Source organism: Trichechus manatus, unplaced genomic scaffold (assembly GCF_000243295.1).
Source record: "Trichechus manatus latirostris isolate Lorelei unplaced genomic scaffold, TriManLat1.0 scaffold00161, whole genome shotgun sequence".
Taxonomy (NCBI): Eukaryota; Metazoa; Chordata; class Mammalia; order Sirenia; family Trichechidae; genus Trichechus; species Trichechus manatus.
Genome location: NW_004444097.1, coordinates 2,594,426 through 2,729,737, shown reverse-complemented (window position 1 = coordinate 2,729,737; position 135,312 = coordinate 2,594,426). Strand labels below are relative to the sequence as shown.

At 41.8% G+C, this 135,312-nt stretch overlaps 1 protein-coding gene across 9 annotated transcripts; it reads right to left on the bottom strand.

Moving 5' to 3' along the window:
- Nucleotides 1-60,286: 60,286 nt before the first annotated feature.
- SEMA6D (semaphorin 6D) lies at nt 60,287-121,610 on the bottom strand. Of its 9 annotated transcripts, XM_004386284.1 has the most exons (19): nt 121,230-121,610; nt 74,927-75,089; nt 74,415-74,526; nt 73,801-73,861; nt 73,619-73,681; nt 73,411-73,512; nt 73,107-73,197; nt 72,562-72,681; nt 71,787-71,875; nt 70,636-70,853; nt 70,398-70,529; nt 69,783-69,938; nt 69,518-69,691; nt 68,546-68,686; nt 68,373-68,450; nt 67,903-67,964; nt 67,479-67,535; nt 65,786-65,953; nt 60,287-63,976 (listed from the first exon to the last, which is right to left on the bottom strand). In XM_004386284.1, exons 2-19 carry the CDS (start codon nt 75,033-75,035, stop codon nt 62,688-62,690), a joined length of 3,222 nt encoding a protein of 1,073 aa, XP_004386341.1. In that variant the 5' UTR covers nt 75,036-75,089; nt 121,230-121,610; the 3' UTR covers nt 60,287-62,687. The 9 variants fall into 9 exon arrangements, with proteins under 9 accessions (XP_004386341.1, XP_004386342.1, XP_004386345.1 ...); XM_004386285.1 differs by lacking the exon at nt 65,786-65,953; XM_004386288.1 differs by lacking the exon at nt 67,479-67,535 and having other exon boundaries at nt 65,919-65,953.
- Between the last annotated feature and the right edge of the window lie 13,702 nt (nt 121,611-135,312).

Genomic DNA, 135,312 nt, shown 5'->3' with positions numbered 1-135,312 from the left:
TGGGAGAACATGTTCACACTATATATATCTGACGGTGGGAGAACATGTTCACACTATATATATCTGACGGTGGGAGAACACGTTCACACTATATATATCTGATGGTGGACTTGCATGTAGAATATGTAAAAAACTTCAATGAAATAATGAAAAGACAAACAACTCAATAACAAAATGGGCAAAATATTTGACTAGACACTTCTCAAAAGAAGATATGCAAATGGCCAATAATCACATGAAAAATTGTACAACATAATTATCATCAGGAAAATGAAAATTAAAACCACAGTGAAATGCTATTTCATATCTACAAGAATGGCTAGAATCAAAGACTGTGTCAAAGCTGTGGAACAACCAGAACTCATTCAACCACTGGATGAAATGAAAAACGTAACCACTTTGGAAAACTGTTTGGCAGTTCCTTATAATGTTAAACATACATCTACCCTTTGATCTTACATTTCTATTCCTACCCGAGAGAAATGAAAACATAGCCACAAAAAGACTTGTACAAGAGTGTTTTTAACAGCTTTATTCACAAAAGCTCCAAACTGGAAACTGCCCAAACGTCCGTCAACAAGAGAAAAATAAACAAATTGTGGTATACTTATATAATGGAATACGACACAGCAATAAAAATGAACAAATTACTGATACAAGCAACAGCATGAATGAATATTAAAAACTTGTTGAATGAATGAGTCGGATGCAAAAGACTTCCTATAGCATGATTTTGTTTATCTAAAGTTCAAGAACAGACCAAAATTAACCTTGAACTCAGAACCGTGGTCTTCCTACAGAGGGTGAAGAAGGTTGGGCTACTGGAAGGGACACAGGTAACTTTCTAGGATGATGGAAATATTCTACTGATTAGGGTGGTGGTTACACAGGTGTATACATTTATCAAAACTCATGATCTGTGTGTAAATTTAACTCAATAATTAAAAAAAAAAATAGAAAAATAATCCCCCAAACCAACAGCAACTTAAAGAACACAGCAAAATGAAGCGATTTCATCACATCTCACGACAATGAAGAAATAGCATTTCATCTGGTTTAATACGGAAATATATATATCATCAAACGATATCAAACAGAGTGTCAGACCATGAGGCAAAAAGAGTAGGTAGCAGAAAGCAATTTAACCTTCTATCATCGTACATTTAGCATGGTGTTACGCTAAAGCTCCCCACCAATCATTTCAGCTCCATTTAATGGTTCCTCAGGAGTACTAGTTTCACTCTTGACCTTAAAAAAAAAAGGTAGCTTGGCCTGTTTACTCATATTGGTGAAAATAATAAATGCAAGAAATCACCGCCGCCTCCCACGCGCCCTGGCTGGTGTTAAGCTGCTGACTGACAGTGTAGTCTGGCAGCCTCTACACCACCAGGCTTGCTAATTGCTACCCTGGCTAGGAGATCTGAGGAGATTAGAGGAGAGGAGTTAGGGAGCTAAGGAAGTTGGCCTAGGAATTACAGGAGGGCAGGGGCCGCCAAATCAGCATTTTTGAAATTAGACACTGCTGTAAACATGGGGTACAGCGTGCTCAGAGAACCAAACGGTTTCTGTGTTTCCCATCGCTAGGAGTAACATACGTCCCTGGGTGGTGCAGGCAGTTTGTGCTCAACTGCTAATTTAAAGGTTGACGGTTGGAACGCACCCAGCAGTGCCACGGAAGAAAGGCCTTGCAATCTGCTTCCATAAAGATTACAGCCAGGAAAACCCATGGAGCAGTTCTAGTCTGTAACACGTGGAGTCAACATACATTGGAATCAACTCCACAGCAATGGGTTTGTTTTTTTTTTTTTTTTTTAATAAGTAGCATTCAAGGGCCAAGGGACATGGTATTCCCAAGTGTAGACTTCTGGGTTAACTTTAGCTTCGCTATTAAAATAAGATAGCTCCAGCCTCATCCCTCGTTTCTACTACCAGATGTTTAGTCCTTTCCTGGATATTTCTGGCATATCCCCATGTCACCTGTCAGCACTCCCTCCAAACATCCAGGTTCACTTTCTCAAGTCGCCTGTGGCTCTGGGCCCTCGGCCTGCTATATGAGCCGAGCCCTCCCCAAACGATGCTGTCACCAGGCAGCCCCTAAACTTAGGGTTCATCAAGCTCTATTGAAGGCATGGGGGGACATGAAGAGGGATTCAAGCACATACTGAAAACAGATTAATATTGGATGGGGAATATTACAGTTGCTGAACTCTAGGCATTGACCACGACCCATCACGGGGAATCCTTTCCTGCAAGCTCCTTCCTTAGACCCTGGCTTTTCATCTCATCGCTGTAACCTATGCTCTCCTTAAGGAGCCCTGCTGGTGCAATAGTTATGTGCTCAGCTGCTAACTGAAAGGTTGGCTACTTGAGCCCACTCAGCAGCTCCACGGGAGAAAGACCTGGCAATCTGCTCCAGTAAAGATTATAGCAAAAAAATAAAAAATAAAAAAAACCCCTGTTGGACAGTTCCACTTTGTCACATGGGTTGCTGTGAGTTGATATCGACTCAACAGCATGCAACAACATGCTCCCTTATCAAACCCCCTTTTTCCTGCCCTCCCCTCCCCCTGGTACTGAGACTGGTCTAGAAAAAATGAAAATCTCATTTCATATGAGAACAAGCTCTCGGTTCCATTACTGCTTTATTATGCAGAGTAATTCAAGCCCTTTTGCTCTGATAACCCCATTCCAGGCCATGTCCTTGCCTCCATAACCAAAACAAAAATCCAAACCCATTGCCATCGAGTCGATTCCAACTCATAGAGACCCAATAGAACAGAGTAGATCTGCCCCATAGGGTTTCCAAAGAGTGACTGGTGGATTCGAACTGCCAGCCTTTTGGTTAGCAGCCCAGCTCTTGACCACTGCACCACCAGGAGTCATAACCAAAAGGTCCTTTAAATAAAAAAGCAGAACTTACCCAGGCTCATGATTTCTGCCCACATGAACACCCCACTCTTTACACCAAAAAACTGCCTTCAATTTCAGTTTTGTAAAACAGTATTTTTCCTTCCTTTTCATTAGTTTATCACAAACTTTGAATTTGTTCCCTAACACTGGTGACATTTAGGCCTGATGTTCGTGAAAGCTCAGCATGCTGTAAAACACCAGGGCTAGGTGGGTGGGGAGAAGCATATACAGCTAATTCACAGGCTGCCTGCATTTCCTCTAGCCTGGACCTGTAGGCACTTTTTGCCGTCTCATTCTTTAGGACTTGCTTTAATTTCCTGATGGAAAGGGCACTGAGGTTAGGCTAGCTAGTGTCTGCCCCTGTTACTTAGGCCCTTTCCTCCAGGCCAATGAGGCCCATGAATATGAACCAAGCCACTGAGATGCCCCAGTCAGCAGCACACAATGTGCTGACCCGTCAACCAGTTGCCATCCAGTCAACTCTGACTCTCGGCAACCTCATATTTGTCAGAGTAGAACTAGATCACCAGGCCTTTCTTTTGAGGTGCCTCTGGGTGGACTCCAGCCTCCAACTTTTCAGTTAGCAGTCGAGTGCCTTAACCGTTTGCACTGCCTAGGGACTTGGATGCGTGGACACGTTCCCGCTAAAGGCTTTATAGCTGGTGAAACGCTTTCACATCTGCTATCCTATCGGATCCCATGTGAGGGGAATGGGTGAGGAATAAAAGCTCTCCTTACTGCTAAGTTGAACCCCACTTAGTGTTTTCAGACCACTGCTTTCTGAACCCTAGTCTCCCAAAGCACTTTGGGAATAGTTTTTTCCATATTCTTTCATGTAAAATAAGAATACACCAGAAGCATTTTCTCCTAGCTCAAGCCTAGACTGTTACATTGTGGCAAACTCTTCCTCCACGAGACTTCTTACCCATCAATGAGGATGTTTTTAAGGAACAGCGTCACACATGAAATGACCTCCTGGCTGGCTTGCAGCCTTGCTGATTGAGGCCAACTATAAACAGACCTGGACTGGCATTTTAAAACGGGCTTAATAAAAGGGATAACTATTGGCAATAGAAGAAAATGCTCCTGCTTGGAGCTCTCTCAGACTGCCTTTAAACATCGTCTCATGCCTTTGTCCTAAATTCCTGGTGCCACATTGCAGTATTTACCTAAAAAGCTGAGCACGGGGTCTTGAGGTTCTGAGTTCACCAGCCTACTGTCTCTCTTCAGCTGTGAGGGATTAAGAAACTGGAGCTGACAATGAAAATGTTCACTACATTTTCTGCCCCAGTGCACCCGAGCAGACAGCAATGGCGTCTTCTTCTTTTTTAAATAAGTAGGACTAGGATTCATAGAAAATCAGCTTAGCTTGGGGCAACTTTAAAAGCCCACCACCAGATCCCCACCAAGATAAGCAGCCCCACGCTGAGGCTCTCCACCGTTGCCCACAAGGAGACAACAGGGACTGCTGGTAAGAAAAGAGGAGAGACGCTTTTACAAAAATAACATAATTTGGCGCCCAGAGAAAAGGAAGGGCAAAATGCAGGTTATGTTCCTTCTCCTCTCTCTTGCTTGCTTCCCTGGGTGGAAGCATTAACAGGCTTAGTGCTTATTAAAGTAAAATCAAAACGAGAGAAAGACAGAGAAGCTGCATGAGCGGTATTACTGGACTCTAAAGTTTGAGGGTTTCCAGCTGGCTCATTTGTTTCAAGGAAGGAGATTTAGGGAGGTGTGGAGCCTTTCTGCCTACATGCAGCTTCAAGAGGAAGAAGAAAAGTAAGCAGTGCTCGGCTCATACAGGTGTGATCCAAAATGATGGAAACTCTCCCGTCTTTTCGCTTCAACAAACATTTATTGAACACATTGGTATGTGCCCAGTACTGTGCTTGGTACTCTCGCTGTTGTTAGTTACCATCCAGTGGGCTCCAAGTCGTGGTCACTCCATGTGCAACAGAACAAAACTTGGCCCAGTCCTGTACCATCTCCATGATGGTTGGTATGCTCACGTCAATTGTGGCCACTGTGTATTCTGAGTGCCTTCCAACCTAGGGGCTCATCTTCTAGCACTATATAAGACAGTGTTCTGTTGTGATCTATAGGGTTTTCATTGGCTAATTTTCAGAAGTAGATTGCCAGGCCTTTCTTCCTAGTCTGTCTTAATCTGGATGCTCCACTGAAACCTCTCTACCAAGGGTGGCCCCACTGGTATTTGAAATACTAGTGCCATAGTTTCCAGCCTTATAGCAACATGCAAGCCAGGAGAGTACAACAAACTAACAGATAGGTGGTGGTGGGAAGTATTAAAGAGACTTAATCAAAGATGTTTCTATTAACATCTTTATAATTTAATCTCTCCAGCCAGAGCTCATCGTTGAGAAAGAAGGCCTTCCACCTTGCTGGACTGCTGAGAGAGCCATAGATGAGTCAAGAGGGTCAGATTCTAGCGGCAGTGAAAATGCTCTGTGGTGGGTTGTGTTTGAACCTCAGAAATGGGACTGCTGCAGTGATTTTAGAACAAGTTAACCCACTCTAATTTTGGAAGTGTTTATCTTTGTCTTTTCCCACTTCCTATATCTGAATTGTTTGCACCACACTGACATCACTTATGCGAAACTCTAACCAAATTTCTTTCTCCATTTTGCCCTCGGTTTCTCCGTATGGGCGGTGATGGAATCGTCTGTTTCTGAGTCATTCAGACTCTTGGCAGATGCTCCATGCACTTGAAAGCTGGTACGTGCTCCTTTCAAGTCCTTCTGCTTTGGTCCTCCCTGCCTGTCAGTCAAGAATATCTGCTTAGGATCTCTGTATGCTATATCTACAAAGATGCCTTATTGAAAAAAATCCCAGAAGTTCTCACCAGCGTAAAGAGTCTCTTTTCTAGTAACTGGGCATTGTTTTCTGTTTAATGAAGGCAAAGATTCCAGAAATGTCCACTTTATTTCAAGTTCAGGACAGGCTGCCTTTGGACAGATCTGCTGATATCCTCCTTCCCTTCAAACAAGAACCTGGCTATGTGATACTGCAAGCAGTTATAGGTGGCCGTCTTATCTACATTGTCTTTTGTAAGCCCAGCTCTGTGTGTGTGTGTGTGTGCGTGTTGTATAGGTGCCCAAATTATCTGCATTGTCTTTTGTAAGCCTAGCTCTGTGTGTGTGTGTGCGTGTGTGTGTATGTGGCCAAATTATCTGCATTGTCTTTTGTAAGCCTAGCCGTGCGTCTGCGTGCACGCACACGTGCGCGCGTGTGCGTGTGTTGGGGATGGCAAGTTGGAATGGAAATGGAACTGGGCACTTTTGCAGAAATTAAGCAACTACTACTTGCTGATATAATGTCAATTCATAAGTGACCCCTTAACAGCACCAAAGCACATCACTTGGAAATTAAAAAACACCACCTCACTGAGCAAGCAGATGGATTTGTTTAGGTGAAGCCACCTGGAGTTAGCTGACCCCTCCAGCTAGCCCAGACTGAAAAAGCCGGAGCCCCACGTCCCTAGGAGCTGGAAGGGAGACTCTGAAGCCTCCACTGCCCACAGGCCATGGGTTCTGACAGTAAAGTGAATCACTTCTGGGGAATACAATGGCTTGTTTACTTTTTGCTAAATTGAAAGGGGAAGATATTTTATAATAGGATCTGGGAAAATTTGCCAGATGTTTCATTGCACTGTGTTCTTCTGGCAGGTCTACAAGATATAGTGCTGAGAAAGGCTAATAAATCAAGGTGATATGGAAAGCTTAGGGACAGAATTCATAAAACCTTGAACTGCAAGAGGATACCTTTTCTGTAGCTGCTAGCATATGAAATTCCCTAACTTTTTTTTTATGCTTCACAGGCAAGCTACTATAAACTACAGATATCACCATTTCTCATTTTCTCTCCTCCTCTCTCTTTCCTTCCTGCTCCAGTTTTGCTAATCTAAGAATGTCTAAACATAGAATAGAAAAATGTATCTTCTAAAGTACTTTAAAATAATGATTACGTGAATACACAGCTGCAGCTTTAAGTATGTTTCAACCTGAGGAATTTTTTCACTTGGTCCAAGAAAAGGTTCGTAGGAAAAAAGTTTTGAGATGCTCTCAAACAGGACATTCATTTCACCAGCATCGAGCACAGAATAGAAAGCCTTCTATTTTTTTCCTTCTTTAGATTTTTGAGGTATTTTATTAAAGCAAATGCTAGTGAGCTGAGGTACTCACTGATGGACATTCTCACAGACTTTATACTGGTCGTCTGTTACTTTGGGCCACTGTGTCTGCCATAGTGACCACAGTCCCAGTTGTCTTAGTTATCTGTTGCTGCAAAACAAATAATCCCAAAAGATAGTGGCTTAAGACAAACATATATTATCTCATAGTTCTGTGGGTCATGAATTCAAGAGTGGCTTAGCTACGTGGTCTGGTTCAGGGTCCTTTGTGATGATACAGTCAGGAGGTTGACAGGGGCTACAGGCATCTGAAAGTTTGACCGGGGCTGGAGGATCTGCTTCCAAGGTGGCTCCCTCATCTGGCTGTTGGCAGGAGGCCTCAGTTCCTCACCATGTGGAGTTCTGCATAGGCTGCCTGGGTCCTCATGACACACAGCTGCTTTCCCCAGAAGGGGTGCTCCAAGTGAGAGGGTAAGAGAATAGGCAGAAAGCCACAGGGCCTTTTACGACTCAGTCTTCAAAGTCACACATTGTCACTTGTGCCTTATTCTATGTGTTAGAAGCGAGTCACTTGGTCCAACCCATACTCCAGAAGAAGGTAATTAGGCTCCAACTCTTAAAGGGAAGGGTTTTTTAAAAATGTGTGGACACATCTTAAAACCAGCCTTCTGGTTGAGTAGAATTTCTACTTTGTAGAGTTAATGGGGGTAATAACCACCATCATGAATTTAAAAAACAAACAAATTGAAAGCACAACCCCACATTACAGGAGCTCAGGTCACTCTATCCTGCTCCGCTCACTTCCATCTCAAGCCCCATCCCCATTCCTTACCCCATTCTGGCACTGCTGGAGGCTTACCTAGGTTCTTCTCCATAACTCTCATTATCACATTGGGAAATCTCAACATTCTCAATCTCTTAGGAAAAAGAACCTGAAGCAGACAGGGGCCCAGGTACCCCTGAAGCCTGGAGTCATAAGAAAGCCAAATCCATGAATTCAGGGAGCAAAGCTGTCGTGGATGTGTAAGAGGAGAGAAACTCTCCATAGATGCGCTTGTCTTCCATCTGATGTCTCCTGGAGTTCTGGGAGGCGTTGCTAAGGCCTCCCGGAGGATTCCCTGGGCTCCTGCCAAAGGCAAGGGGAGGGGGCCTTGCCTGTGTGGGGCCAGAGTGTCTGATTCCTCACCCATCACTCCTCTGCAGCTCCTCTGAGGTTTCTGGGCCCAATGCTTCCCACCTCTGTTGAGCAGTAATGATGATCTGAAATCACTCTCTGCCCATTATTATCCAGAGTCTGCCCACGGACAGCTTTATATCCCTCCAGGAAGGCTGTTCTGATCAGCCTTTCACCGACTTCCTTTCATGCTTACAACGGGCAAGAAAAGTGGCTTCAGGGACTACCAGCTCACACAGCGCAGTCAGTCCTAATGGTCTTATCACTCGGCTACCTGCTCCTCCTTCCCAAAGGGAACACCAGTTAGTGTGTCTGAGCCAGAGTGTCTGGCTGAACCATCCTATTACTGTTTTATATAAAGCACTTACTGAATTCCTAGAGGGAAGAGAAGTCTCCAAGGGGGACTTGTCTCATTAAACTGCTGCCTGCTCTCCAAGCAGCCAGAGAGGATCAGAGGGGTGGTGAGCCAGAGGCGAGGCCTTTAGGGGGGCTCGGTGATGCTAATGCACTAACCTCTGGGCACATGGATGGCATAATGGGGTAATAACCTCAGAGGACAAAACAGGAAATGTGCTTTTCTCCTTTGCCCCATTTAATGAGGTTGAAGAAGAAACGAAGGCATTTTTCTAAGGTTAAAAAAATGTGCCCTGTATCAAAGCTTCTTGGTTCCAGTACCTAAAAACTCTTTATGATTTGTTCTTTTTTCTTTCCTTCTTTTTTTTTTTTAAAGAAAATTCTCCTCTGTCTCTGCCCTATAGAATTCTCTATTTAGCCCTAGATAGATAAAGAAAATGGCTTCTGAAGATGTGGTCTTAAAAAGCCTGAAGAAGAAAGACCAGAAATTTCTTAGTAAGGCCTCTTGCCACGATGTCTTTCAACTCCTATTTGTAGGGACCATTCACAGGAACTCTCTGGAAAATGCTTTTTTTGCTAAGAAGTCACCACAGAACCCAACTCCCAGGCTGAGAGAATGTGGTCTACAGAGAACTTGGGGATTGCGTCCGCAAAGGTTTCCAGAGCAGACTGATGCATCTGGATGTAACGTGCACCAAGGGCCAAGTCAGGAGGGAGGTCATTCTACTGCCAGGGCTAAGTCTGCACAAGGAGGAGCAGCAAACCCTCTGCATGGTGGAGGAGTTGTTGGATAAGATTTCTGAATGCTACTCTACCCCTGAATGGGGCTGGCAAGCTTCTACTTCTTTCCCTTCCAAGCTGCTCAGCGCAGACAGGGAGCTCAGTTACATGTATGAGGGTTTAAGTATGCGTTGCACTGGGTGGATGGAGGAAGTGCATGTGTGTGTGTGTGCATGGGTGTGCGCGTGTGGTATACGTAGTGCATGTCTGGCAGTGCTACCCTATAACAGCCATGAGCACGTGGGAATCTACGAAGGCATCAGAGAGGACAAGCCGCATGTGGAGCACAATGCTCTCCTGACCTTACTTTCCAAGATATAACTTCTTAAGTGATAGTACAGAGAACTCCAACCATTAGAGCTGATCACGAGTATTCCGATACTCCTTCTCTTGGACACTTGGTACAGCTATTTTCCCCTCTCGTCCAGATCTGTTGCCATCTGACTTATAGCGACCTTATAGGACAGAGTAAAACTGCCCCATGGGGTTTCCTAGGCTGTAAATCTTTATGGAAGCAGATTGCTGTATCTTTTTCTCGCGGTGCGGCTGGTGAGTTCCAACTGCCGACCTTTCGGTTAGCAGCCAAGCACTGAACCACCGCACTATCCCCTTTGAAATGAGGTGTGGCCATCTGACTTGATTTACTCACTAAAATGTGGGTAGAAACAAATAATTGTGCCATTTCCTGGTTGAAGCTTTAGGAACTACTGCGTAATTCACCTTCTATCAGCCAAGCTGAGTGGCCATGGTCCAGTGATGGCTGCTTCCAGAGTGAGGATCACTTGGACTAGAGCTCCCCACCAACCCTCAATGGTCAGTAGGAGAGTGAGAAATAAGCTTCCATTGCTACAAGACACTAAGATAATCGGCTTGTTTGTTACTGCAGCCTACCCTATCCTGGTTCTACCTGACTCTAACAATCCCCACTGGGAAAAGGGGGTTTCTAGCTGCTGATGGGAGTCCTTGGGTGGTGCAAATAGTTAACACACACTTGATTGCTTACTAAAAATTTGGAGGTTGGAGTCCACCCAGAGGCATCTTGGAAGAAAGGCCTGGTGATCTACTTCTGAAAAAATCAACCATTGAAAACCCCATGGAGCATAGTTCTACTCTGACACGCATGAGTTTGCCATGACTCGGAGTTGCCTCAGCGATAACTGTTTTTTAGCTGCCAGTGGGACTGCATTTTATGGGAAGAATCTATGTTCCTAGTTCATAAGAGCATCTTTCTAGATGAGAGGTTGAAAAGGTTCTTCTCACCTCTAGTCCAGAGAAATACGTACTAGCTGGGGCACAGGAAAGAACCAAGTTTCTTTAAAAATTTAGCATTATATAGTTAGGCTGTGGAAAGATAATTAACCAATTGTTTCAGTTGTTTTGTTAAAGTTTATGAGTAGATTCATTTGTCTTTCTTGCTAGGTCTGTGTGCAGGTTACAAGCTCTGCAGCATATTTGTATGTGCTAGCGTCTTTTTTTAATCTGAATACATTTTATCCCTGGAACGGGATTGGGAACCTGGCAGTGCTCTTGAACTCTTTATCTTCCACAGGAAGGACTGTAGAATAGATCTACTTTAGGACCAACAAGGGTAAACAAAGAGTTATAAACAGTAGACTATCACAATTTTATTCTCAGCAAATGGACAGTAGGCAGTATTGTGTGTGAAGAGTCTATATAGTAAGGTTCAGTATAAATGAGCTGTAATTTTGATTAAGATTATTTTAAAAATAGGGAAAACCTTTAGAAGTTTATGAACTATCAGCCTGGGTTCTCTAGAAAGAGATTAAGGCAGGGCTTATATGCTAATGCTTCATTGGGGGATACAATTCCAGGGCAAAAAGAGCGAGGCAAGGGAAGCAGGAAAGCTAATCAAATGCGCTGGTCTCTGAGCTGACCACAGCTTTATAAGAAAACACAGCTGGCTGCTTGGAGGGCTCTGGAGATGCCATGAGAAACCGCGGCACCTCAGAACAGTCTGTCAGAAAACAAGGGGGTAGAACTTTCCTGTTGGTTTCTTTCTGTCTCCTGTTTCTCACTGGTCAGGTGTTGTTCCAACCAGTTGCTGTCAAGATGACTCTGACTCATAGTGGCCCCATGTGTGTCAGAGTAGAACTGGCTCCATAGGGTTTTCAATGGCTGATTTTTTGGAAGATCACCAGTTCTTCGGAGAAACTTCTGGGTGGATTTGAACCTTCAGCCTTTCAGTTAGCAGCCAAGTGTGTTAACCACTTACACCACTCAGGGACTTAGAGCATTGTCCTTGGATGTTCATTTTCCCCACACTGCCAAATTGTGTTTTGTGGGAACGGCAATTCCAGCCCCAGGCTATGGTATTAATTCACGATTCAACATGAGGAGGACTTGCACCTTCATGGATCCAGTAAGATCTGAAGAGTGCTTCAGAGCTGCTGCCAGTAAGGATGGGAAACAGGCAACAGCAGCCAGCTCTCCACGGAGCAAACGCCAAGACCTCAGGGCCTTGTGGCACAGCAATATGGGGTGGTGCGTATAAACTGCACCTAACACAGGTACTTTCTACTTAATTACCTGAAGTATGATATGACTATGTGTAGGTGATGATTAGAGTCCTTTAAATTTTATTATATGTAGCCAATTGTGTTAGGCTGGATTCTCTAGAGAAGCAACAGTAGGGAGGCATATATATATAGAGAGAGATTTATCTCAAGGAAATGGCTCATGCTGTTGTAGATGTTGGCAAGTACCAAATCCTTGGGTCAGGTGTCAGGTTAGAGGCTTCTCCTGACTAACATGGTTGCAGGGGCTGACAAACCCAAGACTGGCAGGTGAGGCTGCTGGCTCAAGGCCCAAGAACTGGAGGTCAGATGATGATGAGGCAGATGTAGGATCCAGAGCAAGGAAGAGTTTTGCCAGAGCATCCATATATATTGGATGCAGGTCGCACCCCCAAGGAAACTTCTCTCTCATCAGACACTTTAGAAAGATCATGACTTGAGTAAAGGTGTGACTTGAGTAAGGGTGTGACTCAAGATATACCCTACACTAATCCTGACTTATTAACATATTGAGATTAAGATTTACAACACATAGCCCCAAAACCCCATCACCATGGAGTCAATTCTAACTCATAGTGACCCTATAGGACAGAGTAGAATTGCCCCATAAGGTTTCCTAGGCTGTAATCTTTATGGAAGCAGACTGCCACATCTTTTTCCTGCAGAGCAGCTGGTGGGTTCGAACCACTGACCTTTTGGTTAGCAGCTGAATGCTTAACCACTGTGCCACCAGGGCTCCTTACAACACATAAAATGGAGGATAATTACATATCACAAAATGGAAGATAATTACGATAGATCACAAAATAGAGGATAATTACAATCATGGCTTAGCCAAGTTGACACATAACATTAACCATCACACCAATTAAATGTCTATAATTATAGATGGTTTTCCACCTGTTCTGGACCGCCATGAAGCCACTCAGAAGAAAGCAGCTTGAATAAGGCTTAAGAACCAGAGATTACCACCTGGGTCAGAACCAGTATAACTCGAATGTGCAGATTGCTGGAAAAGATAAGGCTCAGCTTGTTGAAAGTTTGAGAGTGTGAGATCAGAATCCCGCAAGAGAGCAGTAAGTCCTTTGTGGCAACTTCTTCAAGGCCAAAAGTCTAGAGATCACACTCGTCATATTAAAACTAAGTAGGGCAGCCAGCATTTATGTATGTGTACACACACACACAAATAAATAAACTAAATCAAGGCATTAGATTACCGATCTCTGAAATAGTTTGAATAGCAGGCTATGCCTAGTTGGTGCCAGAAATCTTCCAAATATCCAAACTGTAGGTATCATATGCACCAAGGGACATGACCTATAGGAGCACTTGCTAAGATGCAAGGTGATCTAGAAATAAAGGCTTGTGTGGTAAAGTATGCTTGAAATTGCTGCATGCACTGCTTTCTCTTGAAATATTTTAGCAGCATCAAGCCTCCAACATGTCCTGTTGTAAAGAAACTTGTTTAACCCAGCATTTCCTAAACTTGTTTCACCATGCTGCTGTTGTTAGTTGCTGACAGGTTGCCTATGACTCATGGTGACCTTACGTGTAATAGAACGAAACATTGCCCAGTCCTGCACCATCCTCACATATCTCACCGTAGATCACTCTTTTTTCATAACAATCATTCACCTTTCAAGGAACTGGCAATCCTCAGAAAACACTTAGGCAAACTCTGGACAATTGTGAAAGGCAGCTTGATCTGGTAAGAATCCAGGCAACTGAGAGCCTGAGAAATATGCTCTAGGCTTGCTTTTGTCGTTAACTCTCTGTGGATTTAAAATCAAGTCACACAAACACACGCTGCATCAGTTTCTTCATTTTCCAAATACAAATGATAGTATGTTTCACGGTTGCCAGAAGGACCAGAAGAAGGGATAGATGTGAAAGAATTTTGAAACATTAAAAGGAAAGGAAAAGCAATTGAATTCTTTACTCTTCAGGATAATGTTGTAGTCTACAACTGACTCAGTGAGTACTCTGCTTTTTACAAATGAGGTCTGTGCTGATCTTTTCCAACAGGCTCGTGTAGTTTTACGAATGCAGGCAGCCAAGAAGAGCAGATGCTGAGTGGTTGCCAGAGTGAAATGAAACCATACTGCCAGCTTCCCACCAAAAATTAGGTGCTTAGACCATTTGATTCAAAATCAGTCCTTTGAATGCACTAAGTACTAAATCAGTATCAGTAAAACTTGTGTGTGGCGTCTCTGGTTCAGAGACAGAAAATGAGTAATTGGGTTTAGGGTCCACCCATTCACATATAACTTCTTGCATACGCATATTTCTTCCTGTATGTTCTTTCCGGGTAAAAATGGAAAGGAGAGTGTGAATCATATACTCCTACAATAACAGAATAGAAAGGGATTTTAGGGTTCATCTCTTCCCTTTCCACACTTGACAGAGTAAGTAACCTGAGACCCAGAAACTGTACCAACTTAGCTTCTGGGAAGAGAGTTGGACTCAGTACCCTTAATTCCAAGCCAATGTTCTTTCTACTATGTTGTTGTTAGCTGTCATGGACTCATGGCAATCCCAGGCACAACAGAACAGAACACTGCCTAGTCCTGAGCCATCCCCATGATTGATTGCAGATTGGATCACCGTAATCCACAAGGTTTTCACTGGCTGATTTTCAGAAGCAGATCACCAGGCCTTTCTTCCTAGTCTGTCTTAATTGGGAAGCTCTGCTTGAGACCTGTTCCACATCATAGCAACACAGAAACTTCCACTGACTGATGAGTGGTGGCTGCATCTGAGGTGCATTGGCAGGGAATGGAACCAGGGTCTCCCTCATAGATGGCAAGAATTCTACACTGAACCACCACTGCTCTCATTGTGCTGCACAATTTCACCTCATTTTCTCCTCTCCAATGGTCTGAAAATGTTAGTATTAGAGACCCACAAGCACCTTAAATATAAATCAACCAAAGGCGAAATTTGTTAAGATTGTGTAAAATCTCCAAAGGGCAGCTGTGCGGCAAAGCAGCCTGCCTACAGGTTAAAAATGGCCTTCTAGAAGGGGCATATATGGAATGACAGGCTAAGAAGAGGTGAGCTAAAGTAGATTGGGTTCCCTCGAAGCAGAGCCTGATACAGGACATAGGGAGAAGCCCAGCAGAGATGTGGCTTTGGGTAAGGCCTAGCCTTGGTCTGATCCACAGGAGGTAGTCCTGGAACACAAGCCTCACAGCAGAGTTACCCCCCTTTCAGGCCAGGAGGTTGACTTTTGTACCCCTTTTCTGTCAGGCATTGACTGTGAGCCCCTGGGGAGGTGCCTACCTTCTCAGGAAAGAGGGTTTGTGCCCGCTGAGGGCAGTTCCCTGGAGAAGGGACCTCTGGGAGCCACTAGCAACCACCTTCATGGCAGGTGGTGGTGGGGAACCAGCTGGTCAAAGGGATCTGGGACAGGAGCCCAGAGCATCTACCGCTGGAGCAGAGCGTAGGTGACCGAGAGGAAAAGGTTTCTTTTGTTAACAGTGGGCAGAGAGGAAAACTCAGACCTATTATCATTCCCTTAAAAAAAAACCAAACCTGTTGCTGTCGAGTCAATTTCAACTCATAGCGACCCGATAGCGAAGTGGGCATTTGCTTAGACCCTTCAGGGCTGGACAGAACAGGCAACCGAGTGAAACCATCAGAGGGAAGTGTTTGTATTTTTCTCTCTCTGTGATCATGGCCCCAGAGCTGCGTTCCACTCAGCATCACATTTCTTTTAGGGTTTCTCCTGTATTTCAGTTTAATGACGTGAGCAAAGAAGAGGAGAAGGGCAGAGTGCTAACATCTCCTGATGCCTTCACAGCAGATCTTGACCCTCATGCTGCTCAGAGAAGTCACCTAGGGTTTTCCCATCCTGCGGAGGGAGAGGGTGGCTACAGCTAACACTCATGAAGTAGTAACAAAGGGGCGTGGTGCTCCTATCTTGATGACTTGATAAGCATACCTCTCATCCCTCTTCTCTGTTCTCTGTGGTATGTGAACTTGTGGTTCCAAGTCACATGAGCCAATAGAGATGGGAATGTTCATTTATTTGTACAACATGTGTCAACAGTACTCTACAGAAAAAAAATTTAAGGTAGATACTGAGATATAAAAAATAAACTCTTCTTATCGTACTGCGGAGAAACTATTAACCCTTCATTTTGGAGAGATTGCACTATGATGTCCAATTTGTAATATAGCATTTTATTGTTGGGAAAAGCCTGAGGGCAGGTCTTGTCTAATTCCTCACTTTAAAAGGGGGGAGACTGAGGCCCAGAGAATGGAAATTATTTGGTCAATGGAATACAGCTGGTTAATGGCAGAAAACTCTAAGTATCATCTTTTAATTTTTTTAATTAAAAAATAAAATAAAAACAACATTGAGTCTTCTATTGCAGGCCATAGTGTGTGCTGGGAGGCGAACACACCCAGTTGAGTAGGAGCCAGCGGCTGCTGTCCGGCAACTCCCGGGTGAGCAGCTAACTCAACGCTTGACAGCGTGTGCTCCCCTTGAAGTCTGCAGAGTACTAGTGGAACTTGGAGGCACATGGGATGAGAACTGGCTCAGGAGAAATCTTAACAGAGGACAGGACATTTATGATGGACCACAGAGGATGAATCAGATTTTAGAATTCAGGGAAGGGAGAGAAGATTGGGCTCCCAAAGTAGGTTTGACCTGTGGGCAGTGATTTGAAGCGCACAGATCGGGTCCTCTTAATTACAAAATCTCTCTCTGACCCTAGCCAGTGCACTTGCCAACCTGGATGCTTAAAATTCACTGTTTAGGATTTATCCCTTTGGGTATTGAAGATGACTTTGTCTAAAGTAAGCCCTATTAAAATGTAATGTCTCTGAATGAGATAAGTATAATCCATCAGGTAATAGCTCCAGGAAATTTGTTGACAGCTAAGTGACAGCTGGCTGAAAACAAGATTTTCAAAGAGAGAGAACAGGGGAGGCGCTGGGGGCCAGGGAGGTGGGCGCTAAGCGGGGGAAAGGTGCTGAGAGGGAGGTTTCAAAACTGTACCTGTGACCGGTCCTGCCTCAGTGTGGTGTGTGCAGGCCAGATACAGGGTCAAAGGGCCCTTTATGTGGCCTAAAGCCTAAGGGGTGTTGTCCAGACCCCCAGCCCTGATGAGAAACACCATGTGTAGGCAGGGAAGTGTGGCTTCAGCCAGCAGCCCCGGACCTAGGAGTGCAGCTTCTGAATATACCCGCTGTACTTGCTTTGAAGGGGAGAAAGTCGGTGTACTGGCTCACACAAGACTCTAGTTTGTTTTTTGTTTTTTTCACCTGCTCATGTGGAAACATGATTCATACAACTCTAACCGTGGATGGGAGCCCTAGTGGCACAGTGGTTAAGAGCTATACAGCAAGCTATGGCTGCTCACCAAAAGGTCAGCAGTTTGAATACATCAGGCGCTCCTTGGAAACCCTATGGGGCAGTTCTACTCTATCCTATAGGGTTGCTATGAGTCCGAATTGACTAGACAGCAACAGGTGTTTTTTTTGTTTTTTTGTTTTTTAACCTTGGATATTCATAGGCTCTGCTAGGAACTTGCTTCTATGTACTGCCAACTGGTACAGGTTTCATGTGAAGCTTGCTTCTTTTGTCTCCAGGATATGCATTATACTTATCCCCAAATTTCTGTCCATTAAAATTGCCTGCCCATTCTATAATAATAAAAATATCACATAGCTAGCACATGGTAGAGCAAAGATCTGAAACCATTTTTGTTATTAAATATGACTAGTCTCTGCCTGTGGGAGCCAGCCTCTGAGTTGGGCCTAGTAATTCCCTCCTCCACGTATCCATGCCCTTGTCAGAGTTCCACCCATACTGACTAGAGCTGACTTGTATAACCAGTAGAGTACTGCAGAAAGGATGAAGTGCGATTTTGGAGGCTGGCTCATAAAAGACAATGTGGCTTCTAGCTTGTGTCCTTGTATCACTTGCACTGGGGGAAGCCAGCTGCCATGCCATAAGGACACTCAGGAGCCTACTGAGAGGCCAACCTTGTGCAGAACCGAGGCCTCTCACCAATGGCCATGTGAGTGAGCCACCTTGAAAGTGGATCCACCAGCTCCAGTTAAGTCTTCAAATGACCACAGTCCCAGCAGATTTCTGGACTACAACCTTATGAGAGACCCTGAGCCAGAACTACTCAGCTAAGCCACTCCCAAATTCCTGACCCACAAATACTGTGGATGATAAATGTTTGCTGTTTTGAGCCTCTAAGTGTGGAGTATTTGTTACACAGCAATAGACACCTAATACACTCCCTAATACAATGAACTTTGAGGTAAAATGTGGGAGAACACAGAGAAGCAACATGTATTACTTTAGCCTATAGGAATGACGTGGTTTTCTCTAAACATGTCACAATCCTAAAAGGTCTATGCAATGATCTAGGAGCCTGGAAGGACCACCAGAATAGTGGGGGAGTTTCCCCTGTTCAGATTTATTCCTTATCAAAATGACAGGCGGATATAAAGTAAAAGCTCTTCAGACATGCCCTATAGTTCTGGTATGCCAGGGAGACTGTTGGAGATGAAAGAGAAAGGGCAGCAACAATCACTTGAAGAGGCTAGAGACTTAAGTGGCATTGGTATTTTCTTGCTTTCCCAGAAAGAGGGATTGCTGAAAAATGGGGGATATTTGCTCCCAGGGAGGTGTAGTAGATTTGGTGAGGGAATGATTAAGACAAACCAAAAAACCAGACTCGTGGCCATTGAGTCGATTCCGACTCATGGCGACCATATAGGACAGAGTAGAACTGCCACATATGGTTTCCAAGGAGCACCTGGTGGATTCAAACTGCCAAACTTCTGGTTAGCAGCCGTAGCTCTTAACCACTAGGCCACCAGGGTTTCCATGATTAAGACAGCGTAGCCTAAATGAAACCATGAACTTGGCCAATTCACTCCTCCTGCCCCTCCAGATAATATTCTAACCAGCTTGAAGAGAACTCTTCCCATTCAAAGATTATCGTTAACCAGAAAAGAACCAGCATAGACCTTATACGTTGATTTTTGGTCATGCAAAAGGAGAGAAGGAATACAAACAAAGGCAGATGGTCAACATTCCTCCTTTAATTTTAGCAATAGCATCCTACTTTTAGGGACGGAACCAACCCGCTCTCACTTCATGTGTGTCTTAGTCATCTAGTGCTGCTATAACAGAAATACCACAAGTAGGTGGGTTTAACAAATAAAAGGTTATTCTCTCACAGTGCAGTAGGCTACAAGTTCAAATTCAGGGCGTCATCTCCAAGGGAACGCTTTCTCTGTCGCCTCTGGAGGAAGGTCCATGTCATCAATCGTCCCTTGGTCTGGGAGCTTCTCTGCGCAGGGACCTCAGGTCCAAAGGACTCACTCTGCTTCTGGAACTGTTTTCTTGGTGGTATGAGGTCCCCATGTGTCTCTGCTCACTTCTCTCTTTTATATCTCAAAAGAGATTGGCTGAAGACAATATCCAATCTTGTATACCTCATCAGTATAACTGTTGCTCATCTATCTTATTAGATCATAGTGATTGAATTTACAATTCACATCAGATTGCAAAATGGTACACAATTACACAATACTGGGAATCATGACCCAGCCAAGTTAACAGATATTTTTGGGGGACACAATTCAATCCATTATAATGTGGCCTTAGCGTAATTACCAGTCACTCTGTCCCACTTTTCCTGCCAGAGGTTTGTGATCTAAGCCTGGCCAATCAGAATAGCCGTTTATCTAGCCAGACTGATTGCTTCAGGGGTGGGCGTGTGTCTGAGTATGGGCCAGTCAGAGTCTTCCCTGGAACTTCTCTGTCAGTGCGCTGAGAAGAGATGTTCTTTTCCTAACTGGTTTGTTAAGCAATAAAATATGAGTCTTGATTCCCAGCAGCCTTCATGGCAACTGCATATAGACAGCTTAGCTAATAGATGAAGACTTAAAAAGACGTTGTCGAGATCCTAGATGTTCCAAAAACTACATTGCCCTTGGACTTTTCAATTATATGGACAGATAAATTCATTTTTGCACTATGTTAAAACTGAGCAGAGTGTCTATCATTTGGAATTAAGTATGTTCAAAGCAATTAATTACCAAAGAAACAGAAGAGATCACAAAACAGTCCCCCAGAGTCCAAAAGAAATGAAAAACTGACATAAACTTTCTGGAAAAAAAACAAAACAAAACGAAAACTCGAAAAGAAATATAAAAGACCAAAGAAAAGATGGTAAGACAGCTGAAATTTTGAAAAGTGAGCTGTCAGAACATCAGAAAGAAATGGAAGAGAAAAATCAAACCATTGCAAAGATGCAAGTCACATAAAGAAATCACAAAAAGTAGAAAGAAATCGGATATAAACTTTGTCAGAGACATGCATAATAGGCTTGAGGCAATTATCATGTTATAATCACAAAACAGCACTAAAAAAAATAAAGTGGATGGCAATAAAATGGTACATAAGAAAGACAAAGGCAATTATACAGATATTGTTCGTAAATATTAGCTAACACACAGTGCTGTATGAGTGTTATACGTCGGGCATTTTCTAAGGCCCTTATAGAGCTCATTTAGTCTTCATAATAGACCTATGAAAGTAGGTCTCCATTTTCTCCTAGGTGAGAAAACCAAGGCACAGAAAGATTAAGTGACTTATCCAAGGTCATTTAGAAGGTCAGTGGCAGAGCTGGGATTTAAAATTTGCAAGCTGGCTCCAAGGTCCATATTCTAAACTGCTACGCCATACGGTCTCGCACGTGCATTACAAAACAAACGGAGTCTAAAAATATAAAAAGATATATAAAAATATATAAAAGAGCAGCGTATTGAAATGTTAGTAATAATAGCAAAATACCATATGGCATTTGCTGTGTGTGAGGCTAGCACACCGTGTCCCCAGAAAAAAAAGAGTAATTCATGACAAAGGATTAAGAAAGAATCCTATGGGCATCCAGGTGAATCACTGGTTCAGGAAAAAAGCATCTGAGTGTTCTCCAAGTTCTCCATGGAAACATACAGTGATAAATGACAGTCAACCAGCCACATAAGAATCCATACAAAAATAATTTTAATTCTTTATGTTTGCCTTCGTTGATACTCCTGGTTCAAATACATTTACATTTTGTATGAAAATTAAATTTTATTATTAATTCTCTGGTTCATTACTGTCAATAGAATACTAATTATATGAAAATATCAATTATAACAACATAGTATGTGGTTTGGCTAAAGTACACAAAATACATTTTATGGAATAAATGCGTAATACTTTGTAAATTGGGTATGTCCTCATTTATTACTTATTGAAACATTGGGACACGCCAATAGGAGCAAAAATCATTGTATTTACTTGTCTTTTATTATATTTCTGAACTTTTAGTCATCTACAAAATCTGCAGTTTTGCACCTTTTTCAGTTTTGTAATTATGAAGGTGTATTTGTCAAGGTAAGAGGATAAAATGTATTTCACTTACCAGTTAACATTTACAGCATTTAAACATTTAGGCATAGGGTAAGTGAGCTCCATTTGTACTGTTGCCACAGACCCCACAAATGTGAGAGCTGGACGGAACAGCTTAATTAACAATAATCACAAGACAGAGAGAGAGAAACAGTAGGTGAGAGGAAGGATGCTAATTTCCTTATAATTTATAGCAAAGAATCAATAAACACTGTCTAAAGTTTAAATAGGGAGAGTGTTTTTTTTAAATGATTTCCAGTCTCTTAATGTTCTCCATGATGTTCTTTTTCAAATTATAGGCATCTTTTAGAAACTAGCACAGCTTTTCCTAAAAAACAAAAACCGTATCTGAAGATCAGTATGTTTTGTTTTACTTTACTTGTTTATATCCTGTTAACATAAATCTAATAGCTTACAAATTAACTTTATTTTTATGAAGTTTGCTTCCAATATCCCTTCTTCTACCTAAACACAGCTATCTGGAATGATGTTCTCTAAAGCTTAACAAAGGATATTTCTAGTCACAAGGAGCCCTGGTGGCGTAGTGGTCCAAGGTCAGTGGTTCAAACCCACCCGTCACTCCAAGGGAGGAAGAAGTGGCAATCTGCTTCCGTAAAGATTTACAGCATTGGAAACCCTATGGGACAGTTCTTACTCTGCCCTATAGGGTTGCTGTGAGTTGTAACTGACTCAACAGCAACAGGTTTTGGGGTTTATTTCTAGTCAGGGAACCTCGATGTGATTTTCTTATATTGCTTTTTTCACTTTGGTACTTGGAGGGCCTGGGTGGTACAAACAGTTCAAGTGCTCGGCTGCTAATTGAAAGCCAGTAGCTTGAGTCCATCAAATGTCACCTTGGAAGCAAAGGCCTAGTGATCTACTTCCAAAAAAATCAGCCAATGAAAACCCTATGGAGCTTAGCTCTGCTCTGACATATATGGGGTCACTATGAGTTGGGACCGACTTGCAGGCAGCTGGTTTACTCTGGTATTGCTTGAATTTTTTTTTTCCATCAGCAGCTATCATTTTTTTTTTTTAAAAAAAGAATAAGACTAATAATAAAAATGTGCATGTATGTAGAGAAAAGAAAGACAATCACATTAACTTCACTTACTAGGGAGCAGCCCTTCGGCCATTTGGCGAGTGGGGTTTCCTGGCTCGATGGTGACATCAGCCAGTGTCATCTCACTTAGACGCCATCGGAGGGGATCTGCAGCAACCTCACTGATTTGCATAGCACCATATGCTGCCCTGACTGGATCTTTGTACAGCGTGAAATAATTCCTTTTGACAGGATAACCACTATTACAGCAGGTAGGCCAAACTAGGGGGAAAATGGTAATCAAATTAAGTAAAGAGTAACTAGACAATTACATTTACCTACCACCAAACGCTGGCACTAATCCTATCAGTGTGTCTGCAGAGCATTTGGTTGGGAACGATATGCGAGCCTCTTAAAATTTAACTGTCGTGTGAATGTGAGACCCCCGAGTGTTCATACTGATAAGCTGTTTAGGCCTTATTGATGGCAATAAGTGCTGATTTTTGCCGTGTTTTGAAAAATGAACACTTAGGCCTACGCCTCAGAACCCAAAGGCATAGCCCAGGACCAAGGAAGTGACTACCCGCTGGCTTTTGTTCATCCTTATGGCTTCATGCATTAGTTTAATAACATGTTCTTAATTCTAATGTCAAAGGTTAACGTTTAATTATCTGACAGAAAAATACAGTCGCACACTCTGAAATGTAATGCTCACATGATCCTTCTCACCCTCCAACTTGCAGCCTCCCTTCCCTCTTGCTTCTTTGCTGTCAACGAGCGACTCATCTCAGTAAGCTGCTGAGGGAGGATGCGATTTTACACTGTATCTCATAGATATTTCTGTTGAAGTGAGCTGACTACAAGGCACGAATAATCCCTTTACATTCAGAAACCTCACCCTTTCCTTGATCAGCATGAAGCAGTTGACTCCTAAGATGCCCCACAAAATTGCTGCTTTTTCCCCCAATGTGTGCTCTTGAACAGAGCTGAGACCCCAAGTCAAGCTGAAATGTCTTGAGATGAAAATTCACTCTGGAAATGGCTGGGATGCGAGAGGTCAGAGCTCCACTGGACAGCACTCTGGGAGAGAGCGAAGCTTCTGTTCTTAAGGAGCTGAGTGATTCTGAAGAATGCCACAGAAGAGAGAAGGCTTTTAAACGTCTCCTGAAGTGAGAAGAAAAAGCTCAGCGTGTACTTGTGGAGTCTGATGGCTTTTGAAACCTGGGTCTTTAAGAACAGTCAATTAAGATTCACCTGCTAGAGCATTTTGCAAAACAAATCAATATCTCATTTATTAAAAATTAAGAACCCATACACTTCTAATACATGAGTTAAAAAAAAAAAAAAGGGGAAGAAAAAACCAGGTAAGTTGTGTAGTAATGAAGGCTTGGGGGACTAGGGAAAAAGACTACAACATACATTTCTGATTTTAAATATACCACAAAGTTGGGGGTGTTATCACGCCATATTGCATGGCATTAGCATAATCAAGTTCGCTTACTTTTAGTTTATGAGCTGTAGACTGCAGTTAAGCTTGATTTGTATTCTGTTTCTTCTAAATCACTGGCTCCAGCCCTGAAAGCAAGAGGTAGTTAAAAAAGGTTCTCACAGAGGTAGGGAAAGTAGGCAAGCTATTGGCTTTCTGTGAAATGGAACAGGAAACAGAAAACATGGCAGAATGGAGATTTTTCCTACTGAACTTCCCATTTGTGTATTTTGAATGGGTTCTCCATTCAAAAGCCACCCCAGAAAACCTCAAAAGTCACTGTATACCCAAAAAGTCAGTGTATAGGGAGGGGGTGAAGGACTCTGACTTTATACTCTAACTTTGAGAACTACAACCCATTGACTTTCTACAAGTGCTCAATCCCGCCTATTCCACAGCTAAGCCACTGATTGGCTCATCACGTCAATACCTTTAGCCACAGGTTCTCAAACTTACCTGTATATTTGAATTACCCGGGGAATAATTAAAAAACAAAAACACTTCGTTCCTACATCCTCCCTCCCCCATGTTCTGATGTCATTGATACGGGATGCAGCCTGGGTATCGGGATTTTTAACCTCCCCAAGTGACTCTGACGTGCAGCCTAGTTTGAGAACCACTAAGCACTGTGACTGCTAACCAAAAAGGTTGGCAGTTCGAATCCACCAGCAGCTCATTGGAAACCCTATAGGGCAGTTCTACTCTGTCCTATAGGGTTGCTATGAGTCGGAACCAACTCTACAGCAATGGGTTTGACCATAAGCCAGAGGTTCTCAAAGTGTGTTCCCCAGACCAGCAGCATAAGGATCACCTGGGAGCTTGTTAGAATAGCAGAACTTCCAGCTCCACACCAGACAAGATGAGTCAGAAACTCTGGGGGTGGGCCCAGCAATCTGTTTTAACAAGCCTTCCAGGTGATTCTGATGCATGCTCAAGGTTGAGAGCAATTGCTTTAAGTATAGCTTCAAGTAAAGCTGTAGAAACCCACAAGCAGTGTATCACGCCATTTGTTATCTTTTTCAGGAAGCAGCAAGATATGACGGAAAGGCTGTGGGCTTTGGAGTCAGGCCAGCCCAGAGTTTGAATCCCAGCCCCATCATTTATAAGCTGTGTGAATTTAGACAAGTAATTTCACCTCTCTGAGCTTCAGTCTCCTCAATTTTGAAACAATGGAAATTTTATCTAACCCGTAATGTTATTGTGAAAATTAAATGAGATAACAGTATCTAGAATAGAGTCACAGAAGAGTGAAATCTTAGTACCCTGCCCTTCCTCCCTTTTATTCCAAAGTTTAACAAGCAGTAGGGAGAAATGATAAAAATCTCTATATAAATTGAGAGTCTTCCCTTCCTTGCTAGTTCCTAAACATTCTTTGGAGTCCCTGGGTGGTACAAATGGTTAAAGTGCTTGGCCGCTAACCGAAAGGTTGGAAGTTTGAGTCCACCCAGAGGTGACTTAAGAGAAAGGTCTGGCGATCTGTCTCTGAAAAACAGCCTTCGAAAACCCTCTGGAGCACAGTTCCACTCTGACACGCATGGGGTCGCCATGAGTCGGAATTGACTTAATGGTAATTAGAAGGAAGGAAGGAAAATTCTTTCCTATCCTCTTCTGGTGACATCATTTATTTTCACCTGACTCAGCAGCAGGATGCAGGCCTTCACCATCCCCGAGCCCCAGGAACCAGGCATGGACCAGGCTCTGGTTATTGGGCAAATGAGAGTCCACCTGTAGCTTCATGAGCTGATGAGGAGTAAAAAGTAAGGTCAAGAGGTCACTCACACCCAGGTAGAACCTTCTCCAGAGTCCTCAGAGGGCATGAGTATTCATTCTTTAAAGACACTCCAAATCTTCAGGGGTAGTTACCTACTTAACTTAGGCAGGTTGCTTAGTTTATTCCAAAAATTTCCCCGTTCTGCCCTGTTTTTTAGAACTCATAACAGTAGGAACTCAATTTCCCACTACTGCCTAAAGAACGGGCATCCAAGCTAATTCCAGGACAAGGGTATTCTCGTGGTCAAATACATGATGATAGCAATATCAACAGTTGGTATCTGAACAGCTCTTTACATTTCATCCTCGCAGCAATTCAGTGAGGGAGGCATAGTTATTATTACCATTTTACAGGTGAGAAAACCGAAGTTCAGGCAAGTTAAGTGACTTGTCCAGGGTCACACAAGTAGTAACTAGGGGAGCTGTCTTCCTGACCACCCACTTCTCTTAATTACCATGCTGATATAATAATCATAATAAGCAATAACAACATTGTGAAAATACAGAGTGCCTAAGAGAGCCACAAGGAGCTCTGGTGGCACAGTGGTTAAGCACTCGGCTGCTAACTGAAAGGACGGGGGTTTGAACCCACCAGTGGCTCCAAGGGAGAAAGATGTGGCAGTCTGCTTCCATAAAGATTTACAGCCTTGGAAACCCTATGGGGCAGTTCTACTCTGTCCTATGGGGTCGCTATGAGTCAGAATTGACTTGACGGCAACGGGATTTTAGGAGAGGCATAGAATTGGCTTCTAGAAGACAGGTGCCTGGGATTTATGTACAAACAGCAGGATCCAGAATAACTACTACACTTATTCTTCACTTATCGACTATCTCATTATCCAATATTTCACATTTACGACAATAGTAAAAAATCTACTATCCTATTTTGCATATTAATGATGTACGTCTAGCAGTAACTAATGCTGAGGTGCGAGGAGAGAGTGACACTGGCTGTGACAGTTAAGGTTATGCGTCAGCTTAGCTGGGCCATCATTCTCAGTGGGTCGGCAGTTATGGAATGATGTAATTTGGCAGGTGTGTAATGATGTAATTTCACAGGTATATAATGATGTTTCATCTTCCATTTTGTGATCCGGTGTGGTCATCCTCCATTTTCACGGAATACCAATTTTTGCATAAGAACCTGGGCTTTGGAAATTAATTGTGCTGATAAGTGAGGAGTGGGTGTACTAATTATCTGCTGCCTACCTATTTCCCCCTCCACTATCATTCCCTTCCCCTTGTTGGTTCCAATATTCTTAGTCCCTAGAATAATGAGATAGATTTCATGAGAATACCTAATTGTGTTTTCCAATTTTAAAAGAAACTTGCTTAAGGACAGAGAGTAAACTGCCCTGAAATTTCCAGAGGTCTACTTGCTCCTCATAGACCAGCAGTGTTAGTATCTCCAGGGAGAAACGCAGAATATTGGGGCCTAACCCAGGCTGACTGAATCAGAGAGTCTGGAGTTCAACAAGATCCACAGGTGATCTGTCTGCACAGTCTGTAGTTTCTAACAGCCTCCCAGGTGTTGCCACACTCCTGCCCTGTGGACTACACATTAGTGGCAAGGTCCAAGAACACGTGTCTTTTTCACTTCTCATCCCAGCACTCCCTACATTACATCTCAGGGCTGTGGCAGGGCCAGTTTCGCTTATTTCTATCCTATAAGTTACACTGACTCCTGTTGCCCGCGCCCTCCACTTGAGGAAAGGTGGGAAAGCAGGGGGGTTGTGTTGATGTCCCTCTGGGCAGATTCCTTGCAGAGGTGTCGGGGGTGACTTTATGGCTTCAAGAAGCAGTGCACTAAGCTTCACAGTGCTAGTTTCGCGGCCACCCTCATGTGGTAGTGGAAAAACATATCTATCAAGCTGGTTCTAGGCATCTTTCTTTAAAAATGTCAGGACAGGGGAATAGCCAGGATAAGCTATGGCTCCTAAGGATCTTGTGCCATTCGAGAGGCGGGTGCTAGAGCCACACCAGGAAATATGTCATATTTTAGAGAAGGTGTGGTGGAATGTCTTTCTGTGTATAGCTGGCCTTCTGTCTTGATTCTGAAGTGTCCCTTTCCTCTTGGTATACCCAAATCATGGTGCATTTACCTCTCAGTCCCTCCTGATTCCCAGCTTCCTAGTGATCTATTAGCACTAGCCTGGGCCATGCCAGCTTTCCTTTGCGACTCTGTTGTGCCACTCATTCCTGGGCTCTGACACAGGCTCAGGCATCAGTGTCTGTGTTCTACTCCACAGATCTTCTGTTGCCTGTCTCAATCCAGGCAGCAAATATCCATCTTCATGGTGCTCTCTTGACCAAAAGAAGATATAGTTAGAGGTACTCGGAGGTCTTACGTCCTGATAGTGACTTAAATCCAAAGCAGAACTTCTAATCCATCCCCACCATGCCAGAATCTGTTCCTCCCCATGGGACTTTCTCAACTCAGTAAAAAGCATCATCAACCAGGTAGTTGTTCAAGCCAAACTAGGAGTCATCCCCAAGTTCGTCTTTTTGTCATCCCCACAGCCAATCCATCAGCAAATCCTGTCCACACTACCTTGAGAATATACCCCAAATCACCATCGTTCTCTCCCTACCCACTGCCACCACCCTAATCCACTATCTCTTGGCGGCATTGCCCCTTAACGGATCCTCTGCTTCTGGCCTTGCCCTCCACGCAGAAGTCAGAGTGATCATTTCGTAAATACTTTTTAGATTATCACCCTGGCAGCCTCCTCACCCCGGTTTTTTAAAACACTCTAATGGGTTTTAGAGCAAATCCAAACAGGTCATTATGAACTTTGGCTTCTGTCTCCATCTCTGACTCCATCTCTCTCCATTTGTAGGTATCACTCCCTCCACTCCAGCCACATGGTCTCAGCCCCTCTGTTACCTCTTCTCTCCACCTGGAGCTCTCTGCCCACAGATGTTTACATGGCCTTCTTGCTCTACGCAAGCCTAAACTCAAGTGCCTTGCTGTCAGAGAAGACTTCCTCTGCCCACACTATCTAAATAAATTCTCTTCCCAAGCTAATGATACTGTAATAATGTCTTCCAAGGCCTATCACGATCTGAATTATCTTAATAATGTATTGTTTTGTTGCTTTGTTCCAGTATGTAACCCCCCAGGAATATAAGTCCTTGAGAGTGAATACCTTGTCTGTTTTGTTCATATAGTAGGCCCTTCATAAGTGGAATGAATGGCTGAGATGGAAGAAAGTGGTAGAAGGGCACGTGACCAATGCCTTCTCCACATTTCAGTGATAATTTATCTTTATAGTCTTTCTGATGACAAAAAAAGAGAGAAAGCTAGCTATATGGGTTTGAAAACCATATAAATGAACCCATGGTTGGGCCAGCAACCACAACTCCTGCAAGCTAGGGTGCTGGGTAATGCAGTGGGGATGAATCATATGTACTTCCACACTTGGCACAATAGTTTAAGCTGGGATGCTGGGTAATGCAGCAGGGACAAATCATGACTATCTACTTCCACACTTGGCACAATAGTGCAAGGTATAGAGCTCAAAGAGCATGCCCTGCTGTAATGAATGAGTCAGTAGTGTCCTGTGAAGAAGAAGAAATAAGGCTGAGTTAATAAAATCACTGATTTGCCCAAGAAATGGAAATACTTTCTCCCTGGTTTTATCTTTCATTTGGGTATGGCTCACCCAAGATCAGAAGTAACGTCTCATGTAGACAGACGGCTGTGTATGTCCCATGCAGACAGACTGATGCATGTGGGAAGTCTAAATTCCTATCTTGAGGACAAAGCTAGGAGAGCATTCCCAGAATTATACCATGGGTATTCCAACCTACTAAAGAATGAGAAAAAAGATATAACAATCTGAGACACAGGACTTCCTGACAGTTTCTTCCCTACCTCCTTCATGAGCCCTCTTCCTGTGTCTCTGCCCCAAGGTTGTTGGCATTCCCACAGGATTCACTTTCTCTTTCCCTCGTCTACAATGAGAGAAACCAGGTTCCAATGGTTTTAAGGCAATTAACATGTCGATTACTCTGTCTCCAACTAAGATCTCTTTCCTGAGCTTCAGACATTTATCTCTACCTGCCAGGTGGATATTTAAAAAGAATTTTTTAACAGCTTTATTGAGGCAAAATTGATGTATGAAAAAATTGCATATATTTAAAGGGTACAATTTGATACGTTTGACATATATACGCAGCCATGAAACCATCACCACAATCAAGATAATGAACATATCCATCACCTCCAAAAATTTCCTTGTGCCTCTTTGTAATCCCTTCCTCCTACCCCTTTTCAGTTCCCAGGCTAATACTGATCTGCTTTCTATCACTGCGGATTAGTTTGCTTATTCTAGAATTCATAGAAAGGGAAGTATTCATTATTTACTCTTTGTCGTCTGGCTTCTGTTTTGAGATTCGTTCATGCTATTGCATGTATCAGTAACTCACACACACACATATACAAATGTATGTGTTTTTTGCAGTATCTCAATTTGCCCTCTCTATTTACATTGGAACATTTAATCAGTAAGATAATTTTAAAATTAAATAATTTTTTTATCTCCATTCTGTCTTGTTCTCCTTTAATAGTAATCTAAATATTACAGAATATTTTTAACCTTTATGATAAAAGTTATTTTAAAAAGGAGAAAGGAAATGAAAGAAAAAATTAAACACAGCATTGTCTCCAGTAAGTTGGAATTCACAACAATTATTATTAAAGTTGTCACCTTATTAAGGGACACTGAGTTACACCACAATTCAAAGTGAAATTGAAAATAAGATCATCAAATAGCTTTTCTTTCTTTAATAATTTCTTTCCTTCATAAAAGTACCATTTATAGTGAAAGACGATACTCATGTTTCTAAGAAATCAAAAGGGGGAACTAGCAAGAGATAATTGCAAATGATGTTTCCATTAAGAATCTCCATTCCTTTCAAATTTCAGGTTTAAAATTTAAGCTCTTATAGCCTGAGGGGAAGAAGGGTCCTCGGGTTGCTCAGCCCCACTTTACAGCGTGAAGCAGGACTGTTTTGTTGACACCCTAGGGACTCCTACAAAAGCCCAGTCACTGGAGCTCAGCAGTTCTTACTACCACTCTCTACTGGGACTGAATACAAACCATATCGATGGACAAATAAGATAGATGGGGTGGAATAAAGGAGATTATTTTGCATTGCTCTCCCATTGTTTTCACCTTTCTTTTTTTTTCTAACTCAGAGTCCCTGTGTGGTGCAAATTGTTAATACACTCCTCTGCTAGCTGAAAGGGCTGGAGGTTCGAGTCCAGTCAGAGGTAGCATGAAAGCAAGTCCTGGTGACCTACTTCTGAAAAATCAACCATTGATAACCCTGTGGAGCACTGTTCTCTGACACACAGGAGGATGCCATGAGTAGCAGTCAACCCAACAGCAACTAGTTTTTTCTAAATCGGGTGTTACTAGCTAGCTGATGTTTTATTTTCATTCTGTTTGTTCATTTATAAAAAAGAATTTCATATATGTAACGTGTGCATCTCAGCTTCACCAACCAGTAAGCACTGATAGAGTTTTATTACCAGAATCTCAATGGCTCCAAGCCCCTTACATATGTAACTGTATAAACGGCCCCCTCCCCAGCATTTGCCCCTGGGTGACCAGCCTTGTCACTGCTCATTCCTTTTGCTTTCCAAGGTTGGACTCCAGATTTCATGGAGGCTCTGTAATCCCTCCTGGCAGTTTTTGGGAGAAACCACTCTGATTCTGGAATGGGGCTCCTGTTTCTGTTGCCAATGAATGCTGCAGGAATTGAAAACTAAGCTGTTCTCCATGTCAATGACACGGGAACACTACCTCACGACTGAATACCAGATATCCTTGTCACCACTCTCCAAAATCAGAAGAGGAAGGCAGGGCTAGTAAAGTCCAGGGTGGAAGACAGGAATCCTTGCAGAAACTCAGCTTGAGCCTCAAAGAATCACAGCAATTAATGATCTTTCCTCCCCGTCGGTGGTGGGCCTGAGCAAAGATCAGTAGCCCAAAGGCTAGCACTCCCTTAGAGGTGCAGCCCTGATGGGGAAAACTGCTTGCATAGTTACTGCTCTCACTATTGCCTTTAAGTAGCTAAAGTCCGCCTTGAGGCCAGAGATGCTTATGACAACACTTTTGAAACTTAAAAAAATAAAATAATTTCATTTTCGGCTTGGAAAGGGAGTAAAGGTCTCAGAGCAAGGTTGCATGATCCCTCAAGTATTTAGAGATATGTTCCTTCATTGTACATAAATACACATACACGCACTTGTGCCCGTGCACACACACTCACACACTCACACACACACACACACACACACACAGCCAGTGTATCTGGATTTGGTGGATTAGAGAATGTGGCAAATTCTTTGACATGCTTCCCATGGACAGTGGGCCCTATTTATGTGCCCTTTGAATCTGGGCTGGTCCATGAGTGTTTGACCAGTTGAGTACAAAGGAAGTGAATCTGCCAGATCAGGGCCTGGCCTTTAAGAGAACTGGCAGCCTCGGCCTCCTAGACCACTGCACACCATATGAGAGGCATGGCTGCACTGCTTGAGCGACTATGTGGGGAGGCCCTGAACGGTGGGGAAAGAGGGAGAGAGATCCAGCTGAGCCCAGCATTCCAGCTGCCCCTGCTAAGGCCCAAGGCATACCAGTGAAGCCATTTTGAACCCTTTAGATCAGCCCGGTCCCCCGCTGAATACCCAAGTGGCCTCAGTCAACTCCATATGATGCATCACCCATATAAAATGGTAGTTGTTTTGATTCACTAAGTTTTGGAATACTCTGTTAATCAACAATAGACTCCTGGGGCACTGGGTAAGAACAGATGCTAGAGGTGCCTCCAAGCTGTGTTCAGAATTCTTGCTCCATTTCAAGATCCAGACCCTGTTTTGGGTCTGACCCTCCTCACTAGACTTTTTAACTTTGGGTGAAGATCTTCTGGGACCTTCAGAAGCATAGTCATTATAGGAGCAACCAGGTTCATTAGACGAGTTTCATGTTCTTTTTTTCTACTAGAAACAACTACTACATGCAAATGAATTCACTTAGAATATCAGTGACCAATTCTCCACCCAGGGTAGACACCCTGTTACAGACACTTTACTAGTAGTCGTGATTGCTATTTTAAAGTTTTAAAAAAAGGTTGAAACTAAAACCAAACCAAACCCATTGCCATCGAGTCAATTCCGACTTATAGTGACCCTACAGGACAGAGTAGAACTGCCCCATAGGGTCCCCAAGGCTGTAATCTTTACAGAAGCCGCATGTTCCTCCTGAGGAGCGACTAGAGGGTTTGAACTGCCAATGTTTCTGTTAATAGGCCAGCGCTAGGGTGTAGGACTAACCAGGAAACAGAAGTAAATCTTCAAAAAAGTTTTCTTTGAGAGGAAGGAAATATTCAAGTACGGAAAATGCATGAATAATTCCAGCACTTTATTCCTTCCCTATTTCTCTTTGTAATCATGGTATTTTCTCTTCCCCAAAGCTCAAGTCCTAAAGCCTGTTGCTGCATTCCAGATATAAATCCAAAAGTTCCCAATTATTATTCTCTGTTAGAGCTATTTCTTACTCATTTTTCTCTTTCTCTTCCCTTGCTAAAATTAGTGTTCCTAGCTGGGATCCACAGTTAACTCAGTACCTCGCTCCAGCTCTGAGTCACACGCCAAGAACACCTTTTCAATCTGGTTCCCAGGGTGTCTGCATTGATGTGCCACCCTGGGGGCATCAACATGATGCTCAGTGATGCATAGTTGTTTCTATTCTAAGGCTTACATTTGACTGTTTATAGAGCCACAAGAAACAGCCTAATCTTTGCCTGCTGACAAAATGAATGTGGGCGAGATGCTTCTAGATTTGTGGTTTTCAAGCACGTGACCAGTGATCAGCTGCAGTTAGATGCAGCTTACAGCAGGTAGGAGCTTACTGGATCTCAGCTCTCCAAATAGCCTTTTCATTAGATCTGGGCATGAAGCGACCTTTCTTAGCCAGTTAAAAGCAAGTAGGGTGCAGAAATTTGATGTGTCAAAGATACTACTTTTCATTTATCAGGAAATCATTAATTATTTTCTGATCCTCCCATGTCAAAGAGTAGGATATTTATCAAAAGTCTAAAAAGAAGTAAAATCTGGTGGAGGAAGATTCGAATATATTAGTTAGGACTTGTAATTTTAAGTTATAGAAAAACTAGGCAGGACATATATTATCCAAACAAGGATACTTTTGAGAGTGAAAGGGGTACTATCAGTAATTATTCCAGAACAACATGTGTAAACTAGGATGGTCTTGGGCAAACTGGGATACGTTTCCACCCCTTAAAATAACCCAACTCAAATTGGCTTAAACAATAAAGGGGATTTTCTGGCCCCATGCCAAGAAGTCTAGATGGATGTGCTTTGAGACTGGCCCATCCATCAGCTCAATCAGTTTCTTGTAGTGTTCTCACTCTGCTTTCTGGATAGTAGCTTGTCCTAAGCTGGTCCTTCTCATGATCATAGAAAGCACTGGAGCTCTGTGCTTCCTCTTTCACCTTCAGGAACAGAGAGTGCACTCTGTCCCAGCGTTCTTAAGCAAGAATTGTGAGGCTCGTACACTCCCATCACATGCCCACCACTGTATAAGTGACATGACCAAAGGGATGGAATGCCTTGATTGACTTCAACCAACAAGGGTCCACCCTGAGAGGTGTAAGTGGGGTTATTTGTCTCATAAGTTCTTGGGCCAGATTGGGGATGAATGGCCCTTTTCATTAAAATCTGGGCAATGTTAAGAAAGGGGTGGGGAATAAATACTGCATAGATAACTAACAAATGTAGTCCTGGGTGGTACAAATGGTTAAGGCGCTAGGCTGCTAGCCAAAATGTTGGAGGTTTGAATCCACCTAGCCCAGAGGTGCTTCGGAAGAAAGACCTGGCAACCTGCTTCTAAAAAATCAGCCATTGAAAACTCTATCAAGCACAGTTCTACTCTGATACACATGGATTTGCCGTAAGTCCGAATCAACTTAAGGGCAATTTTTTTCTTTTTTTTAATTAGCAAACATCTGATCTATTGGAAACAAACCTGAAAGTTAATAAAGCTATTTCTTTTATGCAGTGGTAGTTAAGAGGGAAGCCTTGGTGTCAGATTTCCTAGATGCGAACCCAGATTTTACCACTTAATAACCATGTGACCTTGGACACGATGTTTAACCTAAGTCTCATTTCCCCAACTGGAAAATGGGGATAATAGTATTAACTGCCTGGTGTGGTTGTTATGAGGATTAAATGAGATAATATATATAAAATGCTTATGTCAGTGTCTGGCATATGATAATTGCTTAATAGATATTAGCCACTCTTGTAATGGTCATTTTACTGATTGTTGAGGGGACTTTCACAGGAATTTATAAAGAAATGCTAAAGTATCAGCAGCAGAGAAATCAGTTTTCTTGGCTGAGGGAGGAATAATGCAGGCAAGAATGAGAGCTGGAGTAAAGACTGGGATCAGGGCTACGTCACGGAGAGGAGAAGAATGACTCCAAATAAGCAAATGAGTAAAGGCGGGTTTCAGAAAATTCAAAATGGCAACTTCCCAAGGCGAGTCTGTCCTTCTTAAACAACCCAACAGAGTCTCTCAGGAGCCTTTTCCAATGTTCCATGGTCAAGAAATTCTTCCTTATATTCAAGGTAAATCCCTCCAGTTGTCACATAAACCGGTTTTATGTCTTCACACAGGATAAAACATGGGTAAAGGTTTCAGAGACCTGGAGAGCTAAGATGGAGCTTTAGAGATGTTGCTGAGGAAAAGTGACAAGGCTTAGTGACATCCATTTCTTAGTGACAGAGAGAAAAGGGTAATGTCAGATGCAGGCCTGTGATAGTGTGCATGAAAGACGAGGGAGACAATGGTATCTTTGACAGAGAGGGAGAGGGGAGAGGAGAGAGGTTGGTCTGCTAGATAAAGAGTTGGATTTATAAATACAAGGTAGTGGTATTACCAGGGCTTTGATAGTAAAAGCAAAATGGTGCCAGAATAGTAGAGATGACATTTTCTCTTCCTCTCTGTCCTCTCCGAGATAAGTAGGCAGTTAAAAAGAGAGGAGAGGGGAAAATGCTGCAAACGATAAGTTTTAGCAATCTGTACACATTCTGGCAAAGTTTACAGCTTAGAAAAATAATGAGAATGGATGTTTTTCCAGTCTGACTTCTTGCTGTGCATGCGTGTGTGTGTGTTGGGAGGAGGGGGGTGGTAGAGTGGGACTGTTGGCTTTTCTCTGCCTTCCAGGTGCTTCTGTCACACTAGTGTGACTTTTTTTTTCCCCAGCCGTGAATCAAGTAAGCCTTCTGCCCTATAAACACAGGCTGAACCATTCACAACAACCACACACGGACGCTAATTTTAGTTTTTGCTTTCTTGTGTTTCTCTATAGATGGTCTAGGAGACTGAATTTGGGTAGTCTGTTGTATTTAAAAATGAAATTATAGTTTCTTAAGATTGATTTCAACAAAAGACAAACTAGATTCCCGAAATTTTGGTTATTTATTAATATAATGGGATTAAATGTAGGTTCTCCAAAAACAAACCATTTTCATTACAAAAAGTTGTCTGATAATTTATAAATACTTAATTTAACTTGTTATACACATGGCATCTGGTAATCTTTTTGCCTCTGAACTTTGGACTTTGATTGGTTGTTGGTGTTGTATGCCCTCGAGTCGATTTCAACTCATAAAATCCACTATCATCAAGTCAATTCTGACTCATAGCGACCCTATAGGAGACAGTAGAGCTGCCCCACAGGGTTTCCAAGGCTGTAAATCTTTATGGAAGCAGACTGCCATATCCTTCTCCTGCAGAGCAGCTGGTGGATTCGAACTGCCAACCTTTTGGTTAGTGCTTTAACCACTGCACCACTAGGACTTCTATTCTGACTCATAGCGACCCTGTATGACAGAGTAGAACAGCTTCATAGGGTTTCCTAGGCTGGAGCAAATATCTAGTTATATCATTGGTAGGAAATTAAAATCCTTAAGAGAGTTGTGGTCTATTAAAAAGAAAAAATATGAAAAGAATGTAGGCTCCCCCCACCTTTTTTCTCTCCCAGCATGCTTTGCTGTGTCACCAACCATGTTTTTTTTTTCTTGTTTAACTCTCTTATCCCTATTATCAAATTGATGGCAAATAACTTTTTTTTGGCAAGCAGTTGCTCAAAAGATGATTGCAAATGAATGAATGAATGAATGACTCTATTATATTTGGGAAAATCAATCCAGAGTTTTGAGTTTGTTCATGAAAAGCATTGAAACATTATTTGTAATTGATGCAAAGTTATGGACACAAAGTTGCATTTTACGTTTTAAAATAGATCTGACCCTAATTTATTAATATATTTAAGAATTTAATTCTTACTTAACCACTTGACCTGCTACTGTCCACTAGTTTCAATTATTTACCAGTTTAAACTGACACTTAATAAGTATGTAAATGGAAAGCGCCCTAAACGTAATACAGGTATCTTCCTAAGTGCCAATTATATGCCTCAACATTCCCTTCAATTTGAATGTGTTAGTAAGAATCTAATTACGCTGGTTTATAGCTGATGGAATTACAGGAGGAGAAGATTTCTCTCCTACATACTTATCAGACCTCAATAAGTGTTCCTTTGCAATCTGTTGCTATTCAATTACCAAGTAATAACTGTCTTAATGAATCTAATTGAAATGCTTATTTCAAACTCCTATCACACACAGAAAAGGAGGCTTAACTTGGAGTGCTTCCACTGGATGAGGCCTGGGTTGTTCACCCAGAAAGAAGCAAATTTCCTGGGAAAAGAAATGTTCACATTTGTGAAAGCATTTGCAGAGTTTCAAGGGTATTCACATCTCTATTATTCATATATCATAAAACGTAAACCTATCAACAAAAACCTTGCTACTCAAGCCCATGCCTACGTGAACGCTCACACAATCGTTTGGCCTGTACTTTTCTCTCACAATTAGAAGCTTTTGTTTAACTTTCCTAAATGAAGACAGAATAATTATAATATCAATACCTCTAATATATATAGGGCCCTTACCAGTACCAACTGCCTAAACACATCACATATAGAGATTTATTTAATCCCCACTGTTAAAAAAATAATCAAAGCACAAAGAAATTAAAACATAGGGTTTGCTCAAACCCTCCCCCACTAATAAAAAAACCAAACCCTCTGCTGTCAAGTTGATTGCAACTCATAGTGACCCTACAGGACAGGGTAGAACAGCCCTATAGAGTTTACAAGGAGCATCCGGTGGATTAGAACTGCTAACCTTTTGGTTAGCAGGCCAGCTCTTAACCACTGTGCCACCAGGCCTCCTTACTTGAGCATCTGATAAAGAGAAGAGGAAGAAGAAGAACAGAAAACCAACCACTGACTAATCTTACCGTGTTTTATTGAGCCCTGTCTCCCCCTTTCTGAGAACAGCTGACATCAGGTTACTAGGTGGTCTCTAGCCTGGCCGGCCTTTACCTCTTCTACCTATTCGTAGCTATGAGACCTCTTGAAATTAAAATTAAGGGAGCACACAGTCATTTTCATTAAATCACTAGGTAATGGGCTTGTTATTGACTACCTTTGTTTAGCTGGAAAAGACAAGTGACATTGCTATAGAACAGATTAGCAGTTCCTGGTGAAAAACCGCAAGCTAATAGTTTTACAAGTTTGAGTCAGGCTTTTACTGTTAATTTTGGGCCTGTGTGTAAGCGAAATCCCTTGAAATAAAAGTAAGACGTCTATTTTTTAATTTTATTTCACACGAGAAACCTCCTTAGAGGTACACACACACACACACACACACACACACACACACACACACACACACACACTTATTGTCCCCATTTAACAGATTGGGAAACTGAGGACAGTTTACTTTTTGGAGGAGAGAAAATTCACACAACTTAGAAGATAATAAACGGTAGAATTTGTGATGCAACCCCAGAGAGACTAGCTAGGGAGTCTGCCACTCACCTGCATAAACTGTCACAAAAGCGAAGACTTGAAATGAATATTAGAGCTTAGTTGATGCAACCTTGTGTTATTCAAGAAACTGAAGCTTCAAACTCACACAGCAAAGATGGGACTAGATCTAAGACTCCTGAGTCCAAGTCCTGTGCACTCCAACCTAACCTTGCTTCGTTGTTTAAAAGCAACAAAACAACTACAAAACAACAAAGACCCTTGAGTTAGATGTCCCATATAATAAGCCTCTCCCTGCCCCCGCCCCCCCACTACCATCTCACTTTTGTAAATATTTGGATCAGCAACAGGGTCATAAGACTCATTCATCTGAAGGTCATGATAGAATTTATTTGAGAGATTGTATAAGAAGACAGTCCCAACATAGTAGTTTGTTTATTTTTTTAAGAAGTTAAAAATTTTATTGACCCAGGCACAAAAGTAAGATTGATTCAGGGACTGGCAAATCACTTTGACAATTCACAATTTTCATAGATTCCGTGAAGTTTCTCCAATTCAAATCCACACAGGAAGACCTGGGCATGGCTACAGAGCTGCTGGCACAGGTGGGCTAAGCGCACTGAAAAGTCAAGGTAGCCTAGCAGAACGTGGTCCTGCTGCAGTCCAGTCCATCTTTGGGACATACGCTGCATGGATTTTCTTCCCCAAAAATAATGATGATGGAGTCAGGCGACACCCCATAGATTTCAAGGATTTCGGGTGTAACAATATCTCTATGGAATGCATAAGGATTTTAGAAACAACGAAATTGTCTGAGAAGAATAAAAACATTTAATTTGTAAATTATCTTGTAAATAAATAATTTACATAAAACTTTTTATGTAAATTAGCACTCTAGCATCTAGCGCTTAACTACTACACCACTAGGGCTCCTTGAAAATTATCTAGGTTTGTTAAATAGTCGGCTTTGATTTGCATGGCTGTGGTTTTCATTTTTAACCTGTAGTCCATCCTCAGCAGAGATTGGTGTCTTTGCTCTACTTGTGAATCACCAGAAAGGGAGTCTCTCCCGCTGTTCCTGTCCCACATTGCCATCTGTGCTGCATTCTTCTCATTTGAAACCACAATGTTGTTCTCCTGACATGCATTCTGATCCATGCCAATTCCAGAGACTTTCAGGCTCTTTTTGCATTCACTCACAGTTTTTAAGGAGGAATGGGTCCTTGTATCTACCCAGTTAACAGAGTATCAAAATTACGGAGACTGCTACTGGGTCAAGAACTTGTTTTCTAGGGAAAGACAGTAATGTGATAGGAGTGGGTTATTTACTCTGAGGCTGCCCTGAGTTCAGCCAGCCAATCACCAGCCAGCAAATAGTTTTTGAGTACCATTAACGTGCCAAGGGACTCCCTGGGTGATGCAGACTGTTAATACGATTGGTTGCTAACCGAAAGGTTGGAAGTTCAAATCCATCCAGAAGTAAGTTTGGCAATCTACTTCTGAAAAACTAGCCATTGAAAACCCTATGCAGCACAGTTCTCCTCTGACATACGTGGTTGCCATTAGTTGGAATCAACTCAGTGGCAACTGGTTTTGTTCTCTTAATGTGCCAAGCACTCTACTAGGCTACCTGCCTCAAGGACTTATAGCCTGGAGAGCTACAATCTATAATTTTTGGAAAGCTTCCAGAAATCCCCTTACAGTGTTGTCCATGGAAATTCAAAGTGGGAATACAGAATTCACAATGAAGAAACTGGAGTTTAACTTGATCCTATCCTTCCTCAACAGAAAAAGCCCTGAACAAGGCTTCATGTAGACCATTCAGTAGGCAGGAGCCAATTCCAGGAAGAGAGAGTGATGTTTGGAACAAAAGTAAAAAATTGCCAAGAATTTTTAAAATCACAAATGGATTTTTATGAAAAAGAACTACTTATCTCATAGAAAGTGTGATGATTAAGATTGTGCATCAACTTGGCTGGGCCATGATTCTCAGTGTTTATATGTGATTACTCCCATGATGGAATCTGCTGTGAGTAGCCAATCAATTGAAATGGAGTTTCCTTGGCCTACGTCCGAATATAAGCGGACGTTCTGGCTTCTTGCTCGCTCTGGGTACTGTAGCTGCCTCCTGTTTGTCTGATCTCTGGTTCTTGGGACTTGAGCTAGCAGCTTATCTGCCAATCTTGAGATTCATTGATCTTCACAGCCTGTGAGCAAGAGCCCTGCTCTCCGACGTGCGGATCTTGGGTTCGCCAGCCCCTGTGGCTATGTGAATTGAGAGAAGCCTCTATCCTGATCCATGCACTTGGGATGTTCCAGCCTCTACAACTGTGTGAATCATTTCCTTAATATAAATCTCTCTATATATATATTTATACACTTTACTGCTTTGGCTTCTCTAGACAACTCAGTCTAAGACATTTGGTACCAAGAGTGGTTCTAGAGAAACAAAATTGTAAGGATGAGATTTCTAAATTGGTCCTCAAGTCTGATTAGTCTCATAGATGTTGATGACTCTGCTTCCAGCAGTAAAGAGGGCACTGCTAATCCATGGCATGAGGTGGTGAGACAAGTACGCAAAATATCACCACCAGTAGATCCGGTATCGGTGAAAGGTGAGTCTCTGGGTGAACACATGAGTGATATCTTTCCACAGCTTTGTAAGAATGAGAAGTATAAGGAAGCTGGTTGGTTTGTCCTACTTTTACTGGACAAACTGGTGAAAGAAAGAGATGTGCTCAGGGCTTCAAAGTCAAAGCTCAAGTGTTGTGTAAATGACCTCAAGGCTTCCACTTGTGCTTTGAAAGAAAGCCTTATTTCTTATAGTAACAGAGCTGAAATTGCCAAAAACCAAACCCAGAGTCTTATTGTAAGAGTGGCTGAATTACAATGCCAGCTCAACTGCCAACCTCGAGAAGTATCTGAAGTTAAAGTAAGGGAATTGATTGGGAAGGAATGGGTTACTGAAATTTGAGATGGGGGCATATGGGCAGATAATCAGGAAGCTGGGAAAACTGAGCCCCTAAATTCTGTTGAATCACTCCTGCCAGCAGAACCACTCCCATCTGAAGAGATTACTTCATGTTTGTCTGCTAAACCACCCTGCCCAGAAAAACCATTAGCCCCTCCACTCCCATCTAAAGAGATTATCCCTAGCCCAGCTGCTCTAAAGAGCTCTTGCCTGAGTCATTGCCTGGGGCATTGCCTGAGGTAGATGCTTTACAAGACAATGCTGAATGTTCTAAAAAAAAAAAAATCACATTACTGATTCTGACTTCTAGACCTATAACTAGACTTAAGTCCTAGCGAACCCCAAAAGGTGAAGTACAAAGTGTGACCCAGGAGGAGGTATGCTACACTCCAAAAGATTTGCTTGACTTTTCTAATATGTATAAACAGAAACATGGGAAATATGTGTGGGAATAACTATTAAGGCTGTGGGATAATGGTGCAAGCAACATAAAGATGGATCAGTCTGAGTTTATTGATATGGGTCCACTAAGCACAGATTCTTCATTCAATGTTTAAGCTTGAGAAGTTAGGAAAGGATCTATAGTTTATTTGGTTGGGTTGCTGAAGCATGGATTACGAGGTGGCCTACACTAAAACAAGTTGAAGTACCGGACCTGCCTTGGTATACTGTAGAGGAAGGTATCCAAAGGCTTAGGGAAATTGGCATGCTAGAGTGGATTGATCAGGCTAGACCCACAGACCCACACATGGAGTGCCCAGAGGCCATACCTTTTACCACAACTGTGAGGAACAAATTTGTGAAGGGAGCTCCAGCATCCTTGAAGACTGCTGTGATTGCTATTTTATGTAAGTCAGATTTGACAGTGGGAACTGCCACAACTGAATTAAGACACCTAACTACAATGGGGTTGATTGGACTAGTAGGGGCCAAGTGGCTGCACTCAATCAACAAAGACAAGGTGGCATGATTACAGTAATGGACAGCAGAGTCAAGGCAGTAATCAGAATAGTCTGACTTGTGTGGATTTATGGCATTGGCTACTTAGTCTTGATGTCTCTAGGAGTGAAATAGATAGGAAATCTACTAAATATTTACTTGATTTGTACAAACAAATGAATTCTAATTCAGGTGAACAGCAGTCTAACTTGAATCACCAGGATAGACAGTCACAGTCCCTCAATCAATTCCCAGATTTGAGTGAGTTTAAAGACACACAAACTCTTGAATGAAGGACAAAATGGTCCCCTTGAGGAAGGACTCCAATACACTGCCAAAAATTTTTACTGTTACTCTTTCTCCCAGCCTTCCCCAAAGGGATCTGTGGCCTTTTATGAAAGTAACTGTTCATCGGAAAAAAAGAAATAATCAGACTTTTCGGGGATTACTGGATACTGGCTCTGAACTGACAATAAGTCCAGGAGACCCAAAACATCACTGTGGCCCACCAGTTAGAGTGGGGGCATATGGAGGTCAGTTTATTAACGGAGTCTTGGCTCATGTCCATCTCACAGTAGGTCCGGTGGGTCCCCGAACCCATCTTGTAGTGATTTCCCTAGTTCCAGAATGCATAATTGGAATAGATATACTCAGTAACTGGCAGGACCCCCACACTGGATACCTGACAAATAGAGTAAGGGCTGTTATGGTAGGAAAAGCCAAGTGGAAGCCATTAGAACTGCCTCTACCTGGGAAAATAGTAAACCAAAAGCAATACCACATTCCTGGAGGGATTGCAAAGATTACTGACACCATCAAGGACTTGAAGGATGTGGGGGTGATGATTCCCACCACATCCCCATTCAACTCGCCTATTTGGCCTGTGCAAAAAACAGATGGATCTTGGAGAATGACAGTAGATTATCGAAAACTTAACCAGGTGGTGACTCCAATCGCAGCTGCTGCTGTTCCACATGTAGTTTCATTGCTTGAGCAAATTAATACATCTCCTCGTACCTGGTATGCAGTTATTGATCTGGTTAACGCCTTCTTCTCCATACCTGTTTCAAAGGACCATCAGAAGCAGTTTGCCTTCAGCTGACAAGGCCAGCAATACACCTTCACTTGCCTATCTCAGGGTTACACCAACTCTCCAGCCCTATGTCATAATTTAGTCCAAAGGGAACTTGATCACCTTTCCCTTACACAAGACATCACACTGGTCCATCACATTGATGACATTATGCTGATTGGATGTAGTAAGGAAGAAGTGTCAATGACTCTGGACTTATTGGTAAAACATTTGTGGGCTAGAGGGTGGGAAATTAATCCCACAAAAATTCAGGCACCTTCCACCTCAGTGAAATTTCTAGGGGTCCAGTGGTGGGGGGCATCCTGAGATATTCCTTCTAAAGTGAAGGATAAGTTATTGCATCTGGCTACTCCTACATTAAAAAAGGAGTCACAACACCTAGTAAGCCTCTTTGGATTTTGGAAGAAACATAGTCCTCATTTAGGTGTGCTACTTCAGCCTATTTATCTAGTGATTCAAAAAGTGGCTAGTTTTCAGTGGGACCCATAACAAGAGAAGGTTCTGCAACAGATTCAGGCTGTTGTTCAAGCCACTCTGCCACTTGAACTACATGATCCAGCTGATCCAATGGTGCTTGAGGTGTCAGTGGCAGATAGAGATGCTGTTTGGAGTCTTTGGCAGGCCCCTGTTGGTGAATCATAGCACAGACCCTAGTAGAGACTGAATGCTTAACCATGGGACACCAAATCACCATGTAGCCTGAACTGCCCATCCTGAACTGGGTGTTGTCTGACCCACAGAGTCATAAAGTTGGAAGTGCACAGCAGCACTCCATCATTAAATGAAAGTGGTATATACGAGATCAGGCCTGAGCAGGACCTGAAGGCACAAGTTGCATGAGGAAGTGACCCAAATGCCCATGGTCTCCACTCCTGTCACATTACTTTCCATCTCCCAGTCTGCACCTATGGCCTCCTGGGGAGTTCCTTACTGTCTTAGTCACCTAGTGCTGCTATAACAGAAATACCACAAGTGGATGGCTTTAACAAAGAGAAATTTATTTCTTCACAGTCAAAGTAAGCTAAAAGTCCAAAGGAAGGGCGTCAGCTCCAGGGGAAGGCTTTCTCTCTCTGTGGGCCTTCTTCTCATCAGTGTTCCCCCGGACTAGGAGCTTCTCTGTGCAGGGACCCCAGGTCCAAAGGACGCGCTCTGCTCCTGGCACTGCTTTCTTTATCGTATGAGGTCCCCCTGTCTCTCTGCTACCTTCTCTCTTTTATATCTCAAGAGATTGCCTCAGGACACAGTCCAATCTTGTAGATTGAGTCCTGCCTTACTAACACAACTGCCACTCATCCTCCCTCATTAACATCATAGAGGCAGGATTTACAACATATAGGAAAATCACACAGTACCAGCAATCATGGCCCAGCCAAACTCATACATACATTTTTTGGGGGACATAATTCAATCCATGACACTTATGATCAGTTGACTGAAGAAGAGAGAACTCATGCCTGGTTTACGGATGGTTCTGTGAGATATGCAGGCACCACTCGAAAGTGGACAGTGACAGCACTACAGCCCCTTTCTGAGACCTCCCTGAAGGACAGCGGTAAAGGGAAATCCTCTCAATGGGCAGAACTTTGAGCAATGCACCTGGTTGTCCACTTTGCTTGGAAGGAGAAATGGGCTGATGTGCGATTGTATACCGATTCATGGGCTGCAGCCAGTGGTTTGCCTGGATGGTCAGGGACTTGGAAGGAGGGTGATTGGAAAATTGGAGACAAGGATTTATGGGAAAGAGGTATGTGGATAGACCCCTCTGAATGGGCCAAAGAAGTGAAGATATTTTTGTCTCATGTGAATGCTTACCAAAGGGTGACCTCAGCAGAGGATGATTTTAACAATCAGGTGGATAGGATGATGTGTTCTGTGGAAACCAGTCATCCTCTTTCCCCAGCTACTCCCATCATTGCTCAATGGCTTCTTGAACAAAGTGACCATGGTGGCAGGGACGGAGGTTAGGCATGAGCCCAGCAACATGGACTTACACTCACCAAAGCTGACTTAGCTACAGCCACTGCTGAGTGCCCAATCTGCCAGCAGCAGAGACCGATACTGAGTCCCTGATATGGCACCATCCCTTGAGGTGATCAGCCAGCAACCTGGTGGCAAGTTGATTGCACAGGACCACTTCCATCATGGAAAGGGTAGTGTTTTGTCCTGACTAGAATAGACACTCTGGATATGGATTTGCCTTCCCTGCATGCAATGGTTCTGCCAAAACTACCATCCATGGACTTACAGAATGCCTTATCCACCATCATAGTGTCCCACACAGCATTAACTCAGATCAAGGGACTCACTTCACAGCAAACTAAGTGTGGTAGTGGGCCCATGCTCATGGAATTCACTGGTCTTATCATGTTCCCCAGCATCATGAAGCAGCTAGCTTGAAGGTGGAATGGCCTTTTAAAGACACAATTACAGTACCAGCTAGGTGGCAATACCTTGCAGGGTTGGGACTATGTTCTCCAGGAGGCTGTACATGCTCTAAACCAGTGTCCAATATATGGTGCTGTTTCTCCCATAGCCAGGATCCATGGGCCTAGGAATCAAGAGGTGGAAATGGGAGTGGCACCAATCACTATTACCCCTAGTGACCCACTTACAAGATTTTTGCTTCCTGTCCCCACATCATTACACTCTGCAGGTCTAGAGGTCTTTTAGTTCCAAAAGGAGGAATGTTCCGACCTAGAGACACGTCACTGATTCCATTGAACTGAAAGCTGAGAATGCCACCTGGCCACTTTGGGCTCACTTATACCTCTGGCTCAACAGGCAAAGAAGGGAGTTACCATACTGGCTCGTGTGATTGATCCTGATTACCAAGAGGAAATAGGATTGATATTACATAACAGAGATAAAGAGAGTACGTCTGGAATGCAGGAGATCCCTTAGGGCGTCTCTTACTACTACCATGCCGTGTGAATAAAGTCAGTGGAAGACTACAGCAACCCAATTCTGACATGACTACTAATTGCCCAGAACCTTCAGAAATGAAGGTTTGGGTCACCCCACCAGGCAAAGAACCATGACCAGCTGAGGTGCTTGCTGAGGGCAAAGGGAATACGGAATGAGTGGTGGAAGAAGGTAGTTCTAAATACCAGTTATAGTCACGTGACCAGTTGCAGAGACAGGGATTGTAATTGTTATGAGTATTTCTGCTTTGTATGTGTGCATCAAATATTTTTGTTTTCTTTACTTATAAAATACAAGATGTAAACAGGGCTAGTGTGTTTTTGATTGTATGTGTGTTAGTTGTATCATGTTAGGTGCAAGTATGACTTTATAATTGTCTTTATTCAGAAGTTATGTAATGTTGAAGGAGATGTGTACATGTGTGAAGTTGACAATGGGTAGACTGTGATGGTTAAGATTGTGTGTCAACTTGGCTGGGTTATGAATCTCAGTGTTTATATGTGATCACTCCCATGACGGAATCTGCTGTGAGTAGTCAATCAGTTGAAAGGGAGTTTCCTTGGGGATGTGGCCTGCATCCAAATATAAGCAGAAGTTCTGGCTTTTCTGCTCTTTCTGGCTCCTGTAGCTGCCTCCTCTTTGTCTGACCTTCAGTTCTTGGGATTTGAGCTGTCAGCTTATCTGCTGATTTTGGGATTCGTCAGTCTTCACAGCCTGTGAGGAGGAGCCCTGCCCTGGCTTGGGTTCGCCAGCCGCTGTGGCTACATGAATCAAGAGAAGCCTCTATCCTGATCCAAGGACTTGGGATGTTCCAGCCTCTACAATCGTGTGAGCCATTTCCTTGATATAGCTCTCTCTTCCCCATAAATCCTTATCTCCAATTTTCCAATCAAGCCTTCAGTCCCTGACCATCAAGCCAAACCATTGGCCACAGCCCATGAATCGGTATACAATCACACATCTGGCCATTTCTCCTTCCAAGCAAAGTGAACAACCAGGTGCCTTGCTCAAAGTTCTGCCCTTTGAGAGGATTTCTGTTCACCGCTGTCCTTCAGGGAGGTCTCAGAAAGGGGCTATAGTGCTGTCACTGTCCACTTTCGAGTGGTGCCTGCATATCTCACAGAACCATCCGTAAACCAGGCATGAGTTCTCTCTTCTTCAGTCAACTGATCATGAGTGTCATGGATTGAATTATGTCCCCCCAAAAATGTGTGTATGAGTTTGGCTGGGCCATGATTACTGGTATTGTGTGATTTTCCTATATGTTTTAATCCTGCCTCTATGATGTTAATGAGGGAGGATGAGTGGCAGTTGTGTTAGTAAGGCAGGACTCAATCTACAAGATTGGACTGTGTCCTGAGGCAATCTCTTGAGGTAAAAGAGAGAAGGTAGCAGAGAGACAGGGGGACCTCATACGATAAAGAAAGCAGTGCCAGGAGCAGAGCGCGTCCTTTGGACCTGGGGTCCCTGCACAGAGAAGCTCCTAGTCCGGGGGAACACTGATGAGAAGAAGGTCGACAGAGAGAGAAAGCCTTCCCTTGGAGCTGATGCCCTGAATGTGGACTTTTAGCCTACTTTACTGTGAAGAAATAAATTTCTCTTTGTTAAAGCCATCCACTTGTGGTATTTCTGTTATAGCAGCACTAGGTGACTAAGACAGTAAGGAACTCCCCAGGAGGCCATAGGTGCAGACTGGGAGATGGAAAGTAATGTGACAGGAGTGGAGACCATGGGCATTTGGGCCACGTAGTCATGACCCAGGGATCCCTTGATAAATGATGAGAAAAAAGAAACAAAATAATCCAAAGAGCAAAGGCTATTTATTTTGTCTCTTCAACTTAATTCTTCTGTTTCTCTCCCCATTTTCCAAGAACCCATATCAGAAAAAGTAGGAAAGGAGAAGGAAGACAGCTTTTAGAGAAAGCAGCTTGTCCTTTGTCCTTCAGACAAAGACCAGAGGCCACGTCTGCCATTACCGGTTTCAGTGAACAACTGATTCATTTCACAACTCAACCTATGTAAACAAGTCAGGTAGTTTTTCATTGGCTACAGGGCAGCAGTACTTCCCAGCATACTGTACAATTACCCAGACTAGGGGCTCTTGTTTTGTACAAAGACAGATAATAAGCTGTCCTAACTCTCTACGTTTTTGTTTTTGTTTCTTCATTCACCACCTAAGCCCAGTTAAAGTGGAAAATTTATCTTCAACTAATTCCCACTCTTTTCCCTAGATCCGTGCACACTGAATGGAATGAATAAATAAATGCTTGCAAAAAAGCAACGTATTTATCGCACTGCATGTACTGTACCATTTATTATCTTTCTTACTACCCTATGATCCTGTTGAGGGGAGAAAGAATACTTCATTCATTTTTTAATCTCCTGCATCTAGAAGACGTATATGTATATGTGGTCCATAATAGGCCCTCAATGCATATTTGTTTGAATGATTGAGTAACTGAATCATTGATTGAACATTTCCGTCTTGTAGGCGTGACTTAGGGAAATGATGTGAGATAACACGTCCCAATCATTGAGGCCATATTGAGAAGGGCCTTGAATATAAAACTAAGGAGTTCAGAGGTTTTGTTTGTTTTTTTTTCTTTTTTGCTGTATTTGCTTTATTCTTTTTGATAACTGAAGATTTTTAAGCAATCTTAGGGTGATTTAATGAATAAGACTGTGTTTTAGAAAGATCATTCTAATGGTTATTTAAAGAAAGATTGATAATTGTGGTGAGAAATCAGATGTACCTCTAAGCTTTTGTTGTTTTCAAAAGGTGACAATAGAAACTTCAATGAACAGTGAGCTTTTGAGGTCAAACGTAGGTGTGGCTACCTTTACTCTATTGTCTCTTAAATGGAAATAAATATACTTTACCTACCTTCCATGATCTGAAGATGTTGTGCAGCTGCAGAAGACAATGTGTTATCATGAGACTAGTGTAAACTGAGTGTGTTCAATAATTTATCAATTCAGTAAAGCACAAAGTCACAAGGGAATTCCATATCCCTACTGGCAAAAGAGACTAATCTCAAACTAAGAAGATCAATGCACCCATTCTCATTTTTTAACACCTGTCTGGGAAAGGGGAGTCATTGATTCCTGTGGTGCTTTAAAGTACCAGAGGGAAAATTGCATGATTTTGTAGCCACTCTAAGATTTGAAATGTGAGGCTTGTAGAGGCAGATTTCTTTTTGTTTGTTTCTGTCATGTGAGTAGCTGGCACCTGCTAATCACACCCTAATCTATGATGTTGGGCAACCAATTAGGATTTTCACATGGAAATGTGTTTGCTGGGCTGTAGCTGAAGATAACTCAGGTACACCTACTTGTGCTTTTTGCGCCTCTAAAACCATCCACGCATCGCATCTCTTTGTTAACATGTAATCATAAATATTGACTGCCTGCTATGATCTGTTATATATGGCTGCCAATTCTTTGCAGCTCCTTCCACCAAGAGATGGAGTCTGTTCTCCCCTCCCCTTGAATCTGGGCTAGGCTTATGACTTGTTTTGATCAAAGGATGTGGTGGACATGATTTTGTGTGACTTCCAAGCTTCAACCTCAGCTTCAAGAGGGATTAGAGCTTCCACTCTCACTCTCTTGGAACACTGAACCTTGGAACAAGCTTCAGACTGGCCTCCTTGAGGTAAGAGATCATGTGGAGAGAGAAAAAGAGAAGGAGAACATGTGTCCAGCCATCCCAGCTGAAACCCCAGACACACGAGGGAGGCCACTACCATTGACTGCCAGCCCGTGAGTGATCCTGGCTAATACCGTGTGGAGCAGAGATGAGCAGTCCCAGCTGAGCCCTGTCCCGGTTGCCAACCTACAGAATTGTGAGAAAATGAACAGTTATTGTTGACAACCATTACATTTTGGGGTAACTTGGTAGACAGAATTCTAAAGATGCCCCCCACCCCAAGATTCCCATCCTCTTGTTAGTCAGTCAAATGCTAATCTAGGTGCTGCTGTAAAGGGATTTAGCAGATGTAATTAAAGTCCCTAAGGAGCCCTATGGTACGGTGGTTAAGTGCTTGGCTGCTAATCAAAAGTTTGGCGGTTCGAACTCACCAGTGGCTCCACAAGAGAAAGATGTGGCAGTCTGCTTCCGGAAGGATTACAACCTTGGGAAACCCTAAGGGGCAGTTCTACTCTGCCCTATAGGGTCTCTATGAGTCGGAATGGACTGGACAGAGCACAACGGCAACAATTAAAGTTCCAATTTGGTCTACCTTAAGATATGGAGATCATCACATAGGGCCTGATGCAATAATTTAAAGTGCTTAGTTGGGTAATTTGAAAGCAGCAAGCTATCCCCAGCTGGTAGCAGAAGAGGGAGTCACAGATATGCCCGGTCTGTGCCATCCTCACAATCGTTGCTGTATTTGAGCCCATTGTTGCAGCCACTGTGTCAATCTATCTCATCCAGCGTCTTCCTCTTTTTCACTGACCCTCTACCTTACCAAACATGATGTCCTTTTTCAGGGCTGATCCTTCCTGATAACATGTCCAAAGTACATGAGGCAAAGTCTCACCATTTTCACTTCCAAGGGGCCTTATAGCTTCTTCCAAGACAGACTTGTTCATTCTTCTGGCAGTCCATGGTATATTCAATATTTTTTACCAACACCATAATTCAAATGCATCAATTCTTGTTCGGTCTTCCTTATTTATTTTCAAGCTTTTACATGTATATGAGGTGATTGAAAATACCATGGCTTGGGTCAGGTGCACGTTAATCCTCAAAGTGACATCTTTGATTTTTAAGACTTTAAAGATGTCATTGCTGATGTCAGATGGACCCTGGCTAAAAGCAGAGAATACCAGAAAGATGTTTACCCATGTTTTGCCAACTATGCAAAAAGCCATTTGACTGCGTGGATCATAACAAATTAGGGATAACATTGAGCAGAAAGGGAATTTCAGAACACTTAATTGTGCTCATGAAGAACTTGTACTTAGACCAAGAGGAAGTTGTTCGAGCAGAACAAGGGGATAGTGTATGGTTTAAAATCAGGAAAGGCATGCATCAGGGTTGTATCCTTTAACCATACTTATTCAATCTATATACTGAGCAAAAAATCTGAGAAGCTGGACTATATGAGAAAGAACATGACATCAGGATTGGTGGAAGACTCATTAACAACCTACCATGCACAGCTGACACAACCTTGCTTGCTGAAAGTGAAGCGGATTTGAAGCACTTACTGATGAAGATCAAAGACTACAGCCTTCAGTATGGATTACACCTCAACATAAAAAAAAAAAAAAAATCCTCACAACTGGGCCAGTAAGCAACATCACGGTAAATGGAGAAAATACTGAAGTTGTCAAGGATTTCATTTTACTTGGAACCAGAATCAACACCCATGGAAGCGGCTATCAAGAAATCAAATGATGTACTACATTGGGCAAATCTGCTACAAAAGACCTCTTTAAAGTTTTGAAATGTTACTTTGAGAAAACTAATACAGGTAGTTTATTTCATAACAATAGATGACGAATACACTCACTACCCATTAACATTTTTACAATATATAGGAAAGACCCAATACAGAATAAGGATTTCAATTCTGGCTGCACATCAGAATCTTGTGGAGAACATTTTAAAAATGTCAGTGCGTGGGCCCCCCCCAGAGATGCTGATTTAATTGATTTAGTTGTTCTGGGATGGGGTCCAGACATTGGAGTTTTTAAAAAGCTCTCCAGGTGATTCTAGTATTCAGCCAGTACTGAGAACCACTAATACAGAGGAAATTATATACGGACAGACAGATAGATGAGAAAGAGGGGAAGATTTCTAACCCATAAGCCGCCATCATCCCTCTGCTATGTAATAACCTCCTTGAATATATTGGTGTCTCTATCAGTTAGAGTGCTTTCAGCTGCAAGATATAGAATACCTGAGCAGCAATAGGACAGCAAGAGAATTAATCTCTCCCTTAATTGGAAATCCAATTATGGGGGCTTCAGGGTTGGTAAATTCAGCAGCTCCACCTAGTCATCAAGGACCTGAGGGCTTTTCATCTCTGCCGTCTTCAGCATGTGAGCCCTTCTCCCAGACTCTCCTCATGGTACCAAGATGGCGGCTGCTGATCCATAACTTATATGTCACTCACCACCAGAGAAAGGCTGGAAGTTTCTCCTCATGTATTCCCTTTTATTAGAGAAGAAAACCTTTCCCCAAACCAGACTTTCCCAGACTTTCATTCAGGTTCTATTGCTCAGAATCAGATCACACTGACCGCAAGAGAGACTGGAAAATAGAAGTATTTGGCATTTTCAGCCTCTGTAGTGGGAAGGGAGTTAGTTCCTGGAGGGCACAAACTGTTAGCACAATCAGCTGCTAACCAAAAATTTGGAGGTTCAAGTCTACCCAGAGGCTACTTGGAAAAAAGATCTTTTGAAAAATCAGTCATTGCAAACCCTATGGAGCACAATTCTACTCTGACGCACAAGGGGTCACCATGAGTTCCAGTTGACTCAGTGGTGACTGCTTTTTTTTTAAGCTGCAGAAATCACACTCTCTTCCAAGGGTTTGTAAGACCTCGGACTGCTGTTCTGCATTTCTCAACATGCCACATTCCCCCATGACTTTTGCCACCAAAATGGTAGAGTTCCTAGCGCAGCGTGGAGAAGATTTCATTCTTTCCAGACATCCTTCTTTTCCAAAGTTTATTCCTACACTGAAGGGAGTTTCTTCACAAAGCTCTAAACTTCAACCATTTTGCCAAGGATTTTTGCTTTATTTGTGCTGTGTTGCTGTTGTTGTTTGTTCTTAGGAGCTAAGGGTTTTTCTGTCATTTCAAACAGATGTGAACAAACCAAACAGTCATTAGGCAAATTTATACAGGGATTAGTTTATAGATTTCGGCCAAACATAGTTGACCTGAGTTCTTCTAAATAACTCCCTAAATATACAGCTGTCTGAATGAAGGACAGAAGAAAAGAAGCAAAAGCTAAGATCACTGGAACAGACATAAAACCATTCAAAAAGCACTACAACAAAATTGTGATTCCTGGATGGCACAGTGGTTAAGAGCTCAGCTGCAGACCAAAAGGTTGGCAGTTCAAATCTACCAGATGCTCCTTGGAAACCCTATGGAGCAGTTCTACTCTGTCCCATAGGGTTGCTATGAGTTGGAATTGACTCAAGGGCAACTGGTTTGGTTTGTTTGTTTTGTTTTGTTGGCCATCTTCAATTCAGGCAAGGTGCAATACTTTTCTCTGTCCAGATTCTAATCCAGTGTGTGAGGCCCACGGCAGCAGTGGTCTAAAAAAGTTGTACCACTATGTTTTCAGGGTGCCTGGGATACCCACCTTTGGTACTGAGGATTTAGAAATTAATATTATTCAATTGGGAGATTTCGTATGTAGAGATAAGAAAAGCACTCTTTGTCTAGAGATGGTCTCACCATTCTCTGCAGTAGGCGACCAGTCGAAAACCAAGAGACACACGTCCAGTTACGTGATTAGCTTAAATTCTTTCAACATTGGGAAGGATGTTCTGTATGACAGCTTTATTCTCCTTGTGGCATCTTAGGCTCATTTTCAGGAAACAAGCAGATTCGTTGACATAGAGATAGACCCCTCAATGCTAACTTAGAACCTGAATTCCAGTTTTGTTGGCTACACTAATTAAAATTATCCAAAAACTTCCTTACCCTCTTTAAGATTGTTCACAGACATGATAGAGAAGAAGGACCAAATCACTTCTTCAAAGGAAGGACTTGTTAAATTGAGAAAATTTGTGTTAAAAATAGGGGGGGGGGAGGAGGTAGAAAGGCGTGTGTTTTTCCTGACAGCCTTAACTGGCATGCTGTCACAGGGGAGAGGATTTTGCTCTACTAATTATTTTGTATTTTCACAAGTTGTCATTACCATAACAATCTCATTGTCCTCAAAGCTACCTGCTCTCTATTCATGTGCTTCCTTGCTTTCTATTATTCTCAGATCCAGGGAAGAGAAGACAAAGGAGAAAATGGGACTTTATAGCTTTCTGTTTTGTTGCCCTTTGATAGTTTGATACTCAGAGAAGACCACGGCTGATACCATTTCTGCATTCTGAGTTCCTGCTCTGAACTCTCAGCCACTTAGTCACAACCTGCTAAGACACTGCTCAGTCAACTTTGCCCCGGAAGTAGTTCTGTCCCAGTAAAGCCTCTTTTGGTATTTTCACATTTTCCATGTTTCAACAATTTAATGTCCAGCTAAAAAAAATGCTTTGTTTAGACACTTTGGAAACAAAGGACATCAAGGTCAATGATAATCACTGACATCTCCCTTTCAGCAAATAAACCTTTCTGGAGTTTGTTTTTTGTAATGAGTGGAGACTTTATCTGTTTTTAATACCAGACAACTGAACCAAGTCAGGGGCTGTCTAGAATTTTTTTGTTTGTTTGCTTTTTAAAACAAGCTTAGAAGCAAAGCTTACAAAGATTTAAAAAAATATATGTGTTTGAATGAAGCACATTTTAAAGTGTTTTCATGATTATAACCAGTTTTTAATATTTGTGTATGTTTCTTTCTATACTTTTTTCTATGTGTGTGTATATATAAATTTAAAATCATTTGTATCCTATTGTTTTCTACAGTTTAGTATTCTTCTCTATTCATTAAATAATTTCATGATAAATATTTAAATAAAATAACTTGTAAGCAAATGTTGTGAGTTCAGGCCTTTGAACATCTGTGAAGGTAGGTTGTATAGGTAATTGGAAATAACAGCTTATTTAAGCTCTGGAAATCAGATGGAATTACTCAGAGGGTTTGAGGGGCAGCCTTAACTTGGGCGGCCTGAAGAGACTGTCGTCAAGTCTGGTTGAATCTTAAGTTATGATCTCAAGTTAATGAATTGTCCCAGTTACGTACTGACAAATGTCCAGTTTGCTTGGTCCAGTGAGTGGCCCTGTCCCTCAGCCTGATATGTTATTGCACTTTGGGGCCTAATTCAGATTCCAAAAGCTCAATATCACTGTTGCCACCACCCAAAGACTCCTAATAACACCAAAGGTTTTCAAATTGGCCAAAGTACTTAAAGCATTCCGTTTGCTTTTTACACTTTCTAAAGCTGTCTCCCAAGCCCAGGGATACTCCTCTGAGAATGGTTAAAGCATTCTATAACCATTTTATTTATCTGGGAACCTGATTTGCAAATGGTTAAAAGGGGTATATGTTTTTACTAAGCTTATTAGCATTAAGCCCTGGTGGCACAGTGGTTAAGTGCTATGGCTGCTAACCAAGAGGTTGGCAGTTCAAATCTACCAGCTGCTCCTGGGAAACCCTGTACGGGCAGTTCTACTCTGTCCTACTATGAATCAGAATTGACTTGATGGCAATGGGTGGGTTTTTATTAGCATTAAAGGCTGCAAATGTCTGGTCAAGTTCTGCAACTTGTCATCAAATTTGTTCCTTCAACAGACATTTTCTGTGTGTTTATTCCATGCCTCCCAGAAAGCTAGGCAGCTCAAATGATCAGAAGACTTCCTCTTTCAAGATAAGGTCTGACTCCTATAGCTCCCCAAATCCATAGGGAGCAGTAGAAAAATTATAGTTGTGTTTAACTCCCAATATGCAACCACAGCTCAGTATGAAGAAATTCCAAAATAAGAAATCAAGTAAGTTCTCTCCAGAGACTCTATGACAGTTCACAGATGTAGCTCTGGCAGGATGCCCAGAAACTTGGATGGGTACAATTGGGACACATCAGGTTAGTTCTTTTTAACATCTCTGAATCCAACTTCTGGTTGCTTTCAGCCTAGACCAAGTCAACTCAATCCATGAAGTTTTTCAAGTAATTGGTTTGGCGTATTCATTATGATGGCTCAGCATGTGACTGATTTCACTGACTGTTTCTTTTTTCACTGGGTGTTTGGCACATACCCTTGGACACTGCAATTATTCTGCTCTTTGTTTTTCCTCATTATACATGAAAGGCTGGAGACAGGCCATCCTTTCTGATTGAACACTGCTATTTCCTTTCAACCCTTTCATGGAGTGTCTTGGTTTGTGCATAAGGCCTGAGTGTGAGAATATGTGAATGAGTCCTGGTTGGTGAATTGGCTCTCGTCTGTATTTCCATAGTTGTCACAGCCCTGCTGACCGCGATTTCTTTTCCTTGAAAATAGGAATGACAAATATTAATTTCTTTCCAACAAAAAGCATGTTGCAGGTTAACTAGCTAGGACTCAAAAGCACCAGGAAAACCTAAGAGAAACTGGTCCACACTAGCCAAGTGCTGACACTCTCTCGGGGGCTAATAGACATGCTCATTATAGTTTCTAAATAAGAAAAACACCTCCAACTAGACCCACAAGCTGGAGATTGATCAGGTGGTCATTGTGAGCCCAGTTCTCTACAAAGCACAAGGGTAGACAGTCAAAATGAATAAGGCATGTCTCATCTTTTAACCCAAGTTAAATACCCCATGGAATTGCTGCATTCAAAGCAACAGCCTGACTCTGATAGTTGTGCTAGCAGGAACAGTGGCTTTCTAGACCTGCGGTGTACAACATTGTACCTCACTGGCACTAGCTACATTTCAAGTGCTTGCAGCCACATATGCTAGTAGCTACCATATTGGACAGTACAGATATAGAACATTTCCATCAGCACAGAAAGTTCCATTGGACAGGGTTGGTCTACACTGACAAATCGTTCCTTGCACAGCTACTGTAACTGGCTCAGGTCAATCTTTACCATCACATTAGGTAGGTCCATCTCATACAAATTAAGAGCTTACTAGTAATAATACACATGTAACAAATGCTATATTTTCATACTTTCATTCACTGAAATCCAGCATAAGAGTCTAAGACGTACATGCTAGTTATATGCTACAATGAGACTCATCAACCAATATCCAATACCTAATCTTGAAAAGAATTACATCATGGGGATAGAAATATGCTATTTTCCTTTATATGTGAATTTTTCTTTAATTGTACTTTAAATGAAAGTTTACAGAACAAACTAGTTTCTCATTAAACAGTACACATATTGTTTTATGACACTGGTTAACAACCCCACAACATGTCAACACTCTCCCTTCTTGACCTTGGGTTCCCTATTACCAAATTTTCTGTCCCCTCATGCCTTCTAGCTCTTGCCCCTGGGCTGATGTGCCCTTTTAGTCTCGTTTTGTTTTATGGGGCTGTCTAATCTTTGGATGAAGGGTGAACCTCAGGAGTGACTTCATTACTGGGTGTCTGAAGGCCACTTTATATGTGAATTCTTGTAGGAGAAAGATGTGGCAGTCTGCTTCCGTAAAGATTTATAGCCTTGGAAACCCTATGGGACAGTTCTATGGTTTCCAATAGGGTTGCAGTGAGTTGGGATTGACTTATAGCAGTGGGTTCTTTTGGTTATGTGAATTCTGGTTGATTCATGTTCTGAGTGCCCAGGACATCACCTCCCTTGCCCTGTTAATTAAAATTTTATTTTTTTATAGGTTCATTTCCTCCTTGTTTGTGGTAACATATCTATTTGGTAAAGAATGCAATATTGGCAGAGATTTAAATGTTTTACATATTATATATGCAAAAAAAGATAAACATCAAATACAGTCCCAAGCTAAATGGCTTAAAGTGCAGTGTTTATCATGCCTTATTTTATTGCTAATCTCACATATATCTCACATCTAATAGGGAACAGGCCTCACACACTCATAAAAAACCTACAAACAGAGCTATTAAAAGAGTAATATTTAAGTATGGCATTCATACTTAATAGGTAATGGAATTATAGAAGGATGAAGGATACAAGCTGGTAGGGAGGAGAGAAAGTTGGCCTCTCTCAGATGGCATGAAGCCAGGTCCTCCTGGTGTCAGGCCAGCACCTAAGCCATTACTCACTACCTTGTACAGGCTATGTCCTTTCTTCTCAGCTTGTACCAGCATTTCAAGTGTTCCATCTGGCTTAAAAATTCCAATTACCAAGAATAACCTGAATGCTCAGTCAATGGGATTTCTGGAATCACAGCACAGGTGCTCTGGTTAATTCATTTTATTTTTGCCTTTGCTCTATGGTTGTATGATGCCTTCCTTATGAAAAGTTCCACTTCTCTCAAATGGAATCCAAGCACTAGAGAGAATATGCAAGGCTGGCTTTCTTAGCTTGCAGATTCCTAGATGGGGCTTTACGGTCTGTAAACCCTCTGAAAAGAAACGTGAAGGTCAGCATTCAGTCCATAGCACTCATTAAATTATCAAAGATGCTCATAGTCTATAAAGGCCAAGAACTTCAAAAAGGGCTAAGAGAAAGATGCACTCTTGAGAAGAAAAAACAAATAGCTAAACCCAGGAAAACTGATAAATTGGTCATAAGGTAAAATAAACACCAATTCAATAGAACTAGACAATGTAAATGCAACTGAGATGATAATAAGTCCAAGAAGACACAACGTTGAAGATACAGTTCTCTTAATTGTCTCTTCCTTCATTCATGTGTCCAAACTGTAAGAGATACAAATTGACTTCTGGTAGATAGTGTGATGGGAGACACCTTCTCCCCTCCTCTCCGGCACTGGAATGGGGTATAGGCTTACCCAGACTTCCATCCATGGTGGGGGGCTATGAACGCCAAGAGCATACTCCACGGCTGGTAGCGCTGCCTTGCGGCATGCACAGCTATAGCACTGGCAGCTGGGAAAAGGGACAAACAGTCCTTCCACCAATCTTTGTCTCTCACAAAAGGAAACCTGCAAACTCTTCTTCATATCTCTAGACTGGAGCATGCTATGATAGGAATTAGAAAGGACCCCTGAAACCACTGAATGAACATCAAAGGGCAGGACCTCTAGATGACACCATGAAATAAAACAGGGTCCCAACAGGAATATAGCAACTTCTGCTCTTCTGGAAAGATGTTGCTGGGCCTTCTGGAGAAAATGTGGCCATAAAGGCGGTATAGGCAGGCTTTGGCCGGGAGCAGCCACCAGATCAGAAGGCAAGAGTTGCTACAGACACACTGCTGTTATCTGTCAGAAGTGCCTTGCCACTCTCAACATTCATAAGGGGCAATGACAGCAGCCACTGACTAATTAATTACATACAGGGGAAGCCCAAATGGAATCACAGTTTTACCTTCCACTTCAATATTTGGGGAATATATCTTCTACTACATTCTATCCAATAAGACAATGGAATTGAGAAATGCCATATACCAAATAGCAAGAAATGTTCACAGGAACCCTGTTTGCCAGCTATAATTCTGGACTAAAATTGTATTAAAAATTCATATAAGAACACAAATTATGAGTTTAAAAAAGTCTATTGAACTAGATACGTGGACAATGAGAAACACGAGTAAGTTTGCCCGAAGCATTTGACTATTGATGCAATACAGTTCGTCTGGCTTTCTGAATAGTGTCTCATGTGTTCAGGGGCTCTGTCCATTAGTATAAGCAGCCCCGGTGGTCCAGTGGTTAAGTGCTTGGCTGCTAACTGAAAGGTAGGTGGTTCAAACCCACCAGCTGCTCCACAGGAGAAATATGTGGCAGTCTGCTTCCATAAAGACTTACGGCCTTGGAAACCCTAGGAGGCAATTCTACTCTGTCCTATAGGGGCGCTATGAGTTGGAATCTTACTCGACAGCAATAGGTTGGTCTGTTAGTATCAGCTTTCAGAGAAGAAAATAGTGTAACCATGATTGAGTAGCAAATATTTCAGATGAGAATATTTTTGAAGAATATTTTGGCAGACTTTTTAAAATAAACTCTCATTGGAACTGACTTGAAATATTTAAAAAAAATATGATAGGTTATAAAACTTTACAATATCAAGAGGCAAGATATAATGATTTGTATATTTTATTTTGACTTTACATGCGGTGTTAAAAACCCAAAGTACATATTATTTACACATCCACAATACAAGTTTACAAGATATCTATACATGTTAAAGTACTCTATAAAACAGTATAGAGCCACTTCACTTTAGGGTTACTTTTTATGCCGTACCATTAAAAAAGATACAATCTGTGTTTACCTTTGCACAAATGGATAAAGCATTTAAAAATTAAATTAACAGGATAGAGACTAGATTTAATGTTAGAAATTTCAACATAAATACCGATAGAAGTCACATTACAAACTACAAGGCAGCACAATGTTACAAAATGTTATCCAGGTTCACATAGAGTTACTGTTCCATTTTACACACTCTGGGATTAATATTGGTAAGGTGAATTCAAACACATTTGTAGTTGGTGGACTGAGTAGTGTTTATTGTTGGTTGGTTTAATTTATTATTAATCTGTAATATTTTAGTTGAAAGGCTGAAGGGTTTCAAGAACAGAAGTTTTAGCTTTTGAGCTTCCAGAGATCTCAGGGAATCATGTTCTTTACAAAACAGTATTTTCAAAGGAAAAGAATAACCACATCAGTGTTCTACATACTGTATAAAAATGCTCTGGTCTTTGCAAACTGATCTTCCCCAAGTAATATATATCATCAGCGTTATCAGGAGAAATCAGTTGAACTTATTTGTCTGAATAAATCAGGAGCATGCCTCTGCCTTGGTACTTTCTAGATTAGGTTCAATAAACAATTGTGTGGTGTGCAGCATATTAACTGAAATAGTCATCAGGGTTGCACATCATCAACCATAAGTGGTTTCTGCAAAACTATGTATAAATGACTCTATATGGTTTCAGCAGGTGTCACATTACCTGGGAAACCTCATTTGACTTCACATTATCACTGTTTCATCCTTAGGAAAGCAGGAGTGGAATGTTTATCACGGCAAAGGGTGTAATGCTGCTATTTGGGTAGACTGTGTTACAATTAATTGTTCTAGATTGTTTTTTATGATTTTTTTCAAAGTCTTTCCAGGTGCTGGTTGAATAACATTTACAACTGGCATTCAGTAAATGATGTGCTATACTGAAAACAATTGACATATTTTAGTATTTCTATCATTCTCATGAATAAGGCACAAAATGCACAGATTCAGGTAAACTCACATGGAATATTTACAGTATACTGTCATTACCTGCATGACTTAGGAGAAAATTCTCATACAACACAACACAGACAACATGATTGCACCATTGTTAGGTTTCACGGACTGTTGGTTACGCCAATTACAATCTTGTTCATAGTTCTTTTATATTTTGTTGTTGGTTTTACTTTAGGGGTAGGAGGAGTTAAAGGAGGAGAAACTTTACGACTTGGGAAAAACTGAATGCAATCAAAATAGAACCTTATTAGTGTGTCCAAGGTTAAATAGAATGACTCAGGCTTGGATTCACAGTGGATAGGTAAATTTTACTACTGAATATTGGTGAATAAATCGAGGATACCTCTTAACATCTCTATCTCCCTAAGCTGGCAAGACTGTAATAGAAGTTTTCATGAATAGCAGCACAAAATTACTTAGAAATTTTACATTCCGGCATTGGGTACCACATACGTCAAGGTCATCATTTTGATTATCAAATGAACCTCAATTTTATCTTGTTCTCAAAGCTGAACCCAATGGACTGCTGTGGGAAGAAGCTACTGTCTTTTGTTCAGTCATGCTTAATGTAAACAACTCCATAGCACAAAAAAGATGTGATGGACACCTACATAAGTCCTCGTGGGGACAGAACACATGCACACGCACACACACACACACACACACACACTCTCAACAGTTTGTTGGTGGCATGAAAAAAAAATGCCACATACGAAAAAAATGCTACAGTTTGGGTCAAAGACAATTTTTAGCAAATTGCTTGGTAATCTACAAGTTTGTGTTTCTTTGAGACATAACCATCTTTTTCTGACATTTGTGCAAGAGGCAAGGTGAATGCATACATATTAAAATGTTCACATTTAATGGGAAGACCACACAGAATGGCAGTCTAAATTGAACCCATTTTCAAGTATTTGCGTACAGATTCTTCTGAGTACTGTATCAGCTCTTTATACTGGTAAGGTAGCTCCTCAGAGCTACCCATCTCTTTAGCTTCAAACAAAAGAAATGGAATGACCAGCACCTTCCTTTGTTTTCAGGCAAGAACTCAGAAGCCTTGCTGCGGTAGCTACATGTGGCAAGTTCTGATGTTGCCAAAGTTAGAAAGAGGTTCTTTGGCCACTTGGCTCTCTTAAAATACAAGTGAGTCTCTTGTTTTAAGGTACCCTTATAACATCATCCTCTCAACAACATGTACAGGATAAAGCCACACGGGAATAGCACATTTGAGGCCTAGTAAGTGTATTTGTTCAGTGGTCTGACCGACGTGGTTTGAGGAACAAATGAAGGCTTTGGTGGCACATCGGGTTTTAAGGACGGTGTCCTCTTTAGTCCCGTCCTAGGGAGGGTGCCATTACTGGTGTAGCTGCTCTGCCTGGAGACGGAGGGCTGCAGGTGAACACTCACTGGTGTCCCCTGAATATAGTCCACCTTTGCCCCTGTGGGGGTGGGCATGTATCCTCCACGGTTAATACTAGGCTGTCTGGATAACAAAACACCATTTGGTGAGTTTACGTTTTTAGGCATAGCCGATATAGAGTGCCTCTGTGACGAATTTTTGTGATAGCCCCTTTGTCTTTCCAGAGAAGTCATTGGGACTTCAGGAGTGGTGGGGACATCCACTCGCTTGGTTGGGCTATTTCTGGGGAGAGTTGAAGGAGGAGAGTACAGCGATGCCTCCCGGTTGGGGACCTTAGGTGGGACCTCAGACATAGTTCCCACAGGATCCAGCATTAGGGTCTGGTGGGCCATTTGGATGTCTCCCATGATGGCTTTGGGGTTGCTATTTGGGTCATTTAGATGCTTCAGGAGATCATTGAGGGTATTTCTGGAATCCATGGAACGCCGGTGATCCCTTTTGCTGGATGACTTTATAAGAGGGTGGTCAATGTTTTGAAGCTTCTTTTCAGCTTTATGAGCATTGGAGTTTGAGAAAGATGTGTTATAGTCATGAGTAGCATTAGGGAGAACAATGGCACTGGGGATGTGCCCATGACTTAAGGGGGAGTGGGGTGGAGGACTAGTAGGAAAAAACTGGGAGGCTTCTTTCCTTGAAGCTCCATGGCCGTGGGCTTTGTCTGAGTGGCTCTTCATGGCCTGCAGGGTCTTCTGGTGCAGCACAGGCGTAGACTCAGGTGTGGGGAGGGCGGCCAACTCTGGAGGTTGGCCTCGATGGTCCATTACCATGGATTTAGTGTCTCCATTGGGTGGCAGCTCTTTCCGACTGGTCAACAGGTTACTATACAGCTTAGGAGAATCGATATTCTGTTGATATTCCTTAACTGGACTGTCGAAGAGACCATTCAGTTTGGCAAAACTTCCACTGGAGTCGGTGCACGACTGGGCAGATTCTGCATCTTTATGGATCTTTCTGGATTTCCGAACATACATGTCACGATAACAATACACTGCCACACCTGCAATGAATGCACCCAAAACAAAAGCGGCAAAGACACAGGTGATGAGGACATTCATGTGGACCATCTGGTTGGACTCTCCAGACTGGACTTCCCATCGTACACCTGCAATAGACACACAGAGAAAAGTCTGAGGGAGGTAATTTCTTAAAACAACATTAACCAGCATATGGCTTCCATTCACACGGTCCATGTGCTTGGAAGGTCAAGTACCAAAACAAACCAAACTCACTGTCGTCGAGTCCATTTCGACTCATAGTGACCAAATTCCACATTTTTTCTTTAATTCCAATGGGATCTTCTGAGAGATATATGTCTGCTGAGAAAGTCAGGATAACTCCAATCTCCCATTGATGTGTATTTTTGTCTTCCCTTTTTCCCCAATACCTCTTAAATAGTTTTTACCTAATATTAGAAAATTTGATTCAACCTAAAAATTAGAGTTAGAAAGTATCTATTTTCTAAACAACCAATTTTAAACCGATGAAATGGCCTGTCTCATGATTTTCTCCTAATTCAAAAGTCAGTATTAAAGGGTGACTGGGATTAGGAAAATGTATGAATTGGTATGAATATATATTATGGTAAAATAATTATGCTAATACACTCATGCTAATTTCATTAGAATAAAAAAAAAGAGTGCATAATTTGTTCATACACTGAAAGCATCTGCTTGGCCAATGTTAGCTACAAATATAGACTCATAGACTTATGTTTCCTTTGATTTTTTTTAATTCCATCTTGAGGTGGAGCACTCTTGAATTACCTGCTATGTAAGAAATCCAGACATTCTAAGAAAATATACTATGTGTTAGTTAAGAAATACCATTCAATTATCTTGAGATATTTGAGAAATATTTAACTCAGACCTAGAAAAAGAATAGTGAATTAGTTTGAAATTACTGGAGTTTTTAATGCAACCACAGACATCTAACAGTCTATCAAAGGAATGTTAGTTTAAGAGGTATCCAAGTCTGTTACATGCAATAAACACAGCTATCCCGGAGCAAGGTAAGTCAGGGATTGTGAAGATCCTGCTGCTTTAGGTTAGTATCAAGGCCTTTAAACATTAGTTATTTGTTGTCAGTGTTCAAGGTTGTAGATTTCAGTGGCATGGTGAAAAGACAAAGAAAGAAATGTAGAAATAAAATGATTACTAACGAAAACAAAGCAGAAAGAAAAAGGATTATAAAATTGTTTATAACAAAAACATATAAAATCAAAATCAACAGATGTAAATCATAAATGACAATGTACTGCCATAAAAACTGATTGGAAACCTGATACCACAGTTTAGTAAGCAATAAAGAATAGATTTTTTTTTTTTCTGGAGTAACATATCTAATAAGCTAACTCAACAGGCAGCTATTTTATAACTGCTTCTATTAGCTGCTAAAAATGATGGTTATGAACACACACTCTGTTATGTTTTATTGCTTGAGGCATTCCAGCGACTTAGCACCTCACATATCCTTTTCATATTTCGTTTTGAATTGAAGCAAAACAGAAGGCTGGGAAAGGCTTCTACACAACACATCTGATATCAGGCATTAATCTGAGTATTTGCAATTAATGAGTTTGGTTTTTTGATGTTGCTGAGGTGACCCTTGAAATTCTCTGATATCCAACAGCCTCTCAGCCTCTTCAGAGGGAAATCAACACAGATTAGACTGAGTAGCTGAGTACTGTTTCACCAAGCCTTTCACTAACAGCCTCCCACCTCTTTCATCTTTTAAGGAATGTACTCAGTCAGATAGAGCCACAGAAAACCTAAGTGACTGTGGCCAGTGGAAGCGGAGGTAACACCACCAGCAACTCCATTTAGGTTTACTTCCGGAGGAGCCTAAGGCCATATACGCCTCAGAGGATCAGGTTTCCACTCAGTTAGAGATGAGTCTCCTGGTGAGGCCTTACCCTTTGGGATACCTGATAAAGGATCAGTAAAATCAGAAGTATTTGGGTCATCTTGAACTACAAATTTCCGGGAGCTCGTCAGTTTAGGTTTCCAGGAATCAATCACTTTAGGTGTAATTTCTGGGCTACTTGCCATTGTGGTAACAGAAGACGAAGATACCTCCATGTCTGTGGTGGCAAACAGATTTTTATTAACACGGGTGGTGTCCGCAGAGCTTTCTGAGGGGTCGGTTGCATTTTTTAGTAAAGTTTAAATAAATCTTATAAGAAAGCCTGTTCTAGGATTTTACAAAAATACGTCTGAGGAGACTACACCAAATGCCTTTCTTTCAAAGGAAGAAGAAAAACTAAAAATCAAGAATACAAACACATTAAGCAGATTTGAAATTAAAAATAAACAAATAAATAAATAAACCCAAACTCAAAACACTCCTACTGAATCCCCTATGGTTATTAAGGATAAAAATCATGGAAAAGAAATACAAATCCCAACCCAGATTAATTGCTGTTTTCTCATCCTCCTGTGGAGACAACACCAATTCATTTCTTTTTGCATCTATTTTTGGAAGCACTTCATAGATTATTAGAAACCGTGTATCCTTCACTGGGGAAGCTGCAATGTAACATTATCAGAAAATATCTGGTTAAGTCCCTGTAAGAAACTGAATTTGGACCTCATAAGTCTAAAACGTCCTGCTTTATTTACCACGTGCCTCCTACTTATTTGTAAATGTTTCTCTCCACTGAGGGCCTACCACCCACAGTAAAGCACTAAAGCAGGGACGAACTTTGCCCATGCCTTCCTAAATGCCTGGCGACTTTCTTCCAAAGAGTCAGTAGCAACTTAGGCAAAATAAATGGCATTTACAAGTTGAATAGGGATGTTTTGACACATAAGATATGCCATTCCCTCCCCTCGACCCCAGGAATGAAACTGCTGGTAAGTTTTAGAAGTTGTAATAAAACCTGAGTAGTTTTACTTTTTAGTGTATCTATTATAAATTTTAACCAAGTAGATTTTCCCTGAAAATGTAAGCCTATATTTTCGGGTAGCTAAAACCTCAGCGATCCTGATTCGGACTGGTGTAATGGTCACAGATGAAGGTGCCACGACAGGTACAGACAGAGGGGGCGTGGAGAGCCCACTGAACATCTCAATACATCGGAAACCAGCTTCTTTCCACGGAAACCATTTTCATGCCAATGAGACCACGGCATACAATGATTTTCATCATCACCACAAACCATTAAAAAAAAATGCTAAAACTTATAAATACACATTTTGGGGAAATGTGTATTTGTTTGCTAGGTGTTAGGAAAGGTGAGGAGAGAAGGCAGAAATAATAAAATTCTGCCATCCATTAAATACAGATGGCCAGAGAGAGCATTCACGATGCGGGAGTGAGAAAGAAAAAAGCTTGGGTAGACGTGCGTGCAGCTGGAATGCAGTCTATGTTAACCCATTCGATTTTCCTTAAAGAATGTGTCTTGGTCAATGATGAACTGTTAACATGCTACAGAGGGGTGAGGTGTTTAGTAAGAAAAAGTGTTTTGGTGCCATCAGTGGGATTATGAGTCAAAGCAGAAAAATGAAGGGCTGCCAAACTGCGCAAAAGGAGGGGAGAAGGGGCTGAAAATGCCAAACTGAAGGAAAGAAAAGGTTGTTAATTCAAAAAAATTAAAAAAAACTAACCAGATGTTGGACCTCCAAATATTTTGTAATCTGGTGTAGTTGAAGTAGGCAAAATTTCTAAAAGAATTAAAGGAACAAGTAATCAGTAAAAAGTAACCAAAAGAAAGGAAAAAATTTATAAATTCCAAATAACTAAAAAAATCAAAAGAAACGACTATAAATTAAAAAGATTAACCTACTGGTTAGACTACCATTCTCTATATTTCCTACAAAATTGGAAGTGGTGAAGGAAGAAAAAAAAAAAAAAATTAAAGTTCTTGTCTAACTCATCCCTATGACCAAACAGCTCAGCTTTTGCGAAGTTGAAGTTAAATGCTAGGTGGTATGTGTCCCGAGTCATTAAAAAGGCTGATTGTAAAATAATGTTCACATGCAAATGTGGTCAAAAAGAGGTGTCAGGTGGGAATGAAAGGTTCTGTCTTACCATGGCAGTCCCCCAGGTGGGCCGTGCTGCCGTATTCGGTGTCTTGTTCGTATCCTCCAGCGCTGTGGTTATGGAAAGCAAACAAGTCTTCAGTTAACAGTCTTCACAGGAACACAAGTGACAAGCAAAGCAGAACCAAGAACACAGACTGATTAGCAAGAATGGGCAGAGAGAAAAAAAGGACATTTCAACATAACATGCTAAAATGAGACTTTCTGTGAGAAGCTTGGCAATTAGAACATTTAAAAGAGTAGAAGAGAATTGTTTTTTTTTTCCTCCATCCATTTCCCTGAGGTAGTATGCTGTCTACAATCTCCCTTCCATTTTCACATCTCCAGGTTTGTTTGTTTTTTTTTTCTCCCACTTAGGAAAAAAAAAAAGTCCACTGTTATTGGAACTTTTCTAAAATTTCTAGCTTATGACCCTCGAGGAGATAGTTCATCCCAGCTAAGGCGACTGAGCATACTTACAGCAGCCCCGGGGTCACTCTACCACAGACTCCCTGGCTCAACCAGCCACAATACGGGTCACGAGATGCAATACAAGACCTGTATAAAGCCAAGCAGAGGGTAACTTGGATTTTCTGATCATCAAAGGTCTTGATGCTGCAAGATCCAGGGTAAGTAAAGAAATGTCAGCTTACTTTTTACATGATCCATAGCGTTCACAGCGACTAAGGGGGATCCGAATAACGCAGCTAGAGAATGCCACGTATAACGCATGATTATCTTTATCCAGTTGCAATGAGATGACTTTTCTGTCCTCCTCACTCTCAGCATTGCACCTATTTTGTAGGATACATTTTGAAGCTATCAGTTTAGTAAGTCAAAAGTTACATGAACTATATAAAACAAGTTTGGTTTGGTTTCTGCAATTACTGAGAGCCGGGGAGGTTTTCGGGAACTTTCTCGGTAGCAAACCAGACAAGAACATAGTTTGGGAAGTAAGAATTATGTGATTTAGCTTCTATTTCTCTACATGGTTGGTTACATTTCCGGCTGACAAAGGGTTTTTTAAGCTCACTTTCCTGTTCTGATGATCTAAGGGAAATGCATTTGTGAAGGCCATGTTTGACTATAGGGAAAAAAGGATAATGTTTCAATGCATTCAAATTGTCCCACGCTAGATGTTTCTGGATCTCTCCTTAGTCTCCTTTGCTTCATTTATCTCACCTATTTCTTGTTTGTTGTAATGGTCTGAGTAATCTTTCATAACCGGTTGGAAGAAAATGCTTAACTGGAATTGCATTCTCTGTATGTCTGCGTGTGCACATGCGTGTCTGCGCACTTACAACTACCGCTTCCTGTAAGGTAGCATCCTAACATCCCTCTGCAAGGTAAGAGGGTGCTGCTAAAATGTTCTTATTTTCCACAGGTGAAAAACGAGAGCTGAATTATTTTTAGACTCATAAACTATTCACCTTCCTTGCCCCATGAGCTCAGGAAAACAACAAAGCCGGGATTTATTTCAGTGAGGAAAAGAAAAAAAAAAAAAAAAACACTATGACTATGCCAAACCACTGCTAATTTAGAGGGCCAAAAAGAAGTGACTAGATGAAACACACACCAGAAATTTTTGAGCAGCGCTGAAGAACATTCTTGTAAAATATACCTACTTTGCATGGTTGTAAGCTTCAATCTCTTCCAGTAATACGCTGTCATTCAAAGAGAAAGGACTGGTCTTTGCCAAAACTTTAAGTACCATGCCAGCTTCAGAGCCAACAAAGATAACTGTGTAGTTCTGGTGCGGTCCGGCAGAATGGTCGATTGCGATGGCTGTCAATCTGTACCTAGGAGAAGACGAGCGGCCGGTCAGAGGGAGAGGCCAACAGGGAGAGCATGCTGAATGGGCGTGGGTGGTGGCTCCTTGCACCAGCTCACCTGACCCGAGTCTTTGTGAACCAGGGCTCCTCGGCAATGGGGGGCACGGCAGAGTCCATCAGGGGGTGGGACTTGATGAACGACAGGGTTTCATCAGGGAAATCGATGGAGGTTTTGTAAGCTTCGGCAAGGCCATGCTTTGCACAACAGCCAGGCCTAAAAGGAAAACGATTTTTTTTTTTTAACTCACAAAATTGTACCTAAGGAATAAGTGTACACTCTGAAAGAGGAGGTCAAGAGAGAAAGGAAAAGCGAGCAAAACCAGAGAAGGAGCGCCATCTCTCTGAATTCAAGGGGGTACTCGGGCGCTGCAGGTCACAGAGCTGTGTCTACTAACGCGCGGTCTGAGATGCCGCAGAGGGAACCCTCCCGGCGCAGAAGGTTGGCCCAGCTGCTCTTTGACGATGGAGGCCTCCAATGATCAGAAACCCGTTGCCATCGAGTGGGTTCTGATCCATAGCGACCCTATAGGACACAGTAGAACTGCCCCATAGGGTTTCCAAGGAGTGGCTGGTGCATTCGAACTGCTGATCTTTTGGTTAACAGCCAAGCTCTTAACCACTGATGATGAGAGCGTTCTGTTAAAGCCAAGACCTTTCCATCCTTTCTCTTTACCTTGGCTTTGGTACTTTATCTTCAGGGACTGCTGTCCAAACAGAATCTGGAGTTTTCTGCTCTTTAAACCGTCCTTTGAATACTTTTTCAATGTCATCCATGCTAAATGCGCAGACTGCAGAACCAGGAATGCTAGAAAAGGAGACAACCATCAGGAAGAGGCCTTGACGATGGGCCCGCTCTTGGTTCCAACAAGCAAGCACAGAACGTCTTTGAAGTGCCAGACATCTGTTCTCACCTGTTGAGCTGTGTGGTGAACACGCCGACCACAGTGGGGATGCCGTTGATTTGTATAACGTCTGTAATAGACTGCAGAACATCAAAGTAGAAAAACGAATCTCCGGGGACAGAACAGTTAAGCCGAGCCTTCAGAAAGGAAGTCCAGTGTTTCTCCAGGACCCGCTGGGAGCCACCCATGTCGTTTTTACATATACGGGCCACACGGGAATATACAGCCTGCCCAAGGGACAAAAGCAAAGCAACAGAGATATGAGCACGGAGATGGAATGGAAACAAAAAGCTGCTATTTAAGGGACGTACAGTGCTACAGATACATCTAGTTCAAAGGAATCTAGCAGCCTTTTCTCCAGTGGTCTGCACAGTAAGAATGCAAACGAGATTTACCTGTGAGAAAAAAGGGCGATTTTCCTGTACAGCCAAACAAGCTCCACAAGAAGTAAGCTATCTCACTGCCTTGCTGAATGGAAGCCATTTTTACACTTGGTCTCCAACTTTGCTATGGCTCCTATTGTAAATGGAATGTGCCGTCCTGAAAACTGGCACAGAAGGGGTGGCACTACTTTAAAATCACAGGGCTTTTACTGAGACAATCAAAACTGAACAGGGGCCCCTACTTTACATCCTGCCTTTTGACACTGAAAGAGAATAAAGTATCAGTGGATTTCTCAAGACTCAAAGAAGCACCCAAAACTCAAGGGTGCCTATGGGACAGAAAAACGAAACCTTTGAGGCCCAAGGTGTTGTTCTCACTCTGACCATCATTCAGGTCTTTTCCAGCAGTTATTCTCATGAACAAGTCCCTAAATGGTACAAATTGTTAACACCCTCGGCTGCTAACCAAAAGGCTGGAGTTTCAAGTCCACCCAGAGGTACGTTGGAAGAAAGACTTGATAATCTACTTCTGAAAGATCACAGCCATTGAAAACCCTACAAAGTACAGTTCTACTCTGACACACATGGAGTCGCAATTGACTCAGCGGCAACTGCTACATTGGTGTTCTCATGATGAGCTACCCACCTCTCTGCCCTTGGCTCTACATGCACTGAATTGACTACTGGGGGATATAGCAAGGCAACAACCATAACTTTACCAAAGTGGTCTCAATTCCATGCAGAATCACACAATACAAGTCCAGTGCATATACTTGCCTTGCCTAAATTATTATGTTCTACAGCAATTTCTCGAAAGAAGAAATAGACATAGTTTCCATACTCCATGGCATGAAGAAAGTGTGGCTCTGAAAGAAAAATGGAAAACAACTGATTCCTAAAGGATAATTCAATTAGTATAAGACCCTGACTGCTAGCCATGACTGACAGATGTCATATAGTTACATCCACCCCAGTGAGGACTCTGATATGCCAATGATTTTGAGGAGTCCCAATATGGGTATGATCAAGCTTCAGGGAACTCGTAGTCTTTAATGTCAGCTAATGGACTGTAAAAAGGCCTACAGGAAACTGAACTACAGCAGAGGTCTTTGTTTCAAGAGATTTATTCATTAACCTATTTAACTAGGGAGGAAAACCTCTTTCACTGAGAATTAAAAAATCTTCGTGTTTAAAACTTCTAAGAACAAAATGACTCTGCAGATATAGACTAATCGATTCTCATTGTTAACTTTCCAAGCTAGGTAGAGGGGAGGGAGCAAGTATTATTATATGCATTTAGAGCTAGACAAATTGGCACACAGAGATGAGATTTTTTTTGAGGTCACCCACGATAAATCCTGGATGAACATGAATATTAGCCTCTTCACCCCCCATCAATGCTCCTGTTCAGTGGGATACAACAAAACAGCTTGTACTTGTACTAAGTAAACAATATAGTCATGCACTACACCTCTGATGCCCTTGGCTCCTGGTCCCATCCGAGCCACCCCACTGTCCTGGGTCCTCCCACACCACTGCTCTTCCAAGGTACCTTTTATCCATTTGGAATCATATTTAATTGTGCGAAGGGCAGATCCATCGCCCATGCTTCGATAAATAACAGCATCACTAGCCAAGAAGTCAGCCACTGTGGCAGAATACAGCTTCCCATCTAAAACCAAAGTTATAATTTTGGTCAAATAACCATAATTATCCTGTGATCCACGTTATGACTTTTGGAATGCCTTCATCTGTGTTATTACTATGTATACAAATAAACCTATATCTGATGCTCACAACCTGTTGACAGGTTGGCCCACGACATTACCTAATTTTACAGATGAAGACTTTAAGCATCAAAAAGTTAAGCAATTTTCTCAGGGTCACTGGCCAAGTTAACAAAAGACCAAGTGTCAGAATGCTTATAATATGCACTGAAATATCCTCATTTTAAATTCTTCTTTTCTGGAAATTTGCTCATAGATTTTAGTCTTGGAAAACCTACGTTAAGATGGCTATCCAAGTCATAAGCTTTACATTCCTTTTGCTCCTTCGATGTCATTAATCATTTACGTTCATTACACTTAAGGATCTTACCAGCAAAGAGGGCAACATTGGTTTGTCTGGCATCAAATGGGCATCTTGCCAGGCCACTGATTTCTTCCCCATCATACTCTAAGGTATTCAACTACAAAAGAAAAATAAATAGCTGGTGTCATATCTGTTCAATGTACCTGCTTGAAGGCAACACTGCTTTATTTGTACTGAAATTCTCTTTGTAGAATTAACGAGATAAAACAAATTACTAGGTTATAGCAGAAAGGATTCAACTATAATAGCATATAGTGAAGGAAGAACAGTTGACTAAAAAAAAAAGGGACACAATATAAAATACACTTACCCTATAGTATCTACACATGGGATTAAATGCATTGGTACCACAAACAAAAACCATCTCATCATTTCTTGGAACAAATACTTTAATAAAGTTGTGGCATTCATCCTAAAGAAAGCAATAATTATATTAATATTAGACATTCCATATAGGTCTGTGGGATCAAGCCCAGAAAAAGACAAAAGCCTAAGCAGGCATTTCTTGTTCAACTCACTCTGTGTTTGCCTTTCATGGCACAGTTTTCGCGATCCTGTTGTCTTGACCGCCATGTCAGTTTCTGTATTAATCAAGCAAAAAGCAAAGCTCAGTTTTTAACCATTAACATTTCTTGGGGGAGGGGAACATTTTTCAACTTCTGGGGGACTACAGATAAATCTGACAGCTACTGTTGCTCACCTTGCTTGGTATTACTTCTGTTTTGGGGATTTCATTTAAGTTCACTGTATAAACTTGGTCCCTGTTGGAAACAAGGCAATAAGTCATATCACGTGACTGCATAAAAATGTTAAGCTGCTTCTTATTTTATTTTTACAGATCTGCCTTTATTGTGTTTCGGAGATGTGGATTTTCTCTCTTTCAAACAAAGTCAACAAAGGGTCCGTTTTCATTAGTGAGATGCTTTTCTGTATCACTATCGTTAGGGAGCACAGAGAGCTCTTCTCTCCAGGCATAGGTCAAACTGCTGCTTGGTGTTAGCACAGATACATTTCCAATGTTTGCTTGAATAATCCTAACTTAAAAAAAGAATAAAGATTTTTTTCCCCTGCTGCTTTAGGAAAAAAAGAATGGTGTATGATTTCTTGATGGCAGTAATAAAAGAGCTCTGCTGATGGCTTCAGCTCTGTATTTTGTCCCTGGCACAGAACACTGATTCTTCTCAGTGAATATTTTTGGCCACTTGCAATTTTTGATCACAATCGCATATTAGTTTTTCATGAAGTAGACACATTAATGCAAGGCCCACAAGAGAAAAGAATTTTAATCTAATAAACCAATGAGAGGAAAATTACCTGCCAGCAATATAAAGTGTGTCTCGAATTTTCAACATCAGCTGAAAGTCCAGCCTGTGCTGCGATTCATTGCCTGAAGGGCGTCCTCTGAAAACCGGATATTGCCTTGAATCTACAATTAAAAATGGGCTAAACCATCAGTCAGGATTATGGAGCTGAAGAAGCAATATACAGCATTGATTAGCTGTATATACTAGTTGTGGAAGGCTTTTAACTAAATTCCTCTCTTAAGGTCTTGAATATAGATGAATAAAAGACGGTGGATGTCGTGAACGTCAGCAGATGGTCTTCTGTCTTTTAACTGGAGACACATAACCTATATATGGGTTGCTTTAGAAAAGCTCCCAAGAAAACTGTCCCTTTTTCTCCAAACACTAGGAAATGATTATAGATGAATTAGTATGATTTCAAGACACACACAAATCTCTCTCTCTACCCAAAGGAATATGCTTAGAAATCAAAACCAAATAAGCTTCCTTCTTGGAAAAGGGACTGTCCTTTAGATGACTTACAGTGGTAGTCAACAGTATTCAGGGGTTCATCATCTTCAGGAAAGCTGACTGCCCTCAGCTGGGAAATCATAAGAAGCAGCATGTAGGCCCAAAGTAGGAGGAACTTCATGGTGGGCCAAGACGACCTCGGAGCGGCCCCTCCTCAGAAATCCCAGGGAGCTACCTGGAAAACAGAACCCATTGGAAAGATTCTATGCTGTGATAAAGGTCTGTTCTCATTTATAATCAGCTTAATTTTCACCACCAGCTCCCTCCAGCACCCCCTCCTACCAGGAATACAGGCAGTGGTGGATGAAGTATCTCTGAAAACACAGGCACAGGATGGCAGTGTGCCAGGCCTGATGAGAGCGTGTGGTGAGCATACTGCATTTTTGGGCAAATTTGCAAGCGTCTTTGAGGTACCTACATATGTCATCATAGTAAAATCACCAGAACCACAAACAGAAATGCTGGCTGCTGACTTGGCAAGAAGATAGATAAAGCTGGGATTTGAATATTAATTAAACTCCAATCTTCTTCCCACCCCTAGTCCTGAAATGCACCCAATACTTCAGCATAAAATACTCAAGCTAAATATCTGGAGGGCTGATGGCGCCTGTCTCCTTCAACAGTTTATTGCTTAAGCTACTGCCAGATTCACAGGACTAATCCAAGTCTTAGCCCAAATTCAGGAAGACCAACATGGAATCAATGGCTTGAATGACCTTCAATGAAGGTGAAACAGAATTAAAAGAAATGAAGTGATTTCATGATAACCAATCAACCAAAGCAAAGCAGGGACGAAGCAGCACAGCTGACACCAGGCCACTAGGGAAGTCTAAATTGTCATATAGTACCATTTGGACACAAACCTAAGTAGTTCCAGCTTCTTAGCTTTATTGAACTTTAGAGCTGTAGGGGGCCTTAGGGATCATCTAGTCCAACCTCCTCATTTTTCAAATGAGAAAACTAAGGACAAAGAAATTAGGGGACTCACGGAATTTCATGGAGCTAGTTAGGGCGAGCTTGGGATCCAGGCTCACATCATGTGAGTCACCATCCAGCTTCTTTTCATCAAATTAGATAAAGAAATTAAACAACTTCTTTTTTTTCCAAAATATAGTATTACAAAATTTTTTGGGGGGAATGGATGGATTGAATTGTGTCCCCTAAAAATATCTGTCAACTTAATGAGGTCATGATTCTCAGAATTGTATATGATTGTGTAATCTGATGTGATTTCCTTATGTGTTATAAACTCTATCACTATGATGAGGTTATACTGATGACGTCTACAAGATTAGACAGTGTCTTAATCCAATCTCTTTTGAGATATAAAAGAGAGAAGTAAGCAGAGACACATGGGAACCTCATACTAGCAAGAAAGCAGTGCCGGGAGCAGAGCATGTCGTTTGGACCTGAGGTTCCTGTGCTGAGATGCTCCCAGACCAAGGAAAGACTGATGCATCACAAGGAACTTTCTCCAGAGTTGACAGAGAGAGAAAGCCTTCCCCTGGAGCTGATGCCTTGAATTTGGACTTGTGGCCTACTGGACTGTGAGAGAGTAAACTTCTCTTTGTTAAAGCCATCCACTGGTGGTATTTCTGTTAGAGCAGCACTAGATGACTAAGACAGATGGTAATGAGGATGTTCATTACCTTTATTGAGGTGACAGTTACACGGCTGTACACTTGGGTTAAACTTTTATGAGATTGTACATTTCAGTATGTTAAGTGTTTTTTAATGCCAATTATACCTCAATAAAGCTATACAACACAAAAAATAGCAGTAATTGTACAATAAGGGGTAAAAATTTTTTTTAAAGATCTTTAAATGTTAATAATTAATTAAAATAATAAATTAGTGCCCAAGTGGGCCAATGAGATGGGTTTCGTTGTGAAACTGTAAGGACCCCACTTTGCAACAACTACCTTCCCTTCCCCAACCCAGATGTTACTTCCAGCTATGGTACTGAACAGTAAAACATTTAGCTTTATTCCCAGTCTCATAATCCTAAGAATTTCAGGGGAAATCATGAGAATCCCTTCAAATTCGGAGGGAGTCTAATCACTCCACTAGGTACTCACTGTGCCTTTTCAGTCTATTTAACGTCAAACACTTATATGCGTGCATGTGCGTGCTATGCGATGCTCTAATTATTTTTCTAACTAAAATAGAAGCCAAGAACATGTGAGATTTATAATCCTAGTTTTGCAAGGAGAGGATAATATTTCAATAAAAATTGTCTTAATGGTTGATTAAGTCAATATAAAATGCCCTACAAAAACATGATGGAGTGGTATCTGGAGCAGCATCCTTTTGTTACTCAAGTTGAGAATGCAGACTTTGGAGTCAGTCTAACTTGGGCTTGGATTGAGCTTTACTACTTTAGAGCTGATTAACCTGTGGTGACAGGTTCCCCAAGCCGCCTAAGCACCAGTTTTTTGATCTATAAAATATAAATAACACCACCTTCCCCAGGGGGTGAAGAAGAACTGAATGCCTGGCACATGGTGGACTCTGAACAAAGTTAGTCCTCTTCAATCTACTTCCTACTGTAGAAGCCTGGGTATGACCAGTTTGACCTTAGGAGTTTCAGCAGGGCTGGGTATAAGAGGTCCTAAAATACTAAGGCTATTTGGCAATTATTTTTTTTGGACAAATGGATAATATTTTAAAATACTAAGGGACTATTTTTAGAATAAATTTTAACACTTGAGCCAATTTACCAAACCTGGAAAATAAAACAATCACCAATAACCCTGCCAATCCTAACCCAACAACCATGGTGATTTGTTCCAGTGTTTTGCCACATGAAGATATGTTTAACTGTTGTGACAATGTGACTTCTTTCAGTCTACCACTTCTCCTGAAGCGGCATCCTCCCATCTTACCTTCCCACAGTATATTACCATTTATAAAGACCTCAGAAAGTTGAAGCATTATAAAAATACGAAATGTTGCCATAAGAACTACATTCTACTATGACACCAACCCCAAACCTCATTTTCTTCATGAAAGTCACTGGTTCTTTTTGCTGGATATCGGGAAAAAATCAGAAATACCAATCAATCCTAAAGAAACTTAGAACTATATGAGTGAAAGCAAGAAGATAGTCCTGTGAATCTTTTGACATCAGGATAGGTAACAGTGTTTCTCATCATGTAGGCAGAGCCTTGATGCCCCAGAGAGCAGGGCTTGGAGGGTTCCTCACCAGGAAGAGTATCTTTTCACAGCTGTGACCCAGCTTTGAGGCTAAGGACAGAATCACTGCTGACTCATTGGCAAGCACCACACTGCCGGCTGAGCTATGATTTCCTATAATTCATTCATCTGACACAGAGAAAGCAATTCCTCCCCACAGCCTGCCCCTCCACAATCTAATCCTCCAAAAATAAAGTCCCACCACTAATTGCTTCCTGTCCCTGCATAAAGCTTCATTTAAAAAAAAATACTTTCAGACTTGCCATAGAAATTATAAATGTAAGTATTTAATGTTATGCATATATCAAAGTAAGGCTGGGAAGAGGACGGAAGAATCTGGAAATACCTGAGAGAAATGTACCAGGAAGAAGATTTATTTGCATGTAGACCCCCTCAGACTACTTGGCTTTCACCATATTTAAGGAAGAATCTCAGGATTCTAGAGCTCATTTAAATCATGAAACTGGCTGTGTTGAATGAACGCAAGCCACGAGTCAGGACAAAATGTTGTTAAAAAACTTGGACCCTGAGGTTACAAAAATCTGAGTCCAAACTTGCTCATGTCATTTATTTATTGGCTCAGGGACCTTGTTTAAGTTGACTTAATCTCTTCAAGTCTCAGTTTCTTCAACTGTAAAATAGAAATAATTGTCATTACTATCTCATAGGTTCTTCTGAGGATTAAATGACATAATCTATGCATCTAGCACAGCACCTGCCCCACAGCAAATCTTTAGTAGATTTTAGTGAGTATCAGGATTGCTATTATTGTTACGTCTTATTAAACAAAAAGGTCGGGGGAGGAATGTTAACACTTCCACCTTTTATAACTATTTGCAAAACTGTTTATATCTTCTATCATAAAAATAGTAGGTAGATACACCAATATAAGTCTTTATATGCCATGAATTCAATCCATTGGTTTTAGAGGGTAAGACAGGGCTTCATACAAGCAAATGCCTCCAGTGAGGAGGAAGGAACCGTCTTCTCGTGTAAACTTTCGGTAAGGAGCTTGCTTATATGAAGTTATTCCTTTCAGTCAGAGAGCTGGTTACCTGAGTAAGTATATTTTGTTATTTTTAGTATTATATATAGACTTCTTCTATACATTCCTGATTTTAAAGCTTAAATATTATAAATAAAACTGTTCAAAGGAGTTCAAAGCCGCAAAGACAGCCAGGACTTCAATGGCAAGATCCCGGAGAGAATGCAGGTGCAAAGGAACAAGCTCCATACTCAGCACTTCATTTCCTCTTGAGGCATTTGCTAATTCTTAAGCTGTATAAAGAAGAGACTATGACTACGAGGAAAAGTCGAGATTTTGGCAGTCTCACGTTTAGGACCCACCAAAGAAGAGGAATCCTACTAAATATTCAAAGGCTCTCATTTGGACCTCTGAAGTCCTAGAAGAGGAGGCAATTATGAGGTAGACTGACCTTTATAAAGACTCCAACCTAGCGTCCCATAAGCTCACTCCCCAATTAGATCTAATACTCTCTCACTTTCAGCTGTTTATAAGAAAAGATAGTGAATCCTCCCCGCAGGAAGATAATATCATCCAGACACTCTACAATTTCTTACACGTAATGTCCTGCATTAAATCAGAAATTACTTGACATTCCAAGAAACAAGACTAAGAGAAAAAAACAGACAATAGAAATAGGCTCCAGATATTACTTATCACATGGGCTTCAAAAATAACTGTGTTAACTATGTTCAAAAATAGAACAAAAATGGAGCATTTCACCAAAGAACTGGAATCTATTAAAAAAATAATCAAATGGAAATTCTGCAACTAAAAAGAACAGTAACTAAAAGTTCTTGATATATGTGTTTAGTGGCAAATTGGCCACAACTGAAGAGAAGGTTGCAGAACCAGAAGATTCAGTAATTCATTAATAGAAAACATCAGACTGAAACATAGAGCACAAAAAGGTTGGAAAATATCAGACTGAAACATGAAGAACAACATGGCTGAAAAGAGATAAAGGGGCCTGGTTAAAAGATTTAAGATTTAATTGAAGTCACTGAGAGTAAAAAGAGAGAGAGAGCAACAGAAGCAAAAATGACTGAACTTTTTTGCAAAATTGACAAAAGAACATAAGCCACACATTCAAGAAGCTCTACAAATTTTAAATCCAAAGACAATACACTTAGATACATCATAGTAAAATTGCTGAAAACAAAGACAAATTAAAAAAAATGTTCAAAGCGGTCGGAGAAGAAAGTACATTCAAAGGATCAGCAATAATACGACAGCTGACTTATCAAGAGGAACAATGAAAGCTAGAAGACCATAGAATGGCATTTTTAAAGTGCTGAAAGAAAATAATTTGCCAGCTTAGAATTCTATAACCAGTAAAAATATTCTTCAAAAGTGAAGAGGAAATAAAGACATTTTAGGCAAACAAAAACTCAGAGATTTGTTGTTAGCATACTCAAACTAAAAGAAATACAGGAAAGAAGTTCTTCAGGCAAGAAAATTTATGAGGGAAGCTACTGTAAGTTCTTTTTAGGGTAATAGCATAGTGGCCAAATTTGAAACTAATAAATCCCAGAGGGATTAGTATATATTCTTTATCTCTCAGAAAGCGATGCTAGTTCATATGAAATAAGAATCCAGACTACAGTAGGCCTAATTTTTCCCCAGCCCGAAGAACATCAAAAGATACCATATTGATTTTAAAGCTTTCCCCTGGAGATGCTGTTTCTCCAGGAGGAGCTGTTTAAACTCTGACACTCCATCTACTTCAGGGCCTGAAAGTGGCATTGGTTCCTCCTAGTTCCTCGATGATTCTTCCAGACCTTGGACCTCCATGTTCTTACAAAAAAAAAAAAAAAATCCTTTCTTACTTGAGATTCTGTCACTCCACCTCTCTTTCACCTGATGACTCCCCAGTCACTTTATCTTTCCAAAGACATTAGCAGCCCCAGTTTATGGTTCTACCCTGTGACTTGTCATCAACCATAACTTCTTCATCTCAAAAATCATAAACTCAGGTAGTGCACGCTCTGATCACAATGTCCTGTCCTTTCAGCTTGCTTGTCTGACAGCTTTCACAATGAGTGCTCTTCCTTCCCATCAGGGTCTTCAGTTGAAGTACTGCTTGGCTTTCTTCTAATCTATCAGCATTCTCTATTCTTCACATACATCTTTAGCCATTTTAGATGTAATAGTTAAGTGCTTGGCTGCTAACTAAAAGACTGATGGTTTGAACCCACCTAGTGGCTCCACAGGACAGACCTGGTGATCTGTTTGTGTAAACATCATTGTGTTGTTGTTAGGGTGCCATCGAGTTGATTTCAACTCATAGTGACCCATGTACAACAGAACAAAACACTGCCTGATCCTGCGCCATCCTCACGATCGTTAGGCTTGAGCCCAATGTTGTGGCCACTGTGTCAATCCATCTAGTTAATGGTCTTCCTCTTTTTCACTGACCCTCTACTTCACTGAGCATGATGTCCTACTCGAGGGACTGGTCCCTCCTGATAACATATCCAAAGTACATGAGACCAAGTCTTGCCATCCTCACTCCTAAGGAGCATTCTGGCTGTACTTCTTCCAAGACAGATTTCTTTGTTCTTCTGGCAGTCCATGGTATACTCCATATTCTTCACCAACACTATAATTTAAAGGCATCAATTCTTCATTCTTCCTTATTCATTACCCAGCTTTTGCATGCATATAGGCGATTGAAAACACCATGGCTTGGGTCAGGAGCATCTTAGTCTTTAAGGTGACATCTTTGCTTTTTAACACCTTAAAGAGGACTTTTGAAGCAGATTTGCCCAGTGCAATATTTCTTGACTGCTGCTTCTATGGGTATTGATTGTGGATCCAAGTAAAATGAAATCCTTGGCAACTTCAATCTTTTCTCTGTTTATCATGATGTTGCTTATTGATCCAGTTGTGAGGATTTTTGTTTTCTTTATGTTGAGATATAATCCATACTGAAGGCTATAGCCTTTGATCTTCATCAGTAAGTGCTTCAAGTCCTCTTCACTTTCACCAACCAAGGTTGTGTCATCAGCATAACACAGGTTGTTAAAGAGTCTTCCTCCAATCCTGACGCCCCATTCTTCTTCATATAGTCCAGCTTCTCAGATTATTTGCTCAGCGTACAGATTGCAAAAGTATGATGAAAGGATACAACCCTGATGCACACCTTTCCTGACTTTAAACCTTGTAGTATCTCCTTGTTCTGTTTGAATGACTGCCTCTTAATCTATGTACAGGCTCCTCATGAGCACAATTAAGTGTTCTGGAATTCCCATTCTTTGCAATGTTATCCATAATTTATAATGATCCACACAGTTGAATTCTTTTGCATAGTCAATAAAACACAAGGTAAACATCTTTCTGGTGTTCTTTGCTTTGAGCCAGGATCCATCTGACATCAGCAATGATATCCCTCATTCCATGACCTCTTCTAAAACCAGCTTGAATTTCTGGTAGTTCTCTGTCAATGTACTGCTATAACCGCTTTTGAATGATTTTCAGCAAAATTTTACTAGTGTGTGATATTAATGATATTATTCGATAATTTCCACATTTTGTTGGATCACCTTTCTTTGGAAGGGGTACAAATACGGATCTCTTCCAGTCAGTTGGCCAGCAAGCTGTCTTCCAAATTTCTTGACATGGAAGAGTGAGCACCTCCAGTGCTGCATCCGTTTGTTTAAACATCTCAATTGCTATTCCATCAATTCCTGGAGGCTTGTTTTTCACCATTCCCTTCAGTTCAGCTTGGACTTCTTCCTTCAGTACCATCAGTTCTTGATCATATGCTGCCTCCTGAAATGGTTGAACATCAACCAATTCTTTTTGGTGCAATGACTGTGTGTATTCCTTCCATCTTCTTTTGATGTTTCCTGTGTCATTTAATATTTTACGCACAGAATCCTTCACAATTGCAACTTGAGGCTTGAATTTTTTCTTCAGTTCTTTCAGCTTGAGAAATGCCAAGCTTGTTCTTCCCTTTTGATTTTCTAACTCCAGGTCTTTGCTCATTTCATTATAAAACTTTTCTTTGTCTTGTCCAGCCACCCGTTGAAATCTTCTGTTCAGCTCTTTTACTTCATCATTTCTTCCTTTTGCTTTAGCTACTCTACATTCAAGAGCAAGTTTCAGAGTCTCTCCTGACATCCACTTTGGTCCTTTCTTTCTTTCTTGTGTTTTTAATGACCTCTTGCTTTCTTCATGTATGATGTCCTTGACGTCATTCCACAACTCATCTGGTCTTTGGTCATTAGCATTCAATGCATCAAATCTATTCTTGAGATGGTCTCTAAATTCAGGTGGGACATACTCAAAGTCGTACTTTGGCTCTTGTGGACTTGCTCTAATTTTCTTCAGCTTCAACTTGAACTTGCATATGACCAAGTTGAAGGTCTGTTCTGAAGTCGGCCCCTGGCCTTGTTCTGACTGATGATATTATTGAGCTTTTCCATCGTCTCTTTCCACAGATATAGTCTATTTGATTCCTGCGTATTCCACCCGGCAAGGTCCATGTATATAGTCACCATTTATATTGTTGAAAAAAAGAATTTGCAATGAAGAAGTCGTTGGTCTTGCAAAATTCTATCATGCAATCTCCAGCATCATTTCTATCACCAAGGCCATATTTTCCAACAATTGATCCTTCTTTGTTTCCAACTTTTGCATTCCAATCACCAGTAATTATCAATGCATCTTGATTGCACGTTTGATCAATTTCAGACTGCAGAAGTTGGTAAAAATCTTCAATTTTCTCATCTTTGGCATTAGTGGTTGGTTCGTAAATTTGAATAATAGTCACATTAACTTGTCTTCCTTGGATATTATCCTATCAGTGACAGCGTTGTACTTCAGGCTAGATCTTGAAATGTTCTTTTTGACGATGAATGTGAGGCCATTCCTCTTCAATTTGTCATTTCCGGCACAGTAGCCTATATGATTGTCTGATTCAAATTGTCCAATACCAATTCATTTCAGCTCACTACTACCTAGGATTTTGATCTTTATGAGTTCTATTTCATTTTTGATGACTTCCAATTTTCCTAGATTCCTACTTCGTACATTCCATGTTCTGATTACTAACAGATGTTTGCAGCTGTTTCTTCTCATTTTGAGTTGTGCCACATAAGAAATGAAGGTCCTGAAAGCTTTACTCTATCTACGTCACCTAGGTCGACTCTACTTTGAGGAGGCAGCTCTTCCACAGTTGTTTCTTGAGTGTCTTCCAACCTGAGGGGCTCATCTTCTGGCACTATACCATACAATGTTCCACTGTTATTCATAAGGTTTTCACTGGCCAGTTTTTTCAGAAGTAGATCACCAGGTCCTTCTTCCTAGTCTGTCTTAGTCTGGAAGCTCTGCTGAAATCTGTCCACCATGGGTGACCCTGCTGGTATTTGAAATACTGGTGGCATAGTTTCCAGTATCACAGCAACACGTAAGCCACCACAGTATGAAAAAACTACAGACATGTGGGGGGTGTAAAGACTACAGCCTAGAGAACCCTTTGGGGAAGTTCTACTCTGTCACACAAGTCGAAGATCGACTCAATAGTAGCTAACAACAGCAATGCTCCTGATTCCCTCATGCTTTGCCTTCTTGCCAGATTTACCTTGTTAGTCCTTACCTTGGATGAATCTAGCCATTCACCTTGATGCCTGCCTCAGAGCAGCTAAGTACTTGTGAAAACTCCCATACTCTGAGACAATTTAGTATGAATATAACAGAATTCTCAATCACCAACTACAAATAGCTATGTAACACTTCATGGATATCCATTGTTTCTCTGTTCATCTTGCTTGCCCACTCCTCAAATCAAGAACTTGAAACTTTCCCCTCTTTCTCAAGCCCTTGATCTTCTTTCTCTCCATAGTCTAGTCTTCTTTTCTGCGGCATAGCTCATTCTCTTTGCTACTTCACATAAAAGCCATAAAACAGAAACTTCCTTACCACCATCCATTACCAAATACATCTTTGTCCAGTTTTTCCTCCTTCTCTCCTGTTTCAATGGAGGAATTCACTTGCCTACCAACTCCTCCCATGTGCTTTGAACCCACCCCATTCTGTCTTTTCTGGAACAGAAAAACATGGTTTTTATTATCTCTTTTCTGGTATATTCTACAAGTTTTTATCAATTGAATATTGTTCATTAGCATTTAAATTTTTCCAAGCCTCTTTCATCTCAAAAAAAATTGTGCATGGGGGACCCCGCGACCCTGTGTTTTCCTCCAGTCACCACCTATCTCTTTCCTTCCATTCACAGATATTGAAAAATAGTTTTTATTCTCACTATGGCCATCTCCTCACCTTCCACTTATTCTTTGACTTCCTCTGTTCTACCTCTTCTCCCCACAACACCTCTCAGTAAAGACACTGACGACTTCCAGGTTGCTAAATGCAATGAGCATTTTCCAGTCCTTATCTCATTTGATTGCTCAGTAGCTTTAGACACAGTTGACTGTTCACGGCTTTTTAAAGCACTGTCTTTCCTTGTTTTCCCTTAGACTACATACTTCTGTCCCTTTACCCACCTGTCTGAATGTCCTCTGGTTTGTCTCCCACTCATTTTCTACACAGTAATAAGAATTATCTTTTCAGAATATAAACCTGAACATGTAATCTTAAAATTTTCCAGAAACCTCCTCTTATTGTTGGGATAAAGCCCAAATTCTTAATGTGGCCTTTTAGATTTTTCATGTTCTGAGTCTTGCCTCCCTCTCCAGTCTCATCTTGAGTCTCACTTCTCTTGTACTTGTGATCTCATCACACTGACACTGTTTCTGGTCCTGAAATGTGCCATGCCACCTACTAGAACCAAGCCCTTCTCCTGCCTTCTTTATGGACATAGCCCTTCACACCTGTCATCTTTCACTTAGATAAACCAAAAAACCAAACCTGTTGCTGTCGAGTTGATTCTGACTCACAGTGACTATATAGGATAGAGTAGAAAACTGTCCCAAAGGGTTTCCAAAGCTGTAAATCTTTACAGAAGCAGACTGCCGCATCTTTCTCCCATGGAGAGGCTGGTGGGTTTGACGTGCTGAACTTTTGGTTAGCAGCCAAGCTCTTAACCACTGTGTCATGAGGGCCCCTTCTTGGCCTAGTTAAGCCCTAATTTTTCAGAGCCGTGGGGAGCCTTTTTTCATTTCCTTGGGACAAGCTCATCTCAATTATCAATACTTGATACAACTGTGAATGAACTGTGAATGAATGAATGAATAAAAGAACTAATCCTGTGTCTTGGATCAACATACACCCTGCTGAATCTCTCAGAGCAAGATTAGCATTTTGGACTCCAATTTAATTAAGATTTATAAAATATTTTTAATAAATAACAACAACAGAAGGCGGTGAACCCAGGGAGGATGGAAACCTAAGGTTATACTCCCAAATATCACTGTTTTAGTTGGGAATACTATGCACTAAAGGAGTGAAGAGCAGGTGAAACCAGAGCTGCAGCATAAGGTGCACCATTCGCCCTGTAGTCTATGAAATTCCAGGGGGCACCATTCACCTTGGAGTCTATGAGAATGAGGGCACCTGGAGTTATGAGTTATAAGTGTACCGCCTGACAGCCCCACATGACAAAATGGAAAGAGAGCCATGGGTTTAGGCAGATTGAAGGAGGAGCAAGTTAATGCCTATTTTGTGGAGCCTACCAAGACAGAGAGTTGTAACTGAAAGTCAATTACAAAAGAGAGGTTTAGGTTTACATACCATTCATGTGTCTAGATTCTAAGAGGTATATTTTCTGTAAGGCTTGGAATTTTAATCAGTGATTGGCATCCACATTTAATCAGAAGCGGTATGACAATCAGGCTGACAGCATTACCTTTGGAGTATAAGAAGGTAATAAAAACTGAACTTGAAGGCCTTCTTTCACCTTCCTTGAGCAAGTGAGAAGGGCCAATGAAACCATCACTAGGTACATACAGGTTCCAGAAGACTCCTAGACCAAATTGGGGTGGGGTACTCTGGCCCTTCTGGGCAGCATGGATAGCTATTTGCTCCCAGGCTCACCAAATGCCTCTTGACTGATGAAGTCTCTTGGCGGAGCTTCAGCTCTTTCCATTTAAAGAATCTATACTTCTGCCCCTTCCCCCTTTCCTGCATATGGGCTGTGGGGAGAGGCACTTATGGACTAGGCACCATGTATAAACAAATATATACTCCCTTACTGTTGGCCACGAAGGGGTGGTTGAATGGCCCTTGACTTTGAGACTCTTCTTCCCTTTGGGAACTTAGGAGCCCAGCTGAGAGGAAGAAGCATTCCAGTGCTGTTATTTTAATGGAAATTTGTAATTAACCATCACAAACATTGCCCCAAGCATGTTGAGGAAATGACAAAACAGCCCTCTGACTCACCCTCTACATGTCTGAAGTCCTGCAGACACAACAGAATCTGGAAGGATATGACCTTTGAAGGAGCAAGGGAGAGCCACTCTGGAGGTCTGGGGACTCAGTACCATGAGGAACACACGAGGAATTCACTGGCAGCAGGACAGAAAAGAGACTAGACATCAGGTGATCTGGGGCCACAAACTTGTTGTGTGACCATAGACAAGTCACTTCACGTTTCTGGTATAATTTTCTTCACATAATAAAGGAGGAGGGATAAATTGAAAGTACAGGGATTCTTTTTCCTCTAAGGGTCCATGATCTTCTTCTGAGGACTGGTGGAAAGATTTCTCCTCCTTCCTACTCCAACAAATGTCCTGGTGTAGTCCCACTGCTCCACAGGTTCTTTCTTCTCTACATACAAGTATCTCAAGTTGCTCCCATCAAGAACAGTTATCTCCCACGACCCTAAGACTGCTTCTCTTATCTCCATCTCTCTCACCTCCTTCCCCGTTTATGCTTCTTTGAAGAGCAGTCTGATCCAACTGTCTTCCTTTTCTCATTTTTCATTACATTTTTGACCCCTTCAATCTAACTTCATTTCTTGCCCATCAATAACCTAATTGCCAAATCCAACACAATCGCCATTTTATATCTTCCTTCATCTCCCTGTGGTATTTAATCATCTTGATTATTAGATCTTGAAACTCTACCTCCGGCTTTCATAGTTACCTCCCTACCTCTCTAGCTAATCCTTTCAGCTATCTTTCCAAACTCCTCTTAACATAAGGTTTTTTATGGTTCCATCCTGGGTCTTTGGAGGCTCACCCACATTACACCCACATTCTTCACCACAACCAAATCCACATCTCCAGCATAGACCACATTCCTCACCCCAGATCCATCTGTCTAACTCTATTATGTTAGCTATTTTGATCTCAGTAAGATATAGGCAATTTAAATTCAACAGGTCCAAAACTAAAATTAAGATAGTTTGCTTTATTTCTACTTTTCCTCCTAAATTCACTGCAGAGCACTGGATCTGAGACCAGAGTGCTGGGTTCAAGCCCAGATTCAAGACCACTTACTGGTCATGTGACCTTGGACACGTTATTTAACCTTCCAAAGCCCCAAATTTCCCCACATAAAATGAGGTTGATAGTAGTAGTTGTACTATAATGATAATTTGATGAAATAATCTGTATGAAGCACTTAGCCAAACCCCTTGCACATGGTAAGAATCCAATAATTACAACAACTATAATTATTATTATTGTTATCAATATTTTTCATATTCTATTCAGTCACTTGACCTTTAAATCCGGGAGTCGTCCTAGAGCTCCTCCTTTCCTTCATCTTCTCTTCCCAATCTGTCAGTACACCCTATTGATTCTATCCCCTCATCATTCTAGAACCTACTCTCAACTGATTTCTGCTCTCCTAGACTTCTGGTCCATTCTCCACAAAGCCACCAGAATGATCTTTCCAAAATACAGATAGTATCAGGTTACTCCCCTCCCTAAAAATCATTTAATGGCTCCCAAAGACCTATATGATACAGTCTAAATTCATTTTCAAGATTTACAAGGTCCTTCACAATCTAACTCTTGCCAGCTTCTCCTGTTTCACCTACCTTAATTCCATAACACTGTCTCTGCACATTCTGTTCTCTGGTTACCTAGTGGTTAAGAGCTTTGCTGCTAACCAAAAGGTCAGCAGTTCAAATCCACTGGCCACTCGACGAGGAGACTACATCTTATTCATCCTCTTTAATCCCCCAAACCAGGCACAGGGCCTGGCACTTAGGAGTTCCTCAGTAATTATTTAAAGAGTTGATAAAAAAAAATAATAAACAAGGAGGTGATCCTCCCAGGCGACTCAGCCAAAGCACTTGTGCTATGTGGAAATGAACATTTCCCTACCATCACCCCAACATCTAGTCTTAGGTCCGCTATTCTTCTCCCACAGCCTTGCATGCATCCTCATTATCCCAGCAGAGTCTCCAGGTGCCACAGAACCAAAAGGCTCTTTACAAGTGGCAGCAGATGCCTCTTTTCACACCTACCCATCAGCAACAAACTGCTCTTTGATTTAGGAGAGATGAGCAACAGAGACCAGGGAAATAACTGATTTTTGTCACCTCCCACCACTGAAATTCCTGCTCATTTTCAGGCTTTTCCAAAACAAAAGGATGGAAAGCAAAGCTGTTCCTGAGATTAGCAAGCAGGGTATATGGGACTGGCATAGAAGAAAGTCTGCTTGAGCCCCTCACTACCCAACAACAAAAAGTAAAATACAAATCAGCCATGCTTGGCTGATGCCTGAGATTCTGTAATGGGAAATTCTTTTCTTTGGCTGATGGCCTTTTCTCCAATTATAAAGCAAGCAGTACTAGAGCACAACATAAGCCAGAAATCAGTATGAATACATTTATAAGATCCTGTCCTGGGGCTAGATTCCATAGAGGAGAACAGAAAGGTGGCGGCAGACACCATGGAAGGGAGAACAGGGCAGGCTGGGGGGCACGGAAACCTGCTGTTTTCTTTAGTAATGCCTTGATTTTATAATCAATTGTCTTCCTAAAAGTTGGGTCAATTTTGTTTAAGTGCAGGAGGAAAGCTGGCTATTTAAAGGACTTTTCTGAAAACTAAAGCAGCTTTTATGCAAGGTTTTCACTTCAAGCCTGAATTTTCTTATTGCAAAGCACACCAATATTGTATATCTGAATCACTAATGCTTCCGGTCAAATATTAATAATTCAAAAAAGAAATAAGACTAACTTAAAAGGAACTAGGTAGAAAGGAACAGAAAGCAGGATGTAATCTGTCTTTGCCAAATTCTCAGCAAATCTGAACAGGGATTCCAGAATTTGACCTCTGATCAGTACCATGGCTCTGGAGAGCATAATTCTAGTGACAACTTGCCTACAAGCTTTTGCCTGTCCTCCCTATTCAAACTGGATAACATGTTAAAGCAAAATTGTAGTAGTGAACAATTTTCATTTACAGTGAAATTAACAAAACAATTGATGAGAGGATGAGCCCCATGTCTAAGCAGAGAGAATCTGCTCTCCAGCAAGAGGACAAAACACATCAGCTTCTTACGAGATTAGATGAGGAGTAGCTTTGTGAACATAGAAAACTTAGGAACTTTGTACAATGGAAAAAGAAACAAAACAGCTCACAGGAGATGGTAGTGGCAGAAGCGCATGCAACGGTGTCTCCTCTTTTCTGAGGAGAACCGAAGGGCCTTCCAGGTTAACCAGTGACAAGAGAAATGAAAAACTTTCCTTTGTTATCTCTTCCGTATACAGAACACGCACAGTCACAGCTAGGCCTCCAGGAAAACAAGTCATTCTAGACAAAGAAGAGCTCAAGGCCCCAAGGGAAGGCTGAGCTGGCAAAGGACTCAGCCTGTCTTTGGAACACTGGCTTCTTCTACCAGATGACCTGCAGGGGCTGCCATATGGCCTGCATATGACATTCTGTTCAGAATAATAGGGCCTGGGTCCACGCCTGGTTCTGCCCTCTGGGCTGGGATGCCAGAAGTAGAGTACTTGTTGGGATTCTGCAGACTTGTCTGATTCAGCTTCCAATGCCCTTCATGCTGGCTTCTTCAGGTTTACAAAGAACACGAAGCACACTCTCAACAATACTCAGGCAAGGAAGGGCTGAGGATGGGTTGCTGATACTATTTCCATCTGACAAACAAGAGATCATAGCAGATAAATTAAGGGATTTATCATCCAAGAATGGTGAAGTCAGTGTAGAACCCAGCTATCATGGCAGAGCCCAGTGATCTAAGTCTATCATCATTGCCAACAACAATGGGAATTGGCTCTATATTAAGGAGCTCATGTCTTCAAGTTTTATATTCTGCAAACCACCTCACCAGAGAATCCCAGGTGATGTCATGCTTTAAAAAGTTGTTGAAGGGTTTATTTACAAGAGGGCTAAAACTCTAACAACACAGAGAAAGAAAAGTGGCCTTTAAAAAATTTCTAAAGGTCAAGAATTCCTGGCCTGCTGTGGTGTCATGGAACAATCCAGTCAATTGGCATAATAGAGTTCTTAAAGTTTATGTTCAACCTCTCTGTATGGTAACTAGTGTCTGGGGTCTTAAAAGCTTATGAGCAGCCATCTAAGATACAACCATTGGTTTTTATTCGTCTGGAACAAAAGAGAAAGAAGGAAACCCAAGAATCAGAGAAGGAACTGGACTATAGGACTAATTGTCTATATGAACCACTACCTCCTCCACCTTGACACCAGAAGAACTAGATGGTGCTTGGCTACCACTACTAAACATTCTGATCAGGAACACAATAGATTAATCCTGATAAACAGGGAGAAAAATGTAGACCAGAACTTCAAATTCTTAAAGAATCCAGACTTACAGGACCTACTGAAGATGGAGGAGTCCCTGAGACTATAGTCCTGAGTTGTTCTTCCAACCCTGAATTGAAACTATCCCCTGAAGTCACCTTTAAACTAAGTAACAGTTTAGCCCAAACACTAAAGATCATCACCCTGGAGTATTACATTAAAAAAAAAATTATATATATAAGATCAAAGAGTCAACAGCTATTTTAAAGCATAGATGAGAAGGTTGCAGGGCAAGGAGATTAACGGAAGTGAAACAACTAGAACAGAAATAACAAGAATGCTGAAACAAGGTGATGGATGTAGCTAATGTCACTCATCATTATGTCTAGAAACTATGGAACGGGAGCAGGTTTTGCTGTGTATATTTTCACCGAAACTAAAATTAAGTGAGGAGAAAAAAAAAAAAGACAACGAAGAATTTCTGGCCCCCAAAATATGGCCCCTGAGGAGATCTTTTATTTTCTCACCTTGAAAATGCAGTAACAGTTGCTCATCTATGATAAATGTGAAGTCCACAAGAAGGATTACTAATTGTGCAGAAGGATCTAAAAGTATTACCATTATCAGAGCTGATCTACCCATAAGAAAATTCAGTTCTGACTTGTTTTTAAAAAGGTGCTTCCTGGGTGAAGGGTACACAGGACTCTCTGTACTAGTGTTGTAACTTCCTGAGAATTTGTAATTCTTTCAAAATAACGATTTTTTTTTAAATGTATTTTGTTCTACTGATGGAAATGAGAGATTCCTGGTGAGTTAGGTTCGGCCCAACAATTCTGGACTACAAATGAAGCTGTGACCAGGAAAGAGAAAAATGAAGGGCACTACTGAGTTTTATGACCAGTACAAACTCCCTGAGGGCCAGGCGGAGGCTGTGCGAATGCACCTGGCACTCACCTGCCAGACCTTTGACTGCGCTCCAGGTCAGATACACTATGAGCTTTTGAAACTGTGTCCATAGAGGCAAACAGGAGCTTAGGTACATTGGCACAAATTCTCAGGCTATTAATTGCTAATTTTTACTAAATCTAGTCAACTAGGACCACGAGGGTATGAGAAAAGTTCAACCCTTCCTGTCCTCTTTCCTGTCAGAATGGAACCTGGCTGAAGTGGTGAACACTGGAGTTCAGGGGCTAACTACACAGACTCTGGAGCCAGACTGTCTAGGTTGGAGCCCAGCTTTGCCTCTTAACTAGCTGTTTGACCTTGGGCAAGCTAGTCAATTGCTGTGTACCTCAGGGATGTAAACTGGGGATAATAAAAGCAGTCCCCTCATAAAGTTGCTGTAAATATTGAATGTGTTATTTGAAGAGTTTACAAGAGCGCCTGGCACAGGTAAGTACCTATACATGCTTTGCTCTCATTATTACAGTGATTGCTATTAGAGGGTGGGGGAACCGGAAGCCTGTGCAGGACAAAAGACACATCTTGACAAAGTGCCGAGTGGTTCTAACACTATTGCTGGAGGTGATTATGTTTCCAACGTTATATTACCTTTATCTATATTTATTCTTGCCTCCCCTTGTAAATCACCTCAGGGGGCGGTAACCTTATCCCAGACATCAAACACACCTGGAGACAACAGGGAATTAAGAAACCTCAGGAGCCAAGCGGCCATAAGAAGGCCAGTTCAACGCCTCCAGCTTCAGTTTCCTCATCTATAAAATGAGAAGCTGGCTAGAATCTGGATGATCAGTAAAGCCCCTTCCAAGCCGTTCCATTTTAAGATGCTGAGTCGGTGCCTGGACAGTAAAAGGCTCCTTACCAAAAGCAGAATGATTCTCAATTCAAACTTCTAAATTTTTCGTACAGCATTGGCGTTGCCTAGGATACAAAGTACATGTGCTCCTCTGGACCCTGACAGAGGAGGTGCTGTGCTCACGGCCTCTGATCTGTAACACCAAACCACAAATGGGTTCTGTAGTAAAAACTGACTGATGTGCTGAAGACTGAATGAGTCTCCCCTGGGCATTGATGAATGCGGATTTGGCATTCTGATAGTGTCCCAGATGGAGCAGCAAAGGGTCGGTTTTCCTCCCCACAACTGTGTGGCCTTAGGAGGGAAATACTGCCTCAAGTACCACCTCCAGCATCTCTGGACCTGGGGTAAGGTGGTGCAGGTTTTCCCTGCACAGGTCAACGAATCAGTCCGTAGTCTTCTTTACATGGCATGATATGTTCGTGGGAAGCCCAGGTCACATACCCCTAGGACTTCTAGGTTTCTTAGTCCCTCTCTGGTCTCCAAATGTACTTCAGAGCTTTGGAGATATTTTATAAACTTCCTCTGTGTTGTGGGTAGGAATCAGGGGCCCCCAGCTCTCAGGGATATTCTTCCTAGATGAGGTGTTAGGGCATGAACTTCCAATTTTTTTGTGTCTCTAATGCTTTTCAATGCAAATATGCCTTATCCATTCTGGTCCGCAGATTGCCCTGTGAGGTTCAGGGCAGAGCTATCTCCACTGAACTTTCTGTCAGCTTCTAGAGGGCAGGGCCACGTCTGTCTGGTTCCTACCTCACCTTCAGAACCCACCACAGGGCCGGGCACCCGGGATCTGCTTGGTGAATTTTGTTCTATTAGTGAATGAATCTCCACTTATGGACTAGGAGTTCAAGAACTGCTTGAGGCGATACTGTTAATAGGAAGCTTCCAGATAGTCTGTCTCCAGGTCTACTGCTCTTTCTATCACCTCACTGGTTAATCTCAGAGTGGCCTGAAATGGATGTGCACAGACAAAATTAAATGTCAATTCTGCAACGACATTCAGCACTGCTCTTACCAACATGGGGCCCAAGAGGGACCAGAGGACAGCACTTGGATAGTTCTTCTGCTCACACTCTGTAATCTGGCTGTACAGATCCACCTAGATTCCAGCAACAAACCTGGCTCCTCCTACCTCTCTGTCTTTGCATGTGCTGTTCCCACCACCTGAAATGCCCTTCTGGTTCTTTCCTCCCCCTTTCTATGCCTAGCTCCTAATCAGAAATCACTTCCCAACAAGATTCCACTTCCCTCTTTCTTCCCCAGCCCCCACCAAAATCTGGGCTCACCTGTATCAGAGCACACACGACACCATATCGTGTTTCCTTATTTTCTCATCTTCCTCTCTCTCCTCCACACCCCCTTGCCCCATGGCACTCTGAGTTCCTTGAGTACAGGGACCGTGACTTTTATAAGTAAATTCCTAGAAGAGTAGTTGATGTAAAGGCTTTTTTTGTTGTTGTTGAATGAATTGTTGTGTGTAACCCTGTATCTTATCAAGAAAAAGAAATTAAAAAATCTCCAACGAGCGCTTTGCCATTAATGACCTTCTAGCTATAGATCCCCCCATGTCATGAGTAACCAACACAGACACACACCAACACATCAAATTATGCTGCAGTACGTATAGAAGGCAGATGTGACAGTAAGACTTGGGCCTCCATTGATTTTGCAATCACGGGATGGACATACAGGACCTACACTGCTCCAGTGACTTTCTCTGGCCCATTTCCCCCAGTGAGCAATGCCTTGCATTTTTAGGCCTTAGACCTGGGGCCCCAAATTCTATTCTACTCACAGGAAGTGTCCTGGGGAGGTATACAAAAGACAGTAAAGTGTTGTTCATAGACATGCAAACAGAATGAACACTGGTCTAAAGATGGGGGCGGGGGGAACCGGGGAGTGTGATTGGTTTTTTTTCTTTTCACCATCTGCCCTTAGTTGCAGACTTGCAGCTCTTTGATAAAGAGAAAAAGGATGATAAAAACAGGAAAGGCAGAAGGTGTGGAAACTTTCCTTAAAGGATCCAGGGACAAGGTAGCAAGGAGCTGTATCAGGACCTAGGGAAAAAGACAGAACCCCTGGTGTACTTACAAAGTGGTCGTGTCTATACTGAGCTAAGGAAGGAGGGAGAGAGGGAGGGAGATCTGCCCCCTTCTGGTTGTCCATGTTGAAGGTCACATACAGCCTTCAGGTTAATGTGAACTTAACAGTCAGAGGCAGCAGTTAACACAAATACAATCCCCAACCCAACCTGGAGCATCCCTAGCCACAGCCTGATTTAAGAAGTGCTCTAACCACAAGTTTCCAGGCCCTAAGGTTTACCTCAAGTGTATTGGCTACATCTTCTGGCTACTGTGTCTTTCAGCAGCATCCAACCAGCCTAAGAGAAAAGAAGTAATAGAGGCCACTCTGAAGGAGTGGCAGGGTCCCATGCAGCAGGGGCCCCACCTGCATGTGTGAGCTTCTACAGCCTCCCACATCCCAGGATAGCCTTGTCTTCTTGCTTCTGAGGTAAGGAAATGGAGCAGTGCTGCTGACTACCTCACCACAGTTTTGAAAAGGGACAAGTGAGAAAATGCAAGTAAAAATACTTTGTAAATTGTAAAGGTGCTATACAAGTGTGAAGGAGTAGTATTATTATCAGTGCTTTTTTTAGTCACTGTTTGCTTCAGCACAGCATACTGACATCGTTTATTCTTTTGCTCAAATAATATTAACATTCCTATGTCCACAGATGCAGATACTGCTTCCGCTGTTCACTTGACCTGGAATGTCTTCCTCAGCTTCTCTGGCCAGCAAATTCCTAATCATCCACTAGGATCCAAGTCAAATGAGACACTGGGCTGAATTCCTTGTTTGGGGAATGGTGGATTGGGTCAAATGGAGAACTCTGGAACCTTCCAGTACTCTGGAAAGCAGGGAGAGGAATACCAGTACCATATGGTGGTTTGAAAACATGGCCCCCAATTTTTCCATCTTTCTCTGGTCTACATTCACAACACTCCACCCATTTCTACAATGGATTCACTATGGTGGGTCACATGGTCCTTGTCTGTCTTTCTGATTAGCCTGTGAGATCCTGGACAGCAAGGCTTACGACTTGTTAATGGAAGTAAGTTTACAGGCCTATTCATGAAATATTTCCCATGCCTTCTCTCCTACAAGAGTTTTCCTGATGACAGAATAATTTGGTTTTCATGCAACACACCTACAGTTTTGTGTAATACGTCCCTGCTGGAGACTGGAAAATTAGAAATGATAATGATCCCATCCCAATAATCAGGGTTGAATGCTAATGAAGCACTAGACTTTGTGGTAAGCACCCCTTGGGAGGTTGGTACTATTTTTCCAAATTTACAGATGAGGAACTGAAGAAACAACTTGCCTTTGATCATAAAACTAAGTAGCGAGTGAGGTTAAAGTCAGTTTGACTCCAGGGGATGTGGTCTTAATCACCGCACCAGAAAAACAGGCATTTGTAATATGTTAAATAAGAATACTGTCATATTTTTAGCTTGATTTTATTATTGTTGTTTTAAGATATGAACTGCAGCATTTTCCCCACATCCTTTCTTCTCGTCTAACGATCTAGCAGGTAAATGAACCAGACAAGAAAAGTTTCTGTGAAAAAATAAAATAATGAGAGGAGCTGTGGTATAGCAGGGGCTCACTCCCTGGGGCCAGAGAAGACAGTGTATCGGATGCCTCCTTGACCAGGTGCTCTTCAATGGAAGCAAACTAGGGTTGAAGGCTGAAGAGGTTCCCCCTGCTCCTAGGCCTTTCACAGTTAAAGAGAGGCGCCCTTTGAATCCTTTCCTATAAACGTTCAACTGGCAGGCAGAGTGGATGAGGTGGGAAGCAAATAAGGCTCCAACTCTGGAAGGCTTGTGTACTTTTTTTTTTTTTAAACTTTCTATCTTCAACAGTAAATAAAAGAAGAGTAATAGGTGATGTTACCATCTCCACCCCAACTCAGCCCCACGAAATGGCTGAAGGAGTGTCAATGCCTGAAACCCAAGGAAGGAGACACGGGATGACGGTCATTTTCTCTCCACCCCGAGAAAAAACACCCTTGTATAAGCCACTGAAGAAATAGGCTTTACTGTAAGAGTGTTCAGGCTGCACCACTCATTAGCTGTGTGAACTCAGAAAAACTACCTCACCTGGCATCTGTACAAAGTAGATAATAAATGGGCCTATCTTAAACGGTTGTTTTGAGGGTTACAAACTTAGAGTATCAAAAACCTTTACAACAGTGCCAAGCAAATAATAAGTGTAATAAGTATTAGCTATTATTATGGTTGGAAACCCTGGTGGCGTAGTGGTTAAGGGTCTGCTAACCAAAAGGTTGGCAGTTTGAATCTACCAGGTGCTCCTTGGAAACTCTATGAGGCAGTTCTACTCTGTCCAGTAGGGTCGCTATGAGTTGGAATCGACTTGATGGCAATGTTTTTTTATTATTATTATTATTATGTTTATTGCTATTAAAATTATTATTAGTATTTCTGTGTATTTCTGAAGACCACCTCTGATGATTTCAGTGTCTCCTCCTATGTTCTAAATTCTCTCTTGTTATTCTTTGGAAGACAAAACAAGGAAATTGTTGTTCAAATAATTTTCCTTTTCCTGATACTGGTAATAGAAACACCTAAATCAACCACTCAGCAACCAGGCAGGATTCTCATAAATAGGGCTGTCAGCACATTAGAAGTTAAGCATTTTCCCAGTATAAATGTACTAAATATACTTAACATTATTATTTTTCTTGAGATGCATCACCCGCTCAGGCCCACCTCTAATATCTACCTTAACAGAAAAGAGCAATGACACAGATAATTAAAAGCACTGAGATCTGGCTTCCTGGGGTGGGCTGAACAGTGGAAGGCACACTGCTAGATTCCCAATAGTGGAAAAATGAGGCCAAGAGACACTGGACTGAATTCCTTGTTTGGGGAATGGTAGACTGGGTCAAATGGAGAACTCTGAACTTTGCAGTACTCTGGAAAGCAGGGGGAGGAATACCAGCACTATATGATGGTTTGGAAACATGGCTCCCAATTTTTACACTCCGTTCACTTAGAAGTGAATGTATGTATTCTCCTCTTGAATCTGGCCTATGACTGCTTGAATAATATAATGGAGATGATGTTGTTCAGTTTCTGCCTTAATAAACTGGCAGCTTCCACTTCCTATTTCTTTGGACACTTTCTTGGAACCCAGCCACCATACTATAAGGAAGCTCAAGCTGCTTGTGGAGAAGCCTTCATGAAGAAGCCCACGTGGAGAGGAGCTAAGCCTCTGGCTGTAAGCCCTAGCTGAGGTCCTAACTGACAGCCAGCACCAACTGGCCCCCCACCATGTAAGTGCAACATCTTAGAAGTGTATCCTCCAGCCCCTTTTGATCCATCCCAGCTGGTACTGCGTGAGACAGAGATGAGTTTCCCTGCTGAGCTCTGCTCAACCTGCAGATTCATGACCTAAATAAATGATGGCTGTTGTTTTAAACACTCAGTTTTGGGACAGTTTGTCATGCAGTTAGATAAGTGATATACTCTGTTTTGGGGAGAATTATTTGCTGGATCCTCTCAGATACTGCCTGTATCCTGAAATGTTGCTTTCTTTCCTCACTCCTCTTAGTCCAACTGAAGACTGAAATTAGCTGTCAGAGCTGGATATATTGCAGAGACACAGGGAGCCTTTGGTCAGAACACAGAAGCTATGACAATTCCCCAGTAACAGTCTTTAGATTGTCTTTCTATGAGTCAAGCAATACTATACGTCCCTAAAATGTCTTGTTCTAGTTTCTTAAAACGTCAGACTGCTTGCTAATAATCAAAAAAATGTAAATGATATCAAAGGGGTACAATTTCACACTGGTTAAACTGGTTTTTTTTTTTTTTTAAGAATAATATTTAACGCTGTTAAGGTTAGTTGGGATGACACCAATATATTGCTCATGGTACGGTTAATTAATACAACCATGTCAGAAAACAATTTGGGTATGTATTACACACTAACATGACTAATCTTTGACTTGGTAATTTCACTTCTGGTAATCTATCCTAAGCAAATAATCTAAACTAAGAACAGAAAAAAAGAACCTTACTAGAGGAAGATGCTTATTATATCCTTACTTATAATGATGAAAAAAAAAAATGAAACAACTTAGATGTCTAAGCCTGGAGAAGTAGTTCATAAAAGTATATTACACCAGCCTCATGGGATATTATGCAATCATTAAGATGATAATAATGAAGACCAGTAATCCTTAGCTTATATTGTAATACTACATGGAAAAAAATTAGAATATAACATTGTATGTTCACTGATCACAACTTTATAAAAACAGATGTGCATACAGACAAATACTAGAAGGGAATAGACAAAAATAAAAAGGAGTTATTTTAAGTTGCTTTTTTTTTGTTATTTAGTTATTGTTCTTATGTCAAATAGAACTAATACTAATACTTGGATTCGACTAACAATGGGACATGTTTCTTCAAATATATAGCTTATTTTAGATGGTAACTTCTAGAGAACAAGCCTTCTATCATTTTGTATGTTATACGTATACTCTGTGTGTCCAATAAGAGAAAATGGAGGTAATTAATAAATTTCCATTAAATTAGCATATTATAAGCTTGGCTTTGCTTCTCTCTCCTTCCAACCTCCCACCTTTTCCTTCCTAGGTTTCCAAAATATAAGGTGCTAAAATAAAATCAGCAACAACAGTTTCTATTTTTAGACTGAACTTTAATCTGATTTTCACAAAGATCTATGCCAAGTCAAAATCACAGCTGTTATCTTGGTGCTAGTAATACAGCAACTGTCTTTTGCATCCAAATTAAGAATTACAGTCACAAAGGAGACAGAAAATGTGGCTTAGACTCCTCAGTGGCCAAATCTAACAAGCAAAAGCAAATGGAAAACTGATGCAATTGTGTACATGCGTACTTAGAGTCAAAAACATTTTTTATCCTAGTTGTTCAAATGTGGCATTAAAGTCCGTACTGGGCTGAATAGTGTCCCCAATAATTCATGTCCACCAGAAACCTCAGAATGTGGCCTTATTTGGAAATAAGGTCTTTGCAGATGTAATTAGTTAAGGATCTTGAGATAAAATCATCCAATGACTTGTGTCCTTGTAAGAAGAGGAGAGGACATAGAGTGACGGACACAGAGGAGAAGGAGATGTGAAGACGGAAGCAGAGATGGGGCTGATGTGTTTACATGTCAAGGAACTCCAAGGATTGCCAGCAACCACCAGGACCTAGGAGCCAGTCATAGGACAGTGTCTCCCTCAGAGCCTCCAAAAGGAACCAACCCTGCCAACACTTTGGTTTCATACTTCTGTCCTCCTGAACTGTGAGAGAATAGATTTCTGTTTTTTAAGACAAGATTGTGGTAATTTATTACATAGCCCTGCGAGAATAATACAAGGTCTCCTTTCTCTATTCTAAAGACATGTACAGGAAAATGGAACTTCCTCTTAAAGCCTCTGACTATGGGGGCAGGAGAAGGAACTCTGGTGGTACCCTGGCGAAGAGCTGGGCTACTAACCAAAAGGTTGGCAGTTCGAACCCACCAGCTGCTCTGTGGGAGAAAAGACCTGGCAATCTGCTCCTATAAAGATTTACAGCCTTGGAAACCCTATAGGGCAGCTCTACTTTGTCCTATAGAGTCAGTACAGGTCAGAATTGACACTGGCATACAACAACAGCATGCGTATGGGAAGTGAGGATGCTTTCTCTGTCAGCCTTCTTTCCCTTTGCTGGAGTCACCGCCCTACATCACTAAGATCCCAGTAAATGACAATATAAGCTTTAAGGAAACTTTTATTTGAATGTATAGCTAAACAGTAAATACATGTTTGCATAAACTAATTTATACAGCTGACTTGTTTACATTTTACTTTTAAGATAAATGGCTCCTGGAACACAATCTACTTCAAAATTTGGTCACATTGAGCCATTTTTCTTAGTCATAAAATAAATACCATAGCAGATAAGGGTAATACTGTAATTCTACCTCTAGTTGTTAGAGCAACAAGAAGTCAGACACACAACTATCTCTGTGGTCTCTTCAAATCAGCCCACTCAATGCTGAGACCAATGTAAACATATCCATCAGCCAACCATTGGGGGGCTAAAGAAATATCTTGGGAGCTAAAATGTAAACTCCTATTTGGTTCCAAGGCTTCTAAGTAACACATCCCACTGCTACACAATAAAACAGGCACACGTCAAGTCGTTCTCCACCAAAATTAAATTAAAATGAGAAAATAAATACATAAAAAACCCTTAAATTGGGTAACTGTTCAGAGACCTAAAAGACATGATATTTCTAGCTCTCAGAAATAGAAAAAAATTACTATTCTGTCACACACACACACACAAAGCCCCTAAATTATTTGAGTTGTTTAAAAGAATTTGCATTAACACCTCTTGATCAGTGTCAAAGTAAAAATTGCTTAATATTAATGTGATGAAATGGTAGCACTAAGCATCACGGCTTTGATCTTAATTGGCTCCTGGTACTGACGTACACTGGAGTTGTTTGTGGGCTTTCAACAACATAGAAAGGCTCCCCATCTCTTCTCTACTAAAACGGCCTGACAGCAAGCTCACTGAGTGGAGAGGCCGACCTGACGACTCAAGTGTTTAGGTGGATGATTAGAGACACTTCGAACACTGAATTCTCTTGTGATCTAAAATTTGCTCAAGTAGAAGGGGCTTCAAGCAGACCTGAAGGTGTATCCAAAAATGATGATTATTGCTGAATCTCTGTTTTCTTTGAAATGTCTTTTATCATTGCAATTTGCCAGTGACCTCAACTTGATGAAAAACACAAGTGTATCTGACGTCTGTGCCTGCCACGAAGCAGCTGTAAGTTTTAATACAGGATTTGTAACTGTTCTCAGAGGTGCCAGAGTGACTGAACCGGAAAAGGCTTAGTTCCCACATGGAGTTAACGCAGACCCAATGGTGGAAGCTCTTACCTGCACCTTAGAGAGACTGCGTCTCTGTGGAATTAAGGGATTTGGGCCACCATGAGTGGCATCCTTTCTGAAAGTTAGCACTGAAGTCAGACTACATGGGCTACACTCAAGGCTAGCATTCACTTGATACCACATTCTGTGGACTTTTCTGATTATTGTTCTGTTGTTGTGTTAGTTGCTGTTGAGTTGATTCTGACTCATGGAGACCCCAAGTTTGGGGAGTAAAACTGCTCCATAGCATTTTCAAGGCTGTGACCTTTTGGAAGCAGATCACCAGGTCTGACTTCTGAGGCGCCTCCGAGTGGGTTTGAACCACCAACCTTTTGGTTAGTATCCCAGTGCTTAGCCATCTGTGCCACCCAGGGACTCTGAAATATTCTGATTATCACCTCTTAATACACTAAACTTTTAAGGCTGAAAATTAGAGAAAATTCTCAAGGATGCCAATATTTGTATATGAGAGTTTTAAGGTCTTGAATATAGTTTTTTTCTTTTTTTTCATGTGGCAAAAGTAACAGAGTGTGTTAGTCTTCTCTGAGAAATTAGCACAAAATCTATAGAGAAGAGAGGACAGACTCAAATGAAATGAGCAGACTGCCAGTGCTCAATCAATTTGAATTTTTGTTGCAAAATTGCCAAATGGCAAATAGGTCTAGTCTAGACGTCAGGCGTTTCAGCTACATTGCCTACACAGCTGAACTTCTCGAGAAGGGTCTTGGTTTCATCTTTTTTCGGGGGGAGGGGGGCATAATTCCCATGTCCTAGCTTCTAGTGTTAAAGGTATTATCACCATAGCTATAATCCAAGGCAAGCCTAATAACATTCTACATTTATGTTTTACTCTCCTAAGAGCGAACATCATCAGCAGCAACCCTGGAGATCACGTCTAATCCGCCTTAGGTTTACAACTGAGAAAGCCAAGATCCAGAGATCAGGTGACTTGCTGGTGAGTGGCACAGTGGGAACTCAGACTCAGAGGCTGTGACTCCTTTCAACTCTTCTGTCTACGCAGTTTCCAACTGTCTGTCTACTCAGATAAACACAGAATAAACGCCACTGTTGAAAAGATGTAATCAGGACTGGCTATATGATTTGTGGGTACCAGCTGTTAGGTTGTTAGGTGTCATTGAGTTGGTTCCGACTCACAGTGACCCTATGTACAAAAGACTTAACACTGCCCGGTCCTGTGCCACCCTCACAATTGTTGCTCTGTTTCAGTACGAGTACAAAATGAAATTGTGGGGCTCCTTGTTGAAAAATTAAGAATTTCAAGATGGTGACAGCAATGCATTCTTAGTGTGGGGCCCTGTGTGACTGCACAGGTCACCTACCCATGAAACCAGGGCTGGACTTTGACTCTTTGAACATGCTCAAAAATTATCTGTTGCATGGGTGAATGAATAAACGAATGAGGGAAGGAACGCATCCAGAAAATTACCACTAAGACTCGGGTTCAGGTTGCATTAAAACACAGTTAACTCATCAGGAGTACTTACTCTATTATTGTGTCACAATTCAGAATATGAAAATACAACATAATAAATTTTCCAAGCCTCACTGCAAATAAGTCAGCAGAATAACGTCCAACACTTCAGTTGCAATGTGTCCACATAGTGGTGCTACTGTGCTTTCATGTGCTCAAGAAATGCCAATCTCTACACGAGCAAATCAGTTTCTCATTAAACTATTAATACATACATTGTTTTGTGACATTGGTTGCCAACCTCACGATATGTCAACACTCTCCCTTCTCAACCTTGGGTTACCTGATACCAGCTTTCCTGGCCCTTCCTGCCTTCTAGTCCTTGCCCCTGGGCTGATGTGCCCCTTTAGTCTCGTTTTGTTTTATAGGCCTGTCTAATCTTTGGCTGAAGGGTGAACCACAGAAGTAACTTCATTACTGAGCTAAAAGGGTGTCTGGGGGCCATACTCTTGGGATTTCTCCAGTCTCTGTCAGGCCAGTAAGTGCTCTTTTTCTGTGAGTTAGAATTTTGTTCTACATTTTTCTCCAGCTCTATCCGGGACCTAGATATGTATTTTGGAACCTAAGCTCTTCACACATGTATATTTCATACATTGCCAGGCAGCCTTCATTTGAAAACAACAGCAATCACACTAACCAAACTGGTACACTTTATTGTGTATTATATCTGAAAGATGCCCTGGTGGCACAGTGGTTAGGAGCTCGGCTGCTAACTGAAAGGTCGGCGATTTGAACCTACCAGCCGCTCTGTGCGAGAAAGATGTGGCAGTCTGCTTCCGTAAATATTACAGACTTGGGAACCCTATGGGGCAGAGTTCTACTCTGTGCTACAGGGTTGCTATGAGTCAGAATCGACTCGATGGCAGTGATTCATAGTATCAGATACTATGCTAAGTGTTTTGCATGTTATTTCTTCCTAAAGACCAAACACCCCTATGAGGTAAACATATTATCTTGACTTTCCAGCGAGGAAAACAAGGCTCTGAGAGGTTAAGTGGCAGAATCAGAATTTGAACTGAGGACCACTTGGAATCATGGAAACTCATGAAGGAAAGCAGTGCAGGCTGGAAATATAGAGAATAGTAGAACAAAGACTACTGTTCGCCTTTAAGGAATAAAATTGTTATTTGATAAAGCTTGAATGAAACTTCACCTTGGTGAATAAAAATGCAACCAGAAAACACTGAAAGGGGAAATTTCAGATCGTGAGGATCTAGGTGATTAACTTTTATAACTTAACGCAAAGGTAGGTCAGTTGTACAAAGTGAGGTAAAGGAGGAGCCTCCCCACCTATGTTTATGAGTAGGAATCGACTTGAAGGCCACGTTTTGTTTTGTAGAGCTGATTTATTGCATCACTGTACCAGGAAAAGAGTGAAGGAACCTCAGAGCCAGGCAAAGGTTCCACTCAGGTAGCTTGCAGTACATTGCATTAAATGACAGGAGAGATTAAAAAGTGAGTAACTTTCCTTAATAAACATAAGATTTATAATATGTAGCAGAAACACATGAAACTTTAGAGCTTTAAGGGTTAATGGTTTCTGAAGTAGGAACCATGAGAAAATGTGAATTTATAATCATGAAACGTCTTACAGAGTTGAAAAGAATAGAGTTAACATTTCTGTCTCTACCTCTCAAGAGATAAAAGTGCCTTCATAATTATGGCTTCTATTCATTATGATGTTTCAAAGTGCTAATCTGGCAGGGGTGTCTTAGTTCTCATTTAAGACAAGCTACAGTAAAAAAAAAAAAAAAAGAAAGAAACACATGGAAGCCTAGTGAAGGCAAACCAATTTAAAATATATTGCCCATTTTCTGTAGCACTGTCCTCCAATATCATATGTTTTATATCTTTAATTGTCTAATTAAATACAAATCCTGTTCCAGGTAGGCAAAACTTTTGAAATAATGGCAGAAAAATAGTTCTGGCCAAACACCAAACTTTTATAGTTTGACAGCACTCATGAATGTGCTTATGTAACACACACTGTGTGTATATAATATGCATATATAGCAATGTATAATGCAAATACTTTGTAACAAAATGCTGATTCTACTCATGCATTCACTGAGAAGCAATTCATGGCCAGTCTAAGTCACTTGTAGTGGTCTCATCCCCCTGAAGAGGCTGTGTTAGGCTTCCGGCATGAGCATGTGATACAATTGTGTCCAAGCAGACTAAAAGGAAGTCTGTTACTAGATAACGTTTCTTAGAAGAGTTGGTCTTTTGATGTGCTGGATTCTCACCTGGAATGTGCCAGTCTTATTGGGAATATGAAAAGAGCTAGCTAAGGACAAACTTGACCTTATGGCAAAGAAGAAAGATGGAAAGCACTTGAGTCTTTGATGAAATCGTTGAGCCAAAGAATTAACCAACCTTGGAACCACCCCATCTGAGGCCTTCTTATTATGTGACTTAATAAACTGTCCTTATTGTTCAAGCAATTTTGAGTTTGGTTTTCTGTTACTTGCAGCCCAAAGCATTCAAATGATGGAAAACTCAACACAACAGAGCACCTATTGGGTTCTAAGGACTGTGCTGGCCAATTTATACTCATTATCTCTAATCAGAGCTCTAGTGGCACAGTGGTTAAGAGCTCAGTTGCTAACCAGAAGATAGGCAGTTCAAATCTACCAGTTGCTCCTTGGAAACCCTATGGGGCAGTTTCTACTCTGTCCTACAGGGTTACTATGAGTCAGAATCAATACGACCGCAACGAGTTTTATTTCTAATTGATTTCAAATCTTTTTAAAATAAGTGGTATTTTTTTTCCACTTGATAGAAAAAGAAGCTAAGACTCAGAGAAACTTGAGATTTGTCCAATTTCTCTAATCCTGTAAGCAGGTAAGACAGGATTACAACTTGAGTCTTTCTTCAAAGTTTGTCATTTAAATCTCAGAATGTATGCGTATGTGTGTGGTGGCAGTGTATTTTTATAAATGTCTACACTTATACACCTTTGGTAAAGCTGTTATCTATAAAAGCAAACTCATTTATCACATTTTTTTGAGTCTAGGATAAAATGTTTAAAATGGTGGAAATAATCGAGAGAATATGCAACAGAATAAAGCAAATGGCAAGTGATCATTACCAAATTTCCTTATCCTTTGGGAATTAGTTATCTTCCTTTTCATTGGTTAGATACTTCAAACTCTGTTCTGGCAGCTAGCTGAGACACACAGTAGATGATACCTGCATTAAATACCTACCAACCTGTACAAAGAGCATGCTCAATGTGGATGAGTATTTTAAAGGCTATATGTACCTCTAAAGAAAGTACTGAGTCAAAGACGGCAAATTTGTTGCATAGGGGCTACCATACTCCCACCCTTTTTCACAGATGCTGCTAATCAATCAATCAAGGCATTCTTTTTCTCCCAGACCTTGGATTCAGCCCCAGAAAGCTTTCTGCAACACAAGCTGCAGCAGCCACTACCAATCAGTCAGGTTTGGCTTTCTAGTTGTAAACTCACTTGCCCTGTTATCCTACATGTTCAAAGAGGGATGGCTCTTCAGAGTTATAACTGAGAATTACAGGGAAATTGTGCAATTGTAGTAGATCCACCATGACAGCTGATCATCTAGACTCTCTCTGCCACCCATCCCCAACCCACTTTGTTCTAAGGAGGAAACTAAGACCAGTAAGGTCAGTGCCTTGTCCATAGATATCTGGTTGGCTGATAGTCGAGCTGGGGGTCCTTGGATGGTGCAAATAGTTAATGTACTCAGCTGTTAACCAGGAGGTTGCCAGTTCTAGTCCACCCAGAGGTGCCTTGAAAGAAAGCCCTGGTGATCTATTTCCAAAAAATCAGCCACTGAAAACCCTATGGAGCACAGTTTTACTCTGGCACACAAGTGGTTGCCATGAGTTGGAACTGACTCTATGGCAACTGGTCTATAATAGTTAAGCTAAGGCTCAATTTCCAGACTTCCAAGTCTTTGCTCTTAATCTTTCCTCAAACTGCTCTGACAGTCTTTTCAGTGTAGGGTGCACATTTTGAACTTTAAAATTACATTAAACCTCAGAGATTAGCTAAATGGGAGACAAAAAGAAGAGTGAAAGAAAGAAATGGTGGATAAGGGGGTGAGGAACAGATCTCTTGACAGCTGTCTACAATTCTTTGGCGACTTCCTGGTTGACCTCTGAGGACATCATGTTTTTAAAGTTGAAGATGGAATTGACTATCAGTGGATGGGGTAAAATAGTCTCACCTGAGAAATTCCATCTACTTAGCCAAGCGACAGTTCAGAGCCAGCAAGGGATGACCCAGTCTCCCCTGAACTGGGAAATCCATTAAAACACTTTTCTATAGTTCTCCAAGACAGACGTCCTCTGGTCCCCCAAATTCTCCTTATTCGTTCAGTCACCCAGTGAAAGACAACTGGATTCAGAGACTCTAAATTCAGTTCATCAGGTGAATAACATTCACACTCGGAAGAAATAAATGAATGACTATATGTGTATGCTTAACACCAGGTAGGACACCAATATCAGTAAAGATTAATTTTTGTGTTGTTACTGTTATGATGATTACATTTAAAAGCCCTCAGTTGAGTATCCTAACAGCAACAGGGCTCTCCTCACCATTTATGTTCTATGATTTTATTGTTTCCTGCAGTGACTGACTTGAGGAGGTTTATAGTGAGTGGGGAGAACCTGTGAATATGCTATTTAACCGGGCAAGAGGGATTTTGTAGATGTAATTAATTTAAGGATTTTAAAATAGGGAGATTATCCTGGATTTTCCAGGTGGGCCCAAAGTAATCACAAAAGTCCTTAAAAGATGGAAGAGGACAGCAGAAGAGTCAGAGAAGGAGATGTGACAATGGAAGCAGAGATTTGAGTCATGGGATTGACAGTTTTGCAGATGGAGAAAGGGGCTACAAGTCAGGGAATGCAGGTGGCTTCTAGAAGCTGGAAGAGGCAAGGAGTTGGGTTCTATCCTAGAGCCTCCACAAGGAATACAATCCTGCCATTGCCTTGATTTTAGCCCAGTAATACCCATTTCGGACATGTGACCTCTTCCAGAACTGTATGATAATAAATTTGCATTGTTTTAGGCCACTATATTTGTGGTAATTTATTACAGCAGCAAAAGGAAACTAATTGATGCTTCTTGAGCTTCTGTGTCCTGATCTATAAAATGGGAATACAAAATGTATGTGCCAACAACCTAAGTGCTCATCAACAGATGAATGGATAAATAAATTATGGTACATACACACAATGAAATACTATGCAACAATAAGGAACAACAATGAATCCGCAAAACATCTCAAAACACTGATGAATGTGGAAAGCATTATGCTGAGTGAAATAAACCAATCACAAAAGGACAAATATTGCATGAGACCACTATTATAAAAACCCAGGAAAAGGTTTATGCAAAGGGAAAAAAAAATCTTTGATGGTTACAAGGGAGGTGTAGGGAGGGGAAATCACTAACTAGATAGTAGACAAATGTTAACTTTGGTGAAGGGAAAGACAACACACATTATAGGGGAAGTCAGCACAACCTGACCAAAGCAAAGCCATAGAACCTTCCTAGACACATCTGAACACCTTGAAAGACCATGTTACTGGGGCTGAGGGCCGGGGATCATGGTCTCGGGGGACACCTAGGTCAACTGGCATAATATAGTTCATAAAGACATTGTTCTATATCCTCCCTTGGTGAGTAGCACCTGGGGTCTTAAAAGCTTGCGAGCAGCCATCTAAGATACAGCTATTGGTCCCATCCTGTCCAGAGCAAAGGAGAATGAAGAAAACCAAAGACACAAGGAAAATATTAGTCCAAAGGACTAACGGACCACATGAACCACAGCCTCTACCAGCCTGAGCCCAGAAGAACTAGATGGTACCCAGCCACCACCACCGACAGCTCTGAGAGGGATCGCAATAGAGGGTACCGGACAGAGCGGGAGAAAAATGTAGAACAAAAATCAAATTCACACACACACAAAAAAGACCAGGCTTACTGGTCTGACAGACTGGAGGAACCTCCAAGACTGTGGCCCCTGATACCCCGCTAACTCAGAACTGAAGCCACTCCTAAAATCCACCTTTCAGCCAAAGATGAGACAGTCCTATAAAACAAACAATAACACACTTGAGGAATGTGCTTCTTAGTTCAATCAAGTATACAAGACCAAGTGGGCAACACCTGCCCAAAAGCAGAGATGAGAAGGCAGGAAGGGACAGGGAAACTGGACAAATGGACACCGGGAAGCCAGGGTGTAAAGGGAAAGGGAGAAAGTGCTGACATACTGTGGGGATTGCAACCAATGTCCCAAAACAATTTGTGTATAAATTTTTGAATGAGAAACTAATTTGCACTGTATACTTCCACCTAAAGCGTGCACACTCATCCACACACAAACACACACAAAGCATGTGCTTTTAAGGGCTGATACGAGGATTATATGAGAGAATGTAAATAAAGTACTTCAGTACATGGTACGATTAAGAACTCAGTAAATGTTCACTCATTATGCATACGATATCATCAAAAAGAATATGAATTTATACATTGCTGATTATAATAAATGATAATTCTATAAAGCATTGTATCATCATAATACCTTACATCTGAGCAGCACTTAACTGGTTTTTACAAAGCACTTTCATCCGCACTGTCTTATTTGATGCTCATGATAATCGTGAGAGAAGGTAGGGCATCTATAGGTGAGGAGACTAAATCTCCGAGGGGACAGTGCTTTCTCTAGGTCACTTAGTATGTTGTTGGTCAAGGTTGGAGTTCAGGTCTCTCATTCCAAATACGTATACTCCCAACCTCATCATGTGGCTCTTAGAAATATACACATACAGTAAATAGAACCTTAATATGAAACAAAAATGATAAAGCCAAATGATGATGGGGTTGTTCATTTCAAAACAGACCATTTCCCATATGATCTCATCCAGTGGTGTTCTCTGCCAGGCCTCCAGCCCTGCTTTTCCAAGCGCAGCCTGTGTACTTCTCTCTAATGCATCTAGTCAATTGTGCAAAACACAAGGGAAAAAACTCCATCCTGACCACAGCAGGCAATCACCTTATGCCCTGAAGCATGAAGTCTGATTACCCTTACCTCAGAGTTTATCATTAAATCAAAAACTGTTGCTATGAATATAGGACTCCATTTATGAAATAACATAGGCCAGTCAGCAGAAATAAGTGAGTGCCCTTTTTCTTTCTTAATTTCTGCTCACGGTGAAGATCTTTTGCACGCTGGAAGAAAAAGAAGAAAAAAAAAACTCTTCAGCTTTGAGCAGATTTTATAACTTTCTTCACTGTCTCATGAGCTAGCTGGGCTGTCTCCCACTCATAACCATTCTTCCTGTTTTGTAGGCAAGAGGCCTCAGGTCTACGAAGTGGTCTGAGAACCAGCACTGAAGTCTAGAGCCTTGTTTGGATGGGCATCTGCATTTTAACAGGATGCCAGGTGATTTGCAGGCACATTGATGTTTGAGAAGCACAGCTAAACTACAGCACCATTTCTCAATGTGTGGTCAAGGGTCAACTGGCATGACTTACCTGGGGTGTTTGTTAAGAAGGCAGATAAGCTTTGGTGCCAGGGCCCTTGGAATCCGTATTCTAATCCATGTGACTCTGATGATTTTAAACTTTGAGAACAACGGGTAGAGAACAAAGATGAGGATGATGACAAGGGTGGGCTAGGAGAATGTCTGAATTTTCATGGCATTTTTCAGGTTTTTACCAGCCCAGAGTCCACCAGCATAGAACATATGCCAAGCATCTGCATTTGTCCTGTGACACAGCCAATATTGGCAGCTAGATTTCTGATATCATAATTCTAAACAACAAAGATCTGGGTCAGAGATCTTCAGCCAGGGGTCAAGTTCTGGGATAAACCTCCAGGCCACTGAGCCCCTCCTGCCAAATTCCCCTTTCCATTCTGGAGGGATCTGTTGCAAATATAGAGGGTGGGGATGAGGGGTAGTTGGTTGTTGAACTGGCTTCAAGGTTTATGTATCTATTAAAGGAATATGATAAAGTCACATATGAAAAGACAGCACAGCAAAACAGCTTAGAGTACAGGATCTGAAGCCAGACTGCATTTACTTTTATTTAACTGACACTGATATATATATATATATATATACATACATACATATATATATATATATATACCAAAAACAACCAAACCCATTGCTGTTGAGTCAATTCCAACTCATAGAGACCTTACAGGACAGAGTAGAACTGCCCCACAGGGTTTCCAAGGAGCGAATGGTGGATTTGAACTGCCGACCTTTTGGTTAGCAGCCAAACTCTTAACCACAATGCCACCAGGGTTTCCATATACATATATATGTAGCACTCACTACATGCCAAGCATTATTCTAAGTGCTGTTCAAATATTAATTCATTTATGTCTCACTACCATCATGAATTCATTTATGTCTCACTACCATCATCATCCACCTTTTATATAGGGAAACTCAGGCCCAGAGAGGTTATGTAATGTGTTTAAGATCACACAGCTCGTTAGTCACCCAGCCAGGACTCACACCCTGACAGGCAGGCTCTAGAGTTCATGTTCTTGCTATGCTGCCTCTCATGGATCCAAGTCCCCTGGTTCTAGGACTCACTAGCTGTTTAACCGTGGGCAAACTACTTAACCTCTCTGTGCCTTGGTTTCCCCATGTGTAAGGTAAGTATGTTATTAATAGTAGTACTGATCTTAAAGGATGCTGATGAAATGATTTAGTACACGCACTTAGAAGAGTATAGCAAGCTCTCAGTAGAATGTGCTCCTAGTAGTACACACACAGGGGGTGGCATGAAGATTAAATTAGATAACGTATTTTAAGTGCTAGGCACAGTGCCACAGCACACAGTAAGCAGGCAGTCAATGCTAGCTAGCTGTTATATTAGTTGAGTTGAACCAGGCTGGTTTATTTTAGGTCCTGTCTGGAAAGCAAGTGTGCGCCATGCAGGGGGAGGCTGCCTGCCCTTCACTTCAACAGGCGACTGGGTGGGAGCCAGACCAATTACTAGGTTCAACAGGTTCTCTGCTTTACATCACTGGAATATTCCTGAAAAGCTCCCTGTACTGGATTTTTACATGTTTAATTCTTTTTCCCTATTGACCTATTTTATAATTTCTGAATGAACGTTGATTGGCAGTGATTCTTCTGATTTAAGATTCTTCCTGAGACAGTCTGTCATGTAACTACTGTAAAAGAAATACGCCAAGGAAAATCGGACCACTGGAGCAATTCTTTGGCAAAGCAATTGTCTTGATCATTGCCTAAGGTAACTATTTTTCATTGATTATGTGTTCTAGTAAACATACTTATACTATATAGAACTTCCAGTCTTTCCTCCCATTAAGCTTATCAGCTCCACTACTAAACTTAACCAGGGGGTGACTATAATGTATGTTAAGTCAAGATGTTAATTCAAGGGATTCACGATGGCCAGGAAACCTCCATGTGCTAATAGTCCAGCTTGGGGTGAGGATGGATGGGGGAGATGGGGAAGATGCTTGGAGAGAAGGTGGAAAAGTGGGAGGGCAGCTGATGGCAGAGTGGTTTATCATGAAACCTCAGACTCAGAAAGGAGTGCTGAATCACCAAGGCCTCTCAAGAATGGGGTTTCCCAAAAGCAAGTACTGGGAACTTTCCAACTCATTTACCACCACCATTTCTCCCACTTTCTATTAGGAAAAGACTTTCATAGCTCTAAATTCATTACTTGCACAGCCATGATAAGCTGTGTCTGCAATGTAACAAACAGTTAAATGCAATCAACACATTTATTAAAATATTTGCTATTGTCTACTATGTGTCACTCACCCTGCTAACTTACAGTGGTGAACACTGAATATAACCTCATTGAGCCTGCAGTTGAATGAACACCTAGAGTATAACTCTTAAAACACTCAGCATCTCAAGATGCTTTTACTCTCTTTTTCATTTCCTTTTTCCACATCTCCTTCTTCTTGTTACTACTAGCTGCCATCTCCTGGCAACCACCAACTCATGAAGACCCATGCACAACAGGATCGGACTGTTTTTCATTGGCTGACTTTTGGAAGTAGATCACCAGCCCCTTCTTTGTAGTCTATCTTAATCTAGAAGCTCCACTGAAACCTGTTCTGCCTCAAAGCAGCAAGCAAGCCACCACCTCAGCTGTGCATGAGGTACACTGCCCAGAAATCAAACCTGGATCTCCTGCGTGGAAGGTGAAAACTCTACCACTGAACCACCAGTGTCCCCCACCCCCCCTTACTCCTCTAAAAAACCTCGTATATGTAAGCAGTTCATTCTTTTTTATAGACTCTATGTCTAGAGTCTTTTCAAGCTGAAAAAGATCAAGTCGATATTCTAATTTGGCTCTGCTAACCAACTCTGTAGGGTGGGGAGCAGTCTTGCTGGATAATTTGTGGCAAATCATGTTATCCTTTGCAATGCTCATGTGTAACAATGAGCCAGTTGGCAGCTGATCTGGGGGTTTTAGTTCTGATCACGGAGCAATCTACTGAATTGCCACAAGATTGATCCCATTCATTTTGATGGCTTAAGCCAGAGGCCATCTGCTGAATGGCTTAGTACAGTAGACCAGAGACATTCAATAAATATCTGTTGGATTGCATGGCAAACTCCCTTTTCACACCTGAAATGCAAGTCCACCCTCGGTTAGGACTCAAACATGGACAACTGATCTAGACCCCCACTGCCTTTGCCTAAGCTGTTCTCTATGCCTGGAATGCCCTCCCCCTCACTAACTCCCCTACTGCCCCTCACTGTCCACCTGTCTAAATCCTACCTAGTTCAAGGACTAGCTCAAATATCACTTGCTCCACAAAACTTCCCTGACCACCCTAGCCAGAAATAAGCTCACTCCTCTCAACTTCCACAGGCCTGGCACTTCAAACACTAGTCCTTTTAATTTGGCTAGTCGTTGACCTTATCTTTTCTGTATTATCAATAAGATCCTGGAGCTCTGGAGCCACGTCATGTTCCTCTTTGAACCCTCTTCCCCCTGCACCTACTTGTACAGAGCAGACACTTGGTTAAACTGAGCTGAATGAACAAATGGTTACCCCAGCCACGGCAAAAACAGAAACAACCGTACATTCTTCATTTCTTCTTGTCCCTCTCCTTTCTTGGTAGCTTTTTAAAATATCTTCGTTTGATCGACCAATGACCAAGAAGAGGCTTGGGGACTTAATGATAAATGTAAACAACTGCAGACCAAAAAAGTTTCCAGAGACCCTTATGATAACAAGTGAGGCCGAGGCCAAAGTTGGAGCGGCGGGCGTCCCTGGTTTGCCGACAGCCGCTCCTGGGGAATGAGGTGTTATTTTCTCAGAGCTTCAACTGCTCTGGTACACATGTGCCAGTTCCTCGGCTGAGTAGAGTTAAACTCCTGACTTTATTTTTAAATATAGACTCCAGTAATAGGCTAAGTGATTGCAGATCTTTGAGGTCTTATTATACATGTACCAACATATTGGACTTTTTAAAATCCATATTTCCTTCCCATAAATATATGTTGAAAACCTTAAATTTCAATTTCACTATTATATGTACTGGTATAGTGATAGTGTGTGTGTGTGTGTGTGTTTTTCCCCTTCCACTGAATTTTGAATAACAAAGAACAACAACAGTGACAAAATGCTGATGCTTGGATGACAATTTCTCAACAACGTTATCTGATTACTCATATAGGTAAAAGGGTTCTCCTGCAAGTATAACTGAGAAAAATGTCTGTTACAAGGTAATATGTAGTCAAACTTCAGTAATACACTTTCCATCCTGGTGCCTCTAATGCCTGAACAGCTGCAGCGTGCACTGTCTTTGCTGATGGGGCCCATAAATACTCCTGGGAAATGGGACAAAGATACATAATGGATCTTCACCTGCCAAGATCAGGGAAATGACTGCCAATCACACTGGGACGCAGAAGCACTTTTTGGAGGAGAGTGAGGAATATTGCCATTTGTCCTATGCCACTGTAATCTTGGACAGGAAAGCCTAACGTGGAAAAGAAGATTGTGTCATAATTACTTGGCCAACAGGAATAAAAATGGAAGAGTCCAACATATGATTTGGAAACCCTGGTGGCAGTTTAAGGAAAGGTTAAGATTTAAAAGCGTAGGCATATTGTATATATCATTTCATTCAGTATAAAAAAATTACCCCAAATATGGCCCTTTTATTGAAAAACAGATGTCAGAAACATCAGTGTGTCAGAGAACTGAAGGACAGTCAGTGTTCTTGCAGGCAATTCAGAGCAGTGATGAAGAGGTAGGCTAAGATGTCAGGCAGACCTGAGCTCAAGTCTGTTCTCCACCACCTCCTTGCTATGTATGTGACCTTAGGAAAGTGACTTAACTTCAGGTGTCCCAGTTTCTTCTACAAAGCAGTGACGATAACAGAACGCCACTCATGCAGCTGTTAGAAGATTACAAGACATAATCAAGATAAAGCTCTTAGCAGGGCACCTAGAGCCCAGTAAGGAGACTAACAACAAGTGTTAGCTGTTTGGGTTTCTATTGCTTTCCTCTTCTTCTCCTTCGTCCCCTCCTCCTCCATCATCATCCTCCTCGTTTTCTCCTCCTCTTCCTCATCCCAGCTATTTTGTGGCTGATTTCATTACTGTCTTAGTTATTTAGTGCTGCTATAATAGAAATATCACAAGTGGACGGCTTTAACAAACAAATTTATTCTCTCATGGTTTAGGAGTCTAGAAGTCCAAATTCAGGGTGTCAGCTCCAGGGGAAGGCCATCTCTTTCTGTCAGCCCTGGGGGAAGGTCCTTGTCATCAATCTTTCCCTGGTCTAGGAGCTTCTCGGTGCAGGGACCCTGGGTCCAAAGGATATACTCCGCTCCTGGCTCTTTTTGCTTGGTGGTAATGAAGTCCCTCTCTCTCTCTGCTCACTTCTATTTTTTGTATCTCAAAAGAGATCGACTCAAGATACAACCTAATCTTGTAGATTGAATCCGGCCTATTAATACAACTGCCTCTAATCCTGCCTCATTAACATCACAGAGGTTAGGATTTACAACACATAGGATAATTACATCAGATCACAAAATGGAGGACAACCACACAATACTGGGAATCATGGTTTAGCCAAGTTGACACATATTTTTGGGGGAACACAATTCAATCCATAACAATTAATACGTGTTACGGAGAGAAGAAAGAAGACCAGTTAATTTCCACCAAACCATAAGGCCCTTACCCCTTCACACGTCCAACTCCAAAAGAAGAATTCCTAATTATAAAAGGTCAAAAAAAAAAAAAGGCTTGGTTACATAATCTTACAAATGTACCCACCTAATTCTGACATTCCTGCCTAACAAACAATGACTATAACAAATATCTTATTGAGAAAAAAGAAAAACAAACAAAAATGGTAGAAAGCATCGGGTACTATTAGACATGGGTCTCAGATGTAGGTGCATCACATGATATTTGCAAAAAAAGAATGAAGCAACAACATGTGCAGTTCATCAAAGAACTAGACAAGGTCTTTCTCTGTTTTCAGTAATTTGGGAACAAAGGCGAAAGTCTACTTAACTCATTTCTTCCCCTTTTCAAACAGACTGAATTCTGAAGGTCTTGACTGAGTGGTGTCTGAATGGGTCCTTCTAATTCTGTAATAAGGAGCCCTGGTAGCGCAAAAGTTAAGCACATGGCTGTTAACCGAAAGGTTGGTGGTTCGAACCCAGTCAGCGGCTCTGCAGGAGAAAGGCCTGACGATATTCTCCTGTAAAGATTACAGCCTAGAAAACCCTATGGGGAGTTCTACTTTGTCACATGGGGTCACTGTGAGTCAGAACTGGCTTGACGACACCCAACGACAATAATTCTGGTAGTTTGATCACTGGTGGGAATCAACTTGATGGCACACAACAACAAGAACCATTCTGTAATTCTGATGGATTAATCGTGAAGCCTAAAAAGGCTTGGCTGTGGGTCTTGTAAGGCTGGGGCAAGCCACCTCTTAAGTGGGACACACCACAGCAAGTAGGCAGGGCCGTTTTTTGCAGGTGTGCCCCCAAGGCGAGTTGAGGAGCCAGGCACAGGTTGCCAAACAATGCAAACTTCCCATTCTGGGTATTAACTTTAGTTACCACAGCCAGACAATGCTGCCAGTGGTGTGGAAGAAAAAAACGCTGTAGCCAGCTGTGCTGTTCACAGTCGGATGGATTCTGGGTAGCTTCAAATGGTGATGGAGCCAGCAGCCTGTTGTAGCCAAGGACAGGATGATGGATGATCTACACACTGAGTCCAAGTGGAGAGAATGGTAGAAGTTCACTTCAGGGTTGTTAAAATGCTAATCTGGGTGAGTTAACAAAAGCCGAATAGAAAAGAAAAGTTTGAGAAATAAGTACACCTCCTGTGGTATCTGTGTGGACCACTGATTGGATCGCCCTTGGTTACATAAACGGTTGCTTTTCAAAGTAAGAGTATTTAGCAGCTTTCCTGTTGGGAGAAATGGAAGCAGCTTCAGTTATCAGCTGCACTGCCACCGTGGTCAGGGTGTGAGGAGAAAAACTCAGGCCAAGGACAGCCACATCAACTGAAAAGTGTTATGGTCATGTGACTTTTATTCTCTCCATGTGTCATGGGAATACATCAAAACACACTTGTCTTCTCAACTAAAAGTTGGCAGCTATTCACAAAATAAGTGGCAACCTAAGTCCCTGGCTTTGGTGGATTTTATCTGCGAGTTCCCATTCACAAGAGCCATAGGAGTGAGCTCTCCTGCTCTAAGGGCAGTTTCAATATGTGAAGTACATTAATGGTAGACTGAATCATTAGCGTTAAATGCGGAAGCCTGGAACACTGTAAATAATCGGTGTGAATAATCCTGCCTTAAAATATCTAGGGTAAAATAATGTGCTTCAAAAGATAGGTGCATAATTACATTTCTTGCCAAATCATCCATTTTGCCATTCTCTATTTCTCTTTATTCTTGCTCAAGCTGAACATAAAAAAAAACATATCTGGCTCACCTGGCATTGGAACATTGGCTAACACAGTTCCTTGCAAACAACAGGTACTCAATAAATACTGACTGGTGGGCATCCCCCAAATCCCTCTTGCTTCCCTGTAAAGAAATGAATCTTGAATGTGCTGGCTTAAAGTATCTTAATTGAAATAAAAGGTAATATTTTACCTTGCAATATGCTAAGGAAGGAGTTCACCTCCTCTGGTTACACCAATAACGCTTAGGCAGTCAGCCAGGCTCTTAACTCTGTAAAATGCATCAGAAGGGTAAAAAATGACCCTATGTCAGATGGCTTTTTCACTTGTTGTATCTTAGTGAAATTCACATGCAAGAATAATAACTAAGCTAATTACCAAGGTTCATTATGATGGAGCAGAAAGAAGTGAAGAACTTCTCCAGTCTCAGTAGGTCCCTGATGATTATGGGCATCTTTGCGATTCAGAGCTCTAATTCCAGTTTCCTTGCCTGTGTGCCTTTTGAGCCACAGAAACCACCACATATGATGCAGGGCCACTTACCCAGATCACAGAACTGGACAGACCCTTCCTGGGCAGCCAGCGAGTGAGCTGAGGGCCACTGTCTAAGCTGCCCTCACTCTAAGGACTAATGGGTTTATGTCACAACTATCTTTCAAAGCCATCAAACCAGGGCAGACATGACCAGATGGTGCTATTAGAGGGCACCAAAAAAAAAAAAAAAAAAAAAGAAGAAGAGGGCAGAATGCCCACAAATCTAAATCAAACTCGCGTTAACCAGCTGTCTGGTGACGTGGGGGTCACAATATTCCTGGCACACTCTCCTGCATTACAAAAATGTTTCTTGAAAAGGTTATCTATGTAGCATCCCTAGTAGAAATGAGGGTAGGCAGCAACGTTCTGCAGGATCTAGTAAGAAGTAGTAGGTGGTTGTTAATCTAAGTAAATATGCCGATGGAAGAAAGTCGTCTGCTAAACAACACATTTTGGAAATCTTCGGGTTATCTATTTGACTATCTTTCTGAGAGCACGTTCTAGAGACCTAAATCAAAGCACAGTGCTCCATAACTATAAAAAAAACAAAACTCAGCTATGGCTGGCTGATAGTTTGTTTACCTTAAGATGTGTATGCTAATGGTAATATAGACCAAAATCTCAGAGCTTATCTGGCAATTCTATTTATCTAAGCCAGGATAAATGTTTATGTAATATCTGCCAGCCTGACAGAATATGCCTGTCACTTACGACATTAAACATGACTACGCATAACTTAATTTCCTGAGTTAGATACCTGAAAGAGTAAGATTGTTTTTGCTTATTTTTTGTTTAAGCACGCAGCATCAAAACCTATTGTCTTTAACCACCAAAAAAGACAGTAAAATCCTCTCCCTGAGCTGTCCAGATTTCTCAGTTCTGTGAGGAAGAAACCTTAAAAAAATTCCTCAAACAAGTATTTCTCCTGTTCTGGGGTACAAAGACCAAACCAGTTCAGAAACATGTTCAACCTTTCCCTAGGACTTCAGCCTCGAAATAAACAAAAGAATCCACTTTAGGGGCCCAAATATCAAGTCAAGGGAAAGATAATCCTTAAAAAGCTCCCACACTTTTTACTGCAGACTTAAAAATCTTGGTAGCCAGAAGTTCTTGCTCTCGACATTTTTTTTTCCAAGTAACAGGAAACACTCCCGTTATTTTTAGGGGAAAGGAGCCACGGTAGTGGTGGACATAGGTCCAATTACTGTTTACAAAGACTGTGTATCTGTAATAACGATCTGCTATCCCTTATGTGAGAATATCACCCAGCTGAGAGCGGTGAGGTGTCGGGGTGCTGGAACACAAGCTACTGGCTGGTCACCTCAGAACAGGGCGCACCCTTAGCTCCTGAAATGCTGTAATCAATACCGGTACTTCAATTTCCCTCTAGTTCCCAGACATTTCGTTTTTCACAAGTTCAGGATTTAAACAATCACCTGATAGCTATGGTCCTGAGAGTCGATTTAGCAGAAATCCTTTAAGCCCAGATCTCATCTACACCTTTCCTTATGACCTTTCAATTCAATCCAAGAGTTATACATAATAGAGGAAGCTTTAAGCCCTTCCAAATTACCCAAGGCGGGCTGCTGTATCCGTTTCTGCAGCCCAGAAACAAACATCAACGCTGTCAAGACGGGAAATAAAAGTTTCCCTACCTTCCTCCTCACTTAACCCCTGTCAGCGGCGGCCGACGCCAGAGGCGGCTCCCTCCCGGCGGTAGGACGCCTCACGCCGCCGGAGAAGGGGCTCATGCAAAATTTGACTCTTATTTGTTCCTATCCATAACTGATGGGTAGATGAGAACGTAACACATCTCAGCGCTGGGCTTTGGCCGCCTGGCGGAGACCCTGGCCAAGACGCTTCCGTAAATCATTTCCAGCCAGAGAACAAAGCACTGAAAGTTGCCGGGGAGAGTGGCCGCGCGAAGCCGGGGCGCCGGGTGGGAGGTGGGGTGGGCCTGCCGCAGCTCCGGCCCTCCGCGCCCGCCTGCAGCGCGCTCCGCCAGCAGGGGGAGAGGCCGGGTGGGAAGCGGCTGCGCTCCAGGCGGGAGCTGGGGCTGCACACCGGGGGTGGGGTGGCCAAGTCACCGAGCTCCCGCCCCTTCCCAGAAGGAGCGACTCCAGGCGGTCTCACCCCGGGGCGCACTGACAGGTAGCCGGCGTCCGCGCTGGCAGTCGGTGGGCTGCTCCGATCCGGGTGTCCGCGCTGCCTCCCTTTTCCCCCGAGCGGTCAGCGCTCGCCGGCCAGCTCCCAGCCCGACCTGGTGCCGCTCGACCCCGGCTGCCCCAGTGTCCGCTCGGGGCCAGCAGGCGGAAACGGGCGGCCGAGTCCGCAGCTAACTCCTATGGCCACGGCTGCGCTCTCTCGTCTCAGCTGAAGACGCCGTGCCCGGCACCAAGGGAGCTCCGGCTCCCCCGACAATGCGCGGGGAGCGCTCGGCAGGCGCTGCCTGCAAGAAACTTTTACTCGCTCCCTCCCTCCCTCCTTTTTTTTTTTTTTGGAAGAGGGTGCACAGTGGTGGAGGGTCTCCAAGTCCAAGTTGCCCCTCCCCCAAGCTCCAGCTCTGCCAATTTTGACGGGTCCGCCAAACCTCTCCAGTCCTCTGCGTGTCCCTTGCACGGCAGACGGAGAGAGCTGCTTGGAAAAGAAATCAACTCTCCAGTGACACTACACACACACACGGACACGCGCGCACACACGGGCTGCGATTCAGGCTTGGCGGATCGGGATCCAACCTCCACCCGACGCCCACATTAGCAGATTTTAAAGGACTGTCTTACCTCATGGGGAGAGGCTGGTTAAAAAATAAATAAAGGCTTGTCACGCTCAAGAAAAAAAAAAAAAATATTCCTCTGTCTCCTTAGGTTTTGGCCTCCTCGTTACAATCCTGAAACTCGGCACCACTAGCCCTTGTAGCAGCAGCAGCAGCAGCAGCAGCAGCAGCAGCAGCAGCAGCAGCAGCAGCAGCAGCGGGACACAGCAAAACAAACCGAGGCGCGGCAAATGGTGTAATCCGATCCATCTCCAAGTCAATCCGTCAGACCAGCCGGGAGCTGGGTTCCCTCCCCGCGCTCGGCGCCTCGCGGCGCGGATCCCACCCCCGGGCGCGGACGGTAGGAGGCGCCGGCGGCCAGGCGCGCTCCCTCGCTGGGCGCCGCGGCTAGCGCCGCCTGGAGGCCCGCGGCCCTGCTGACCCCTCCGTGGCCTCCGCTAGCCTCCTCTCCGGCGCTCGGCAGCGCACCCTCCCTCTCCCCACCACCCAGAGCTGCTCCTTCAGCAACTCCCAGCGCCTTACTCTCCCAGTTCGCTGTGGCCGCTGCCGCCAGCGGAGCAGCCTTTTCCTTCCCTCCCTCTTTACCTCTTTTTCTAGCTCCCTGCCTTTTTTCAGAGCTTTCCTTCAGACATCCAGAGGACAAATCATTGCAGATCAGAGAAGCTGCAGGAGCAGTCCTTCCGGGAAGTTCTGCCTTAGTTTTCTGGTCTAAGTTTTTTGTTTTTTGTTTTTTTTTAGCACATCCTTATAAACCCGCCCCCACGTTATCCCCCGGTGTACACACACACACACACACACACACACACATACACACACACTTCTCTTTATAACCACTAAGCAAAACAGCTGGGAAGAAGCAATCAAACACTGCTTTATCTTTATAAAATACAGAAATTGCCTACTAAAAATCCTATTTCTACTTTGAATGAAAGCCACTCAGTACAGTATAATTTTGCAGGCTAATGAGCCGGTTTTACAGGCAAGTGTTTCGTGTAATATGTTGTGGGAGAAATGAAAATGTCCTTGAAGTGACATCATTTAAAATTGACTGTCACAAATGAAAGAGAAAAAGTCATATATTCCAAAACAAGAGGATTTTAATCCAAACTTCACTTCCAAGAACGGCTGTGTTTTATTAATTTGCAGTTGAATTATGAGTCACGGAGGGCTCTATATGGCTGGAATGAACCACGATGCCCCTATTTAAAGAAAAAGAAAAAAGAGCGTTTCTTCGCCAAACGTTTTTCATTTGAGTAAGGTTAATTACCTTGAAAGAGAGAAGAAGGGGAGCACAGAAAGGATTTTTCTTTCCTCAGTGGTTCCTGCTTTCTCCCAAACACAAAGTTACGTGTTTACATTTAGGAAAAATACCCTGTTCCGAGTTGTTTCGGAAACTTCCACTGACAGCCTTGAAAAGGAACTCAGAAAGACAGCCCAAGAACCGCCGCTGGACGCGTCCGCTGAGCGGTTTCCTAACTATTAACACTTGTTACCAAGAGGAAGAAGGGGAGGGGGAGTCTTCTAAAAAAGAAACTCTCTTCCTGCTGTTCTTCCTGTTAGAAGAAAGGGGTAGCGGCGGAAGGAGCAGCTTAGGCACACAGGGCTCTGTACTTTTTAATGTTGTTGTGAAGTCTTTTGCTGGCTGGCTGCCTGCCTCTGGTGTTTTCTGGTTGCGCTGGCCTCTGACAAGTTACTTGGCAGTCATAGCCCTTCCCCGCCAACTTCTGACCCAGAAAGCTGCGCCTATTTTACTGGCATCCAGTCATTCCGTATTTTCTCCTTTACCGGAGCAAGTCCCTCTGCAGACAGAGGACACTGTGCTAGGCATGCAGATGCAAGGGGTGGCCACTGGCTTGATTAGGAATCCAGTTACCCACCTGGAGGCAGAGGGCTTACACGCTGTCCTGTGTCTGCAGTAGAAGTAAAGGAAAACAAATACAATTCTCTAGTGCCTAAATTCCTTGCTGAAATTCCCCAATGGCCAACTTTATGGAGCGCCGCCCCCAAAGAGTGCACTTTACCCTACGCTCAGGTGAGTTCTTAAATCTGAGTATAAAATACTTGCAGATTGCTGAAGGATATGCTGATAGATCATTTTGAGCTAGGAATTTGGACAGATTTTCAGTCTAAATGTCAATCTAGACCTCACAGCCCATCCCTCTATTTGGTCTGCAGGAAAGAGAGAGGGAAGTGGGCAATCCACTGACATCCAAAGAAAGGGACCCTTTTATCTTTTGGTCAAGATCAAATTATTGTTCCTAAGGATTTATCATTTTCCTAGTTCCTGGATCTTGATAGTCAGGAACATGACTATTTGGGTTTAAGTGGAAAGAACTGCTCATAATTTACACATATACCACTGTTACTCTTTAGTAGCATCTGGTCCCATCCGTTGATTTTGTACACTTTTAACCTTTTAACCCTGCTTACTTCTCTAGCCCCAGCCCCACCTCCCCACCACCTCATGACAGACTCTAGCTAGGTGGCCTGGCTACTGGCAGTTCCCCAGTGGGCCACATGGTTTCATATCTCCATGTGTCTCTGCTGTCTCCCATATTTGCATGTAGCTTAATTTCTATGCTTCTTGATTTTTTAAAAAATGTTTTGTTGAAGCATCAAAATTTCCCCCATCCCACTGGCTCCCAGGATGGGGTTACGTGCCTCTCTTCTGTGCTCCCCTAGCAAGCTGACTTATGGAGATTACGTGTTGAAGTGAAATTATCTGCTTATGATGTCTCCCCATCGGATGCTTTTTATGAACAGGAATCTTCTTATTTATGTGGGCATTCCCCGTCCTGGGCACTTAATAGCCATCATTGAATACTTGTTAGAAAGATCTGGTAATGAAGCCGACTACTTTGTGACACTCTCTTATGCGCTGAGTCAGAGTACAGTCATCTCTAGACTATATGCTCCTCTAGAGAAGAGCTTTATTCACCCTTGTGTCCCTAGGGCCCACCATGTTGTCATGGTTAGCTACCATCAAGGTGGCCCTCAACTTGTGGAACCCCACATACAATGGAACAAAATGCTGCCCAGTCCTGTGCCATCCCCATGGTTGGTTGCAGAGCAGACTGTTGTGACCCAGAGGGTTTTCACTGTCTGATTTTCAGGAGTAGATTGCCAGTCCTTTCTTCCTAGTCCCTCTTAGTCTGAAAGCTCCACTGAACCTGTTCAGCATCATAGCATCACACAAGCTTCCACTGACAGAGAGGTGTATGATGTGCATTGCTGGAAATGGAACCTGGGTCTCTCCCCCACCATGGAAGGTGAGGATTCTACCACTGAACCTCTACTGGCCCCGGGGCTCAGCATAGTACCTGGCATAAGAATGTTTGTTGAATGAATGAATGGTGACATTTGGCTCTTTTCATATCCAGAAAGAGAATTTAGAGGACTTGATTATGCTTTAGCATCTTCTGCATACCTTTCCCTTCAGTGATAAGTAGTAACTGTAGTTTACAGTTTAGTTTTAGGAATACAATCAATCTGAAAATTATAGAAAACGTGTGTGTGTGTGTCTATGCAATAGTTAATAAAACTTTATCATTCCTCAGAAAACACAACTCCTTAATTATTAGTTTTTAAATGAAACAAAGTATTTAACACGTGCCAGGTTCTATTCCAGGCATTTAACAAATATTAACTTATAACAATTCTATGAGGTAAGTACTGTTATTATCTCCATTTTATAGATGAGGTAACTGAGGCTTAGAGAGTTTAAGTGGCTTGCCTAAGATCAACACAAGTAGTAACTAAGCACGATTAAACACCCACCTATTACTTAATCGAGTCGTAGTTAATAGTAAGGTCATAGTTAATAGCAGTAGTTAATAGTGAAGTTTTTGGAAAATGTTGTCAGCTGCCATCAAGTCAGCCCCCAACTCATGGTGACCCCACACACAATGGAACAAAATGCTGCTTGGTCCTGTGCCATCCTCATGTTTAGTTAGGGATTGCACCACTGTGATTATGGGATTTTCATTGGCTGATTTTTGGAAGTAGATCACCAGGCCTTTCTTCCTGTTCCTTTTTAGTCTGGAAGTTCTGCTGAGAGCTGTTCAGCAGCATAGCAACATGCAAGCCTCCATTGACAGATGGATGAGTGGTGACTGTGCATGAGGTGCACTGACCAGGATTCGAACTCTAGCCGTCAGCATGGAAGGTGAGAATTTTACCACTGAACCAACAACGCCTTCCTTTAGAACATTAGAAAATCTGGATTCAAATCCAGGCCCCTCCTCTCACTAGACTTGTGATTTGGGATAATTTACTTAACTATGCTGTGCTTCAGTATTCTCGTCTGTAAAAGGAGGATGACAACAATACTTCCAATGGTGTTTATGAAGACTGAATGTGATAATGCATGTAAAGTGTTTAACATCTTGCCTGGAATACAGCAGGAACTGAATAAATATTAGCCAATGTTATTATACATGCCCTGAAGGCAGTGCAATCTTGGAATCCTACAGAATTGGATTAGAAACTCAATCCAACCTCACATTAAACGTGAGACTTGGGGCAAAAGTACCTGGTGCACAATAGATTCACAATGAATCGCTGTTCTGTTCCAACTCCTTCATTCTCTCACCTATCTGTGTATGTCTATAAATTCAGGTGCCCACATTACTCACTGTCCAGTTTATATGAAATAACATTTTGTAAGAATTTCAACAAATAATCCAGTTTAGGATACAGAATTTCATGTCTCAAAATAAAAAGATAGAGGCATTGAAATTTCCAAGGTAGCTGTGGCTTCTGTGATCACATAAACTGGGAAAGCACATAGAGTATTCTTAGCATTCACACATTATTGAAAATGCTTTTGTGACAAGGGGCTGCTTTCAACACTCATCCAAGCGCTCCATGAGATGATAAATCATTAATAATATAGACCCAAACCTCGACATCTGCATAGGCACAGCTGGCTTCCTTGTGTCAATAGTCTGCATATGAAAGTGACACTGCCAAGATATTTCACTTTAATGAAAAATATTTATCATGGTAAATTTTAGACCTCAAGATGTTACTGACATAATTCATTTCTATTATTATGTACTATGACAGTCACCACCATAGTTATGTATATGTTTGGAATGACATAAAATGTGCTTTTTTAGGCATTTTTATGACCTTAACACAAATATTTTTTTCTGTACATTCCAAGTAAAGGAAATACACAGTGTATTTATAGAAATAATAAATCAGTTACCTATCTAGTTTCGCTCATGACTCAGCAGGTGCTGCGGTGTGGAAGGACGCTGAGTGCCCAAGCCAAATCAAAGGAATCAGGCTTTTTATTTTATTGTTTTTATCAGAAAGATGTACAGCACACAGCCCTTAATAATGCTCACTTTTTTGAAAACAGACGAGAGATATTAACATTATCATCATTTTATCAAATATCTTTGGAATAAACAGAAGCAAAATAAACTTTTTGGAGGGAAGGTCTATTGATAACTCAGTGAGAGTCATTTAATTTTATGGATATGCACTTTGGAAAGAAATACTTAGGATATAGAAATCCCAGCTTGTAGCCTGGCAGAAAGGAATGTGTACATTATTTCTTTGCTACTCCTCTCTGAAGATTTTTATTCAAGTGGTTTTACTGATCCTGCAAAAGCAGGGGAGTCTTTTACTGATACAAACAGTAAACGCTGCCCAGCTGCTAACCGAAAGGGTTGGAGGTTCAAGCCCACCCAGTGTCACCTCTGAAGGAAGGCTTGGTGATCTACTTCCAAAAATCAGCCATTGAGAACCTATGGAGCACAGTTCTACTCTGACACACATGAGGTTACCATGAATCAGAATCGACTTGATGGCAACTGGTTTAACTGGACATTTGTGGTTCTATCACAATTTGTTTATCCATCTGGACATTCGTGTTGTTCCAGCTGTTGGCTGTTGTGAGTAAAACTGCTTAGAACATTCATGAGTGTGTGTTTTCACTTGTCTTGGCTGAATACCTACCAGTGGGATCTCTGGATCTGAGGGTAGGTGTACGCTCAGTGGTTTTCCACATGACTACCATTTTACATTCCCACCAGCAATTTATGAGATTTCCAGCTACTCCACATACTGCCAGCACTTAGTATTGTCTTTTTAATGTTATGCATTTTATTCATGTGTTGACTAGGGGGCCATCGGGGTGGACCCTTGAGTGCCTCCAAGTGGCACTTGGAATGATATCTCAGTGTGGTTTTAGTTTGCATTTCCCTGGTAGCTAATGATGTTGAGCATCTTTTTATGTGCTTATTAGCCACTGGTGTTTCTTCTTTGGTGAAGTATCTGTTCAGATCCTCCCCCTATTTTTAAAAATTTTGTTGTTGGTCTTATTGAGTTGTGAAAGTTCTTAATATGTTCTGGATACAGGTTCTTTATCACACTTTTTTTTTTAAATATAATAACAGAGCAAATTAGGTTCCCATTCGATAGTTTGTACATAAAGCATTTCATGACCTTGGCTTCCTTCCCCACAATGTGTCAGCACTCTCCGCATTTCCGCCCTGGGTTCCCGGTTACATTTCATCCTGATTTTCTGCCCCTTCCTGCCTTCTCATCTTTGCTTTTTGGCAAATATTGTCCTTTTCATCTTGGATAATTGATTGTTCCAAGAAGCATGTTCTTCTCGGGTGTCACTTTATTTTATGGGCTTGTCTATTATTTGGCTGGAAGGTGGTCTCTGGGAATGGCTTCAGCCCCAGGTGAAAAGGGTGTCTTAGGGCCATAGTCTCGGGGTTCCTCCAGTCTCTGTCAGACCAGTAAGTCTGGTCTTTTTTGTGATTTGATTTTTTGTTCTACATTTTTCTCCCGCTCTGTCCAGGACCCTCTATTGTGATCCTAGTCAGAACAGACTCTGGTTACTGGTTAGCTAGCATTATTACAGGCTGTTTGCTGTTCATCTTTCTGATGAACCCAGCCTCAGTATTCCTTGAAGAATTGGAGCCAAATAATATTTATTAAATTTTAGAATATCTTAACAAAGGAGAAAGATAATGAAAATGATCAAAAGTGGTAGAGAATTAAAAAAAAATCCTTGTATCTTATTTTTTTTTAGAAATGTTGTTGTTAGGTGCCATCGAGTCAGTTCTGACTCATAGTGACCCTATGTACAACAGAACAAAATGCTGCCCGATCCTGCACCATCCTCACAATCATTGCTATGTTTGAGCTCATTGTGTCAATCCATCTTGTTGAGGGTCTTCCTCTTTTTCTCTGCCCCTCTACTTCACCAACCATGATGTCTTCCAGGGACTGCTTCCCTCCTGATGACATGTCCAAAGTGTATGAGATGAAGTGACACCATCCTTGCTTCTTCTGGCAGTCCATGGTATATTCAATATTCTCAACCAACACCATAATTCAAAGGCATCAATTCTTCTTTGATCTTCCTTATTCATTGTCCAGCTTTCGCAGGCATATGAGACGGTTGAAAACACCATGGCTTGGGTCAGGTGTACCTTAGTCCTGAAAGTGACGTTTTTGCTTTTTAACACTTTAAAAAGGTCTTTGGCAGCAGATTTACCCAATACAATACGTCGCTTGATTTCTTGACTGCTCCTTCCATGGGTGTTGATTGTAGATTCAAGTAAAATGAAATCCTTGACAACTTCAGTCTTTTATCCATTTATCATGATGTTGCTTATTGGTCCAGATATAATCCATACTGAAGGCTGCGGTCTTTGATCTTCATTAGTAAGTGTTTCAAGTCTCTTTGCTTTCAGCAAGCAAGGTTGTGTCATCTGCATATCGCAGGTTGTTAATGAGTCTTCCTCCAATCCTGATGCAACATTCTTCTTCAGACTTTCCAGCTTCTGGGATTATTTGCTGAGTATACAGATTGAACAAGTGTGGTGAAAGATACAACTCTGACGCACACCTTTCCTGATTGTAAACCATGCAGTATCCCTTGTTCTGTTCGAATGACTGCCTCTTGATCTATGTATAGGTTCCTCATGGGCACAATTAAGTGTTCTGGAATTCCTATTCTGCACAATGTTCTCCATAATTTGTTATGATCCAAACAGATGAATGCCTTCTCATAGTCAATAAAACACAGGTAATCATCTTTCTGGTATTCTCTGCTTCAGCCAAAATCCATTTGACATCAGCAATGGTATTTCTCGTTCCACGTTCTCTTCTGAATCTGGCTTGAATTTCTTTAGTTCTTTCAGCTGTACTGAAATCAGCTGGAAGGACCACCACCACTCGTCTGCCAGTGTGTCATACTGTGGCGGCTTGCGTGTTGCTGTGAAGCTGGAAGCTATGCCACCAGTATTTCAAATACCAGCAGGGTCACCCATGGTGGACAGGTTTCAATGGAGCTTCCAGACTGAAATAGAGTTGGAAGAAGGACCTGGGAATCTACTTCTGAAAAAATTGGCCAGTGAAAACATTTTTTTAGAAATATATTTTGTAATTTGTTTTTTAAAAATAGGTCTTCTGCCTAATCTTATTTTCTTTTTTGCCTAAGCTAATGTTAAAATTCAAACCAACAAAGGGAGAAGAAATTTACTGGGTATTTGTTATATCTCAGATACTGCCTAGAAACAGTAGTATCACCTAATTCTCACCACAGCTCTCTGACCCAGACATCATGGTCCTCACTGATAAAGAAACCAAGGCTTGGTGAGGTTAACTATCTTGCCATGGTTTTTAGTCCTAGAAGGTGGTAGAGCCTAGCTTCTAACCCAGTTCTGTTTGGCTCCCAAGCTTAATTTTCTTTATAGTATATCATGCTATGACAAAGGAAAAGAGCATAGGTTTAAAAGTCTACACCCTGGAGAACGTAAGAAATAGAAACTTTGAAAAATCCACAAACAGATACTTAAAGCTTGGCTAAAAATGTGTGTATCGCTTTCTAATTCTGTGATAGTTTTGCTTGTCACATATAAACTAGTGTGAGAACCTCTGTGATGGGGTTCATAGAATAGTTGGCATCTGTATGCATTATATGCATTTTATTACCCACAGAACTCCTCTGAATTGCTTGTAAATATTAGGAAAGATGACCTATTTAACAGCATGCAAATTTAGATTAAAACATACCTCAGTGATTAAGCTACAAATGTTTTAATTAAGGGTTATGATGTGTGATTATGTATTATGTTATGTATGATTGCTCTCCCCCACAAAAAAAAATACTAATGACCGAATACCTTTCTATATAAGGATTTATGTACTTTAGAGCTACAGAAGGAGCTCCGGTGACTCAAGGGTTAAAGTGCTCCGCTGCTAACTGAAAGGTCGGCAGTTCAAACCCACTAGCAGCTCTGCAAGAGAAAAGACCTGGTGATCCACTCTCATAAAGATTACAGCCTAGGAAACCCTATGGGGCAGTTCTCCTCGTTGGAATCCACTTGATGGCACACAAAACAGTAATAAAGGAGCTACAGAGAGAGAATTCATTGCCAGAAACCACTAGTGCCACCTATTTAAAGAACAGCATTCTGAGTAATTTTCATCTTTCCATATCCCTCTCACTTTCTCTAGTTACCACTGAGTCGATCCTTATTCATGGTGAGCCCACGTGTGTCAGAGTAGAACTGTGCTCCATAGGGTTTTCAGTGGCTGATTTTCCAAAGTAGATCGCCAGGCCTTTCTTCAGAGACATCTCTCGTTGGACTCGAACCTCAAACCTTTTGGTTAGCAGCAGAGTGTGTTAACCATTTGTACCACCCAGTTAACTTCATCTTTCCACATAAAGGCCCACGGATGATACATATCTTTTCCTTGTTCTATGCTGTCTCAGGTAGAATGTTTATCATTATGGACAGTTTATGAACACTGACTATATTAGTGTCATTTAAAAAACTGTGCTTCTAATTTGGAAGAGAGTGGGGGTAGTGTGTATACAGGGCTGGGGAGAAGCTGATAATCGGGGATAAAAATCAATAGTAGACACTGTTAGTGTTCAGCTATAATAACAGGTGGCACAACAGGTTAAACACTGGACTACTAACAGAAAAGTTGGCAGTTTGAGCCTCCCCAGAGGCACCTCGGAAGAAAGGCTTGGTGATCTGCTTCCGAAAAGGTTAGAGCCTGGAAAGCCTTATAGAGCACAGTTCTACTCAGACACACATGGGTCACCATGAGTCAGGTTTTTTTTTGGTTGAAAACCCCAAATGCCCTATTAGACTCTGATGAAGTGGCCAGGTTGAGCAGCACATGGGGAGAAACCTTTGGCTAACAGAGCGTTTACACGTGGGTCTCGGATGTGGTGTCACTGAGTCAGCAATGGCACATACAGGGTGACAGCAGGTCATACTCTCTCCGCCAGCCCATATTAGAGGTTTCATTTATGTCCTAGAAGGGGATTGGGCCTGAGGCTTGGGAGAAACTTGCAGTTTTTCTAACCTTTGGTTCCACAACAAATTCTACACTAGTCCTTCTTGTCCCCAAATCCTCTGGCTTACCATCAGTTGCCAGTCAGCAAGTAAAAACAATTCAGGCCCATACATTTTTTAAAAAGTATTTTCTTGTGTTTTAGGTGGAAGTTTACACAGCAAATTAGGTTCTCACATAATAGTTTTTATACAAATTGTTCTGTGACATTGTTACAATTTTCACAAGGTGTCAGCATTCTTATTATTTCCATTCTATTTGTTCTGTTTCCATTGATCTACTTCCCTTCCCCTCCTTGCCTTCTCATCTTTGCTTTTGGGTAAATGTTGACCGTTTGGTCTCATATAGTCAATTGTTTAAAGGAGCACATTATGCATGGGTGTTATAAGCCCATCTATCATTTGGCTGAAAGGTGACCTCCAGAAATAGCTCAGTTCCAAGTTCAAGGGGTATCCAAGGGTGACAGTCTTGGGGGTTCCAGTCTCTACTGGTCCAGTCCAAACCCACCCTGCGGCCATCGAGTCGATTCTGACTCATAGCGACCCTATAGGGCACAGTAGAACCTCCCCATAGGGTTTCCAGTGAGTGCCTGGTGGATTTGAACTGCCGACCTTTTGATTAGCAGCCGTAGTTCTTAACCACCATGCCACCAGGGTTTCCATTGGTCCAGTAGGTCTGACCTTTTTAGGAATTTGAATTTTGTTCTACATTTTTCTCCCATTCTGTCTGGGACCTTCTATTGTGTCCCTGGTCAGAAAGGTCGGTAGTGGTAGCCGGGCACCATCTAGCTCTTCTGGTCTCAGGTTAGAAGAGGCCGTGGTTCGTGTGGGCTATTAGTCCTGTCAGCTAGTTTCTTCTTTGAGTCTTTGGTTTCCTTCATTCTCTTTTTCTGTAGATGAGTAGAGACCAATAGTTGTACCTTAGATGGCTGCCAGGCCTATAAATTTTTATAGCAAACTTTCTTACCAGGATGGCCCCAGCAACCAAGTTAAATTTGAACACTATCCAATATATTTTATAGGATAAGCTTCACATGGCTGTCTTTTAGAAGCTTGAATGGTGATGCATGCTGAAAAGATCACTCAAGCTTATATTCTTAACCTAAAACCAGCCATTGCCGTCAAGTCAATTCCAACTCATAGCAACACTATAGGACAGAGTAGAATCCCACAGGGTTTCCAAGGAGTGGCTGGTGGATTTCAAACTGCCAACTTTTTGGTTAGCATTCAAACACTTAACCACTGTGCCACGAGGGCCCCTATATTTTTAAGGCAGGCCTGAAAAATGAGCCTTGTCTGAATTTGTGTTTCAATTAAGAAGCTAAAAGAAAAATCTGTTTGGTTGAGATCCTTTCTGGAAAATCCAGAAAGATCCAGAATGACTGTTTAGAGGTTTTGTAATAGTACCACATGCTCATTAAATCCAAATATTTCCATCTTTTCTGTGTATTCCATACTTGACTTTTTAAATCACATTGCATCTGGACCTATGTACACATTATATATATGTGTGTGTATTTTTCCTCCAGGAGTTCCTGTTTAAAGGCTTTTGCTACATTAAAAGCTTTGGAACTGCGCTCATAAACTACCCCAATATATTCTGAATTTCTGGGTCATAATTACAGAATAAACAGATTCATTTCTCATCACAAATTTTAATTAAGAATTCCAGTTATGCAATTATTTGCTAATGAATAATACCTTCTCAGTACCAAGGCATACTATTAAATATGTTTACTCAAAAATATGTTTTCTAAAGACAGTTTCTCTGGGTCTGTTTCTCATTGGTAAATCATGAACCTCAGTAGTTATTATAGCAAAATGAGAGGAAAACACCTGTCTCCCATTTCACTGAGATAGGTGAGGATTCAAGAGACAAGGGTTGTCTATGCTGGAAACCATTTAATATTAGTCTAATCAGCCATGATTTCAGCTCCTCACAAATATTAAGCTACTGAATTTCATGATTTGTTTTTGTTTAGATCATTCAGCTAGGCTATTCAATTGTCCATTTGCTGGCTAGGCTTTTGCCTAGAAAAGGAGGCATTAGAGGAACTTACTTGCCCCATGTTCATTTGATTTGCTTTTGAAAAAAAATACCCCAGTCTGGGAGCCCTGGTGGCACAGTGATTAAGTGATACAGCTGCTAACCAAAAGTCGGCAGTTCAAATCCACCAGCGGCTCCTTGGAGATCCTACAGGGCAGTTCTACTCTGTCCTCTAAGGTCACTATGGGTCAGAATTGACTCAACGGCAATGGGTTATGGGTTTTTGCCCCAGTCTCAGCTACTGATTCCTTAAATGTGCTCTTGGTTCCCAAGCAGTAAGGGAGCAATCAGTTTGTTTTATGTTGATAAACAAAAATGTAAATAAACAAACAAATCAATAATCCATTTTGATGCCAGGCAATTGTGCAGCCAGTAGAAAGAGGTATTTCTAGAAATCCAAAACAAGGTTAACTCTTTCAAGTTAAAATACAAGAGCTGACTTCAAAAGACTTCACCAGAAGAGTACAAAGAGAACCTACAGACTAGGAAAAAATTTTTGGACAGTACAAGTCAGACAAAGGTCTAATCTCCGTAATCTACAAGAAAATCCAACACCTCTACAACAAAAAGACAAA

What these genes read in the sequence shown, in the direction of transcription:
- SEMA6D (XM_023740646.1), bottom strand. Translation starts at nt 75,035, where the DNA reads ATGAAGTTCCTCCTACTTTGGGCCTACATGCTGCTTCTTATGATTTCC. An exon ending in CAGAAGTAATACCAAGCAAG is followed by an intron (nt 73,682 to 73,800) that starts GTGAGCAACAGT and finishes TGATTAATACAG; the next exon opens with AAACTGACATGGCGGTCAAG. An exon ending in CCATGAAAGGCAAACACAGA is followed by an intron (nt 73,513 to 73,618) that starts GTGAGTTGAACA and finishes TGCTTTCTTTAG; the next exon opens with GATGAATGCCACAACTTTAT.